Source organism: Callionymus lyra, chromosome 14, assembly GCF_982586985.1.
Source record: "Callionymus lyra chromosome 14, fCalLyr1.hap1.1, whole genome shotgun sequence".
Lineage (NCBI taxonomy): Eukaryota > Metazoa > Chordata > Actinopteri > Syngnathiformes > Callionymidae > Callionymus > Callionymus lyra.
Genome location: NC_141831.1, coordinates 11,737,722 through 11,857,749, shown reverse-complemented (window position 1 = coordinate 11,857,749; position 120,028 = coordinate 11,737,722). Strand labels below are relative to the sequence as shown.

Sequence of the window (120,028 nt, the reverse complement as noted above, 5' to 3'; positions counted from 1 at the left end):
TATTCTGACCCCGACCTAAGATGGAAAACATCGGCAAAAACTGTATTGTAAGTACATTTGTGAAAAACCCCTTTCAATAGGAAACATAAGTAAAACTACCTCCCCCCCCAATACGATTTCTGTAAATGTGAATCTACACAAAGACCTTTGTGATGAAGTAGGAATATTTTTCTTCTTCTGTTCAATAGGCGCACACTTCATTCACTCCCTCTCTTCACTGGACATGAAAAGGAAATTCTCTTGACTAGCGAGCACTCGGCTCAGCAGAGAACCAAGCGAACATATGGAGCGTATATTTTCTACACGTAAGAAACACTGTTATTTTGTGTTATACACAAAGGCTGGAAATTACTGTAATACAACAGATTTTTTTTTTTAAAGATTCAAGGCCTTTGTAATGTTAGGCTTGAATGTATAACAAACGATACTGAAGTGACGCAACAAAACAAACACTCAAGCGGAAAAAAAAGGTGCTCCTGAGCGTTACATGTTGTGCCATATGTTCTATTCACTAACATTTCTTGAAAATGAATGGATTCAATACCAAAGCCTCTGCTTTTATTTCTTACGTTTATAATTTCCGCTTTTATAGTGAGGCTCTCTTTCATCGAACGAAGAACTCCGAGGCGAAGGGAGTTCAGATTTAATTACTTCAAATATGTCTCATGTTAATAAATAGCTTTGATATTAAAAAAAGAGAAGTAAATCCAAAGAAACAGAGGTCTGAATACTCTTTTATATTGTTTACAAGTGCTTTCATTTACAGACTGGATGATGGAGTTGGCGCACGTGATGCTATAGATATATGCTGTGTCTCAAATCGCATACTAGCGTACTCAAAGTTAGTATTTTTAGTGAGTAAGTGCGTCTCAATTCTTAGTACGCCTAAAAAACTGAGTATGGTTCGATGGACACTAACCACCCTAAACGTCCTCCATCTTAATGACATTTTAAACAGAAGTTATGTCATATATAAATGCATATATATAAATATACTTACAGGTGCATTTTCAGCAGCAGTAGGAGGATAAACACGTCTTCGCTGCTGATACCAGCTTAAATATCTTGCGAATATTTAGATTCTCATTTTTTTTTTCTTTATTTCTTTTTCCAAACTTGCAAAACATGCTGCCAGCAGGTGGCGATAGCGTTCAAACAGTTGGTTGCAAGCATCGTTAAATAGAAGTAGAAGAAGAAGCTGTCGCGTCATTTCCTGTTAGTGTGTAGTGTTTGATTTGAGACATACTATCTGTGGAGAATTTGCGTACTAGTTAGTATGTACACTATCCTGATGCATACTAACTTCTAGTATACTAAGAGAAGTATGCGATTTGAGACACAACAATAGCCTATCCCAGGGATGCTTTGCTAGGGATCCTAAATTTCCCAAATGTGGGAAGAATTAAGGGATATTATAAATATGCTACCCTGATGCCAGGACTGGTCAATGTTGACTCTCCGGCGCGATATGTCTTTCAACTTTTCTGAAGAACAGATAGAATCTCCGCAATTTCCAGTTAGCTATGGTTGGAATAGCGAGCTAGGTAGGAAAATGGTTCTTCTTTAAGAAGCATTTCCTGGATGGATCTTGCCTCTAAGCATACTCAAACGGTGCACTCAAACGGCCAGAAAATTGAGTGTGGATCGATGGACACTTTCCACCCTCAACGGCCGCCATCTTAGTGACGTAGATGACGCTAAACCGAAAGTTTCGTCACTGGCGACGAGTCTTCGGAGCAGATCCCGGCGTAAACGAATCGAGAAAACACTCGTTTTACCACAAAACAACACAACAACAATAATGACAAAATGAAACACAACTTAATAAACGGCCGGTTGCGATCGGCCTCAAAAAGAAGTAGAAGAAGAAGCTGTCCAATCATTTACGGTAAAAGTGTAGCACTTAAAAAGGTGGAACAATTTAAGACGCAGCACAATTTATTCCATGTATATCTTTCACCTTTTTCTTCTGGTGAGTCAAAGATGGTTGCAAAAGAAAATATCTTCATGGTCGACCAGTTACACTTTAGAGTTTGGAGAAATTTGACTATTTTTGTTAATAAAAAAATGCAAAGGCTGTGTCATTTTTAAATATTTTATTGTCCCTTTAACATATGTGCATGAACTTAAAATGGTGCTAGCGTCGACAATCGCAACAGATTCTGAAAAATTACACAGAACTTACTATGAGCTAAAATAAAGCCATGCGAGGATTTGCGACTTTTGTAAATTGCAAAATATTAGAAATACATAGCTTTAATTTTGTTTAAAATCTTTCTTGGATTGGGAAGAAGTAAATTAGCCTATTTCCACTATTAATAAGGAGGTCATATGCGCACTGCTATTTTTGGCCCTTTTGGCCTTTGCGGACAAAAAAACAAACAGAGCAGTCCTGTGCGTTGGCACAATAGAAATGCTAACGCTTAGCTCCCAGTTTACATAGTTGAAGCCTGAAAAAAATCAGATCTATCATTGACAAAAAAATGCCATAAAAACGAAACACTGAAGAGTCATCAGGGTTGTCGGGTGTATTTCTCACAGCTGTGTCAGTTTATTTGACCAACCTTCAGATAAATGGTTGACTGTCCTTATCTTCAGTCAACAGTCAATGGGCACAATAGTAAGTAAGTAAGTCATTTTTATTTGTATAGCGCTTTTCCAGACCAGGGTCACAAAGCGCTTAAACAATCAAAACAATATTCAATAAAGTATATACTTTAAAGGTCAAGATAAAACTGATAACACAACAGGAGTTCCAGAAAATCAAGGAAAAGCATGAACAAATAAAAACATCTTAAGATGTTTCTTAAAGGAGTCAGTAGTGGAAGTTAGCATGTGTGCTAACAACGTGAAACCAAAATCTAGTCCAATCGTTCCCAATTTTGTTGGAATTATTTACTTGGTTTACCTGTGAAACAAATACACTTAAACATTTACACACTTTAAGTTTATCTTAAATTGTTCTAGGACCTCTATTATACTCATCAGTATGTTTCTTTTTGCACAAAACTCTCATTTAATAAAGATATTTACACTAGAAATACGCTTAAGCCCCGCCCACTTACAATGGGCTGTTTTGGCCGAGAAGAAGTCTCGTCCAAGAAACCACGCCACTCTCTCTCACACCAGTGGCATTCAAGGACTCTCGTAATAAGGTTTGCTGCTTAATGTACACGTTATAAAAACCCCTAAAGGCAGAAGTAACTCTCTAAACCATGTTTACATAAATATTTATTTTGTTTCATGATTAACATGTAGGATCTTAACCAAACTTTTCCATTGATGTTCTCCGAACCCAGATCAGTGAGACCGAACCCTTGGAAATAGTGACTCAAGAAGCAAATACCGTGATTCACCGTCCAACACAGCACTCCTTCTAAATGGTCTCGATTCAGTCTTTGTTGTGAGTATTTACTTGATTCACGAATTACGATTGCAGACGCCCACTCGCTTTTTTTTTTTTTTTTCACCGCACCGATGACTTGCATCTCGCATTCATGGAAACGTTGAGTTCATTTCCCCTCGCGATAATTGACGGGCATCATGTGCTGCCCACACCTCGGGATTATGGGAGCTGTGTTATGAAACAAATGTGATTTGTTAAAGAACAAACCTCATTGGTCGATCAAACGTAATCACGGGGACGGAGAAGCCGTATTATCTCGCTCGTCTTCGGCGTATTTAAGTCGTTAGAAATATGCAATTAAAAGAGATGAGTCTGAAGAATATCGCTGTGATACCGTACATTATTCATTAAGTGACAATTTTTTCCTAACATCATCTGAATGAATTTATAATTGGATTATCCCATTTTGGCACCGTTCTTATCTTGAGCTCGAGTGTGTGAACATGGTTCTCTATTTCATTTTCACCAAGGAAACCAATGATTGCATAACTCCATCAAAACACCTTCTCCCCATATTTGATGTATATATATATATACAGTATATATACATATTATATATATATACTGTATAATATATATATATATATATATATATATATAAAAAACCACTAATATAATTCTTTGTAATGTCTATATTCTTTGGCTATTACTTCTGCACTTTCTGAGTGACGTTGCATTCAAACCTTTGCAGGAGTCAAGGTCACAAGCAGACAAGTTCCCACACCTTTTGATATATTTTCACTTTTTTGTTTCGACACCTTCACCTCACCGACCTCTCACCAAGTATGAAACTGATTTTGAAAGCGGTTCCTTTGGTGACAAGGTTATTATCTCGAGCTGTCAAAGGGAAAAAAAAACTGATAAAAAACTGTTGAGTGAATCATGTTTCAATGACACTATAAATATAACTTCCATGTTTCTTTTTTTTAATTCTCACCAAGGAAACTGAGTATTGTATGATTATCCTACATATAATTAGCATTTGAATTCTACAGTAGAATTGAAGAATACAGTGGTTATTCTACAGTATGTATATATAGACACACACACACACACCACACACAAACACTTACTTGCAAGTGCATTCCTTTTATATATGCTCGGCCGTTCCACAGTTCACCTCGTAATGGTAACAAGCTTAAAATGCGTTTTTCCTTCACTCAAACCCTTGCAGGAGGCAAGGCTACAAACAGCAGACACCACACAATTTTTTTTTCTCCAGTAAAGCCGATTTTTTATTTAAATTCTGTGATGAAAGATGAATTAAAATTGACGCTTTTTAACCGGTTGAGTTATGAGAAAATATTTAATTGGTTTTGAAAGTAGTAGAAGTAAGTTAAGTTTGCATATTTATACGTTTGAATTTCAAAATGTGAATTAAAATCAGAATCTAAACTCTTTGAAACGCGATAAAACAGCTTTTAAATTATAATAACTGATCTGGCAGACGGTACAGGTCGCTCAGAACACGAAGACTCAAGAGCATTTTCTACTCCTCAGCTATACGTGAACTGACTAACACAAATAAGAACAAATAAACACACTCAATCACACCACAAAAAAACATTGCACTATTAATCACCAGACAATATTGTGAAACCTTTTACCTTTGCGGCTTCTCTATTTATCGGTACACGTTATCTTTATTTGATACTTGTGTATGTTGTGTTTTTTTAATACATCATATCGTTTATTTTTGTGTCTAAACAAGAAGGATCTGTCTCGCCTGCAGTTGATACAAAACTCTAAAGCGAGAATTCTGAGCTGCTCTAGTAGAAGAACTCACAATACCCATCATAATCCTTAATGGCCAGTTTCTTTCAGGATCAATTATAAAATTCTGGTTCTTACTTTCAGATCTATTCATGGTCAATCAGTGATCTAATCCAGCCTTACAACCCAGCTCGGGCTCTGAGGTCTGTGGATCAGAATCTACTGATGGTTCCTGAACACGCTTCAGGACCATAGGAGAGAAATCCTTCCAGGCTGTTGCTCCTGAGATTTGGAACGATCGTCCTCTGTGTTTGATGATCTACTGACTCCTTCAAGAAACATCTTAAGACATTTTTGTTTGTGCTTTTACCTAAATTCTCTGAGACTCCTGTGTTTGTCTTATGTGTCTTGATCTTTTAAAGTATATTTTAACTGTGTATTGTTTTTGTTTGTTAAAGTGCTTTACAAACAACATTTTTCTCATTTACTATCTTTTTAATTAACCCTTATTTTATATTTTCTTACTTGGAAAAAGTGTCGTCATTTGCACCGTCTGCGTGATGCAATATATAAATGTCTATGAAAGTAAGTAAGTAATATTTATTTATATAGCGCTTTTTCCAGACCAGGGTCACAAAGCGCTTAAACAATCAAAACAATATTCAATAAAGTATAAACTTTAAAGGTCAAGATAAAACTGAGAACACAACAGGAGTTCCAGAAAATCAAGGAAAAGCCTGAACAAATAAAAACGTCTTAAGATGTTTCTTAAAGGAGTCAGTAGATCCATCAAGCGCAAAGAGAGAGGAAGATCGTTCCAAAGCTTAGGAAGGATTTCTCTCCTCTGGTCCTGAACCGTGTTCAGGAACCATCAGTAGATTCTGATCCACAGACCTCAGAGCCCGAGCTGGGGTGTAAGGCTGGATCAGATCAGTGATGTAAGGAGGAGTCTGACCATGAATAGATCTTCAATGACAATAAAGAGATTCTGAAAAAAACTTAAAAGTTTCATAATTTAGCGGGGCGGCTTTTATGTCGGTTACAAAATGCGTATTTATACAGTACGTAAAATAGCTCCATTCTTTGACAAAAATTAAATCAGAAAACATTTATTTATTTTGACATATTGATATTTATACATTTTATTACGTATTCATACATTTATTTAAACATTTATTCATACATTTTGACATTTATTCATCGAAAAGCGCTATATAAATATATATTACTTACTTACTTACTTACTTACATAAGTAATTTATCGTCCTTCATAGGTTACGCGCGTTCATTACTCCCTATTACGGTGCGCGCTCCCGCCCGGCGCGCGCTCCCGGGCTCGGTGGGCGGGGCTGCGCTTGTGGACTTCACTCTGACACGCTCGTCCTCAGTCAGCTTTCATGTGTCCGAGCGCGCGGAGCTCCGTCACAACTGGGTCATTCGAACAATAATAATAAGAAGAATAATAATAAACATCTCTCTGGGCTGCTGCATTTCTGGAAAACTTTTTTTTTTGTATTTTTGTTCGGAACTAGGACGAGAGTACTTTGTGTTTCATCTGTGTTTCCGTTCGGATTGGCTGACCCTCATTTCACAGCACGGTAAGTTACTTAAGGTTTGACCTGAATTCTCGCCATAGTTTTTTCTTTTCTTTCTTTTCCCTTCATTCTTCTGGTTCTGAATCCATGTCATCGAGGACGGATCGCTGCTTATCTAAGTTGTGGTTGTTGTTTGACGTGTCGCAGTTCACCTCATAACTCGGTAATAACTATTTAAAATCTGTTAAATGTGTGTGTTATTACCTTTTTTTTTTTTTTTTTTAGGTCAAAATGTAATTCTGACCGATTGATTTTCCAAATACGAATGTCATAATAAAAACAAACGGTATCATTGTGTCAAAAATAAACGTTTAATATATTTATATAATACTTTTTTTTTTAATCTTTGTAAATTTAGGTCATGTTGCAAATATCTATTTAATGGAGGTTAGACACGTTTATAAGAAATACAAAATATACAAATACTGTTACTACTAGTTAAAAAAAATACATTTTAACAGTCTTAAATAATTAGATTAGGAAAGATTTGGGATTGAATTAAATAAAACATGTTGACCCTTAAATAAGCGAGAGTCGTAATAATAAACGGTAGGTCGCAGCTTTAGGAAGATTAAAAACCAAAAGGAAAAAAAAGCAGATTAAAAACAAACAATTCTTCTGACCTTTTAAAATCACACCCTGGTATGATTTTAATAGTAGCTTCACTCCAATGTTTGTCCTGGCACCTGCAGGCAAAGCAGTTCCGATTTCATTACCTGATAAAGATCCACATTTTATACTAGTCTTCTGTGGAAAAACCAACTTCTGCAGAAGAAAGACAACGATAACAACTGTTTTTTATTATAAAATTCCCCCCAAAAGTTGGATGTTGGATCCATCGTACCAGGTTTAAAAAAGTTGTGATGTTTCCCACTTTGGCGAGGAATGAATAGGCTTATCAAGGATGTGTTCTGACAGCTGGAGCGTTCAAGACGACGCCACTGACGGATTGAAATGCACCAGGAGCTCCGTTTACATCACGCCGTCCACGGGCCTCGATCCGACCGTACGTTAGAAAATGTTTGACTTTAGGTCGTCGTCGATGTTCTCGACGGATTATCTTCCGAGGTCAAAGTCAAATCTTTCACATTTTCTACCTCGGGAAATCATTCGTAAAAACCAGAGTAAACCTTAATCTGCGAGTAGATATTTGGGTTTTTCGTGAACCTCGGATATGCACAAATCAAAAGATTTTTTCTTATCAAGATATATCAGTTGAAAAACCTCACATATATGCTTTAAGTTCAAGTGTCACGAAGCCATATACCTGGCCTTGTATGTACTTTGCCCCTGAACCCATTACATATTTGTGCAAAACTGTCTTTTTAATGGTACCAAAGACAAAATAATAATCGCAAAACTTTTAATACGGATTTAGCCATTTAGCGGCGGCATTTTTAAATGGTACTCACAATGGTTTTAGGTATACTTTGTATACATTTTTGGCCTTTATTTTGCTTTACAAAAATGAAATAAAAACCCAACTTCTTGTCAAGTGATAGCGATTCTCTGGCATATTAATACATTGAGATATTATGCAACCCAGAAAATGTATTGTACAGTATTATTTTAGTTTATAACTCTACTGTACATGCTTGGAATACTCTTGAAACAAAAGTAAACCCCACGAAAACATCATGAAAATAATGAAAACTTGTAAAAAAACCACAACAAATTTTAACAATTTCATAAAGGCGTTTATCAGGGTCAACATTTTAAATATATACCTATATTGCTAAAGATAAGAAAAAAATGGTTGGAAATGTATAGAAAAAATACAACGACCATATAGGAAATTAAACATTTTCAATGTAAAAACATTTTTTCACTATTATTTGACTCTAGTTAAGTTTGATGAACAGTCTTGGAAATATATATAATAGACCAAATATTTTGGGGTATGAACTTAAGTTGGGACGAATATAGTAATTGAAAGAAAAAATATCTCAGCTTAGTTTTAGAGATAATATGTAAAAAATGTTCATGTTTCCTTGATAATAACGACGACAAAATATTGTACGATATCCTGCTGACAAAAATATGCTTTTAGGCGTTTCATGTTTTCATTTATTAGTCACATGACACAAAGATATTACTTGGTTGCATAACCATTATGACATAGGTTTGTCCCATGACTTTATACTCTATAAAAAATACAATTTAAACCGATGTAAAGGCCGTAATATCTGTGTCTGTGTCGTCCATCATCAGACGTATGTGACGCGGTTACAGAGATAGAATCTCATCCGAGGAATGTCAGAAGCATCAAGTGGTGGTTCGAGCGTCGCCGGTGACCGCCGATGGTTGTCGTACGATCTGGGAACATGTGATGCCCTTTTAGTGTTGCTTACATGTTTTGATGGCGATACAAGATGTTGTCATGGTTCCTCCCGTAAGCTACGAGGAGGACGAAATACTTGTCGAAACTCTGCCAGTGATTCGTCGGCGTGTGCGCGGCGGCGGCGGAGGTTAGCTAACTGATGACACAGAGCTTCTCTGATGTTACAGACCCTGTTGTGGGGAAAGTAGGTTACTGGGCCATGTCCTGCAAGCTGAAGGCTAGTCTGACTGTTGCTGGAGCTGCTTAGTGTGACCCGGCATGCAAAAGTGGCGGAGCTCGTGTGCAGGGAGGCGCAGGCGCTTTTTTTTTGTACGCGCGCCGGCCCTTTAAGAAATGTTGCTGCCAACGAATTAAAACATCCCAATGTTGACTCATCTGTCACTCACTTGAAATCGTTTGGAAGCAGGTGGAAGGATAGACATTATTTACATAATTAATGGATCGTTCTCGGGGAGCTATGGTTATGTTTGATAACTGTGGTAAGTGCCTGGGGTTTGTTTAGATCCTTTTTTTCTACATCATTTTGTCAGTTAAATCTTTCTTTATTATTTTAAATAGCTATGAAAGACGAGTCAACATTTTAAAATACTTACATTAATCAACTTGTATTATTTTTTTTATACTTTTATGTCCACATCATTGGTTTAAAATCACACTTAATGTTCTGACGTTATTAGAGGTGTGTATTGGCAAGAATATGGCGATAAGATATGTATCACGAGACAGGGGCAACAATACAATATATCGTGATACTGTTGTAACAAGTATATATTTGTAGTATTGTCGAGTACTTGACTCTGGTGTTGCATAATTTACAGACCACATGACTCTTACCTGCTTTCCATTTGTTTTTTAAACCAAAATATGTCCAAACATCAGCTTTAAAAGCTGCTGGAGTCGACTGTATCCTCTCGTCCTCAGTCATAGCCGGGATCTTGCCGGATTTTATTGTTTCTTTAGCTGCCGAGGACGTTATGACTGCAGCCATCTTGTTTTAGGAAGTTCAATTGCAACATTAATATGAACTATTTGAGTTTTAAATGTTAAGAAAAATATATAATTATTTTTATAAATACTTTAATGAAGAAATGAAAAAATGAAATAAAGAAATAATTGATACATTGTTTATAAATATTGTTACGGTATCAGGGAATAAATAATGCAATATTACGGTGTATTGATATTTTACACCCTTAGTCATTATATAAGCTAGTTATTAATCCGTCACTATTGCCAAGAAGGTCATGTGACCCCCTCTGTCCAATCAACCATTGAAAAAATATTTGTTTGTGATTACCATCTGGTTCCAAGAATCTTTTCTAGGATTTGTCACTATCTTAAAGCGAAAGCTACATGGAAATCATGCTTCCTTGAACTGCGTCTGTTACTGAAACGAACGCTAGCGCCCCCTGTTGACCCTTAATGATATTAATGATATTTTAACTGCAACATATAAATATAGATCCATTTGCACGTGTAAATGAGCTGCTTGGCGGAGGTCTTCTTTAGTTGAAATACTCGGGGACTCTTTGTCTCTAGCCCCGAGTAGCTGGGATAGGCCTCACCCTCCGAAACCCCAATAATGGAATCAGGGAATTCACCATTCCTGGTATTGTGTGAACGAGTGACTTTGGTTTTAAAGTTTGTGTTTCGCTTCGATACATATCTGAATGTTTTTGGCGAGACCGACTCTTTCCCCGCGTCTTCAACTCTCACCTGCGAGCCGTGACTCAGAAGAAGCAGACGGTCCAACAGCAGCTCGCGGGCGGCGCCGAATGTCTCGGATCTCGTTTGGCGAGAAGACTGTGAGCCTGTGAACATAAGGTACACAGCATTTCACTTTTTTTTTTTTTTTTTTACATCCACACCACCAGCTGCCAAATTCTCTCCCGCGCTATCTGGTTCAAACACCTTTTTTTTTTTTCACCGGGGTCTTTCGTAACACAGGTTCATGCAGGCTCACAACGCTGACCTGAGGTAACGGCTCCGTAATTGGAATAGATTCTCTTTATCGATGGAAGCTCGCTGAGCTTCCCCAGCGTGGTCGGAGCTCTAGTAGAAGAGTCGTTTCAGGCAAATCAAATCTGGAAAACGACAAATTCAATTCGGCTTTAAGTTGTTGGTTTTTTTTTTAATCCTAAATACGTTTTCTAGTCGTTTATGTGTAACGAAACCAAAGGAATACTGACAGAAAAAATTAAGATATAATTCCGACAGCTCCGTCTACATCGTACTCCTGTTCGCCTGGTTTGGATCAGAACATGATCAATAAATTCAATGAGCGTAACAAGATCAGATGAGCACCGTTCCGACTTTTATTGGCCCCGATACCGGTACCTGGTCATCGGGCATCAACCGATACCGGTGGTTAAGTATAAACTTTCTTGTCCTGCTGTGAGAACTTTGAACAAAAGGCAAAAAAATGACTTCATGTGGAATTACAAAGTTGGTATTTAGTGTTTAGATATTTCCCAAAATGGCCGCCTCTTGTGACCTTTTTGTACGTTCTTCCAGTGTTGCGTGGGTTTACTCCGGGCACTCCGGTTTCCTCCCACAGTCCCACAAAAACATACAGAGGTTGATTGAGAAACTTGGTGAAATTATCCGTAGGGTTATGAGTGTATGTGTGTGAATGGTTGTGTGTCTTTTGTGTGCCCGGCGACTAACCGGCGTCCTGTCCAGGGTGTCCCCCGCCTCTCGTCCCTAAGACACTGGGATAAGCTCCACCCTGCAAGGAATGAAGTGGAAAAGAATTGAATTAATGTTTGAATTGTAAAATTTGTTTACCCTGTAACTTGCAAACGTAACAATAGACTAAACAAAGCAATATATTTTTCAGGAACATAAACAAGCAAGTGTCAAGCTATTTCATTGAACACAAAAACGAAGAAAAAAAACACTTTTATAGAATAAAGCGAATCAAATCTTTTTCATCGATACCAGATCCAACATTAAGAGTCTGGATCAGATCGACACCGTATACCAGGATCGGATGGTAGCATCCCTAGTGGACAGTGAATACTACTACATCGTGCTAGCAGTAGCTTTGTTAGCTACGCTATTTCGGTCTTGCAAGTTGCGTTTTATAGGATTTTGTCTCACAGAGTAATGCTTAAATATACATTGTTTAAGGTTATAAATGCATAGGCGGCCAAAATATATTTAAAGTAAAAACTTTTCTTGATGGTAAAATACATGTTTCCAAAATGTGGTTAAATCAGGGGAAGTTAAAATTATTGTGAATTTGGTTCAAGAGATTCTGGAGCAGTGGTTAAATATAAACACTTATACAAACATGTCTCTTCTGTGCTGATGTAAGTGATAATAATCAGTAACTAAATTCAAGATTAGAGTAACCAGTCATTTCAACCAAATATCAAACCAGATCTGGTTTCGGTGCGTGGCCGGTCCCGACCACATTTATTTCTATGCAGTGAGTCATACCTGATGTGTTTTTTGTCGTGATTATCATGTTACTTGTATGGGCTGCTTTCTTTGATGGATTGAACAGCTGTCAGTGAAGACAACAGATTTGGATATTTCTTAAACCAAGTTAGGTACCCAAATACACCAATGGGTGTAAGAAAATATTGCAGTATTTGTTTCCACAATACTGTATCCATATACAGCAGCACTGTATCAATATTAAAATTACTTTTTGTAACCTCTATTTCCAATTAAAAATGAGCAAATATTCACAGCATTTTTTTTCATTTTTGTGTTGCAATTTAACTTTAATTAACTAGTAATAACGTCCTCCGGAGCTAAAGGAATAAAGAAATCGTGGTGGTGACTGAGGACAAGAGGATACAGTCGGCTCCAGCAGCTTTTAAAGTTGATGTTTAGGTACATTTTGGTTACAAAACAAATGAAAGCGGAAGGGTTGTCATGATATGATGCGAACATTTTCAACCTCAATACCAATACTTTAAAAATATTCGATACTCGATACAAAAAAACCCACCAAATCTAAAAGAAATATTATTAATAACAAGAAAAATGCAAAAACAACCTGTGTCACACCAAGTAACGATTAAAATAACCACAGAATAAAGGAAACCGCAACTATGATATCTAGTTTCAGGTTTAAAGTATTGCAGAAAATCTAATAAATAAAATAATTTATAAGAATTAGAACACAATTTTGAGGTAGTATGTTGTGCACATGTAAACATTAGGCAAGCATAATAAAACTAAAATCAATTAATTGCTTCCTCCTTGGCTATGCTTTACATACGTAACAATAAATAGGTGGTGGGGGGGCGGCAGTGCTATCAATACATTTGAAAACATTTTTGTATTTTTTTGGGAGTACTTTTGGAAACCTGAGGGAGCAGTTACGACTTTGTCAAGAGTCAACCTGGTCGAGTACTTGTGCAATACTACAAAATATCGTTGTTCCCACAGCATCGCAATTTATTGTATCGCCAGATTCTTGCCACTACACACCCTTTAATACGTCGGTAAAGTCCTCCTCATATGTTGCAAAATTTCCGTCGATGTTCAATGAATCTTTCGGTTCCATAGTCCTGATGACTTATGATGACGCCATCGAGCTCCTGCCACATACCACCGAGCTCCAGTATTTGTGAAGTCTGTGTAAAGACGGGTGTCTTGGAGCGCCGATGTGTGGGCAGGACCGAAGCGCTCCGGTATAGGAGGACACCAGGGGATGGTTTAGAGGAGGATGAAAAAAAAAAAAAAAAAATTTGAGGTGGGCAACTATCGGAGAGAGAACTCCAGACATGAGTCATTTTCGCTTTCTAAACATTCGAAAGCCTTCCAAGGCGTAAGATAAGCAAACATTCCTGGGGCTCGTCCATCATAGGACTTTCCATTCCGGAGATCATGTGGTCCGTGCGACTATGATTCACATGATTTTACGTCAGGAATTTATGTCGCCGTCTTTAACTTTTTTTTTTTTTTAGCTATGACAGACATTTATATAACCATCTCTACAGACGTCATCGTCCTTGCTGATGATCTTTTGCGCCAAAGCACACGGTCATTGTCCTCTGTGGCTTCAGGGCTCGAGCGCAACTGGGCACGAATAATACTTTTACATGCTTTTTTTTTAAGCAACGAGCAAATACAAGTTCTCTTGTTCCGATGCTCAGACTTGTCAAGCTGTTGAGTGTCTTACAAATGTGACAGTTGTCGTGTCTCAGTCGTCGCCGATTCAAAAGGTTAGTTCACTTGTAGTTCACTTTCTAAATCCGGACGTAGGGATAAAATGAATCACCTTTTTCCGTTCCCCCCTCGTTCTTTATCTGGGGTTTTTCTATAAAGAACGAGGTGTGGCGGCTTTTTTTTTTTTTTTTAAAGGGAGAAAAAAAAAGAAGGAATCAGACACTTTGACAGTTTGTGTAGACCAAGCCACTATAGTTGACCTACATATGATTCAGATCTCTGGGTGTTGGCTTTGGTGTGTGTCTGCGGTGTCAGAGACACAACCCTGCAGGAGCTCACAAATACACACTTTTTTGTTGCAGCTTCTTTGTGTCTTTTTCGAGGGTCTTTTCATATCCGCGATGTCAAGAGGAAGAACGTGTTCAAGAGGTCGGGACACCGCAGAGAGTGTATTCTTAGACTGGAGGAGAAGCTCTTGTTATAAAAGGCATGTTTTTTGTTCGAAAAGTTTCGAGTTCTACTTCATAGTTTTGACTCCTTGACACACAATATCCAAGTGTCCTACTAAACTAATATTAGGATTTGGGTCAAGAAGAAGATTATTTTAGTTGGATTAAGAAAATACACATATGACCTTTAAATGTATAATGAACTACCATCTTGTTTCAATTACAGACGAATAATTTTTGTTACCAAAAAACCCATAAATAACTTAATAGATTCCACATATAATTCATTTGTGGGTTATTTTCCTTCAACCTAACTATGTTTAATAATTTTGAATATGATTACTTTTTTTTCTAGAATTATATACACAATTTTAAACAAACAAAAAAGTAAAAAGTAGAGAATAAAAAATAAAAAACAACACAAAAAAGAGGTCTCACATAACCATAATAACAAATAACCTTTTATATTTAACTTAAAAAAAATTCCACCTTGTTTTCAATGAGCTCATTTTTGACAACCGTAATTGATAATCATGTTAAGGATAATTTGAGGTAGGAAATAAAGTTATTTTATTCTTTGTAATGGATTTGATTTAATCAGTAAATAATTGACAATCCAAGCGATTTTCTTCTTTTAAATAAAGTTTTTCTCGAAATCCTTTGTACTAGTGAACCGGCTAATGAAATTATATCATTGGATTTTCTTAATTTGGTTATATAGGAATGCAAAGCACAAGCTTAGCATATCTAAAAAATAAAACAATAAACTGTCCTTTGTTATTTAACTTTCCGATTAGAAATGATGGAGGAATAGGAGGGAATGAAAAAAGGGAGAAGAGAAAAAAGAAAAAGTTCTGGTTCAACAGTCCAAAGGTTTTGACCATTAAAGATTAAAACAAATAGTGGATTCAAACAAACGTAAAGAGCATTTTTCAAGCAACATTTGTCATTTGAAAATGCCTTGATGTCGGCCGTTATCAGTGGGAGACTGCAAATATCAAACATCAAACATTATAGATATATATAGAATAAAATGGACGGGGGCCAAATCTGGCCCACCAGATATTCAAACACCTTTTCCGAACTAGCTAAACTATATTCCAAGATTTTGTGCTGTGAAACAAACTGCTTTTTTTGTAAAAATTATGAACATTAAGGACTAATTTGGAAAATAAATGTTTGCGATTCAAAGCTACATGCTATATAAGCCAATTTAAAAAGAGGGGATTATTATTCTCTTTCTTCTAAACTTGAGTTAATGATTCTTCGACTGATATAGACTATAGATGATGTCAGTCTTGAGTGAAACTTATCAATCGCTACGATGATCAAAGTGCAAACACTCTCTTAGTGATTTCACTGTTTGCTCAAGAACGTTCAGGTGAAAAACCCCCCAACAAATCCAGTTTTTATATCATAGTGAGATCGATTAATGGAACCATTCCTATTATTTTCCTTTCAACCCTTCGTGTCAACGGTGGGTTGAATCAACAAACTGTGATTGTTTTCCTTTTCCTGAGCACTAATGATCCTTTTATCATTAAAAATTCAGAAGTCATTACCCTACTTCTCCTACAGCCATTTATTATTATGATCGCAAACTCATTTCACGCTGGATGAAAAAAAGAAAAAAAACCCTGAGGCTAAAAACGGTCTGTACCTTGGAGAAAAAAAAAAAGATGGTGTAAAAAGTTGAATGTTAAAAATAAATAAGCTGCCTTTTATTTTTTATTCCCTGCTTTATTCTACTCAAGTTTAAGCCGCCAGAAGGTCTAACAAGAAGATGTGTTTGCTGTCAGCGAATGGAAAGAAAATGAAAAAAGAAAAAAAGGTTTATTTTTTCCGTACGGGTCTCGCTGGAGGCTATTTGAATTCACGTCGGTGTGCGAGGAAGAACCTCCTGGATGATGTGGGTTTTTACAAACATTAACCACGATAGGTTTATCAGCTGGAGAGTCCTGGCGGGCACTCTCAGATCTAACCTTTACCCTGGCGCTTGAGACAGTGGCACAAAGAGAAGCGCTGCCCTTTCCAACCCTTGCCCTAGAATCCTGACCCACATACTGCCTCCATAATTAAAACTCCTTTTCTTTACACGGCAGCCGTGGAAGATAACAGGCGTAATGTGATGATGCGTTTAGATTTGTCGGAACAATGTAATTAGAAAGTCATTTTCGGAAGCCGCTCTACCTGCTGAAAGGATGTTTTCTTTCTCCGTCGGAAAAAAAGGCTGACTGCGAAGGCCACCCACAATGCAACAGCGGCAGTCTGGCTAATGTCTTTAATTAGAAGGTTGGATCAACGAAAATGATTGACAAATGTTGCAGCGTAAACACAGAAGGAACGCAGCGTTTTTTTTGTGACTGACGCTGGTTCCGCCCGAGTTGAGGGTTGAAGTTAACTTGTCTGATTTTTTGAATAAATAAAACGATTTTCTTCTCAATTATAAATTCCAACCCGTATCATTGATCTTTACTTTTTGTTCCATGTTACAGTGACTGTTCCTGCCCTATTTTTGTATATAAATATATTTTTATTTGTATTATATATCCTGTATGCACTAAATGTTAATTCCCAAGAAGTACACATATATATTGTCATATTGTTATAGTTGTTGTTGGAACATTTAAAAAAATTGCAAAGAAATTCCTAGTGAGTTGACTGATGTAGCAACATTTTTTGGTTAAAAGAAAAATCAACATGTGTTTTAGACAAAGTATTACTCCATTGGGAAACTTAATGGAGTAACACGAGACATCGTAGTTGCTATAACTCTATAAGGCACTGTAGTATTACTCAGCGAGAGACCATAGTATTACTCTGCAAGGCTCCGTAGTATTACTCTGTGAGGCTCTGTAGCATTACTCTGTGATGCATTGTAGTATTACTCTGCGAGGCTTTGTAGTATTACTCTGTGAGTCTTTGTAGTTTTACTCAGCAAGGCATCTTAGTGTCAATTCTGTAAGACTCCGAAGTATTACTCCATTAGCAACTAGAATTACTCCGAGAGGCACTGTAGTATTACTCCACGAGGCACCATAGTATTATTTTGAGAGGTACTGTAGTATTACTCCACGAGGCACCATAGTATTATTTTGAGAGGTACTGTAGTATTACTCCACGAGGCACCATAGTATTATTTTGAGAGGTACTGTCGTATTACTCCACAGGACATCGTAGTAATTCAAATTCCCAAGAAGTATAAATATATATTGTCATTGATTATAAACATTATTGTTGTTATTTTTCGTTAAAAGAAAAAAGAATATTCATGTATTTAAAACTCCAATTGAGTGAGAAATGATAAAATAGCATAATTTTCAATTTTCAATACTACTTACTTAAAATATCGTTAGCATTTTATGCTTTACTGCAAAATTGAGGAATGGAGTCTTAAATGTAGGTTTAATTGATACAGTTCTTAGCTATAAATAACTTATATCAATTCTGTGGGAGAAAATAACAATTATCATGTATTTTATATAGCTATATTTTTTAATTACTGAATAAATAAATAACAATATATTTAAAACAGAGGTGTCCTAAGTTAAATTTGAGGCCAAATTTAAAATGTTCATTTTCTCAGTTTATACGTTTTCTATCTATTTTATAATTGTATTATCTTGTTGACAGCAACACAGTCAACGATAAGGGAGTCAAGCGAAGGTTCATAGGTTCATGTTCCAGGTACAGAGAACGAGTGGGGGGGGGGGAGGGGAGGTAGGTAGTGCTTCCCAGCAGGTGAGGATGTTTTACTCACTGCAGCGAGACAGGATAGTCCAGCTGGGGGAGCTCAGAGGGTGCGACGGGTTCAGCCGCTGCCCACGGCAGGATTAGTTACTGTTCTGTAAAGACCGACGATGCAGAATAAAAGCACCGCGGTGGAGGGGGGGGGGGGTCTGCTGGTCCGACTGTCTCCTAGTTCATCCACCTCGACGAGTACTAAGATGTTCACTCTATCTACTTCATACACTGGCAGTCGTTCAGCGCTGCTAAGAACCCTTGACCTGGATGTTTATGACCTTCGAGCGTTAATGACGGAAACAAGCAACCTTTTCTCAATAGGCTTTTTCTTTTCGCCGCCGCACTTATCTCGGACCCGCGATGAAGGGTCTGTTGGTGATAGAAGGAGCTCACGCTATTATTTTGTAAACAGCGGACGGTAATGGTGGAGAAAAGATGAGTAATCTTCGGGGAGTGCTGATCCTTTTCACCCTCGATAATAACCTTAGATAACGTTTGTCGGGTTAAAATGTCGGAGTCGGCGACTGAACAACATTCATGGTTATTAAACTCATAAAACAGGAAACATGAGTCTAAACAGAAAACAACAGCGTTCTTGCTTTAATTCATACTAGTTATAGAAGTTGTCAATGCAGTTCTTTTTATTGTAGTTCTGCAGTATTGATAACAAGTAATCCAAAAATAAAACTTTCTTTTGGAGAACGTTTATCGGATTCTGAAGTGTAGTTACTCCATTTGGCAACATAGTATTACTCTGCAAGCCTCTGTAGTATTACTATACGAGGCTCCATAGTATTACTCTGCAAGCGTCTGTAGTATTATTCCACAAGGCGCAATAGTATTAATCTGAAAGCCTCTGTGGTATTACTCCACAAGGCACAATAATATTACACCGCGAGCCAGCGCAGTGTTACTCAGCGGGTCCCCGTAGTATTTCTCGGCGAAGCTCAAAGTATTACTCTGCGGGTTACCATAACATTACTCAACGGGTCACAGTAGTATTACTCTGCAAGTGACCGTAGTATTTATCTGTGGTTCACTATAGTTTTACTATGCAGGTCACTGTAGTATTACTCTGCGAGGCACCATAGTATTACTCTGAAAAGCACTGTAGTATTACTCCGCCATACACCATAGTATTACTATGCGAGGCACTGTAATATTACTCAGCAAAGCATCTTCGTGTTAATTCCGTAAGGCTTCGAAGTATTACTCTGTTAGGCAACATGGTATTACTCCGAGAGGAGCCATAGTATTATTCCGAGAGGCACTGAAGTATTACTCCCAGAGGCACTGTAGTATTACTCTGCAAGGCACTATAGTATTACTCCACGAGGCACCATAGTATAACTCAGAGGCAGTGCAGTATTATTTCAGGAGGCACCATGGTATTACTCCAAGAGACGCTGCAGTATTACTCCAGAAGGCACCATAGTATTAATCAGAGAGGCACCTTAGTATTAGTCCACGAGGCACTGCACTATTACTCGAAAACGAAATTCTTGAATAAAATCTAAATATTTAGTAACTGATGGCAAACATATAATATTCAAAAGTACTACATTATTTGCTATTATTACCAAAGCAACTAAAACCTAATTTGAGTTAAAGAACAATTGTCAAGGCCGTCTTCAGAGCGTGTACAAACTCATATGAAGCTCATTGACTTCAACTCTTGCATCATAATGAAACCAATCACAGAAATGGCGAAACAAAGCGTCATTTTATCGAGGATTATCACGACCACATGTTCCCTCTCTCGTGTCTCTCCAAAGATGGCGTTAAACGAGACGTTCATTTTCTAAAAAGATCGCTTCGATAAATCAGCGTAAAAGAAAAAATCACCCACCACTCGATTTACCAGAGGAAAAAAAAAAAAAAAAGCTTTAAGCCGCCTAACTCAGGGGTGAAGGAAACACCACACACTGTTACCATGGTAACGCAGAGCGAACAGGCACCGTCTAATTAATGACAGTTGGCGTTTGATGACATCATCAACAGCAGCATCACACATGTCAGCTGAAGGCTGTTGACATGCAGTCATGAGTAACGAAAAAAAAACGAGTCTGGAGCTCGAGAGCATCGTCGTCTTCCGACGACCCACGTGAAGATATTGAAAGTCATCTTGACGTGGGCGGACGGTGAATAATGCAGGAAATTGTGGGAGAAACTTTCATTGAGTCTTGGATGTCTCACACTCGCCCGGGCGCTGGCATGGCAACAATTTAGAACACAGAGAGTTTCTGGATCGATATCGTTTTGGTGATTTGGCGAACGCTTGAAGGCTTTTTTTTTTGAAGAAAACAACAGAGAGAATGAGGAAAAATGGAACGTCTGGATGAGGAAAGAGACAGTTTTGACTTTATTCTTATTTAAATATTCATTAAACGTGTTGAGTAAACACATTTTAAACAAGTTAATACGTCCGCTTTTCATTGGTCCCAATAATAATAAGATATAAGTACATTTTTACCGTTTTTTTGGACAGTAATTTGTTACAAAAAAGTGTCTAACTCCGGCCTACCACGTCATTTGATCTGGCTCAAGATCAAACTAGATTAAGGTTCAAGTTAATGTTAAACTGTCAAACTTGTTAATTATTATTACTATTATTATTATTATTATTATTAAGGAAAATAATCAAATTAAAGTTTTTGATGAAGCATGTTTTACCCACGACCTTGACCTCTATACTATTTTTGGCCCCTTGTTTAATTGAATTAAACAACACTTGTTTAGACACTTTAAAAAAAACATTAAATATTTAATTTAATTAAAAAAAAACAACCTCTTAACCAAGTGAAACATCCATATCAGTTTTCAATTACAATCTCTTGTAAAAGTCTCAGACAATAAAGATGTATATATATATGATATGTATATATATATATATATATATATATATACATATCATATATATATACAAGTTTAGAAGCTGCTTGTAAGAGCCAACATCACAGTTCAGAGGGAAGAACATCTAAAGCACTAATGGCTGCATTACAAAAAAAAAGAGCTTACATTTTTACATTGAAATCTTTCCAATTACATCTTTTATACCCATTCCCGTAGTTTTCTGTTCGTTCCTTTCATTAGACGAAGGACAGAAGATTAATGTTTGAAATGATTAAATGAAAATCTGGTTTTAGTTCCAGTGCAATTTCTTCTTTTAAACACGGTAAATAAGAAAAAGTACCATTTCAGGGTCTTAACTGAAAGCTGCATTGTCATCATATCTTGAAATTATATCTGTTGCATGACATGGAATAAGTCATGACTCACAGACAAATACAAAATAAATCAGAAAAAAATGCCTAAAAGTCCCTGTTTTTAGCACTAGTGATGTAAAAATGAACTAAAGTAAGAAAATACTTTAAAGATTTCCTCATTTAAACCATGTCTCACCTGTACTGATCCACCATTGAACGTCTGAGTCGACCCCTGATGATTGAAACCTTTTCTTTTTTCCCTTAATCTTCATCTGCTCGGTCGGGAATAAGCTGGAGACAGTGGATGGAAACCTTGAAATGTTTTCCTTCAACCCTGCTGGAAAATTAGAGCAACATAATGAATTCAGTCTGGAGTGTCTGTGAGGCGACACGTTTCCAAGTTAAAAAAAAAACATCTTCTCCGGGTTGTTCTCGGAAGGTTTTGTTTAGGGACTGTGAAGAGCAACATCAACACCGACTGACCTTTTTGTCTGGTGAGGAGAAAATAAATCCATATTTCCACATTAGGCTTCGTTAGGGAACGTCGTAGCTTCGCACCTCGGCGGCGAGTTTTATTCCGACAAGAAAGACAGACTTGTTTTTTTTTTCACCTTTTAAGAGCATTTTCTGGTAAATGGAAATAGTGGACATGGAACTATCAGGGAGAACAGTTGGTTGTAATGGTTTGCTGGGCTATAATAATATATTTATTATAGTATAATAATAATAATTATAGTAAACAAGCAGGATATCTTGGACAAATCAAAGTCGGGAGGACAGAGATAATCTGTCTATCCATCAATCCATCCATCCATCCATCCATCCAACCAACACTACACTACACTACACCATCCATCCATCCATCCATCCATCCATCCATCCATCCATCCAACACTACACTACACTACACTACACCATCCATCCATCCAACACTACACTACACTACACCATCCATCCATCCATCCATCCAACACTACACTACACTACACTACACCATCCATCTATCCATCCATCCATCCAACCCTACACTACACTACACTACACCATCCATCCATCCATCCATCCAACACTACACTACACCACACCATCCATCCATCCATCCAACACTACACTACACCATCCATCCATCCATCCAACACTACACTACACCATCCATCCATCCATCCAACACTACACTACACCATCCATCCATCCATCCATCCAACACTACACTACACCATCCATCCATCCATCCATTCAACACTACACTACACCATCCATCCATTCATCCAACACTACACTACACCATCCATCCATCCATCCATCCATCCAACACTGCACTACACCATCCATCCATCCAACACTACACTACACCCTCCATCCATCCACACTACACTACACTACACCATCCATCCATCCATCCACACTACACTACACTACACCATCCATCCATCCATCCAACACTACGCTACACCATCCATCCACACTAAACTACACTACACCATCCATCCATCCATCCATCCAACACTACACTACACCATCCATCCATCCATCATCCACACTACACTACACTACACCATCCATCCATCCATCCAACACTACACTACACTACACCATCCATCCATCATCCACACTACACTACACAATACCATCATCCATCCATTCACACTGCACTACACTACACTACACTATACTACACCATCCATCCATCCATCCATCCATCCATCCATCCATCCATCCATCCATCCACACTACACTATCAATCCATCAATCCACACTACACTATACTATCCATCCATCCACACTACACTACACTACACAATACCATCCATCCATCCATCCATCCACACTGCACTACACTATCCATCCATCCATCAACACTGCACTACACTACATTACACCGTCCATCCATCCACACTAAACTACACCACACCATCCATCCATCCATCCATCTATACTGTAAAAATACTTTCTCCAATGTATAAAACACTTTAGTATAAAAACACCATTTCTAAAAACAAGTTTTTTTTAGCTTTGGTCCCAAACTACTGTACTTGGTCTCTGGGGCAAAATTCTTTACATTATGTAAAAAAAAAAACATTTTTTTCTAAAGTGACATTAGCGTGAGACTTTTAACAAGTTAAGTCACTTGTTTCACTCACGTGTACTCAAATCTTAACCTGTTAACTGAAAAAAGTGGACTGTACAGAACAGTGCAAATGCACTTTTTTCCCCAAAAAATGCTATTTTCTTTATACATTTTTAGGTTAACAATAATGCCACCATTAGACCAGACCATAATGCAAATAAAGATGTGGGAGCTCTGTTTTAAGTACACACACATATACATGTACAAATATACAGTACTGCTGTGGTCCATGGACGGCTGGAAACATTTGAGGTGTTTTTTCGCCCTGGTTACTGCTATTCAGGTTTTTTGGCAAAACATGAGTTGTCATGCAATTTCCTGGCCGAAAAAGCAGCTGCTCCATCATACTTATGGGATTTTAGACAGCTCTGTGATATAGTGAAAAGGTTGTGGGACCTTTTTTTTTTTCAAAACTCAGATTTGTGCGATAAACTCTGTGAGAAAATACTTTTACAGATTGTTTCTCTGACACCAGAGTGACAAGTTTCGTTGTATTGCCGCATTTAAAAAACAACCTGGAATCGAAAAACGATTCAAGGTCGTCACTCAAAAGGAAAGTCAATTGTACTTTAATCCCACTCAAAATTTACCTTTCACTCTCGACTTCTTTTGATATTCTGCACGAGATTTCAAGTCAAACTGCTTGCTCGGGGTGAAGGTAAAACTGCAACTTATGTTAACATGCAGTGGCAGCTCCACACAAGAGGTCAAAGTTCGGAGCTGAATGGGGCCAGTGTAATGGGGGGCCTCTCTCTTGAGCCCCGGTGCCTCAACCGTGGTCACTCTTTTACTGTAAAGTCCCATTTGTAAACACTTTTTTTTTTCCTTGTTAAGTAGCTCATGAACTTCAATTAGTAAAGGCCTGGAATATGGGTGTGCGTGTAAAAGTTTTGTTTTTACTTTAGAATAGGCTTTTGTTTGTTTATACTAAAGGCTAGTTTGACAACTATTTTTGTTCCTCTCTACTTTTTGTATACATTTTTACAGATCACATGTCTGTTATAATTTTCACATCTTTTTTTTTAACTTGATAGTTTTTACTCTTACAAATTCTTTCCTGGTCGGTACTCTAAAAAACTATATTTTTATACATGTATGTTAAATGTTCATCGCCATACACTGATTTTGAGTCCCGTGTTGAACTTTGATTAAGAAAAATACTGTTGATTATATGTTTTTAATCATCAACATACCACAAAAAAACACGTTTCTAAACAATCTTGATTAAAGCAACAATCCGTAAGTTTAAAAAGGGTGTTTATGGCGACCCCGCGTGTCAAATAACAGTAACTGCAATGTCGTAAAAACTCTTTGATTCTACTGACGCCAAATACACTTCATCCATCCACTACCCATCCATCCGTCCGTCCGTCCATCCACCCACCCAACGATCCATCCATCCATCCATCCATCCATCCAACGATCCATCCATCCATCCATCCATCCATCCATCCATCCATCCATCCATCCAGCCATCCACCCGTCCATCCATCCATCCATCCATCCATCCACCACCCACCCACCCACCCACCCACCTATCCATCCATCCATCCATCCATCCATCCATCCATCCATCCATCCATCCATCCATCCATCCATCCATCCTTTCAATAATAGTGATTAATATGACCATAGATGTGGTTCAGTTTCAGATTAAGCCACATTCACAAACCCTTTAAATGACAATAGAGAAATATTTTAGCTTGTCATTCAGTTTTCAAGTGATAACATTCAAAAGGTTAAAGATATTAAAATACTTGAAAATATTTGGTTTAAAGCAGCAGCCTCACAGAACCTGAAACACACACAGAATACATGCACGACGAGAAAGTGTTGCAAGTTTCACGAGACAAAGTCGCGCGTAAAAACATGTCATTATGTTTTCCTCACTTGGCTGCTGCAAATTAACTGTGAAGTTCAGGACTCGTGTGGCTGCATTTCTGACATGATCCTCAGACCCATTACTTACTGACTTACTTACACTGACCTGCAGTAACACAATGGAGACTTACTTACATGAGCTACACCCACTTTTAATCAAACACTCGCCTTTGAATTTCTTCGCTATCTTTTGACTTTCAAACGCTCGAACAAACATATATTTCTATAGACGAGCCGCCGCAGTTCAAACACTGCCGTAATCATTTGACGGACGTGAAGCATTCGGAGCGCCTCCGCTCCGAAGCCCTTGAAATTAGTCATGCAGCCTCGTGACCCACATTTCAGCTGAAGGGAAAAGGCAACCAGGAAGTCGTAAAAAAAAAATAAAAAAGGAAGTGCAGGGGGAAGCACTTGAGAAGCGAAGAACAAAACAGTTCAACTTCTTATTATGTGGAGTTTCCATCATCAGCTGCTTGCGACACAGATTCCTGCTGTCAGATGTAATAAATGTTTTATACGGATAAAGAAACACAGACCGGCTCGGGTTCATTCTGAGTCGGAGAAAAAGTCGACTGCAATGTAGCGACGACCTCAGGAAACTGTGCTTCTTTACTTTTTTTTAGGTTGAAATTCTTTCAAAATCTGCTTTTGTCTGAAGATTCCACTGATACCGATGTCAACAATTACACAAAGACTTTTTTAAATAGAGCCAAACAAAGTCATTCAATGGGAGGCGTTTGGTGAAAGATAATAAGAGATAATTAAAATAGATTGAGTCTCCAAGACGGAAAATAAAACAATATGATCCTCAGTCTTTTTTTTACTTATTCTTGCAGACAGTTTTGTGAATAAACTTTTCGTTTGGTCTGCAATGTTGAAAAGGTGAAGGATTGTGGCCCCTTGACTATATTAAAGATCTTAAATTAATAAGAAGCTCCTTCTTTTTCTACATTTGTTGTTTTTTTACAGTAAAAATGTACCTTTTTTGACCTTTAGATCTTTTTTTCATTTCTAAAAGATGCTACAGTGGACAAGTTAGATGTCAAGATAAAAGAAACTGAACATACACATCGTTTAAGAACCGAAAACAAACGTACAATAATAGCAACAGTGTGTCTATTATTAGACCAAGCTCAAGGAAACCACTCCCTTTAAAACTAACATCCAAAAAAAATAGTTGGAATAGTACTTCGAATTAGAAAAATAGACATAATGGAAGCATTATATTTGAAAAGAAATGCATCTTTTGTCCACTTGATCAAAACAAACCTAAATAGAGAAAAACTATTTATTTCCAACAAGCATAATATCTCAAGGATTTCATATGAACAATGGGTTTGAAAACACAAGCATAAGAACAATGAGGAAAACACTCGTATGTTTCGAGTGGTTCAATCTTGTTGTGACAGTGAGTCTCGAGAGACAAAAGACGAAGTCTATCATAAGCAATTTAGCCTAAAAATAATAGTGACAGAAATGTCCGCTATCTCTGGAATGAGTCGGAACAATGAGACGACCTTTGACCCAATCCTGTTAGTGGGCGTGGTCAGTCATGAGACCCCCGGGCGGTCCAGTTATTTTTCTCCTTTATTCTTACAGTATATACCCATTATACATGTTTTATTAAAAAAATAAATGAGATGAATTTAAAAAATATATATAAAAATAAGATGGAGGGTATGTATTTTCTAAATATTTATTCGGTTTAAATTATTTTAAATTATTACTACGTGTTATTTAAAAGCGTCTTTCAAAAAACTTTAGAATAAAGTATTTAATTCTGACCCAGTTTTTTTGTCAGTACTTAATAAAAACAAAACAATGAAATAAAATGGAAAATATACAAATAAACAAGTTAAAAGAGAAAAGCATGTGTGCAAATGAAGATAAATTACATCTGATTGTCTTAGATTTCTCGTCAGAACTAAGACCTTTTTACAAAAAATACAAAAATAAGCTTCTTTATTTGATTGTATAGAATTTTATTTTAATTAATTTTACAATTTATCACTTGCAAAACAAGTAAATTTGCCACCACAAAAAAATCTCATGTTGTTTTCACAACACAGGCAATAATAGTTTTATAATTCTGATTATGCCATAATTTAATTTAATTTTAATTGTATTCATTTCATGTATTATTATTTTATAAACATTTTTTCATATATATTATTCAAAAACACCACGAAAAGTATTAAACAAAAAACATTAAAAAAGGAGAAAGAAATGGCATTAAGACCGAGGTAAATAAATTGTGTTATATTTAATTTTATATACATTTTTACTTAAAAATATCATATTAAAGCACTACAAGCAAAAAAACAAAAAGCTGGGGTGTACGGCTGGATCTTATCACTGACCATGAATAGCTCTGTGAGTAAGAACCAGAACTTTAAAATTGATCCTGAAAGAAACTGGCAGCCAATGCCAAAGGATAGGGGAAATGCGAGTTCTTCTACTAGAGCGTAGCGAGTGAAAGTTGGTGCTGTTGTTTAAAAATAGCGCCAGGAATGATTTGGGGGTGCGACAGTTAGTTGGTAGAAAGTGTTGCAATATTAGTCTCGGGGGATTGATTTACGACAGCGGCTCCAGAAGATATTCGCTTCTGGCTATTTATTCCCCGTCGTATGTCGGCAGCTGTGAGAACCATTGATTTAAAGTCTGTGACCCGCGACAGACTCGGAAATCTTCCACCACCGACCAGAAAATCAAAATCGAAAACTTGTATTTAAATGGCATAAAAGAAGTAAAAAACACGTGTTAAAGATCTGCCTCTTCCTCCTCCTCCTCCACCTCCTCCTCCTGTCGAGCTACCAGCTGACCTACTTTCCTCGCTCGTCTGTTTACAAGCCGCTGCCAGCGGAGGATGTGGAGCTCGGAGGCTGGAAACCACACGGCGAACATCGGCGAGAGCGACTCCAACGAACGGTCGTCGTTACCTGCGTTATTAACCCGCTTACGTAATCTACCTGCGGCGAACATGTAGTCCTTTTGACCAACAAAAAAAAAGAATGCTTCGGCTGATGGAAGTTGGACTTTCGCTCCCGCCTCGTCTCCAAGGTATGGTTTATCTCTTTAGTTCTACGATGGAATCAGAACTTCGAAGCGGTTCCTGGTTCATCTGCTCATATATATCCTTCTTTTCAAAAAAAAAGGAGGGACATTTGGAGACAATTTCTCAGCAGGTTTTGGACGAAAACCTTTCAATGTCCTCGACTCCACCGACACTCGTATTTACTATAGTATGCGCTGTATTGACGTAATCGTAGTTCCAGGGTCACAGAGTACACGCTCCCTTTGCTCTCCTGCTGTTACACACTTGTAGGTGTGTTTACAGGAGAAACACTTCCTGTTTTCCCTTCCAACAGAGATGTTGGAAATACATTCACCTGAACTCAAAATGTTGATAGAAAGTGTGAACAAAAACAACTGGGTTAAGCATGTTTTACCTTATTATTTAAGTGATAGTTCAGCCAGATTTCACTCATTTTCTTCTCACTCTCATGTCAACTAAGTGTTGTGATTATTTTCCAAGTTCCTCTTTAGAGTTATAGAACAAAATGTATGTTCATTTTAATGTAGCGTTGTCATCGTCTTTGTCCAAAAAGTCACACTAAAAATCCTCCAAATACTGCTCGTCTGTCACGTCCCTCTTATATTGAAGGAAGGAATTGTTCGGAAAAACTTAAATAAGTCTCTTTTTTTTTACCCTCTTCTCGTTCAAAAACATGTTTTATTTGATAAAGACATGTCTCTAGTGCAACACTTGTGGACAAAAAACTGTTTTTATCAACTGAGGAAAATCTCTAAATTCTGGATCTTATAATCCATGCGTTTGTGTCTTTCGTTTATGTTATTGTAACAGTTACTTTTCGTGTCTAAACAGTTGTCTCGCCTGCAGTTGATACAAAACTCTACAGCGAGAATCCTGACCCGCTCTAGTAGAAGAACTTACATTTCTCTGATCCTTAAAACTCTTCACTGGCTGCCAGTTTCTTTCAGGATCCATTTTAAAAATTCTGGTTCTTACTCACAAAGCTATTCATGGTCAGGCTCCTCCTTACATCTCTGATCTGATCCAGTCTTACACCCGGGCTCTTAGGTCCGTGGATCAGAATCTGCTGATGGTACATGCTTTCGGACCAGAGGAGAGAAATCCTCCTAAGCTTCATAATGATCTTCCTCTTCCTCTTTGTTTGATGGATCTACTGACTCATCTTAAGACGTTCTTATTTGTTGGGGGCTGCTATGTTTGTCTCTGTGTTGTTTTGGCCTTTTTTAAGTTTTTTAATTTGTATGTATTTTAATTAGGTATTTAGTTTGTTGTTTAAGCGCTTTGTGACCCTGGTCTTGAAAAATAAAACGTACTTACTTATACATTTAAAGTATCAGCGAGATAGATTTAGGCTGCGAGACTAGGAGCGTCCGCTAACAACAAACCGAGGGCCACAAAGACCATTTTTGGCCCCTAGGCCATACAAAGCAAAAGTCTGTTTTTGGTGAATAAAAACAGGGACCAAACAAAAAAGTAAAAACTAGCTCCGTGTGACATTATACTGATGTTGAACCAAAACTAATCAAACCAAAAACTGCTCCCAGTGAACCTATTGTACTAAAATACAAAATAAATCTGCCACATGAATAAAACTTCAGTAAAAGAGCTGCAAATCAAGACATTCATGTATTTATGTTCATTTATGTTCCTTGTTCTCTTTCTCTGTTATCGACTGAAACTTTTGAGGTATTAAGTCAATAATTATTGATTACTATAAAGTCACGTCGATGACAGGATAGTAGCAAAATAGTTAAAGAATAAATAAATAAATAATCTCTATTTATATAGCGCCTTTCTAGACCAGGGTCACAAAGCGCTTTAATGTTTTTTATCCACTTGGACTTGATTAACTGATCCTGACTCCATGTTCAGTCGTTGATAGACGAATTGAATTAAGGCTCAGTTCTGCGGCAGCATCTGCTCATATTTATACCTAATGTTTCCGCAACACTTGCTCCATGAAGCTGTGCTTCTGTTCCTTCCATTGCTGCGCTGGTTGTGTTTCATTTTTTTTTCAGACAGTGTGCCTCTGTGTTTTTGTGTTTAAGCACCACTTTGCTATGGAAACAAACTACAGCGCTGAAGCAGGGTTGACACCTCTGGTGGTTTTTACTTGCAACCCAACCGGCTTAATGCTGTATTTACTGTTTTTTTTTAGCTTTGTTTATCAAAAACAATGTCTATCAAACCTCAGGTACCGCAGGTGTGTATCAAGTGTCCTAGTAAAGAAACATGGAATGCGTAAAAGCAGTTTTTTGGGTCAGTACAACGTCATACAACTATTGATCCGAGTGATTTTTTTTTCCGGTGACTCAGGAGGAGTCTGGTGTATACAGGATGGTAATTAGGAAACATTCTGTGAATCTACTGAAAGCACTTTTTGTTTCGTCATGTCTGACTTACTCATGAATGTTGATGAGTTACGAAGAGAGGATTCATCATCACAGGCAGAATGTAGGTTAACTTAACATCAATGTTTGATTACACTAAAATGAACACGTTTAATGAGTCGGGATGAAGAGTTGTCGCTAGACTTGGTGGAAACTCAAAAGATACGATATTCATGAACATATTCAACGCGTTACTTTATCAAGATGTGATGGTTTTGTGCTCCTTAGGGGCCACGATATTATACAAGGATTGTTTTAAGGGGCCAACGGACGGAGATATGGAATAAAAAGAAGCTGTGAAATGGTTAGAAATTGTAAAAAAAAGAATAGTAGAGTAACCTGATGTGATTGTTCAATGGCATACTAAATAATTGATATTTTAAAACATTAGATAAATATAAATGGTGGGTATTTTTGCAAAGAAAATGTATATTTGTATTTCTTTTTTTGGACCAAACAAATTGTATTTTAATAAACAAATAAAGCAAGACTATTCTAATAGTATTTTTTATAATAAGATAAAGTCCAGAAATATTTATTTATTTATAATCAGTTTTACATTTTCACCTAAAGGGCCACATAAATACAAGAAAAGTGCCAGGCAAGTAATTTTTTTATAATAAGATAAATTCCAGAAATATTTATTTATTTATAATCCGTTTTGTATTTTCACTTAAAGGGCCACATAAATACAAGATAAATGCCAGAAATATTCATTATAGTCAAACATAGGTCGGGCTGGTCTGGAAATAAGTGTAATTAAAAAAAAAAAGACTACACATAAATTAACAAACTGTACATTTAACTAGCTTCATGTGTTAGCATGAGTGCAGTTTTAATGTTAATACCTAAAGAGACAATTAAAATCATTCATTTAGGTTTTAACAGGCAGAGAAAACTATAAAATGTAACCATTTCCTTATATTACCAAGAATTGCTAATGTTAGCGACACATCATAAAAAAGGAGACTCGTGTTCGCTGTAAAAAAAAATGCTATTTTAACGCGTCCAAAGTTCTCCAGGAAAGCGTGTTCACAGGAGATTTAGAAACAGAAAAAAGCCTGTGTTCGGCTTTTATTTGCCTTTTTTTTCCCCCGGTGTTTTTCTACTCTGCCATCTGTCTAAACTGTATCGCAAATGTTTCCTGTCAAATCAAACAGCATCCTGGAATAACAAATCATTGGCTAATAAAAACGGCCATGTTTGTTGTTTATTGCCGCGGTAGAGATTTACGGCTCTCGTTTGGACTCTGATTGTACGAGGCGGTGAAAACGAGTGCCTCGTTTTTTTTTTATTGTGTTTGCGCCTCTTTATTAAGTGAAAACTGGAAGAAAAAGAACTGATCTGAAGTAGTGTCGAGGCAAGTGAAGTATATTTTATAGGGAATGGTTCGGCTTGGATTTATTTATCTTTAAGGAGCCGAGGTTTGGATTAAGCTGCTGCAGGAGTTGCTTAATGTGTCGAGTCATCGGGGCGTGAGTCAGAGTTACAGTCGTGTTCATTCATGTCGATGAAGTCACAGGTTTAAGATAAGATCAGGAACAGAGATCAATAAATTATGAACTTGAGGCGATGAAGGGAGTTTGATGAAAACATGTTTGTGCTGGATTTAACTGTTTAAAAGTAGATGTGACAACAAGAGTCTTGATAAGAGTGAAACTTGACCTTAAATAGTGTTTTTGAAATATTTTTTCACACTGTAGTTTGTTTATAGCAACATATTTTCTGCACCAGCGACCAGTAAAATGTGAAAATAAAATAGCAAAACAAACGTTAAGTGCATATAAAAATTACATCTTACTATAACGCTGAGCCAGCTTTTTTTTTGTTTTGCTTATTTACTAGTTAACCCTTGTGTTATCTCAGGGTCAAGGTGACCCGAAGACCTTGACCCTAGGTCTTTACACAAGGGTCACGCAAATTGTCATGCATTGGACTATTTTTTAAACACTCAATCGTTCTTAAATGGAAAGGTTGAAATGTATTTTTAAAAACAACTGAATTCAATAATTATTATATTGAGTTATTTTATATTTTCAAATCCAATATTTATTTTACACATAGAGTTTGGTATTCTTATGTAAATAGTTCAAAGATATTATTTCCAAGGTCAATATTTTTTCATTCATAGCCTTTTAAATGCAATATAAAAATGTACAAAATAATTGTTCCAACATGAATATATTATATTACAGAATTTGATAATCTAATTCGAATTATTACAAAAATAAATAAGTATTTATATTTAAATTCAATACATAAATGTTATGATATAATAGTGCCATGATATGTGTCTATGTATTGTTTTGTTGTTTTTTACAAAAAATATCCCAGTTTAAATAATATATACTAATAATATTTAAATAATAATAATAATATTAAATAATAATATTAAAATTAAAATGAGAGAAAAAAGTTTATACAAGAAATTAAACAATTCAAATTAAAAACTTCAATACTCTTGATAGCACTGCAATACTTCCATAGATCTTGATTATACATTGTTTGCTAACCTTCTAAACGAGTGTAAAAAGAGTGCTTGTGTAGAACACGCCTCCAGCTCTACAACGACCAAACTTTTTTTTTCATGACAAAACTTTGGACTTCTTTTCAAGTCTCGGCGATCGAGCTCTGATGCAGCTCCGCCAACACGTCATCAGCGTCAGTGTGTTGTTTCCTGTGTTGTTATAGAAACACACAAACAGTGCGAGTCTGATGATCACATCTGACGTTGACCTCATATCCGACCTCCTAAATTCTCTTCTGAACCCTCGGATCTTACCGGAGAATTGAAGATTTGTTTGAGCTCTGCAAGGTTTTCAAACTATCAATGCTGGCTTATCTTTGGACAGTTTTCTTTTTGACTGAATATTTAGTATAAAAAAGAACCTCCAGGGTTGTAGAATTGATCCAGTTTGGATTAATTCAGAGAATATTAGGTATTTTAAAAACATTTATTTGCCAGAAACAAAGTTACACAAGCTCAAATGACTGCTTTTAAAATATAAAGGTAATTATCGACAGGTAGCCAAAGTACATTTAAGTAATGTTAGCGATAATGATTTTTCTTCTTTACAGAAAACTTAAAAAGAGGAATGTAATAATGGAAATAATGAACTTTTTAATTCAATTTCTCTTTTATTATCATCCAACTGTGAGCTACTTCTAGTCTGACACAACAAGAACAAGTTATTTAACTGCCATTAAAATAAAATTGGCTCTTGAAAAACATTCAATTGCACCCATTACCTACTTCCATATCTCTCAGACTTGCAACTAGTTATGGAATAAAGATTACTTCATCAAATGTTATCATTTAATGGCTTTCATTATTAAGATAAGATGGAAGAGACTTCTAACAAATACAATAGAATTATACAAACCGTCGTGAAACCACACAAAAAAAATCCAGAAAATGAATAAACTTATGAAAGATCCACCATTCTGTGACCTAGTCTTGAAGTAACTAAAACGTAACTAGAACTATCTGTTTTGAGAACTTTGCGTTTTTTATGGCAGTATATCAGTGGCATAAGAATATTCAGTTATAAATGTTGAATCTTGCATTTTTTTTAATGAAATTTTAATGAAAGTATTTTCAAAATGTATTTTTATTTTCCCAGTATTCAAATTCCAGTCATTTTAAAATTAAATTTCTAAATTCAATAATTTTAAGTTGATTGAGTTTCAAATTCAATAAAAAATGTTGCTAAATAGTACCTTGAGACAATACATCGTCACATGATCATCTGCCTGTCGCATGATTGGCTGATGGTTCAATCAAGTAGCTCGGTGCTCATTTGGTATTGTCTGGTTTTATACTAACAGGTATATATTGTATTTAAAAGGCTGTGATTTAAAAAAATATAATTTAGAACATGTATTTTAAATTTTTTTTAATTCTAAATAGACTATAAAACTACAATATAGATGTAAAAAATAACAATTATTTTTGACAATATTATAATTATATTATTAAAAAAAAAATCTTATAGATATAAATGAATGAATGAATTCAAATATTAAAAAGAAAAATTAAATAACAATAAAATGTACAAGATTTTAGTTAAAGTTTCAACCTTTAAAATGCTAAATTAAAAAGTACAATATTCTAATGGCACTGATATTAATCCATATTTATTGTTCATATTTTACTTTTGTGACAGTTATTTAGCTCGAAACTTCCCCATTTAAGCTGTGAACTATCTACAATTTAACTGAATTTAAGATAAAAACTCAACCTTAAGTGTAGATTAAACTCCCTTTTTGTCTTCAATGACCATAAAGCCTCAACAAAAGTCTTTTTCCTCTCCTTTCTATAGTGTGTTGTTGCGACACACCGGTGTCAAGAGCAATAGAACGTTTAACAATCCCCTGCAGCTTAAAGGTAAACATTAGCCTCACTAGTACCGGCGGCTTCCAGGAATCCTTTGTCAACACAGACAAGTGCATTCGCAGAAAACCTCCAGTGGAGGTCTTTCTCTAACATATCCTGTCACCCCAGCGAGTGAGGGAGGGCGAGAGGTGTGAAGTTCAGCAGCGACTCCATCAAACTTTCAACAGAAACCTACACTTGAGCTGAGAAAATCAACCGCCGGAGAGTTTTTTTTTTTTTTTTTTTTCCTCTCCTGGAGGTCGGATTCCTGTTTGCGTTCGGTCCTGAACTTGAACTTCGGCACGCTGACTTTCTGCCACGAGTTCATGTTGCCGCGATCCGGCTTTAAATACCCGACGGCACACATGTAACAAGACGCTGGTGTTTTGAGCTGTTAACCCTGCGAGGTGTGGTTTAACCTCAATACATCAGAGGAATGTCGGCCCGAGACGCACGGTTTCCTCTTACGTAGTCACCGGTTTGAATCATATTAGCTAATAAATGTTGTTTTTTTATTACATTTTAAAAGCTTTCTGGTTCCAACTTGCATCATGAGCTAATCCTGCACACATGGAACTTGGTTAAATAGAATTGCATGTTCAATAAAATGGAAGTAATTGTGAGTAATGATGATGGATAGTCTGATCTGTGGCCAACTTAAAAAAACCCAAAATAACTTGATTGATTGATTATTACTGTCTGAAAGGTATTTTGTTTTGAGGAAAAGATTGTATTTTCTCCGAAGTGACGTTAGCGTGTGACCCCTGACACGTCAAGACAATCATTTCTGTTAAGTTAACTTTAAAAAAAAGTTAGGCTTTGTGTTCCTTTAGGGTCAAGGTGACCTTAAGGGCCTGTTAACAAACGACCTCCCTGGATTCCTGAAATACATATGCAATGGTGGAGGTCTTTCACCTTGACCTACAGACAACACAAGGGATAACAAAATTACATTTGTTTCCCTTAGGTCACCTTTACCCTGAGATAAAACAAGGGATGAAACAATTACATTTGTTTTCAGGCATCTGGGTCACCTTGACCCTGAGATAACACAAGGGATATCACAATTACATTTGTTTTTAAGCCTCTGGGTCACCTTTACCCTGAGATAAAACTAGGGATTAAACAATTACATTTGTTTTCGGGCCTCTGGGTCACCTTGACCCTGAGATAAGACAAGGGATAAAACAATTACCTTCGTTTTTGGGCCTCTGAGTAACCTCCACCCTGAGCTATAACAAGGGATAAAAAACGACATTAGTTTTCGGGCCTCTGGGTAACCTTCACCCCTGAGATATAACAAGGGATAAAACATTTACATTTGTTTTTGAGCCTATGGGACACCTTGACCCAGAGACAACACAAGGGTGTAAAATGGTTGAAACACACCTTTAAGTGGTTTATTTTAAGTATCTTAAGGTCGTTTTGTAAATATAATGCTGGCATTAAACTGGTCCCTGGTGACAAAAAAAAGGTTGGGGGCCCCTATGTCTATATGGCATGTGTCAACAACAGGGAGAACGACTCTTTGGCCCTTGACTTGTTTTCACTTTTAAATTGTGGCCCCTTGATTGACGCTGTTGGTCTATAGCACGTGTCAAACTCAAGGCAAAAATAAACTGTATACGACATAAGAGATGATATAGCAGTAGTTCCATGACATTATTTGATTAAATACTATAGTATATATATATATACTCTCTGTGGGGCTGACAATTAAAAAGGTTTTTCTTGCTAATGCTGCAACTCGACTGATTTAATTTGTATTTATTCAAAGTCCAGTGAGCGTGGAGCGTCCTCACCTCAGCTGTCAGTCGTGCTGATATAATAAAGCTAATAGGATGTGTAGAAGAAGGAATGCGAGATCTCATTAAAAATCTAAAAGCCTTCGAGCGATTCTCTCCGAGCTTGTGGTTTGATTTAATCAACTCCTAAACATTTGACCTGTTTTCAGCCGCCAAGCTCTTTCCGAGCGGCAGAAGGTGAAGTTTTTCGTTTCTGCAGCTGCTTTTTTTCTTCCATCACTGAATCCAATTATTGTTCGCTGGCAAAGGAAAAAAAAATCTATTTAAAAGAGATTTGAATCATAAAGTTTAGAAAATATTTCAAAAGTCGCAGACTTGGAATAAAAGCCTTTTAGTGAGACATAAACATCTCAATGTTGCTAAATCAGATTTTATTAACGTATTAAGGTCATCGCTGAAATAGTTCATTTTCTAAGGGGCCAAATACGGTGATGCTTGTAAATCAATACAATAGAATAAGAATAAGACATAAAATAGTTGAAAAATGTGGAAAAAAAGGAAAATAATCTAAATACAAAGTGTAATGACGCTTTGATCATGTATTTTTTTTGTTTTTATTTAGATTTAGTTTAGGGATTCTCAAAGAAACTGGAGGTAAACCATGAATACCTTTTATATATATGTATATTTTCGAGATTTATACACAAGTAAAATGTTTGAGAACACCACAACATAATTTAATTTAAATTAATATTTTAACAGGACTGTTCATTGCCGTGTTAAAAGGGAAAATTAGATGCAAAAGTAGGGGTTTCTATACGAAAGAATATGAACAAGGCCAAAGAAATGATACTGTAGTAACAAGGATATATTTGTAGTATTGTCGAGTACTTGACTCTGGTGTTGCAGAATTTACAGACCACATGACTCTTAACAAAGTCGTAACTGCTTTCATTCATTTTGAAACCAAAATATGTCCAAACATCAGCTTTAAAAAGCTGCTAGAGTCGATTGTATCCTCTCGTCCCCAGTCATCACTGAGATCTCGCTAATTGTTACTTTAGCTACTTAAGACTACTTTTTTTTCTTCGATACAGTCTTATTGAATATTCTGACGGTATCAGAAAATAAAATCACAATATTTAGGTGTCTCGATATTTTCTTACACCCGTCTCTCAGGTTTGATGGCTCAGGTATGCGGACGATCACGCGACAGCAGTCCTGGTCTCATGACTGTGTCACATATTTAAGAAATATTTGAGGTCTCATGATCTTGCGGCTCCTATCGACACCATCTATTACGCCACAGTAGAAAGATACAACAGTGAGAAAAGTCTCCAGTCATCGTCGGGATATATCACAGGATTTTTATCCATTCGCTTTTACTAATCCTGTCGCGATAGAGGACGTTATGACTCCTGCCATCTAGTGGCTGGAATTTAATTGCAACACAAAAATGTTAATTAAAAAAAAAAGAAAGCATTTTATTTTATTAGAAAAACACTGAATTATTAACCATAAAGTAACTTTGATAAAACTGTAATTTCAAAGACAGAAAAAAAACACCATAATATTCAACATTTTCTCACAAAATCTTGGAAAGTCAAGTCATGAAAACAAAGATCTTGAGCAGATTGTGACGCATCAATACACTCAAAAGTAACATAAACATTAAAGAGTGCCATGTTGTAAGTACTTCTACTAGCTTCACATCCCATGAACTGGAAGAATTTTTAGATTGTATTAATTTGTAAAATAAACAGTATAGGATACTATATGTATATATTGTTTTCCTGATCTCAAACAGATTATTTCTGCTGATGCAGTCATTTTATTATCTCTTTGAGTTCTCAAAGTTGCTCCGAAATCATTGTGATTGAGATTCCGTCTTCGTCTTCTAGGTTTTCCTGTCTGTTTGCCAGACGTTGGAAGCAACATTCCAACCTAACGCGGCACAGGTTTTCCCCTGAAAATGCCACATCGTATTTTCATTAAAAACGAAAAAAAAAGAAAAAAAGATCCGTTTGTTCTGTCGGCTCGCCTTTGATAACTGAGTCAAAACTATTTGATTCAATATACGTTTTATTATTCCCTCTCTGGTTTCTGCGAGGAGGGTTGTAAAAAGTTCAATTTTCGCCGATGGACGCTCAGCGTGACACACATTTTAATAACATTTTCCCTCAGATGTGTGAGCGGCACGGTTGTTATAGGTGACTAATGTGGGTCAGATATTAATCTATGGGCGTCATCGCTCTGAGCGCGTCGTCGCCTGTTGTTACTATAGAAACCTGAACGGCAAAACTATTACCGTGGCTCCCGTGACAGCTCCGCGTCGATCATGTGACGCTTATCTTTGTGATTGACAGACTTCGTTTTGACAGGGTTTTTCTCTCTAGACTTTTTCTTACTAGTGTATCTTTCTACTGTTGCGTAATAGATGGTGTCGATAGGAGCCGTCGGATCATGAGACCCAAAAATATTCCTGAAATACTTGACATAGTCATGAGACCAGGACTGCTGTCGCGTGATAACCGGAATAGCTGAGCCTAACACACTTGAAGGAAGAGGCCATTTGGAGTTTAAAAGGGTAAAAAAACATTCGTACACTTAAATATTGTGGTATTTTTTTCAAGATACCGTAATGATATTTAACAGCACAGTATCGATTAAAAAAAAAAATACAGTTGTCATGTCCTCTGAAGCTAAACTAACAATTAAATCCTGTGAGATCCCGGTGATGACTGAGGACGAGAGGATACAGTCGACTCCATACCATAAGAATATTCAATAGGACTGTATCAAATAAATAAAAAAAGTAGTCTTAAGTAGCTAAAGTAACAATTAGCTAGATCTATGTGATGACTGGGGACGAGAGGATACAGTCGACTTCAGCAGCCGTTAAAGCTGATGTTTGGACATATTTTGGTTTCAAAACAAATGAAAGCAGTTACGACTTCATCAAGAGTCATGTGGTCTTTAAAGTCTGCAACACCAGAGTCAAGTACTCGCACAATACTACAAATAGATCCTTGTTACTACAGTATATCATATTGCCAATACACACCCCTATTAGAAATACATATTTAAACCATAAACATGTTGTAGGTTGTTAGGTGCATATTTTGACAGTCATGCCGTCAGGAGAGTGAAAAAATGATATACGTTTAATAAAATTGTTGTCCACAACAACGAAAAATTCCACGTATGTATATCAATATGTACTGGTGAATAAAGCTGCTCTTGAATTTTGAAAAATAGAGTAAATGTTGTCGTCCTACTCAGCTTTTTTTATTTTATTAAACCACAGCTAATATATTATATATATATTTATCTTAAAGTTATATCTGAGGGGCAACACACAGTTTTTAAAAATGGTAGACAATTCAGGATTTAAAAAAAAAAGTCTCGGGTAAGCTAGTGTCTACTTGAGGCTGACTGCAGAAAGACTGTAAATCATGTTCACACCCGGCCAAAAATACTGACTTTGACATCATCAAAACCACAAAAAACTTGGGTGTTAAACACTAATGACTTTGTTGACAGCTTCCCACACATATTTTAGTTAATACTCTTTGTGACCCTGGTCTGGGAAAAAGGCGCTTTACAAATAATAATTACTTACTTACATCATTTTTCATCTGCATAATAAGGTGCCCGGTTGACTTGAAAAGAACACAAATATTATCTGCGGTAGCTTTGAAGCTAATTGTGCGTGTTTTCTAGAATACTTCATTTCCAATATGGTCGCAATCTCAAAAATGAGTAACAGGCAGGTGCCATTACAGATACTAGGTCCATATTTGATACAGATTTTATGCGATATTGATGCCAAAACCTTTTTTTTTAATGTTTTTAATATTGTTTGAAAATGCTAATTTTGAAAATGTATTATTTTGGAGCTAATTCAAGGCCTAAACTACCCTGGAGTCTCATAGAGGGACACAATTATAATTGTAATTATGAATAACAATTGTTAAATAAATGTTGTGTAACAGTAATGCTGACGGGGAGAAGAGTGTGGAGTTCAGGAGAAAAGCTGGACTCAGAGGAAATATTGTTCGACTACAGCTTTGTTTTTGTGTCGAGAAAGCAGCGACTGGACTGAATATTAATCACTGCCTACTTTGCACTTTGGACTGAATTTATATTCTGCTGAGATTGAGAGAGGACGGCGACAGAATAATGCAAGTCGATAGAATTTAGAAGAGAAAAATGACATCATCAGACGATAAAATCGAAATAATGTCATGATGGACTTTGGCAAACATAACAAACCAATTAGCAACAAGTAAGGTTTTTAATTGCCTGGAGAAAGAAAAGATTGAAGCAGAACGACCTTGTGTTCGTTTACAAACAAAGAGGTGATGGAAGGGAGTTCAGACTACTTTGTAACAAACTTTTAAGTATTGTTAAAAATATGACTTTGATGAAAAGAAGAAATCTGCCTGTGTTTATTTGGCCCCTATGACTATTTACTAAGAAATAAATGTTATTTTTGTTGTTTATTACTAGCTCAGCTCTAAATGTTACCTTAAAGACGTTTTTTGTCTCTTCATTTTCAGTTTTATTTAGGATTTATTTTCCCATAAAAGATCTTCTATTCCTTTTCCAGTACATCATATCTACATTGTTCTTTTATATTTGATATAAATCAAATATATGCCAAATAATAATAATTACTAGCTCAGCTCTAAATTTGTAAAACGATTTAAGTTTTATAACCTAATTTACTAATATTTGAGGATTTTGTTACACAATCTTACAATAAATATTTGTTTTTAAAATGGCACATCATATCTACATTGTTCTTATACCTTTTATATAAAAAAAATATAGGTCAAATAAACTTATATACTGTTAATACATAGATTTTAGTTTAATAAATTATCATGCAAACCTAATTTGTGAATATATTGTGAAAATATGAGAATGTTTGGATCTTTTCTTCGTTGTTTGAAAGCTTGATCGATCATGGTTCGATACTTATAAATACTTGAGTATTCTTCGAAAAACCTGTCCTCTAATGAGACATTTGAATCTGTGAGAAGTTTTTCTCACCTTCAGAGGACGTTATCAAACCTGGCGACCTCAGAGATATTTAGTAGGTCAGTGGAGCTGCTCTGTGCGAGATCAACAATGTCTTGTATTACTGTACTGCAGAAACTGAAGATGCTTCGACAGTAACTTGTGGTCACTTTGTATTATTTATGCTTATCTAGCAGAGCACACTGTAAGCCAAGCCATGGATCTCACAGAAGCATACGGGATCATGTGTATGTGTGTCATTCATAAACGTCTCTCCGCACAGGATTCGGTGTGTCTGCCGGGGACCCGAGGGGGCGCTGGACAGCTGGATCCCTTTAGCTTCCTCCAACGGACTTGTTCCCATGAGGTCAGCGCGAATGGGAATTCTAAGAGTTCAGAAAGGGCCTGGCTGGGAAAGGGAACGATAATGGACAACCTTTCGGACTTCAGTGGTACCTGTGCCTCCAGCCGACGAGAATGGGAGTAAGTATCCGAACCAATGTTGTGTGTAATGTTGTTTTGTGTTTTTCTTTCTGGTATTATTCATTACCACAGCAAGTCCTGATGCCACTTACTCAGGGGTCTTACAAGTTGTCCACTAGGGGACTATGGATATTCGATACGTACCACGATACAGGAGCAACGATACGATACTTTGCAATACTGTAGTAACAAGGATATATTTATAGTATTGTCGAGTATTTGACTCTGGTGTTGCAGAATTTACAGACAACATGACTCTTGACGATTTCATTTGTTTTGAAACCAAAATATGAACAAACATCAGCTTTAAAAGCTGCTGGAGTCGACTGTATCCTCTCGTCCTCAGTCATTACTGGGATCTTGCAGGATTTAATTGTTAGTTTAGCTGCAGAGGACATGACAATTGTATTTTTTTCAAATTGATACAGTGCTGTTAAATATCATAACGGTACTTTAAACACTGCTGGAGTCGACTGTATCCTCTCGTCCTCAGTCATTACCAGGATCTTGCAGGATTTAACTGTTAGTTTAGCTGCAGAGGACATGACAACTGTATTTTTTTCAAATTGAAACACAGCTGTTAAATATCATTACGGTACTTAAAATGCTGCTTGAGTCGATTGTATCCTCTCGTCCTCAGGACACAATGACCCCCCCCAAAAAAGGTTACTTCGTTATTGATAATGCGATACAGTATTGTGGAAAAAAAAACGTTGGTGTATCGATATTTTCTCACAGCCCTTTTCTCTACTAGCTTTGATTGATATCAACCCTTGAGCCAAACTCAAATCTATTAGAACATTGTCTCACTGGGTTTTCACAAGCATATGGGGGGCTTAATTACAAAAAAAACCTATTAATATCGCAAATAAAAATACAACAACAATAAAAAATATATAAATAATATCAATAATGTAATGTTTTGGACCTATTTTTATGTCTATTTTTTAGTAAATATGTTAAAATAATAGAAACCCTGCAATGGACCCAGGAACATACCAGGCTTCCTTACTGACCTATGAGTTCTTATTTGTGTAAATCACACTAAAACTCTTTTTGGTCAAGTTTCAAAAGACAATGAAAGCCTCACTTAAACCACTTAATGGTATTATTTATAATGTCTAATTCGATAAAACATCTATAAAACCTGTACTATGATAATTATGGTCACAAATAATCCATCTGTAAGAAGATGTTGAGACTTTCTTTAAGGAATTCTGGTATTTATTTGAGATCCTGTCAGCAGCCTCTTAAAAAAGGGTCAACAAAGCTACAAAGAAACAGTTGGAAACGGTGACTAAGATCTGTTCAACGGAACGACTGACCCACGGAATCAAGAGTCGAGAGATTCGGGGACAATGGAACAAACGTATCACATCAGCAGCAACTAAGAGAGAAACTAGAATCAATGAAAGTCAACATATCTGTTAACCTTAGGTTCTAATATTTGTGCAGGAGACTCTAAAGGGGGGTCAGTATTACAGCGAGTTCTTCTCCATTCCAGCTGTTCCCAGACTCTCCAGCCTCCCTCCCTCTCTCCTGGCAGCACCATGATGTAATCCAAGAAACATTTTAATGTGTCTTCCTCTGTTTTTTTCGCAGCACCAACAGCTGCGTGGACGACTTGATGGACGAGGATGAGAAAGACCGAGCCAAAAGGTACTTCCTTCGTTCGTCTCGATTTTTAACTCGAAACGATCTTTACTCGGAATTCCGGAGGGGCCCACGTGAATACAGTCGAAGGGCCGCACCTGGCCCACGGGCCATGTTTGGATCGAGTCAGCGCTCACTGAGATTAATAAACAGTGAGGTCATTTTAAAGTAATGAGTCCCTACGACGACTTGAATCTTTGTGAGCATCTTATGAATTTTTCTAGTTAATTTTTTTTAAGCTAGTTTTGGACAAAAAACAGGGGGACACTCTGGACAGATTGCCAGGTCTTTTGAGCGAGGATCTCCAACCTTTTTTGCACCATGGACTAGTTTAGTGTCGAAATTATTTCAATATACCGACCTAAAAAAATCAAACAAGACTGGAACGTTAGATGCATCTCACCATAACGCTGAATCAGCAGAATCCTAGGCTAGCAAAAAGATAGTTAAAATGTACTTTTAATCAAATTGACTGAAAAAAACCCATCAAAATAAAACACCGTTCAGACAGTAATAATCGATAGAATTTCTTTCTCCCTACAAAATGCCTCACGGACCGGTACCGGGCCGGCTCTAGAGGGGCCGACCATCCAACCCAACATGTTGTTATTAAACAATCCAAATGTTAGATTCTGTGGCTGGATCCGGGCCTATAAAGGCTCCTCCTAATAGGTCCATTTAGCTTGGATGTGTTTCCCAGGGGCATGTTTGGATTCAAATTGAACTTTGAATGAGTGAAAAGCAAAATATCTGCCCGGCTACACCGGAGAAGACAAAGTGAAGCCAGAGACAGAAATGGGTTTTTTGATTTGAAAAAAAGGCTCCTATAAGTGAGCAGCCGCTGGTTAAGCACATGATAAATAGCTGCTTCTTTTTCAAGCCTTGTCTGCATGTTTTTTTATTTTTTAAACTAATTTTCTCCCTCTTTATGAAACTTCACGAAGGAGGATTTAAGAGCTTTTTTTTGGGGGGGGGGGCCTCTTTTTTATTAATGGATCAGTCGGTCCTTCCTCCCGTCTCTCCTTCTGTTATCTCTAAAGTACTTTTCCGCACTAACGTCAATCTTCTGCTCCATTAAGGGCTTCTCGTAACAAGTCGGAGAAGAAAAGACGAGACCAATTCAATGTGCTCATCAAGGAGTTATGCACGATGCTGCAGGGTCAGGGTTATCCACGCAAGATGGACAAGTCCACCATTCTGCAGAGGACGATCGACTTCTTACAAAAGCAAAAAGGTAAACTGATGAAACCTTTCCGTGATGCGTTCTGTGTGATGGAATGAATGTTTTTCTTCTCACAGATTTCATTGTATAACTGAAGGAAGATTCATTCCTGCGACTTCTGTCTGTCTATCAAATGTGTAACTAGTCTTGAGGCGTGGGTTAAGGGAAAAAAATGATACACTTAAACATCGCAATTTTATCGATATTACATCCTCCGCAGAAACGATAAAATCCTGCGAGATTCCCGGGACTGAGGACGAGAGGATACGGTGACTCCAGCAGCTTTTAAAGCTGATGTTTCAGAGACAGAAACTGCTAATAATCAATAGGAATTTGTTAGTTTTCACTTTAAAAATCAGACGTGAGTCGCTCTGGATCTTGACCGGGTTAAACAGTTTTGAGTGTGGTAGAAAAAAAACGAGTCGTCCCGTCTTCAAAATATCAAATATATGGTGTTGAATTAACAGAAACTTTCTGAGATTGTATAAGAATAGTGTGATTAAAGGAAAATTATTGATGTTTTTACTTTGGTCCCTAATGGGCCGCAAAAATACAGTATAACGGACATGTGTAGCACCGGGGCCACATGTTCCCGTAAAAACAAACAGCAAAAAAACTACTTTTTCATGAACATAATGTACATTTTTCGCATTTCTTTCTTTCTAATTAAAAAAACGATTATAACAATTTATCAAGACTCGGAAAAATTGCCACATTTTGTCTGTCCACATCTTTTGAGCTCAACTCTTCAAGAAATAAAATCCAACTGACCTTTTTTTTCTCGTTTTTCTCCAGACATTACTGCGAAGAACGAAACTTGTGACGTGAGACAAGACTGGAAGCCTTCGTTCCTCAGCAATGAGGAGTTCACCCAGCTCATGCTCGAGGTAAGAAGATCAGCTGATACTGAGAAATAGAAAAAAAAAAAGTCTGCTGAACAATTTTGGAAAATGAAACACCATGAAAGAAGTCTCGCTTCACTTACTTGACACCATGGATGAGGAGGACGTCTTTTTGAAGGTCCAGCCGGACCATTTGCGTTGCTGCAAATCAGAACTTGAGAAATAAAGCGACCCATTGGTCATTTTTTTTTTACAGTAGACGTCTTGTCCAATCAAATGATTCCTTTCTACACACTGCTCTATATAGTGACGGCTGATTGGTCGCTACAATAATCAATGAGAGATTAGCTGGGCGGCAAAGCATCTCGGGAGCTGTTCTTGGTTCACCGTTACCGAGAGGGATGTCGAGAAGGATGAAACCTCATATACACGGTTGAGTTAATAATATTTCCAAATAAATATTGGTATTTAAAGAAGTAAAAGATGCAAAAAAAAGTCACTTCAAAGCGGAGGGTTTTCAGAACGCGATGGTGGTGTCAATAAAGTTGTGCTTTAATAACAAAGATACCGTAATGACATGAAATAGGGAACGTTTAATTTTATGACCCAGAACTTTAACCACAAATTAAAAAACAGGCGAGGCATGCCAATCGAAACTGGGTCTGAACTTGCAAAATTCCTAAAACGGTCACATCATTCTTGATGAAGTCTCTGGATGAAATACTTGTTTAGTACCTTCGCTCTCACTGCAGACGGCTGGAATCCATGTTTTTTTTCTCTCCTGCACTTCTTCCTAAACGGCTCGCCATGAGTGACACGTCGCTATTGTAATGCACTCTACATAATAATAGTAGCAAAGAGCACTAGAAGCTGCGGTAATTTCACCAATCATACGTAATAACAGTAAATTACTGCTGAAGCTTCTTTTTTTTTTCAAACTATTTTATAAATAACACTTTAAAACAGTTTTATAATTCATCCATTTAACCAGGTTTATCTTACGGTGGTCGTTTTTATGAAGTGATTTGTTAGCTTATAAGTAAGTAAGTCATTTTTATTTGTATAGCGCTTTTCTAGACCAGGGTCACAAAGCGTTTAAACAATCAAAACAATATTCAATAAAGTAAACTTTAAAGGGAAAGATAAAACTGTGCTAATCAAATTTTTTTTTTTTAATTTCCCAGGCACTCGACGGCTTCTTGGTGGCATTAACTACAGATGGAAACATCATTTATGTATCAGACAGCGTGTCTTCACTTATAGGCCATTTACCGGTAAGTTTATTTATTTATTTTTATATGACTTCTGGCTAATTTTTTTTGTTTTTGTGAACACCAGTCGGATATGGTCGACCAAAATATCTTGAATTTCCTCCCGGAGCGTGAACACGAAGAGGTGTATAAGCTGCTATCGTCCCACATGCTGATGACCGACCCCATCGCCGCCGACTTCCTCGAGAGTGAGCCCCCTTTTTATTTTAGCTGTCGTTTACGTCCCCTTTTTTTTTTGTGTTGTTGTTGCTGCCGCCGATTATTCTTAGTGCGGCCGAGTGTTTATTTACGGCCGGCGAGGTCAGAAAGCAGCAGGTCTCCAGGGTCTGGACCAGGTTATTGGATTGCCGAATTTGTGGGCCTATGATTAGCCCTCGCGCTAATAATAGCGGCTAACCCCGGTATCATGGTTAAGACTCTAAATGTGTTCTGTTAGCGCAGTAATCCAGAGGAATGTGAATATCTGAGGGCTCTGCAAAGGCTGACCTTAATCCAGCATTACTATTGGGCCTTGTGTGAGAAGCGCTGGTTTGTTATCGGTGTTGTCATGTGACTTGGATCTTGAGGAATATTTCGGGAACGCCGTTACCTCAGCGGTGGTGATCCTCCTCCTGGTGCAGACGACATGGCCGCAGGTTAAGCGCCCTCTGGTTCAGGACGAGGACATCCCTGCTCTTTCTAATCGCCGGCGGTCAGCCTGGAACATGTTATGAACATGCTAATGCTGCTCGGGATTTGCCCTGGAGGTGGAAAAAAAAAAAACAGGAGCTCAGGAGAGCATCACGTTCTACATGCGGTCGGATTAAAGAAGCTTCTCCTGGAATCACGAGTCGAAAGTCAAAATAGATTCTTGTCAATATTGTGACCCGTGAGTAAGATGGTGTTTAAGATGAGGAGATTATCTTGGTCAGGAATTAGAATCGTGTGAGAAAATATCCATACACTGATATGTCGCAATATGTTGATATTGTGACATATTTAACAGCACTGTATCAACCCCTCCCCCCCATTTTTCAAAAGTATTTTAGTTGTTTATTGGTTCACATTTTTATGAATTGTGGATAAAATACAAATAATTTGATTTCTAAATATATAATCAGTACATAATATATAATATATAATCATATAATTGTTCATTTCTGTATTGCAATTAAACTTAAACGGCCTCTAGATGGCAGCAGTCCTTAAAAAAAAAATTAAATCCGGTGATGACTGGGGATGAGAGGATACAGTGGACTCCTGCAGCCTTTTAAAGCTAAAGTTTGGACATATTTTGGTTTCAAAACAAATGAAAGCAGTTACGACTTGTACATTTTGTAATACATCGTATCGTCGCCCCTGTATCATGATATGTGACTCACACTAATACACAATAAACACCGCTAGTAAATATAGTTTTTTTTGCCACCCATGGCTTAGATTGTTTCATATTTTTTGGCCCCTCGTTTGATTGATTTTAACACCGGAGCTCTCAATACTGACTTTTGTAGCTGTAAAATATAAAGCAAATACTTTCTACAAACAATCTCTCCCACAAAAAAAAACTCTCAAATTATAAATCAAATTAAATTCTTCAATTTAACTTCAGTTGCAAACTTTTTATACTAGTTACATGGAACTGTTCTATGTTCCACATGTTCTATGTTTACCATAGGATGGACAATGGACCCAAAATAAATTGGCTTGAGATCTTGGCCTGTTTAAGTATCACTTAAAGAAACAGTGTCTTTGTAATAGCTTGTAAGTAAACTGCAGGATAGTTAATAATAATTTTTATACTTTTTTGAAATAAAAAACAATTATATTAACAAATACACAGAAACATACTTCACTGTTTTGTTCCTTTTTTAAATTATTTATTTATCATTAAACAATTCCGAACACAGAAGCGAAAGATTTCTTAATTATTTTTAAATAAAATAAAAGTGAAAAATGTGTTCAAAAGTGACATTCCACTAAACCAAGGATACATTTCCACCTCGACAATAGTGACACGTCGGTAAGAAACAAGAGTTTTTGTGGTTGTTTTCTAAAGCTCTGCGACCTTGGCCAGTCAATGGAAACTTTGGCATCGAAGAAATAAACTTCGTGAACAAATATGAGAAGGAAGCGAGAGCTCAAATTTATTATATATTATATTTTTAATATATAATTTATCATTTAAAACGTGGCTGTTTTTGCTTGTTAAGTAAGTAAGTAAGTAAGTAAAAGTTCAATATAAAGTCATTAAAATCTTATCTCATGGTCAAGGTGACCCGACGGCCCCAGAACAAATGTGTTTATGGTATCCCTTGTGTTATCTCAGGGTCAAGGTGACCCGACGGCCCCAGAACAAATGTGTTTATGGTATCCCTTGTGTTGTCTCTGAGTCAATGTGAACAAACTCCCTGGCTTCCAGAAATACATATGCACTGGTGGAGGTCATTCACCTTGACATTTGTTTTTATTATATATTATATTTTTAATATATAATTTATCATTTAAAATGTGGCTGTTTTTGCTTGTTAAGTAAGTAAGTAAGTAAGTAAAAGTTCAATATAAAGTCATTAAAATCTTATCTCATGGTCAAGGTGACCCAACGGCCCCAAAACAAATGTGTTTATGGTATCCCTTGTGTTGTCTCAGGGTCAAGGTGACCCAATGGCCCCAAAACAAATGTGTTTATGGTAACCCTTGTGTTATCTCAGGGTCAAGGTGACCCGACGGCCCCAGAACAAATGTGTTTATGGTATCCCTTGTGTTGTCTCAGGGTCAAGGTGACCCGACGGCCCCAAAGCAAATGTGTTTATGGTATCCCTTGTGTTATCTCAGGGTCAAGGTGACCCGACGGCCCCAGAACAAATGTGTTTATGGTATCCCTTGTGTTGTCTCTGAGTCAATGTGAACGAACTCCCTGGCTTCCAGAAATACATATGCACTGGTGGAAGTCATTCACCTTGACATTTGTTTTGGGGCTGTCGGGTCACCTTGACCCTGATATAACAAAAGGATTAAGTGATTATTATCAAGAATAACATGGAATACAGTATGTCGAGGTATCGGCTCCTAAATTTAAATGTTTAAATGTTTTTTGGAGGTAAAAGTGTTATTTTCATTCAATCACTATAAATCGAATACATCTTTTCACACTTGAACCTCATTATTTGACTCTTAATGGTCCCTTTTTGTTTGTTTCCAGACGAGGCCCACATTGAGTTCTGTTGTCACCTGGCCCGCGGGAACATCGACCCCAAAGAGCCGCCCGTGTACGAGTACGTCAAGTTCGTGGGAGACTTCAAGTTTCACAACCATGGTAAGAAAAAACGCAACAATAAAAAAAACTTGTCGATCGATTAAGAGGCAAAGCCTCCGCGTCCCAGTTGGACGGGTTGGAGATTTTGGATTTAAAGGGTTTAAGGTTGAGAACTGGACTCGCTTCGACTTACTTAAGGTGTTTGTTGCGTAAAACAAAATCCTATTTCATAAAAAACTCTAGAGATGTTTTTGTAATCGGCCTCACAATCTTACATCAGAATCAAGAGTTTCCTGAGTACACAACATGACTGTGTGTAGCAACTTTTGACGGTGTGTGTGTGTGTGTTCAGTGCCTACTTCTTCGTGTAACGGTGTGGAGCTGACGTTACCAAGATGCCTGCAGTCGTCGCTGGAGGAGCAGGTCTGTCTCATCGCCACCGTGAGGCTGGTCACTCCACAGTTTCTGAAGGTGAGACTCGTTTTTTAAATCCATTTTAAAGGTTTTTAGTCAGAGTCACACATGGAACCATCAGTGTCGAAAGAATATTCAATGGTTGAAGTCAACATTTAATTATATATCTTTGAATACTTTCATTCAATAATTGGTATATTGAAGGGTTTAATTAGTTGTTTTTTTTGTTTTATAATTAAATAGAAATATATTTTGTACACATAGGCTTAGATATTATAGTTAAAACAGACATACTTTTAAATTCAATATAAACAATTTGTCTGTAGTGTTTTAGGAATTACATTTAAAAAGATGGGAAAGAATTAAGAATTAAAACTCATTCTATCATATTATAATTACTAAAGCTTTTATCATTCTTATTTGAGCTCTTTTTCATTGAAAAATGGTGGGTTTTAGAAGCATTTAAATACAATTTTGAATCATTAAATTCAATCATTTTTATACTGAAGGTTGAAATATGATTATGTTTCCCAATAATTAATAATAAAATAAATAAATGAATTAATTGTTTTTTCACAATTTGATATTTTAATTGTAATAATTAATAAGAAATGAACTAAATTCAATATTTCTTTTATTCGTAGCCTTTTAAATTCAATTAAAAAATGGCAAGTTTATTAGTTTCTACACGAATGAATACCTTTTAACACAAAACAATCAAAATTCTTCTTATAATTCTTATAATTAAAAAAATATATATAAATCTATTTATTTTAATATTTAGCTTTTTTAATTCAGTATAAAAATGTGTATATTTACATTAGTGCAGACATTTTTTTTATATTTAATTAAAAAAGCTGTGAAGGAAACTATAATGAATTTAGAAAATGTATTGTTTAGTAATTGGAATTACGATATTTGGTGTAAAAAATATATATATATTTTGAAAATATTAAACAAAAAATGAAATCCTTCAATATAGAAATTATTAAATTAATTTATAAAAAAAAAAAACATTTCAATAATATAATTAGAAGTTTCAACATTAGCAATTAAACTAAACCTGTTGAATATTCTGATGTTTACTTCTATACTCGCATGATCTCACTTTAAAGTTGTGTTCTTTGCAGGATCTGTGTAACGTGGACGAGCCCAGCGACGAGTTCACGTCCAGACACAGCCTGGAGTGGAAGTTCCTGTTCCTGGACCACAGGTACGTCAGGTGGAGACGACCCTCGAACCCCTCGGCCGTCTCGCTGCAACCGTCTCTTGTTTTGTTCCCCCTGCAGAGCGTCACCCATCATAGGATATCTGCCCTTCGAGGTTCTGGGAACGTCTGGCTACGATTACTATCACGTGGACGACCTGGAGCTCATCGCTCAATGTCACAAGCAGCGTAAGTTTCTCTCGGCGGTCACGTGACCTTCATTCGAAACCGTCGTCTCGTGTGGCGAACCGACGTCATCGCGGCGGAGGTGAGACGATAAGAGGCGGGAATTCGGTAGTAATAACAATAACACCTTGTGGTTATCGTGCGGAAGTACATCAGTGCCACCGGAATATGGAATGGTTGAATTAAGCCTATTTTTAAAGAAATTATTTCAGATTTTTTAATGATTTAATAAAAGAAAATTTAAACATTAAATTCGTTTTTTAATCAATAATTAAAAAACTTTTAATTCATTTTACAACCATTATAATTACAATAATGACTACAAAGTTTTTAAAGGCTACAAACTACAAAAAATGTCAGTAAATGTAATTTATTATTATTACAATAAGAAGGTCATAATCATTTGTTTGGAAAATATTTGTTTTCAAATTCAATTATTAAATAAAATCAATTTAAACGTATCAATATAGATATAATTTTACTTCTGTAAAAAAAAAAGGCAACTCCTCCACCAATATATATGCTTAAAAAACAATGTTTTCTATATGTTTTTTAAAGGTTTTTGACCTTTAAAATGTTAAATTCAAATATTCTGATGGCACTGATATACAATCAAATCTTCAAAACACTTAAAATTTGGTCAAACCTGATCCCAGAAAGGTCCAAAAAGTTGACCAAGAAATTCCAGTCAAATTTTCACCTTACTTTTCACTTTTTTACGTCTCTGTATAATTGTTTACATCAATAATCTCTTCCTCTTATCTTAATCTCTTAAAATCTTTATCACAAATTTTCGATCCGACTTCTGACCTGGATTGACGATAGACTTGTGTTCTCTGGTCAGTGATGCAGTTCGGGAAAGGGAAGTCCTGCTACTACCGCTTCCTGACCAAAGGGCAGCAGTGGATCTGGCTCAGGACTCACTACTACATCACGTACCACCAGTGGAACTCCAAACCAGAGTTCATCGTTTGCACTCACACTGTCGTCAGTTACGCCGAGGTCCGGGCGGAGAGGAGGCGGGCCTTCGGGCTGGAGGAGCTGTCGCCGCCCGAGATCGCGCCGTCGTCCGTGAAGGTGAAGGTCCCAGATCAGCAGGTGCAGGAACTTGTGGACGGTGATGTTTGACGTCCCCCCCTCTCTGCTCTCTCGGTTCCAGGCTCAGGAGATGTACTTGGACATCTGCTCAAGACTGGACCCTCCGCGGGACAGAACCAGCGGCGCTCGCTCGGTGTCGTCTCACAGCTCCAGGAAGTCGTCGCACACGGCGCTGTCCGACTCTGCATGTGAGTCTCAGCCTGAAATTATTTTTTTAATTAATTGAACATCAGACGTTCATGTTTACACTTGAATAACAAGAAAAAAACTGCATTTATTCCAGATTTGTTAACATGTACCTCTTTATTTGTACAATTATAAATTAAAAACAGACAAAATTGTTCATGTTTATAATTGATTAAGAAACAAAAAATGTATTATATTTCAATTCTGGCTGCATATCTACATATAAGACACTAAAAATATTATTTTTCATTTTTTCTGTAACTATAAATTAAAAGTGTAAACACTTTTATCCTTTCTTTTCTTAAATAAATTGAAGAACATTTAAAATAACTGTTAAAAACAGGGGTTGTCACAGACATTATCTATTGAACCCAGATCGGATTTCTGTTGCTTTAAGTCATTGTGACCTTGAAAAAAAAGAAAAAAAGTTTGTGTATTCGTTACGGTTTTGTTGTGTATTTGCTTTAATGTTCGTGTGAGAATGGAAACGACATGTACATAACCCCGGTTCTAGGAACACGACACATTTTTTAACTTTAAAATAAGATTTGATTTGTATATCTGTGTGTATTGTGCGTCAGCCTTGATCAAAAATACACACGTGACTGATTTGAATCAGGAAATATGTAACTTACTTTCTATTTATAATTGACTTTATTATAATTTCCTATATTAATAAAATAAATGAAAGAAAAGAAAATGGTTCACTTAGAACGGCTTTGTGACTACTCTGTATTTTCGTGCTTTCAAATCAATTCAAATCATCGTTTTTATTTTAAAAAAGGTTTTGTTTGTTAAATAAAACAATTAAATGTAATATTTATAATTATCATCCAACAAATATATAATTCACATTGTTCTTTTTTTTCATTTTCATGTTGCAATTTAACTTTCAGCTGCAGTCATTATAGTCTTTTACAGCTAAAATGAAATGACTGAGGACGAGAGGATACATTCAACTCCAGGAGCTTTTAAAAGCAAATGTTTAGACATATTTTGTCTTTTTAGTTCTATTCATCCAACAAATCATTCCGAAAAATTACATGTATATCGGAATATATAAAAAATGAAATGACTGAGGACGAGAGGATACATTCAACTCCAGCAGCTTTTAAAAGCAAATGTTTAGACATATTTTGTCTTTTTAGTTCTATTCATTCAACAAATCATTCCGAAAAATTACATGTGTATCGGAATATATAAAAAATGAAATGACTGAGGACGAGAGGATACATTCAACTCCAGCAGCTTTTAAAAGCAAATGTTTAGACATATTTTGTCTTTTTAGTTCTATTCATTCAACAAATCATTCCGAAAAATGACATGTATATCGGAATATATAAAAAATGAAATGACTGAGGACGAGAGGATACATTCAACTCCAGCAGCTTTTAAAAGCAAATGTTTAGACATATTTTGTCTTTTTAGTTCTATTCATTCAACAAATCATTCCGAAAAATTACATGTGTATCGGAATATATAAAAAAGGAAATGACTGAGGATGAGAGGATACATTCAACTCCAGCAGCTTTTAAAAGCAAATGTTTAGACATTATTTGTCATTTTAGTTCTATTCATTCAACAAATCATTCCGAAAAATTACAAAAGTTTATCGAAATATATTGGAAAGTTTCGTGAGCGGAATATATCGTAATATGACATTAATGTATCACTACAGCCACTATAGGTGACTCAAATAAATGACCTTTTATGTATTTATAATATAAATTTGAGAGAAAAATGTCAGGGTCCACTAAAAAGTACCTTTGTGACCTCATTTTGTTCCCCCATACTATAATAATGTTTGGCTTAGAAATGCTAAAATAAATATTTTTCGATTAACTTTGTTGTGCTGTTTTCAGCGGTGAACTCGTACACAGACGCCTGCACGCCGTCGTGGCAGTCGGTGTCCGTGGCGACGGAGAGGACGAGCAGCAGACTGCAGCCCGGCAGCTCCAAGGTTCGAAAACTTGTAGATTCATTTTTACTTTTTAAAAAGTCATGAACTATATATATAAAAAAAACTTGTGTTGTTTCGTCCTGTAGAATTTGGCACAAAGACAAAATTCCTTTGACCTGGTCCCCCAGCTGAGTGTCCCCCTGTCTCCCACCTGCAGCACACACTCCGCCGCCATGGTCAGTGTTGACTTCCTGTCCCGCCCTCTTCCTTCTCGTCTTATCTCAGCCTCTGTGTGTCCTTGTGTGTGTTCGTCCACAAGAGTGTGTGTCCTTGTGTGTGTTCGTCCACAAGAGTGTGTCTCCTTGTGTGTGTTCGTCCACAAGAGTGTGTCTCCTTGTGTGTGTTCGTCCACAAGAGTGTGTGTCCTTGTGTGTGTTCGTCCACAAGAGTGTGTCTCCTTGTGTGTGTTCGTCCACAAGAGTGTGTCTCCTTGTGTGTGTTCGTCCACAAGAGTGTGTGTCCTTCTGTGTGTGTTCGTCCACAAGAGTGTGTGTCCTAGAAACTCAAGGCCGAGATTTTACTTCCCTCAACACAACACTTTGAAAATAATTTCACTTCTAGTTACACGTTTTATTAATCCATTTATTAAAAGATATTAGTTTAATTATTGTTTAACCCATGTGTTACCTTAGGGTCAGGTTGACCCGAAGGCCTGACAACAAATGTGGTTGTGGTATCCCTTGTGTTGTCTCTGGGTCAAGTCGACCAGATTGTTTTCAGGCCCTCGGGTCACCTTGACCCCTGAGATAACACAAGAGATTACACATTTGTTTTTAGGCCTTCGGGTCACCTTGACCCTGAGATAATGCAATTTATACCACAAACACATTTGTTGTCAGGCCTTCGGGTCACCTTGACCCTGATATAACATAAGGGTTAAAACCTCATCTCCCCACTTGTACTAATGTTTATAATTGTTGATATATCTGTAATTATTTTATTTATTAATATTATATGATCATTAGTATCCATTTTTTTTTTAAATTATTTACTTTTGTCATTATTTTTAAATAATAACGTAATAATAAAGGTAGGGAACAGGCATTATCTATCGAACCAAGATACACTTATCAGACAAAAACTTGTTTTTTTAACGCACATAAATCTCTAAATACGTTTTTATTTGGTTTGGCGTTAAATAAAAAAAAGGTGATTTAAAGTAACTGTAAAAAAAAAAAGGGCAAAATATAGGGGGTCGTTTCACAGACATGATCTATCGAACCAAGATAAACTGATTCGACAAAACATGTTTTGAAAAGTTCTTGAATCTCTCTAAATGCATCTTTTAAAAGAAAAACTGGATATCGATCCCGGTGGAAAAATGGATGTTCTACCCATGCATTTATTAGATACCCAGCTACCCAGGGCGACAGACGGGGGAAACGACTTGGACAGCTAGAACAGAACTGGAACAAAACTAAATGCTAGAAACATTGTATTTTAAGCTGAAAAAAAACGCTTTTTTATATTGTAAAAATGACAAATAACTACATCACAGGCACGATCTATCAAACCAAGGTAACCACGAAAATGTGTTTTTGAAAAGCACTTGGTTTTCACGACGATTTTCTAAATCATATTGGGATCCATCCCTTTTTGTCGTCCACACACTCGCTTTCACGACGTCTCTCTTAAGAGATGGAGGCTTTTTTTTTAACCTTGGATCTCGAGATGTTTTCTCTCAACAAAGAGGATGAACCGCCAACAAAGAGTAGTTTTCGTTGAGATGATTCCCTATGTAATTACAAAAGCCTCGCTGGTAATTACAGTGCAATCGGTTCCTGGTTAAAAACGACGCTCTCGGACTCAAACTCATCACCTGTGATTTGTCTTTTTTTTTTTTTGCGCGTCCATCAGCAGCAGCAGCAGCAGCAGCAGGCGCAGCCGCCGCCGCCTCAGCAGCAACAGGCGCAGCCGCCGGTCTACCAGCTGCCTCAGCCCCAGCAGGGGGTCATGAACCAGCTGAAGGAGCAGCTGGACGAGAGGGCTCGCATCCTGCAGGCCGACATCAAGACCCAGCAGCGAGAGCTTCACGTCATCAAGGAGAAACTTCAGCTCGCCAATCTCCAGGTGAGAGCGTCTCTCTGGCGACACCCAGAGGCCACACATGGTGGTGTGGGGGGTGTGGAGGTGGAGGGGGGGGGGCTTGTTTATCTAACAAGCGTAACCATAACGACGCCCCGGCAGGCTCATGACCCACATTTACACACTCTCCTGTTGTGTCAATAATAATCCACTGTCGTCGTTCAACCCCCCCGGACCAATCACAGGCGAGAGACGGGGTTTACAGTTTTTTTTGTTGGTTCTCCTCGGGGATCGATGACATGATACGAGTCGTTCAAGTTCCCGTCGCGAGGTTTTAAAGCAGCCCTTCGATGCCGACTCGACACATTCGGTGCGAATGAGGTCGAGACGCGTTTGTTGAATCGTGGGAGTTTGTGAGTCGTCGCAGTCTCACGAGTTTTTTGACCACATTTATGTCGCTTTATGTAGTCGCATTAAAGAAAAATCACTCCCTGACCACAGACGATATTTCATAATAAGATTACAAGTAAAGAAGTTTTTTTTTTTACCTTTAAGGAATTTTCCTGAGCTACTGTATCTTTAGACTTAGATTGTATCATCTTCTCTTTTTCCTCTTTGTTCTTGTTATTATTTTATTTATTTATTTATTTATTGCATGAAAAATCGCTGTATTTTCTGTGGCTATTGGAAAAAAACAATTTCCAATTTCGCGAAGAAGACCTCCTGAGGGATCAATAAAGTTTTACCTTACCTTACGATACAGGGGCATATATATTGCGATACTCTTAAGAACACGGATATATTTGTAGTATTGTTCAAGTACTTTAATCTGGCGCTGCTGAATTTACAATTTTTTTTAAACTCTACTCTACTATAAATTTTGACTAAACATCCGCTTTAAAAGACGCTGGTGTCGACTGTATCCTCTCGTCCTCAGTCATCGCCAGGATTTCGTTGTTTTTTTTAGGACGTAATGACCGCTGCCATCTAGTGTCCGGAAATGTAATCGCAACACAAAAATGAACAATATGTGTTTAAAAATGTGTTAAAGAGTGTTTATTGTAAATTTAAAAAATATATAATTTTATTAAAAAAAAACACCAAAAACCATAAAAATAAAATAGGATTTTAAAGCCGAAAAAATAAAACTATAATGTGCTGTTGAATATCGATACTGTATTGTGTTATTTCATTGTATCAATATGTTTCTTGTAACTCTACTGGCAGGATTGAAATGATTTTACAATTAGTTTGAGGGAAAAAAAGGCTAAAAAAGTTGCAAAATTTTTGACAAAAGTATTATTTTAGCACCGATTTTTAAAAAAAACCTAAAGAACATTTTTGTGTGTGCGTCAGATACAGTTACAACAGCCTGTACACAACGAGTTTGTGGGGTCACAGCAGCCCCAGCAACAGGGCCCGGGAAGGCCGAGCCCCCAGAGCCAATCAAGCGTCATCATGCAGCACCCCAAACAGTCGCCCTGCGGGGGGCCCAGCGCCTCGCCCCACAACCTCCTGAGAGACAACAGCTCTCCCTCCACACAGGTAGGACGACTTTTCTAAAGGGGTTTTTCCTCACCATGGTGGGTCATTCCTAACGTTCCCTCTCCAGCAGAGGAACCCTCGGGGAGGCCAGCCGGTCAGTCTGCCGGTGCAGACCAACACCAGCCTCACCATGCCCTTCTACAGCAACCCCATGATGTTCTCGCAGAACAACAACAGCAGCGGCAGCAGCAGGTCCCTGCAGGAGTCCAACCAAAGACCCGCCGAGGCCGAGTACAACCAGGACGGACAGCTCCGGTGAGTGACATCAGTGACATCATCACAAATCGCCCGCTGGATGAAGAGCTAATAAACGAACCGTGATGGTTTCTCCCAGGATGCTCCTCAACCAGCCCATGCAGACGCTGGTGCCGACCACTAATGTGACCACGCAGGCGTCGCAGTGCAACATGGGACTTTCACAAACCATGTGAGTAGTTGATGAATACTGTGTTGTTTTAAAAAAAAAATATTTATGTATTGATTCTGGTTGTACTAACTGACCTCGCACTGATTTTATGTAGTACATGGCACTGAAAAATGTGTCAAAATGTTTAAGTATTACTCTGGTTAGCTCAGAAGCCACACCGCGACACTCATAAGTATTACTTAGCGAGGCTTTGTAGTATTCCTCTGCGGCGCTCTGTAGTAATACTATGCAAGACTCTAGTATTTTTCTGGAAGGGTTCGTATTATTACTCCACAAGGCTACATAGTATTACTTAGCAGGGCTTCTTAGTATTCCTCTGCGACACTCAATAGTAGTACTATGCAAGACTCTCTAGTATTTTTCTGGAAGGGTTCGTATTATTACTCCACAAGGCTACATAGTCTTACTTAGCGAGGCTTCCTAGTATTCCTCTGCGATGCTCCGTAGTATTACTCTGCTAGGCTTTCTAGTATTTTTCTGGAAGGGTTTGTAGTATTACTCCACAAGGCTACATAGTATTACTTAGCGAGGCTTCCTAGTATTCCTCCGAGACGCTCCGTAGCATTACTATGTGATGCTTTCTAGTATTTGTCTGCAGAGGTCCATAGTATTACTCTGTAGTATTACTCTGCAACACTCGGTGTATTATAGTGCGATTCCTTCTAGTATTTGTCCGCTAGGCTTCATAGAATTACTCCATGAGGCTTCCTAGTATTATTATGCAATGCTTTCTAGTATTTGTCCGCGGGGCTTGGTAGTATTACTCCGCGAGGCTCCATAGTATTATTATTCTTTTTTTTTTTCTAGTATTTGTTGTGAGGCTTCGTAGTATTACTCCACGAGGCATATAAATATGCCATGCTTTTTAGTATTTGTCTGCGAGGCTTCTTAGAATTAGTCAGTGAGGCTTCGTAGTACTATTCGGCAAAGCCCAGTAGTACTACTCTGCTAGTCTTTGCCACAGCACAAGGTTTGGTCTACAACACGGTGGTGAGTGTTTGTACCTTCTGTCCTGCAGCTACACCCTGGAGCAGCAGATCATCACCCCGTCCTTCTCCATGCAGCAGGTCAACTGCAACGCCGTCCTGGTCCCGTCTCAGGTCTTCACGTCGCCCATCATGATCCCTCACAACAGCTTCATCCAGCACCAGTCGCAGTCGGCGTACCCCAGCCAGCCTCAGGCCTCGCAGCACTCCCTGCAGCTGCAGCAGCCGCAGCAGTTCTTTCAGGTGACGATTCCCCCGACGCTTTGCCGCCCAGCTCGTCCCCGTTTTTTTTTTTTTTTGTTAAAACGTCTGCACTTTCTCCACCAGATGGCGCCGGGACTGGTCCACGGAGGGTCGACGCCGGCGTTCCTGCACGCGGCGAACCTCCCGCAGCAGAGCGCCGTGAGCTACATCCAGCAGCAGCAGACGCAGCAGCAGCAGCAGCAGCAGCAGCAGCACAGACAGTACCAACATTCCCAGAACCAGATGGGCAGCGTTTCGGACTTTCGGAACATGCTGACGCGGTAGCCCGACTGCGGAACAAAACTAAAAAAAAAAAAAAAACTCCAGCGCCGCAGCGATCCACTCCACGTGAAAAAAACTAACAAAAAAAAACTGAAGACAATCAAGTCTGTGAGAGTTCTGATCCAAGGGGTTCCGGACCAGTGACACCAGTGGATGTATCGTCACAAAAGTGTTGAAGTTTTGACCCCCCCCCCCAACCCCACACGACTCCCCCGAAAAAGTAGCATTTTTTTCAAATGTTCATTTTAACGACAAAGTGACTTCAAGGTCAGATTATTGACGTTCAGCAGTTTTTTCTTTTTTTTTTTACCTTCAGTATGAGATTAAAATGCAACCATGTGACTTTTATCTGGAAACGGAAACAATACTTTGCGTAAAACGATATTTTTGCTTCGAAAAAATATATATTTTTAGTTTTTTTTCACAACAATCTGGTTGCAAAAAGAAAATCATAATGGTACGTTTTTATGCTAACGCTAATTGTCCATTATTTTTTGTCGATAAAATTCGAAAACCGGAAACAATCCTTTGTTTATTTCCATAAAAGAAAAACGCCTGTTAACTGGTTTCAGAACAAGTCACATGGCTGCAGAAACGAAAACCCTCAACAACAAAAAAAGGAAAAAAACTGATAAATCTCACGAAAAAAGGATATTTATTTTCTAGAGAAAGATGTGAAGGATCTGATCTTCCTTCCACATCCTCTCCCCTCCTGAAGGTCTCCAGAGGGAGAACTTGTGCCTTTTTTACCACGACCTCCACCGAGCAGTTTCATAAGGACTTCTAGTTAAAAAGACTCCACCTCAGGTTCCTTTTTTTTTGGGGGGGGAAAAACAAAAAGCTCTATTTTCATAGATGATTGTTTCCACAGCAGTAAGAAGAACGTGTAGATTTATATCGGAGATAAATATATATATATATATAAAGATACTGAATGCCTTTTGAGACGAAGTCCAACCCTGAGAGATTATCTTATCAACCTATAGAGTTTACACTCCAGCACCACTGTTCCCCCGAACCTATAGCGCCACCTTGAGTCTAGATTCGACCATACGTTTGAACTGGATCGAGGATGTCGAACGGGGAAATCAAAAGGTTCGAAAGCCTTTAAATATACGTTTTTTTCTCAAGGCCCGGGGGCCAAATCAAGGCCGCTAAATTCCTTTTATGTGGCCCCGCCGAGATCAACGATAATTTTGTAGCAACCGGAAGTTTAATCGCGATACAATTTTTTTTACAAGTGGCGGAAATATTTGCAGGTTAATCGTAAAAGAAAAACAACAAATTATTCGATTTTTTTTAAAAACATGTTATTGAATTATAAACCGTAAAAGAACTATGATTAAAAATTAAATATGATTTGAAAAAAATAGATAAATTGCTGTTAAATATCGACAAGGTATTGCAATTTAAAAAATATATATATTACCATATTTAAGTGTATCGATATTTTCCTAGACTAGCAGAACATAAACTCAAAAACATATACATTTAATTTGACTACATTTCCGAGTTTTTTGCAAGTATTTAAGATAAGTGAAGTAACCTCCAAGTATTAAAACACAATTTGTTGTCACAAATTTAATCAAGGATCGTATCAAAATGCTCTGAAATATTCGAAACAATCGCAGAAAACTTCTCAAAACTCAAGAGTTTTAAAGGAAAGTTCAGCACTTTTTGACAAAATACTATCTTTATTAAAAGTAACTCGGAACCTACCATGAACCTCTCTTCCCCTCGAGAGTTTAAATTAAACTTCAAACTAAAATTGAAAAAAATCTCTCGACAAAGCCTCACCGTGTCCACTTCAAGGTCGATTAAGATTTATTTCTTTTTTAAATACCGTCCGTGTCGAAGGACTGGATTTACTTCAAGATGTCAGTGCCTGTCCCGCTTTCCAAGCTACTGTTAAAACACGTTCCATTCGTACTCGGAAGTCAAAGTGCTGCGATCAGAATGGAATACGGCACAAATGGAACGTGGCAAACCGAGGGCTAATGATCGGCGATGATTCTGTTTACACTCGAATCATCGGGAATCACTGTTGACACGTCTGTGGAGTCACTGTGAGGACGTGTCCAAGGAAGGGGATTTATTTGGAATTATATGAATTAATGACACATATATGGGAAAAAAAAGTATTTAACATGGAAATCATTAATGTTTTAAAGTATACTATTGACGTTAGAATATTGAATGGTTGAATTTAACATTTAAATGGTTGAAACTTTCTTTTTTTTAATTGATAAACTGTTGTTTTTTAAGCATTGAAATATATATATATTTTAAATATAGTTTAATTCAATAATTCCTGTATTGAAAGGTTGAATTTGAGTTTTTTTTAAATAATTTAGTTACAATTTGGAACATTTTAAAAATGAATGATCATTTTTTACACTCAGTTTGATATGCTAATTCCATAAATTCCAAAATAACATTTTGAATTTGCATATTTTCTAATTTGAATCCTTATTAAATGTATTATAATGATTTTTCTACAATAGTTTCAACATGAATCAACACTTTTTTTTTTACACATAGTTTGTAATAATTAAAAAATAAATAATCCAAATTCAATATTTTAAAATTCATAGCCTTTTATATTCAATATTTATATTTATATTGGTACAATAATTTAAGTACGAGTTCATACTTTTTTCTTTACACATGTAGTTCAATATTCTTATTCCAATAATTAAAAAATAAATAATCAAAATTCAATATTTTTCAATAGTTAAAAAACATATATTTTGAAAAGTATTGAACTAAGAAAAGTCATACTATGTGTAAAAAAAAGAGAAAAGTAATTAAATAAATAAAAATAAAAACAACCTCTTAATATAGAAACGATTCAGTTGTGAAAAAAAAAACAAAATTCAACATTTCAATCAAAGGCAGAAATTATTTTGTTTGTTGTTATTTTCAACAATTTACCATTTTATAAACGGACATCGTGTCACCGACAGTGATTCCACAGATCTTGGATCAGCATGTACAGTTTTAAAAAACGCAAATCTTTTTGAGTGAACAAGCAGGTTAAAAAAAAATCTATTTATTGTCCGAACAGGAAGTGATGTGGAGTTTTTTTCGTAACGACAATCAGAACGACCGGAGTCTCAAGACGTGGGAGAAAAACAAAAACAAAATAGTGGCTTTCGCTTTTTTTCCCGCCACCACGAGTTCAGCACCAGTGCCGTTTTACACTTTTACTATGTGCAATGTCAAGAAGAAGAATGTTAATTTATACTTTTGTAAATAGAGGTGTATGATAGAAGAAAAGCCATTGTGTAAATTATAACGAAGTATTTTTCTACGCCTGAAACATTCCTCTGGAACACGGTCCTGCGTGGGAATGTGCTGCGAGTAGAAAACTCTGGACTCGACTTCAGCGTCGCAAGGAAAACAAAGCAGCGACTTTTTTTTTTTTTTTAAAGACAAAGTGCAATTCACCTGCTTTGATCGTGTGCGCTGGCCGGGGAATCTCTCGTGAACCCACGAACGCAGCCGAGAGGTGCCATAGATGTTGTTTTTTTTGTTGTGTTTCCTCACCATCCTCCTCCTGACGCCGTCTGTCGACTCCTCACCTGAAGGGAGCTTCAATTAAAAACTCACAAAGTTATTTTTTCAAAGAAAGGAGGAAAAAAACAAGAAAGGCTGTAAATAATCACTTTGTTTTTTCGATGGTACAGTTTATTTTTGTGTTTTTTTTTCTTTTCCTTTTGTTGTTTTCTGTCACGAATGGAAACGATTCTTAGCCATTTCTGCGGCTTCAGTGCAGAACAAACCGTGAATATATTGTAAAATAGAATGTATAAAACTTTAGATGACAGTTGTTTATTTTGTATGTCTTAGATTCAAACTATAAATATATATATTACATGATTTTAAGATTAAAATCATTTTGTAACAGACGATGAAGTGTCTTACTAGAGGCGACATGGCTTTTTTTTGTTTTGTTTTCTTTCGTTGTGTACAAGTTGGTGTTGCACAGTCTTTGTACGGCTTGTTCTCTTCTCCCCTTTCGTTTCTGTATTTCCCATCAAAATAAGCTTTACTTTGTTCATATTGTTGGAAAAGAAAATTAACTAATTGCGTTTACGTCCAGAAAAAAAATATAAATATATATCTTGATAATGTTTTATTGAATTATTTATAAATCAGAAACCTGGTCATTGTGAAGAATAAATATTTTTAAACATACGTTTGAATCGCTTGATTCTGTGGTTTATTGAACAGCAAATATCACCTTCTTATTCAAGAAACACTCTTAAGTAGATTTTCACTTGAATAAACACATTTTAAAAAATTAATTAATTCACCATTTTATCTAAACCTGTGTCTCCTCTAATGTTAGCTGCTAAAGCTACAACGATTGCCATCAATCATGGGTCTATGTGCCATTAAAGCTGTAATAGGTAAGTTTAAAGACGTTGTTTCTGGCTCCCCCTGGTGGTTATATTTCTTTCGAACATGAAATAAAATCTTCTACATTTAAAAACGGACAGATAGTGACACTAACAGGAGAGGTAGGGGCTTGAGACAGTTAGTAACCGTTTCGAAGTAAGGGCTTGAGAGAGTTAGTAGCTGTCAGTTTACCAAAAAAAAGAGAAGAAAAATCGACCAAGTAAGAATGTAACTTTATTGACAAGATCGTGCTTCATCCAAAATACAATTTTTAGACATCAGCGCCCCCGTCTGGCAGTCAACAACTTGGACTCAGTCATACTACGAGTCGATCGACGACGTAGATCGTGCAAACAGTTCGATTTGAAGAGTTTTTCCTGTAGATTTGTCAAGAGTTTTGGACTAAAGTAAAGATGAATTTAATTCACGTCGATTCCCCAAAATACAACACGAGGATTCTACGTTAACACTTTTTAAACGGTCTCCCATAAACGAGCTATAAAACGTTCAGGAGTGATCAAACAGTTGTGTCGTTGTACCGTCATCTGTCAGAAACACTCGTCAGTCTATAGACCTTGCTGACCAAGACCTCGACTTCCCGTCCGCCGAGATGACACAAGTCCAAGACGCAGACGAGCGTCGTGTCCTCCAGCTCGCTCGCCGTCTTCAACGACTCTTCTGTGGAAGACGATAATCATCTGAATAAGATAAGAAACTCCAGGTCTGAAGAGAAGTTGTCGTTATTACCTGATGACGCGCTCTGGTCTGCGCCGCCCCCTAGTGGACATGTATAGCCTGACGACAGGCAGGACAACATGGTGTTGTCGTGGGGGTCGGCGGTGAGACCCACAGCTCTGGGGTCGCGGGAGGAGGTCACGGGGTAGAAGGTGGCGTCGATGGAGATCTGCTTGTTGATGCCTGTTCGTAATTTGAAACTTTATTTTATTTTTGGGCCAAATGTACATTAAATATATTTATTTTATTGTTATTTTTCTAACCAGTATTTTGTACATTTACTCATTGTTTTATTATTAAAAAAAACATCAATAAAGTATAATAGTGGCAACATTTCTATGTTGTATTTAAAAGGCTACAATAACAAAGATATGATATTTTTAGATAATTGGAACTAGAATATTAAACTCTTTATGACAAAATAAAACAATAATTTAGAAGAAAAAAAACATATTAATTTATTTAAAAAACAAATCAACGTCAATGAAAAAATATTGAATTAAATTACTCCTAAAAAATAGTTCTACACTTAAAAATCAACAAAAAATTTTAACATTTGAAATGTTAAATTCAACATGATACTGATATACTAAAGTTACAGTAAGTGATGCATTGCCTAGAATCGTGAGGAGGAAGTGTCCAGGACACGGTTCCTCAGCCAGAGTGTCTCTCCTCCCCGGCGTCCACCTGGACGGCTGCATGTTGGTCCACTGCAGCTGCTCGTCCGTCTCCTCCAGACTGAACCTGCGACTCACGCTCTGCTGGTACAAACCTCCCAGACTCAAGCGCTGACCCACGTCTGGACGCTGCTGCGACCACTTGCTGCTCTGCCAGCACAGCTCGTCGTCTGAAACACCAATGAACGCATAAGAAAATAAACATTTTCTCTTTTAAGTGTCACATTTAAGTGTCATAATAACACGTTTTCTTTTTTAAATGTGAAATCTCACTCTTATTATAGTTTATATAATATTATATAATACTTATATAATAAGTTTTATCACCTTTGAATTTTACTCTATCTTTTACATGCTCAATTTTACCCTCATAATAAAAAATGTTATTAGTTAAATGTAACACGTAAAAGATAGAAAGTTTTATCTTTCATGCGTTACATTTTACCATCATACTAACATTTTTTATCTTTTCCATGTTAAATGTTACTATCATAATAAAAACATTTATCTTTTACATGTTCAATTCTACTCTCATAATAACATTTTTATCTTTTACATGTTAAATTTTACTCTCATAATAAAAAAAAAAATCTTTTACATGTTAAATTCACTCTCATGATAACATTTTTATCTTTTACATGTTAAATTCACTCTCATGATAACATTTTTATCTTTTACATGTTAAATTCACTCTCATAATAACATTTTCTATCTTTAACATGTTAAATTTTACTCTTATAATAAAAAATGTAATCTTTAACATGTTAAATTCACTCTCATAATAACATTTTCTATCTTTTACATGTTAAGTTTTACTCTCATAATAACACTTTTTTTTCATATTACATATTAACTAATAATAACATGTTTTCTCCTCTTTTACATGTTAAACTTTCTCTTTTTTACATAAATACTCGTTTTTCTTCTTCATGTCACATTTTATTCTGCACCTCCAGCAGCAGCTCCTTGTGGCTCAGAGTGGCTCTCTGCTGCCACCTGCTGTTCACTCTCCTCCACGTCTTCATGTCTGCTGCTCGTAGGCAACATCAGGTCTCTGCAAACACATGATCTCATTTAATCACACTTGAAAGTATGGTATAAAATAGTGTTTATGTTTTTATTGCAATTGATTTAAAGTATATTTACAGTGATAACTATACAGTATATTCGGGGGCCACATGCAGCACTTCAAACTGTTTATGTGGCCCTCATGAGGTCAAAGGTCATGTAGGAACTAACAATTAAATCTTCCGTTAATTTCAGTTATTCATTTATAGTCTCTACGGTTAATAGTCTGACTGTACAGTTTTGTTTTAGGACTTTGTCTTAAGCATATTTAGTTGATTGTATAACTTGATTTAACATAAATAATATATTATATAATACATTTATGTAAATTATATGCTATGTATTAATATGCTGTTTATACATCATATAGTTGTATGAACATCTATGTATAATTATATGGGAATATTTTGCTATAAAAGAATAGTTAAAAAAGGGTAGGAAACTTTTCCTTCTCTTTTTAATAACTATATTTTTTACCTTCATTTCTAGTTATACGACATTTGAAGTTCTTCTCTTTTGCAGGCACAGATAGTTTCATATTTACACTAAAATATAATCTTTCCTTTTCAAAAATCCGACCTACCTGGACGTGCGTCTTCTCTTCCTCTGACCTGGCGAGTCCTCAGTCGTGGGAGATGCTGATCTCTGAGGTTCACTTTGTTCTGCTGCTGGTTCGACCTGCACGAGATGTTTACTCTTGCGTTCATTTATTCAAAACAAATTGAAATCTCAAATACCTGTCCAGGTAGAGGCTCCTTCCAGAAGCTCCTCGCGTACCTCACGACCGTGATTTCACCTTGAACGGCCAGTTTCTTATGCTCCCTGTAGCGAAGACCTTCGAGCTCCGTCTTCAGCTCGGACGCGGCCACGAGAGGAACTGAAAGATCTCAACGTCAATCATCACGTTCGACTAGGATCGATCTGGTCGACTCACCTGAAGCCTGGTGCTCGGGCAGGCTGAAGGTTCTGGGTAAATGAGGGTAAGAGTAGTGGCCGCCCACGGCCGTCTTCTCCAGGACCGCGTTGTCCTTCAGGGTCTTGGTCCACTGGATGAAGCTCTTCACTCTGGGGTCGCCCACGTACGGCTGACCCTTGTGGTGACCGGCGGTGAAGATCCGCGTCTCGAAACTGCTGGTCAGGTAAGGCGGAGAACCTTCCACCTGGCAGACCCTCATCTGAGTGCAGACCAGGTAGGACACTGCACGGAGGAGAGGACTTGTTGAGAAGGATCCCCGCCCCGAGGGAAGACGAGGTCGGTCGCAGACTCACTCGGGGCGATGCTGTTGAATATCTGGGGCTGAGAAGCAGAGAAGAGCTCCAGGACGAACGGCTGCTCGGACGTCTCGTCCACGGCGTGGACCCATCGGTACGTCCAGAACTTCTCTGGAAACATTGTACGGTCGTGAAAACCTCGATTCACGTTTCTGGACGTGATCCAGAAGCACACCTGGGTTCCCTTTGCTCTTCACTCGCTGCACACGACCCACGAACATCACCAGGCCGATGACATCACAGGCCCAGTTGCTCGCCAGCGAGTCAACTTCGGCTCTAAGAGAAAAGTGAGAGTAAAATAAAATAATGAAATGTTTAAGTTTATAACGAACATGAATATATTCAATGCACTGTTTTTTTCTTCTGTTGCAGTTACACTTCAGGCCACTAGATGGCGCGGTCCTTACGCAGATAAGGGAAACAATGAAATCCTGCAAGATCGTGGCGATGACTGAGGACGAGAGGATACAGTCGACTCTAGCAGCCATTTCACCGGTTTTGTTATTGCTTTGTCACGGACAAAATGATGAATGTTGACTAGTGGCCGGAGATTTAACTGCAGCATAAACACTGTGAATATTTGAGTGTTTATTGTCAAAAAAACAAACATCAAATGATTGTCTTTTATACACACATTAATAAAAGATAAACCATAAAACTAGATGGCAGCAGTTAGTACATGCTCTGATGCTTAAGGAATAATGAAAATTTGCAAGATCCTGGCGCTGACTGAGGACGAGAGGATACAGTCGAGTCCAGCAGCTTTTAAAGCCATTTCACCGGTTATTATAACTTTGTCACGGACAGAATGATGAATGTCGACCAGTGGTTGGAGGTTAAAGGAATAAAGACAATTTGCGAGATCCTGCCGGTGACTGAGAACGAGAGGATACAACTCCAGCAGCTCAAGTTTGGACTCATTTTGTTTACAAAACAAATGAAAGCGGTTACGGCTTAGTCAAGAGTCACGTGGTCTGTAAATTCGGCAGAGTCAAGTACTCGACAATACTACAACTACTACAACTATATCCTTGTTACTACAGTATCGTAATATATCGTATCATTGTCCATGTATCATGATACGCATCTTATCGCCAGATTCTTGCAGATACAGTATTCTCGCCAACATCGTTCATACAAGTCAATAAGAGGTAAGTGTGTGTCGTCACCTTCGGATGAACTGATAAGAGACTTGAGGCAAACCCCACTGTGGCTGAACTTTCTTCGGTGAGACCACAGTGATGACTGAGGCGGGGTTTCGAGCGTTCAGGCAGATTTCTGATAGAAAAAGACAATGACACAGATTACAATTCAATACACAGGGTGTCATTTGAGGCCGTGGTGTCAAACTCAATCATATCAAATATTATAATGATTTTAGAATTTCTATAAAGAGGGAAAAATAGTTTAAGAACCAAACAATGCGTGACTGAAAGTATGAGTTTAATTGTAATTTCCTTTCATTCAATGTCATTTTCATTATTATCAGAAGTCTCTGTATATTTGTTCACATTACTAATCTCTGTTCCTTATCTTATCTTAAACACTGGTGTCGGTATCGGTCACTGTATTAGAAAGAAAATTATTCTACTTTAATTTTTGGCAAAACCATCCAACAGGCCATTAAAATGAATTGACCTTGAGTTCTACGTGTCTGATTGGTGTGACAACAGTTAAGTAAAACGATAAATTATAACCATTTATTTTAGAACGTTTTGAATGGAAATTGTAGTTTTTTTTACATGTTTGGAACAAAAATTGTTGGGGTTTTTAACACGTTTTGAATGAAATTTTCTTTTTTTTTTTTTACATGTTTTTAAGGAATACTGTTGTTTTTTTTACACGTTTTGAATAAAATTGTTGTTTTTTTTCACATTTTTTTTTAATGAAAACCGTCCTTGTTTATTCCTTGTTTATGTTTATCTGAAGAAATATATTTATTGACAAAAAGATTAAACAAATTTTAAAATAACAATGTTGATGAAATGATGGATAAATGATGGATACTTTTATTTGGAGACTAAATGTTATTTTGGAACATCAAGTGTGGTTTAAGACATACAGCTGATTCTTGACAAAACATTTGGACATTTTTGGTTCCATTTTAAACAGTCAGGATTCCCACAATGCTTCACAGCAGTAATTCAGAGTATTTTTTTTCTCCAGAGTAAGTGGCTTTTCAATAACATTCGGAAGTTACCAGGAAGATAGAAGAGAAAACCGACCATGAACAGCATCCATAAGTGTCAAAACATACCTACAGATTTGAAGGAACTGAACCTATAATGGTCCATTTGTGGACGTGAGCGCTTGGAGTAACTCGGCTTCAGAGCGTAATTCTGCAGGTGCAGCACGGTTCCTGTGCACAGCTTCTGGTAGAACTGAGGACAGAGTTCGTTCCACAGCACCAGAGACATGGTTCCCGTTTGGTCGGCCACTTCAAAATAGGCCTGGAAAAAAGCATTGTTTTATTTTTCTAAGCTTGAAAGGACACTTTTCATGTTATTTATATATTTATATTTATTATTATTATTTATTCATTAAAAAAATTGCAATCTCACCTGATAGGGGACGTCCACTTTACACCCAGGTTTTCCATAATAACGTAATTTAGATTTGTGTATTATTCTCACTAGAAGAGGCAGCATCGTTTTTCTGGAGGAATCCAGATGACTGAGGAGATTAATCTTCGACACTGTGGGAGACACAACAACATGAGAATTTAACAAATACTTTATATACTTTTAATTTATTTAAATACTGTAGTAACAAGGATATATTTGTAGTATTGTCGAGTACTTAACTCTGGTGTTGCAGAATTTACAGACAACACGACTCTTGACGAAGCCGTAACTGCTTTCATTTGTTTTGAAACCAAAATAGCTCCAAACATGAGCTGCTGGAGTTGTATCCTCTAGTCCTCAGTCACCGCCAGGATCACGCAAATTTTCACTATTAGTTTAACCTCCAGCCACTAGTCAACAACAATCATCACTTCGTCCATGACAAAGTTATAACAAAACCGGTGAAATGGCTTTAAAAGCTGCTGGACTCGACTGAATCCTCTCGTCCTCAGTCACCGCCAGCATCTTGCGAAAATTTCATTATTTCTTAAGAATCAGAGCATGTACTAATACTAATACTTATATTAAAATATGTCCAAATATCAGCTTTAAAAGCTGCTGGACTCGACTGTATCCTCTCGTCCTCAGTCACCGCCAGGATCTTTCGAATTTTCATCATTCCTTTAGCATCAGAGCATGTACTAATGCTAATATTAAAACATGTCAAAATATCAGCTTTAAAAACTGCTGGAGTCAACTGTATCCTCTCATACTTAGTCATCGCTGGGATCTCGTGGCATTTCATAGTTTTCTTTAGCTGCGGAGAACTTAACGACTGCTGCCATCTAGCGGCCGGAGGTTTAATCGCAACACAAACATGGACAAACGCTGTGAATGTTTGCATCGACAAGAATTTTAAAACATCTTATTTTATACAAACTTTATAGAAATACATTTCAAAATAACTATTGAAAAAAAAATCGGATTTGAAAGCAAAGAAAAAAAATTAAAAAAGAAAATGTTGATACAGTGCTGTTTAATAAATAAACACTAAAATTGGTTTTCAAGATTAAAATAACTATAATAGTATAATTTAAAAAAAAGTTTTGGTCGGTTTAAACTTGATGACTAGAGGCTCAGTTTCACCCTAATAACATAAAGAAATAATTAAAATATCAGTTTATAGAGAATAAAATCACAGGACTTTCAGAATCTCACCGTCCAGGACCCGGTCTGAAGATGGACCCCCTGAAGTCCAAAGGTCTCCTTCTGGGTCGTCGTCGTTCCACAGCGCCAGGTAATGTTTCCTGCTGGGCTGAAGGGGCAGATCCCGGTGCAGGACCTCACTGTTCTCCATCCCTGGTTTGACCAGGGTGGGCAGGAGACTGACGTCTCTGACGTCATCCAAAATCCTGGACCTGCCAGAAGAAGAACCGCACAGGATCTGATCCAGGCGTACGAATCCATGAGCCAGTTTCCTCTCGCTGTAGACGAACGAGCACTGGGTGATGGTGACGTCATGCCCGGTCCTCAGGGTGTTGGTTTGGACCAGACCATTCAAAGTGTGACGTAGGAGACATTTGAGTTTGGCGGCGCCGTCCGTCAGCGTGACGTCATAGCTGTACGCGTCCCCTCCGTCCTTGTTGTTGTCGTCGCTCAGGTACCGCTGGATGGCGACCACGGCCACCGGAACCGAGGCCTCCTCGCTGAACGTCAGGCTCTGCTTGAAGGACAACTGGCTGAGAATTCTCTGGAGAAATCCCGACGAACTTGCTTCCATCTTTGAAAACTAGCATTAACCGTTAGCCGCTCGTTTATTGCGTCATTTGCACGTCATCTTAAGCGCCACGTTGTGAAAAGTAAATATACACTTAATTTTCATTAAATAACGTGTTTAAGTTTCACTTAAATCAACCTCAATAAAAACTATATAATAAAGAGTTTACTTTACAAACAGCGCGGGCTCTTTTTCTTCTTCTCTAGAATTTTGCCGACTTCCTCTGTATCACCGACAATGTTTTATTCTACTGCCATCTAGCGGACAACGCGCGTTTCTACAACAGTAATCGAAAGATGAACTGTAACAAATACGAACTAAATCTTTTTTTTTTTTTATCAGTTCGGCTCGTTCCCGAAATGTGGGCTCATGTTTTAACTTCTTCCACTTTGACCTTCAGGTACATTCATCTACTTACACCTATAAACTTCATTTAACTTAAAAAAAATAATTCTACTCCTTATTCTACTAATTCTACTTATACTTATTTTACTTACAGTATTTCTACTGATACAACTAATTATATATATGTATATACTTATTCTACTTCTACTACTTTTTCTACTAATAACTCCAATAGTCTCTACTTATACCTTTACTATTAATTCTACTTTTGCTTCTAATTCCAGTACTACTTATACTTCTACTACTACTTATTCTACTTCTACTACTAATTATACTACTGCTTCTACTTATTAAACCTATACTCCTAATTATACTTCTACTATGTACTACTAAATTTACATAGAATTTCTACTTCTTTTTTCTTTCATGTTTTTTCTACGTTTTCAAATCACTCTTTTTCCTTTATGCCATCATTTCAACTGTTTCCATTCATTTTTACTTTGAATACTAATACTTTCAAGGATTTCAGTTTACACATTCAACATTCACACTGCATTTTCTTCTGGAAATGCAAATGTTCTAGTTCTTTTTAAGTCTCTCATGAGGAAGCCAGCATCCAGCATACATTTTGTGTGTTTATACTAAGTAAGTTTCTTTTTGTTTTTTTCTGTTTGTACAAATGTCTTTTTAAATATGTGTGCTTGATGATCTTGATTATTTAATTTGAAAGGTTTTTGAGCCGCATCATAGCTGAATGTTTAATAAAAATACAGAAAAGTGATATATTTCATTTTGCATAAAAGTGTTTATACTAAGTTGAACCTTTTGTTTTTTTTGTTGATACAAATGTATTTTTAAATATTGTTGCGTGATGATAATTTTCATGCTATGTATTTAAATTTAAAACTGATTTTGAATGCACTTTAAGTTCCACCTAAAAAAAACAAAACAATAATACGTAAAAGTATTTTTCTCTGAGCCCTATTTAAAATGTACTAAATACTTTTGAGATATTAAATTACCTATTATATCTTGGATATTGTGACCAAAACGTTTTTAAATGACCTCACTGAAGTTGTTTATAAAAAATAAAATAAAAAACACATCTAAAATAACAATAATTTTAAATGAAAATGCAACGTGGGATTTAGCCACGCATTTTTATTTCAAAATCTCTTAAGAGGAGGCCAGCATTCGTTATTTGGCATTAAAGTGTTGCTATGGTGATACGTTTGGTTTTATTTTGGTAAATATGTACCTTTGAAATATTTTAGCTTGTTGATCATTTTCACGCGAAATTTCCAGTAATTTAAGTAATTTTTTTAAAGGCATTTTAAGTGGTTACTGTTTCTAAAATATATATTAAAATTAATCTTTGCAAAAAGTGTTTGGTTAAACACACGTAATTACAAAAACAAATCCAAGCTAAACAGTGCTAACACATCATATCCTCTTCCGCTAAAAATGACTTCCTGCTCGTCCACAACTACGACTCCCAGGATGCGTTGCGCGCAGGCAGCATTTCTTGTCGACGTGTGAAGGGAGGGATTCTGACACACAAACAAACGACCGCTGGTTCGATGTGGGACATCGACTCGCCAAAACCTTGACATGTGTGCTGGAATCACAAGATAACTATTTTGTTTTTTTTCCAAAATGTGGCTAAAACCGGAAGAAATCCTGCTGAAAAACGCCTTCAAATTGTGGGTCACCGAGAAGGATAACGAGTACTTCGTACTGCAAAGGAGACGCGGGTACGGCGAGGGTGGAGGCGGACTGACAGGTAACGTTTTGCTTCGATCAAACACGAGTGTTGTCGTCCAGTTATACAAAAACAAAAACAAAAGCTAGTTCCTATTCCTTGGTTTCTTATTCGCGGTGAGCAGGGGCGGGTTCTGCTGCTGGTGTCTGACAGCACCTGCAACAGGTAGACAAGAACAGCTGCTGGACATCCTCCCAAAACAAGAGTGTATTCTTCTTCCTACATAAGTGAAGGAATGTCATAAAGTACATTTATTTATTATACAAAGTTCACAGTGTCACGTTCAACAGATTGTTTTTCCTTTAAACATTTGGATTCAAGTCCCAATATTTTTATTTTTTTTCTTTCCACAATGTATTATAGCGTCGAGAAGATGTTTTTTCTTTTCATCTTATGCTTTCCATCTTGGACCTGCTCAAGCATATGAATCCCAAGATGTCCTCTAGGTCAGTGGTTCCAAACCCACGGGCTCAGAATTGAAAAAAACAACAACCCAGTTTCTATTCAGTATTTCTGACTAAAGTTGTTTTATTTAGAGAAAAAAAAAAAGTATTTTATCTGAAATAAAATTAGTGTTTATGCCAACTCTTGAGGAACTTTCCGCCTGAAAAACAAACTCAAAAATTGGCACAAACTTAACTTAAAAAAAAGTTTAACAAAAACACACACATAGAGAGAACACTATCATCAGCATACGATCAAATATACATTGATTTAAATGCCAAAACATCTTGTTGTTACCAGTCCAGAGCTCTGGCAGATTCAGCGTTATAGTGATATGTTTATTTATTTGTTTCATGTATTTAATTATACTTTTATTGCAGCTATACAGCATATATATATGTATTGTCTTTGTACTTTTTGAAGGTCGGTCCGTGAATAATAATCCTGACATTTTTAACCGGTCCATGGTACGAAAAAGATTGGGGACCCCTGCTCTAGATCTCTTATCTTTTTTGTACGCCCAACTTGGTTTAATGTTGGCCCCAAATTCAAGGGCCGATCAGTAGATGAAGAAATAATAATAATATTAAAATGGCACTACTGTCAAAAAAAAACCTTAAATAAAGTGCACCATATCACTGAGCTTTAGACTTGATACAACAAGATGTTTGTTTGTGTCTACGTATATTTGATTGTATGCCGGCGACAGTGTACTGTATGTTTGTCTCTCCTGATTTTTAAAGACTTTGGGAACAAATATGAGCGAGGTTGTGTTTTAGCAATATGTACATGCTGCAGGTCTTTGTCACAAACATTGTCTTTTACTCATCTTCACCATCTTCATTAATTATTAGGTTTAATTATGGTGTTTATCAGGAGCGTGTATTGGTGAGACTCTTGGGATATGTTGTGTATCACGAAATGGGGGCAACAATATAATATACTGCGATACTGTTGAAGTAACGCTACATAATGTCGTATTGCGTACTTGACTCTTGTGTGGTTCTGTACCATCATTTGAAACCAAAATGTGTCCAAACTTCAGCTTTAAAAGCTGCTGGATTCGACTGTATCCTCTCGTCCTCAGATCGCCACGATCTTGCAGGATTTCATTGTTATGGGGGCAACGATACAATATACTGCGATACTAATGCAATAACGACACATATTGTCATATTGCGTACTTGACTCTGGCGTTGGAGAATTTACAGAACCACATGAAAGTTGTTACTGATAATTTAATTTGTTTTGAAACCAAAATGTGTCCAAACATCTTTGCTTTAAAAGCTGCTGGACTCAACTGTATCTTCTCGTCCTCAGTCACCACCAGGATCTCGCAAAATTTTATTATTCCGTTAGCATCAGAGAGAGAGAACTGCTGCCATCTATTTTTATGGTTTATCTTTTAATATCATGTGTATAAAAGGCAATCATTCAAAATATATATATATTTTTTATAATTACCACTCAAATATTCACAGCGTTTATTCATTTGTGTGCTGCAGTTAAACCTCAAACATTCGTCCTTTTGACTGTGACAAAGTAACAACAAAACTGGTGAAATGGCTGCTGGAGTCGACTGTATCCTCTCGTCCTCAGATCGCCACGATCTTGCAGGATTTCATTGTTATAGGGGTAACAATATACTCTGATACTGTTGCAACAACGCTACATATTGTCGTATTGCATACTTGATTCTGGCGTCTGAGAATTTACAGAACCACATGAGTGAAGTTTAATCGCAACACAAAAATGAAATAATGGCGTGAATATTTGCGTGTTATTTATAAATACAAATCCAATTATTTCATTCTATATACACTTTATCGTACTATAAACAAAGATTTTGAACCCTTGTGTGTGGGAGTTAAAAACAACAGCCATGGCTTATGATTGTCGTGTATTATGAGGTTTTTCTCTTCATGTTTGTGGTTTCAATGGCTTTATTTGATATAGAGCCTTCATTTCCCAGAGGGAAGCTGCCGTAGGGATTAATAAAGTCGTCTTCTCGATCTTCTAGTGTATTTTACGGTAAATTCTATCTTCTGCTTCAGTCTTTTTTGTTGTTGTCATGGAGCTGAAAACGTTTTTTAATGTCATCATTAGCCCGGTGTTTGACCACCTGTCTATCCTCTGTGATTTATCGGATTCATCAAGTAGGATTATCCACTTGAATACTAGCTGTGTACGCTTGGATTAAACTGATGATTCTGGTTTAGATCTGATCAACGATGCCTAAATTAGACTAAAAGTGATTAATTGTTACTTTATCTGAAGAAAATCTCCAACAAATGACTACATTTTCCAGTATTTCTTTAAGGACACGGAAGCCAAACGGCTGCTTAAGGTCGACTTTGCTCTTGAATGATGGATTCTTCTTCTCACGGTCATGACTTATTGGCCGTAATCAATGACAGGAATGAATATTGATTCTTAATCTGACCTTCTTTTTTTTTTTGTCGCAGTAGAGTAGTAGACGAGGACAGCCTGAGGCTACATCTTTATTTAACCGTCTCTCTTGAGGTCTGCAGGATGTAGAAAAGGTTCTGTTGTCGCTTCTATTAAAGCAGTTCCGTTTCTACAATTTACATTTTCTTTCAGGGATTCATTTCCTCCTTTTCTATCTTTTATTATGTCATTTTTAGTATTTTTATTTCACCTTTATGCGTAAAAACGAATATTTTGCCATTTTTATTATGCAATAGTCTTTGAATATATTCAACATTTATGTTAATTTATATATTTTAATCCTATATTTTGTATTTTTTTTACATCAAATATCTTCAGTTGAAGATATTTATTACAAATATAATCCAAGTTCATTGCGGTTGTGAAAGTATTTAATCAGAAATACTGGTGAATAAACCAGTAGTAACCAGTGGAACTCAAAGCAGACACAATACATTTGATTTTAATTCTTCGTAATTTCATAGAAATGTCTTTAATCTTAGTTTTCCCTGGTGTTTTATTTGTATCTGCATTGAGCTTCCGAACTACCTTCTCTTATCCTTGCATTAAAAAGGTGTTTTTTGTGTACAATAACTGTTTAATATTAAATAGAAATAGCTTTTTAAAAGCCTCTGGTTATTACAGAGACAGAAACACCTGAAATTTGAAACCAACTCATCTTCTGATTAATTAATAGAATATATCACAGAGCGAGCTTCGCTGTTTCAAAACAAACGCGCAGGAGACTTTATCGACTTTGATTCTCACTTTTTAGATGCAGTTGCCGCGTACCTTTAACGTGTACTTACACATGTACCTTAACATGTACTTCCACATGTACCTTAACATGTACTTCTACATGTAGCTGATGGTTTAGAGAATACAAGTTTAAAAGCAAAATAAAGCACCTTTTTAATGCAGTGATTTATTCTTAAAAAAATAAAACCTTGCCTGGCTGTGTTCTCATACTCTTAGTACTTCCTCTATGGTATAGTAAAAATTGACCTTTGAATGGTAATGTCAGTAAGTAAGTATTATTTGTGAGGCGCCTTTCGCATACAAGGGTCACAAGGCGCTTACAAACAATAAACAAATACACAATTAAAATGAAAGGTGGTGACAAACACAAATGTATTGAAAGGTTGAATTTCGAAAGAAATAAACGTTTTTTTTAGGCATTTAATCTTATAATTCAATAATTTGTATATATTAAATTATATATTATACAGTAAAAAGGTGTATTCAAAAATATTTACAATATTAAAAAATATATTTTTAATTTGTAGCCTTTAAATTCCATATTGTCTGGTGACACTTTTTTTTAATTAACAATTATATATTGAATTTAAAAGGTCATGAGTTTGAAAATATTGAAAATGTACAGTACTTTTGTAATATTAGAATTATTTGGATAATACAGGTATGTTCAAATATTGATACACTTGATTATAGCAATTCTTTTTTTTTTACACTTTACCACAAAGATATTCAAACAGTCTAGTATTTGACTTTAATTTTCTTACTTTTTAAAACATTTACACAATAATTAATTCAAATCATCAGCACTTCTTATGGTGTATTCTTTTAATCGTGAAAGTTTACATAGAATAAAATAATTAAATTATTTTAAAATATACGATCAACATGCAATTAATTACGAAGTTTGTTCATTTTCGTGTTGCAATTAAACTTCAGGCCACTAGATGGCCGCAGTCATTCCGAAGCTAGAGGAACAAGGAAATCCTGTGAGATTCGATGATGACTGGGGACGAGAGGATACAGTTAAGACAAGTGCTCTTTGGCAATACTCCAAATATATCCTGGTTCTTACAGTATCACAATATATCATAACCCTGTTATCCTGTATCGTGATGCGTATCGTGTCGATAGTTTTTTGCTAACACACAGCCATAGTAAAGAACCTCTCCGGCCTCATGATGGGATGTCTCTCCGTGAATCTGTCGTGGAAGATGCACGACGCTGAGCCTCCACAGGATTCTTTAATTGTCTCTTACGAGGGCATGTGGCGAGCTGATGAATGTCCGACAGGCAGCCCACCGGAGTCGCCCCCCGACGTGCCTCCACGGACCCCTGCGGTCATTAAACGGAGGAAGAGATTGTCAGGAACGAGTCGAGAACGAACAGATGTTTTTCACCGTGTCGCTAATGACTCGCCGTCAGTTAGCAGAGCAATAACTGGGATATTAATACGACTGGTGATAACAAGGCAAATTAAATCTTATCGTCTTGGAATCGTCGACTGTAGATGAGGAAGAACAAACCGATTTGGATGAAGTTGTTTAAAGAAAAAATATTTTGCAAATATATGAATACCTCTAAAATCAAGGAATTACATTTTTTTTGTGTACTTCAACCGATGAAATGTATGGTACAAGTACATTGCATCGGTTGACGTATGGAACACAAAGAAACAACGCAAAATAAGGAAATTTGTGTACTTTAGCGGTATTCATATATTTGAAAAATATTTGGTTATAGATGGTTCAATCCATTTTATTAAAACTTAACTAATACAAGTTAAATTAAGGTATATTTACATTATTAAATGCTAATTTTATTAATGTACAATGAGTATTCATCATTAATCCTTATCTTTATTAATTATTTTGATTCATGGCTCACATAATAATAGATTGATTAGATGATAACCTTTCTTTTAGAAGATTTAAATTTAAAAAATGTAAACATAAAGTACAAAAAAAAAAAAATAACAAAGATGCGCAATATATTGCTTTTTTTCTTGATACTGTATAAATATTCAAAAAGCACTGTATAGATTTTAAAAAACAATAATAGTTTTATTAGTTGATGTTTGCTTTTTAAATAATATCTTTTTAGCTGCAAATATTCCGGATGTTAGTTCATTTTTGTGTTGCAATTAAACAGGAAACAGTCGACTAAAGCTGGTGTTTGGACATGTTTTGGTTTCGGTTTCAAAACAAATGAAGTTATGACTTTGTCAAGAGTCATGTGGTCTGTAAATTCTGCAACACCAGAGTCAAGTACTTCACTATACCACAAATATATCCTTGTTCCTACAGTATCACAATATACGGCAATATATTCTTTCATTGACCCTGTATCGTGATACGTATTGTAATGCCACATTCTTTCCAATACACACCCTTAAAAATACTGTTTACTTTTCTTGACAGTTGTTGCTGCAGTTTGTTTGATTAATACTAACATACAACCTTTTAGTGTCCATCATAAATTCATCAATAATGCATCGTAAGACCTCGAGCATGAGTTATGTTTTGGTTTTCACAAAAAAATAGCCTAGTTCTGCGATTCAAGGAATGGGTTCATCTTTCTTTCTGGACCTAAACATGTGTTAAATTGAGTTTAAATAGTTTCTATTGATGGTTAAATTCATATTTGTTCTGTGCAGGTCTCCTCGTGGGAACTTTGGACACGGTGCTGGACTCCACATCCAGAGTCGCTCCTTACCGCATACTTCATCACACACCGGACTCCCAAGTGTACTGGTCGATAGCATGTGGTAAGTGTCTGAACTTTGACCCCCATTTTTGTCATTAGTAATGATTTTACAAGCACTCGTCCAGCTGTTGCCTGCAGTGTTTGGTATCCTGAATGAAAAGATTAAGAAGTACCATTTATTTTTAAATGAACTATAAGATCACATACTTAATGCAGGGATATATTTGATGGCCTATACTTTAGTATTCTAAAATTGAACTTGTTTTGTAAGGAAGTATTTTGAATGGTTAAATTAAACATTTCAAAGACTGAAATATTTTTAGTTTTCATTCAAGCATTTCTTTGTTGTTTTTTTTAATATATTTTTTTAGTTATCAGTATATTTAAAAGGTTGCATTTTTAAAAAAAAGTATTTAATTCAGTCTTATTTATATTGAAAAGATCATTTGTTTTATTTTATAAATACATTCAAAAAATTTGAATACTATCAAATAAATGATTTGTGAGGTTGTATTGTACAGTGTTTTTACTTGGGTTGTGAGAAAATATCGCAAAAAATACCAATATTCAACAGCACTGTATCGATTAAAAAACTAAATATATACCTATTTTATTAAAGGCGCTTTACAAATAATACTTACTTACTTACATATAATTATTAATTATAATTAACATGTGAATATATTAAAGCTAAAGGAACAATGAAACCTCGTTGGATCCCAGCGATGACTGAGGACGAGAGGATACATAGGTTTACCTTATTATAATTCCGATAATGCAAAGTTATCTTTTTTTTCCGTAGCCTTTTGAATTCAAAATAGTCTGGTGAATCTGAATAATTTTACATTAAATTAAAAGTTGAAAAAATATTGAGTTTAAGAAAATGTATTTTTTTTAATTATTGGAATTAGAAACACATTAGATAATTTGGAAAATATACAAATATTTGTTTAAAAAAGATCTATCGTTCATGATACAGATTATAGAATTTAATGACAACATGAAGTTTACTGTTAATGAAATTCACTGTATAATTGTTGATAGTCGATGTTCCTTATCTTATCTTAAGCCATGGCGCCTTCATAGGTTACATTACTAGTTAATTCTACATTAAAATGTCCAAGTTTGACACATAACTAAGCAAAAAATTAACATAATTTACAAAAATCCTACAGCTACAACTACTATTTCAACTGGTACTACTTCTGATATTCTTTTAAAAAGATAACGTTGATGTAAAACTCTTTCTTTTGTTCCTCAGGCGTCACCAAAGAGGAGATCTTCCAGCACTGGGATTGGCTCCAACAGAATATAATGAGAACACTTTCTGTTTTTGACTCCAGCGAAGACATCACCAGCTTCGTGCAGGGCAAGATCCGGGTAAGACGGGATTAGAAGTGGGAGCTTTTTAGATGAAAATACAGTTTCTACCCCGAGGTTGAGTCACTGCAACCAGCTTTTCTATTATGGATACCATTTTATCTTCTCGTTAACAATATACAGTACATTATGAAAGTGCCATCAGAATAATGAATGGTTTAATTCAACATTTCAAATTAATTTTTAATTCTTGTTTATTTTTTTAAAGCATTGAATTCCTTTTTTGAATAATTGAACTAGGAGGTTGTTCGTCTTCACCCAAAAGCAACACAAAGGATAAAACAATGACATTTGTTTTCGGGCTTTTGGGTCACCTGGACCCCGAGATAACACAAGGGTTAAAATAAATCATATAAAGAGATTGAATTTGTTTTTATTGATTAATTCTATTCAATCATTTGTATATTTAAATGTTTGCTTTTCTTTTAAATTAAATTAAAAAAAAATCAAAAAGGGTAAAAAAAAAAAGAAAAAAAAAGTAACACTGAATATAGTTACACATAGAGTTCGATCTTCCTATTACAATAATTCAAAAATAAATCATCTAAATTTATTATTCTTAATTAGTGGTCTTTTAAATTCAAAATACAAATGTTATTATGATGGTGCAACTGGAAAATGACTAATTATTTGAAAGACCTTTCTTTTAAGTTTTTTTTAAATTAAATTATAAAAACAAACGTATATAACTAATAGAATTCAATTATTAGTAAAAAAAATCAGTATTTAATTAAAAAAATCATTCAATTAAATTATAAAAAAAAAAGAGGTAACATTTCAATAAGAATTAAATGTTAATTTCAACCATTTAATATTGAGATGGAACTGATACCTTCATACTCTATCAACCTGAGGTGAAGCTTTAATCGAGGCTAAGTAGTATTTAAGATACATTGATTGAAAGAACGCAAACGTAAAAGTGCTCTAAATCCCTTCCAACAAACCACTTCCAGCTGTGACTCTCTCCCGCCCGTGTGTTCCAGGGTCTGATCGCAGAGGAGGGGAAGAGCTCTCTGGTGCTGGAGGAGGACCCGGAGAAGTTCAGAGAAGCCTATTTGAGGTTCGAGAAGTGGTTCGAGCTGCCGCTGGAGGAGAAGCTGGTCACGTATTACTCATGCAGCTACTGGAGAGGCAAAGTGCCGTGCCAGGGCTGGCTCTACCTCAGCACCAACTTCCTCTGCTTCTATTCCTACCTGCTCGGGTCGGAGGGTGAGTGGCGGCTCCTTTTCCGTTCTTCGCTTTTTCCCCTCTCAGTGTAATTGAAAAAGGTTTATAAAACTGCTATTGTGACGCAGCCATTAGGACTGGCCGCCGTCCAACAGCAGACGGGAAAAAGTGAGCCGAATAGAAAATGTTTTTTTTTTATGGTTATACAATATCCATTTGGAAAGTTATGCCTTTGGATTTTAAATTGCTTTCTTATGTATCGTAACGTGTAACAGTAACTTGGTTAGTTTTTGTGGTAACTAACCACGGCTATTTATATTCATACACTATGATGAATAGGTAGAAGTTTAGGTTGTTACTGTTTTTAAATCAATGAATGTGTGAATGATGTACCTCCTAATGTATGGACGTCGATGATGCGTTCAATGACGATGGGAATGCTATGGTGCGTTCAAGAATGTATATTTTAAAATAAAACGCGAAGCACTAAAACTGAACACGGTATCACTTTGATGGAAAAAAGTAACACAAAAACACAAATTATTATTTTATTTTTCAAGTTATTTATTTAAAGGTTGTTTATTTTATTTAGTGTTAGCTTTTGTCTGATTTGGTTAATCACAGCATCCAAACACTTTCTTCCTCTATTAGAAGTAGTTACTTATAACTAAGTTACTTTTGAAAAAATTAACTACTAATGTAACTAAGTTACTATTGTTAAAGTTACTTACCCAAAATGGCTCATGACTTTTTATATTTATACACAATGATAAATGGGTAGAAGTTTAGGTTGTTGGCTATAGTATAGACATGGATGATGTATTATATGACGATGGGAATGCTATGGTGCGTTTTGTTTATTTCATTTATTGTTAACTTTTTTGTCTGAATTGATTAAATCCCAGCAATGAAACTTAATCCGACCTGACACTTTACTCTCTTACAAAAAAGTTACTTTCCCTAGTAACTAGTTAACGTGAAACTAACGAGTAACTTAAAGTAACTGAGTTACTTTAAAAACAACAACAACAAGTACTATAAGTAATTAAGTAAGTAATAGTTATTTGTAAAGCGCTGTTCTAGACCAGGGTCACAAAGCGCTTGAACAATCAAAAGCAATACACAAATCAAGTTCCTTTAGTAAGTAAGTTACACAAAACTGCTCATGACATCAAATATATTTTATTTAAATCCACATCTCAAGCCATAAGTATCGGCATAAAACGTCTTGTGTGTGTCAAGCTTGGGGTCAAATCTAGATCCCCCAAGATCTTTGTTGTGGCTCACAAAGACCTTAAATACATGTGCGACACAAGTTGAATTTTCACAAAAACTAGCTTGTGATGATGTGCTGATGTAATGACCAGTTACGGTTGTGTAGTGGCAAGAATCTTGCGATACGTGAGTATCCTGATACAGGGTCAACGATAATAACGTAGTAGTTAGCATATAATTATAGTATTGTCCAAGTACTTGCAGAATTCATGGCGTAGTCTTTACTGCTTTCATTAGTTTTCTAAACCAAAATATGTGAAAACATTAGCTTTAAAAACTGCTGGAATCGACTGTATCCTCTCGTCCTCATTGTAAATTACATTTTTAAAAGTTCATTTTATTTGTAGGTACACTCTTAGGGAACTGGTTCAAAATTACCGAGTTGGTATTGGACCAAACCTTGACGATACCTGTCCTTACCATGACTGGACAGAAAGCTATATGGGTTATAAAAGTCAACAATCAATCTATAAAATAAGTTAATTAAAGTGTTCGCCTCATACCAAGATGTTCTGGGTTTACTCCGGACACTCCGGTTTCCTCCCACATTCCAAAAACATACAGAGGTTGATTGGGAACTTGGGGAAATTGTCCATAGGTATGAGTGTGTGCGTTTGAATGGTTGACTGTCTTTGTGTGTCCTGAGACTGACTGGCGTCCTGTCCAGGGTGTCCCCTGCCTCTCGCCCATAGAAGCTGGGATAGGCTCCAGCTGCCCCAGTGACCCCCATAAGGGATTAAGCAGTTAAGAAAATGAATGTTTTTCTAATCTGATTATTCGTGGTCGCAGTCAAACTGATCATCTCCTGGGACGAGATCTGGCGTCTGGAGAAAACCTCCAACGTCCTTCTGACCGAGAGCATCCACGTGGTGGCTCACGGCGAGGACCATTACTTCTCCATGTTGCTTCACCTCAACGAAACCTTCGTCATCATGGAGCAGCTGGCCGACTACTCCATCAAACGCCTTTTTGATAAAGAGTCCTTCGAGCGGGAGCCGGCGCTCTCCGACCCCTTGCAGATCACTAAAAGGTAACGTCTATATTCTTTATGTATTCATAGACGTATGCATGGGTTTAGGTAGGGTAATAAATCAGGTAATACCCTGAAGATGTTTTAATGGCTAATCCATCCATTTTCTTGGCCTTTTTCAAAATGTCCTCATTTTCACCTGGTCCCCAGGATCTGTGCTTGAAAGGTCAGCTGATTATATCTGACGCTTCCCCGCAGATTTCCTATCTGTTCATCCCTGTGTTCGTGTTATCAGGAGAATTCTTCTGCCCATATCTTTGTTTCTTATGGACGTCGATGTTTTAGCTCCATCTCACGTCTATATGTTGTTTATGCTTTATATTTTTGTCATTTTAATATTGTTAATAAAATGTACATTACATTTTAGTTTTTAAAGATAACAAAATATGTCCGAAGATAGCCAAAGTAAGTGGTTTTCACTTAATTTATCTTACACAAATTATGAAAATGTGTAAGACTTAAAAACATACCATTATATAATGGGATTATTCTTTGTTATTGTCAGCTTTCAATGTGAATGTAATAATCATAAAATATATATATATATATATATTATTATTTTATTTTTTACAGAAAATTTACTTTCACCCGGCCGAAGATGTTGTTATTATTATTATTAATTATTATTTTTATTTGGAATTTTCTATTAAAAAAAACAATAAACATACGGTGTAAATATACCATGACATTATTATATTATAAGCTGTAATATTTTATTTGATATGGTACATTTATTTAAAAAAATATGATCTATTATAAAATTCAACTAATTTGATTTATTAATTATTATTTTTTAAATCGATACAGTGCTTTTTGAATATGTATACAGTATAAAAAAAAGGCAATATATTGCTGTTTTGATATTTTCTAAAATGGCTTTTTTTTTTATTTTGCGAAGAAAAAAACACAGAAAAGGAGAAGGAAAAATAAACCCCTTAACAAGTAATTGTTGAGTTAAATTAGTAACAGTTTTATTGTGATCTCCTGAGGGCCACTTAAATCCAGTCAGAGGGCCACAAAATGTTATTTGGTTTCCTTGTTTTGTCACAATAAAGAATTTGATTAAATCCTTCTTTTTGTGAGTATATAAAACAAGAACTCCTTCTTCTTTTAAAATTCTGTCTTTTGGATCGACAGCTCTCTAAAACAGTCCCAGTACTATGTATATAACGTGGCCCTCTTGGATTCACATTTTCCAACCCAAGTTCCGGAGACGCTCGCCCTGAGCGCTGCACCAACCCTTTAATTAAAATGAATCTGGGTCACTCGTCTGCCTTGATAAGACGAGTGTTTTCCTCACAAACAGATCAGAAACATGTGTACCATCCTTCCACAGGGGCCTGGAAGCCCACGCCAAGAGCGACCAGTTCCGGACGTTTTTCCGACTCCCCAAGGAGGAGAACCTGCTGGAGGTGCACGAGTGCTTCCTGTGGGTTCCCTTCAGCCACTTCAACACGCTGGGGAAGATCTGCTTGTCCGAGAGCTACCTGTGCTTCGCCAGTCAGGACGGCAGCCAGTGTCACGTCATCGTCCCGATGCGAGAGGTAAAGAGTAAAGTCGTCGGAAACATGAATCTGTGTCAGTCGCCTGAACGACCTCTGGCGCGTCCTTTAAGGTCGTCAATGTGGAGAAGCCGGAAGCCAACTGCCGAGCGTTGACGGTGTGCGTGCGAGGCAAGAGGGCGCTGAGGTTCTCCGAGGTGCGCGACTACCAGCGTCTGGCGAACACCATCCGAAGCAGATGTGGGATCAGCGCGAGCCCTCAGCACAGCGCTTCCTCTAAGGTACGAACATCTTCGGCGTCTCTGCGACTGTGACGTTTGACGAATTATTCCTGCGTCAAGGCCATCCGGGGAGAGTGTCAGTCGCTCATAAACCACTTCGAGGACAACCCGGAGGACGTGACGCTCATGGTCGGCCAGAAGGACAGCAGCAAGGCAGTGAGCACTGAGGCCCTCATGACTGTGTTCCACCCTCAGGATGGGGAAAATCTCGACCCCAAAATGGTAAATGGGAGCAGAATTACAACCAGGAATTTGCACAAAAAAGTCATATATTGCTGCTATTTGACAAGAGAAGGATTACATTGTGTGAATTAAATGTTTAAATAAAATGTATCAGATTTTATATATTTATTTGTAGCAAATGTAATATATAATAATTTAAAGAAATGTAGTACCTCCAGTTCCTGTTACTTTGTTTGGAGCAATGATAAACATATTTAAACATAAACATAAGATATTTTTATCTTTATCTTTAGACTTAGATTGTATAATCTTCTCTTTATTTACCTTTGTTCTTGTTCTTATTTTATTTTGATTTATTTTTTATGAAAAATTGCTGCGTTTTCTGTGGCTATTGGAAAAAAAACAATTTCCTGAAGGAGACCTCCTGAGGGATCAATAACGTTTTATCTTATCTTACCGTACCTTAAACATTTAATATTTTTTTGTACCGGTGTAAAACTCTTTAAAATATTTCTTAAAATCTCATTACATTGATTATAGCCTGTATACACATAAAGAAATCATGTGGAACGTACAGTTATGAAACATTAGGGCTGTGTATTGGCAAGAATCTAGCGATACGATACATAACAAGATACAGGGGCAACGATATGATGTATCGCAATACTATAGGAATCATTTGTAGTATTGTCGAGTACTTGACTCTGGTGTTTTTATTTACAGCCCACATACCACATGACTCTTGACAAAGTCGTAACTACTTTCATTTCCTTTGAAAACAAAATATGTCCGAACGTCAGCTTTAAAAAGCTGCTGGAGTCGACTGTATCCTCTCGTCCTCAGTCATTGCCACAATCTCACAGACTTTTATTATTCCTTTATCTGCGGAGTAATGACTTACAAACGCTGTGTATATTTGCGTGTTAATTGTAAATTAAAAAATATAATGATTCAATTTTTATTTCACTTTATTAAAGTATAAACTATAACAGAACTATGCAAAAGCTGCCGGAGTCGACTGCATCCTCTCGTCCTCAGTCATCGCCCCGATCTCACAGACTTTCATTAATCCTATATTTGGCGAGTAATGAATTACAAACGCTGTGAATATTTACGTGTTAATTGTAAATTTAAAAAAAAAAAGATTGAATTTTTACACACTTTATTTAAGTATAAACAATAACTATGCAAAAGCTGTCCGAGTCGACTGTATCCTCTCGTCCTCAGTCGTCACTGGGATCTAAGGAGATTTCATTGTTCTTTTCGCGTTCATTCTAAATAATAATTATATGTTAGGAAGTAAGTAAGTATTGTTTGTAAAGCGCCTTTAATAAAAAAAGGTGTAATCGTATATATACAGTATAATATTTACACACACCCAAGTAGAAATACTATCCAATTTAACAATTTATTGATTTAAGGAAATCTTACAAAATGATCAATCAAACTCAACTGCGATTTGTCCGGCGTCTCCTTGACCCCTGAAAGACCCTTGAGTCAAAGTTTGCTCACAATACTTTGAAGAGCATCTACCCCATGTCTATTTTGGAGATTGTAATTCTTTTAAGGAGCGATGGGTGTTGTTGTTTTTTTTATTCCCTTTTTTTAGTCCTTCTTCCAATATAGAGCTTTGTACAGGGAGTTCAGCAACAAACATCTCAGATGTTGTGACAGCAAATTACTCTGAGTGTTTGTTGACGTTCTGTTCAGTGCGTCCTGCAGGCTGTGAAAGCATCTGACGCCGGGAGATTGTCATGTTTGTGTCTTCCAGCTGAAGGAGAAAATGAAAGGGCAGTCGTGGAACATCCATTTTTCTGAGTACGGACGAGGCACCAACATGTTCTTCACCAGAAAGACAAGGGATTTGATCGTCCGTGGCGTTCCCGAGTCCTTGCGGGGGGAGCTGTGGATGCTCTTCTCAGGTAAACGCCATTTTTTTTCTGTCAACGTCCCTGGAATATTCCGGAGGTCGTCGGAATATTGCATCTGAGCATGTCAGTGACACCACAGCTTGATAGTTTTATCACGGTGGGAGGAGAAGCAGTAGGAGGAATCTACAAGCAGACTGAGTGTGTGTGTGTGTGTGTGTGTGTGTCCTTTTGTAACTGAAGTGTTAACTGCTCGGTGCAAGTGTGTATTGACAGAACCCACAGACATGAAAATAAAATCCACCCGCACCAAAGGAAGGCTTAAATATGCAGAGATGTCAGCAGGGAAAGCTTTTTTAAACGCCGGGATTCTTACACAGAGACCATTATTTTCTGAAGTAAACAAACTTATTATTTTGTGAATGAGCTCATGTGCAATAATTGTCATGTAGTGTTGTGTGTTGACTCATTGTTTCTCCTTTTTGGGGTGGTTTCGTATATAAATTTGGAGTTAAAGACACTGTAATAGTTGTAATAATATGAATACAATTAATTGGTTAAACCCAGTCAAATATGTGAGCAACTCATACCTGCATCAGACTCATTTTTGGGCGAAAAAGTTACAAATTATATAAACAAATAAATTTGATCTATGTTCTTTATTTGATTCTATGTTCTTTATCTTTAGACTTAGATTGTATCATCTTGTTCTTTCTCTTTATTTCTCTTTGTTCTTGTTCTTATTTTATTTTTATTTATTTTTTGTTATGAAAAATTGCTGTATTGCTGTGGCTAATTGGAAAAAAAACAATTTAGCTCAATAAAGTTCTACCTACCTAACCTAACCTTACCTAAATACAAGCAATATAGGTTTGATTTGATTAAATTAGTAATTTCACACTTGAATTAGTTTAAATTATATTTTTAATATTTTGTTTAAATTGAAAAATGAAGAATGATTAAAAATTAAATTAATTTCATATTTACATGTTTTTTTGCATATTTATTTTTTCAGTTGTTTTACATTATTCCTTTGAAAAAACGAAGTAAATTGAAAAAACTATCTTGGAAAATAAATAATGTATACTATATTTACATGTTTTAAACATGTTAAGACATTTTTTCACTTGTTTTGTATTATCCTTAAATAATAATTACTTTTAATTACTATTAAATAAATTACATTTGTATAAATGATGAATAATGATAAATAATGTATAAAACATGTAAATATGATTATTATATGATTCTTATTTTGGTTAATAAAGGTAAAACTATACTCCTGATTTAGAAACTATGACTTACCAAACTGATTTTGAGTCTCGGAGTACGTTTTAATTTGGCGGGGAATGTTCCTAAATAGTAAGTAAGTAAGTAAGTAAGTAATATTTATTTATATAGCGCTTTTCCAGACCAGGGTCACAAAGCGCTTAAACAATCAAAACAATACTCAAAAAAGTACATACTTTAAAGATCAAGATAATACTGAGAACAACACAGGAGTTCGAGAAATTCAAGGAAAAGCCTGAACAAATACAAACGTCTTAAGATGTTTCTTAAAGGAGTCAGTAGATCCATCAAGCGCAAAGAGAGAGGAAGATCGTTCCAAAGCTTAGGAGCAACAGCCTGAAAAGATTTCTCTCCTCTGGTCCTAAACCGGGTGCGAGGAACCATAAGTAGATTCTGATCCACAGACCTCAGAGCCCGAGCTGGGGTGTAAGGCTGGATCAGATCAGTGATGTAAGGAGGAGCCTGACCATGAATATCTCTTTACATAATAAAGGTTGACGACCCTTTATGTAGGTCAAGTTCCACACAACCGTATCACACCGAGTAGCTCACTATCGATGTCAGGATGACATATTTGAGCTAATTCTCGTCCTGGCTGTGACCCCAGGAGCCGTGAACGACATGGCCGCTCACCCCGGATACTACACGGAGCTGGTGGAGCAGTCTCTGGGCACGAGCACCCTGGCCACGGACGAGATCGAGCGAGACCTCCACCGCTCGCTGCCGGAGCACCCGGCCTTCCAGAGCGACACCGGCATCTCCGCCCTCCGGCGGGTCCTTACGGCGTACGCCTCGAGGAATCCTAAAATAGGCTACTGCCAGGTACGTATCCTCATTTGTCTTGTTCACAATGAATGTTCCCAATTCTTTAAAAAAAAAGAAGTCTGTTTGATGACTCATGTTCAGGTCAGGACTGGCTGGGTTCCCAGAGTTTGAAAACAAAAACTGAAAGTAGTTTAAAGCCAATTGTTTTTTCCTTAGATAAAGGTTTTAGTTGCTTTTTATTGATATTTTTAGACGGCGTCATGAGTCTCTCCACTGACCAGAATTGCGATATATTTCTTTTCAAAGTGAGTTCATTAGGGCTTCGTATTAGCAAGAATCTGGCGATACATGTGTGACGTTACAATATATTACGATACTGTAGGAACAACGATACATTTTTTCTGGCTTTTACTACAAAAAAAATGAGCAAATACTTTCTCTAACCAAATGTGAAAGTGCTTGTAGGAAAGTGCTTTTCAAAATATTGACAAAAATGTAAACTTATATTAACAATGAAATGCATCAACAGTCTCAAACAACCTTGAGCAACAGACGATATCCAGTATCTGTCAGTATTTCGTTTTTAAACTTATAACTATGTTTTAAAATGAATCCAAACATCAGCTTTAGAAGCTGCTGGACTCTGGTCTATCCTTTCTTATTTTTAGTCACTGCTGCCATTTCGCCAGATTTGTTGTTACTTTGGTATGAAGGAAATGACGAATGATGCCAACTAGTGGCCAGAGGTTTAACTGCAGAACACAAATGAATAAACACCGAGTATTTGAGTGTTAATTGTAAAATAAAACATTGAATGATTGAGATATCGGCATCAAGTTTTATTATCTTGTTTTGGTCACGCTATCGAGAAGAATCTGGTGATACGATACAAATCTCGATTCGGTTGCAACAATCAAATATTTTGCGATATATTGTGATACTGTATGAGCAAGGATATTATTGTTTACAAACAGAGCAGTCTCGTGGAAGGTACACATATGAAAGAATTGGAGCTGTGTATTAGCAAGAATTTAGCAAGATGATAAATAATAAATAATAATAAAGTTTTTTTTTTTTTTTTGTTACCTTACCTTAAATATCACAATACGGAGGCAACAATTTATTAGCACTTTGTATCGGCAAGAACCTGGCGATACAATATATTGTGATACTGTAGTAACATGGATATATTTGTGGTATTGTCGAGTCCTCTGTATCCTCTTGTCCTCAGTCATCACTGGGAGCTTGCAGGATTTCATCATTGCTTTAGCTGCGGATGATGTACTGAGTGGCCGGAAGTTTAATTGCGATACAAAAATGAACAAATGCCTCAGATGTTTTTAAGTAAATAGTAATATTGTTTAATTGATTATTAATAAGGGTGTGTATTGGCAAGTGTCTATAACAACACAAGTGCAATGATATGATATATTGCAATACTGTAGGAACAATATATTTGTAGTATTGTCGAGTACTTGACTCTGGTGTTGCAGAATTTACAGACCACATGACTCTTGGTGAAGTCGAAGCTGTTTTCATTTGTTTTGAAACCAAAATATGTCCAAACATCAGCTTTAAAAAGCTGCTGGAATCCACTGTATCCTCTCGTCCTCAGTCACCGCCAGGTTCTCGCAGATTTTAATTGTTCCTTTTAGCATCAGTGGAGGATGTACTACTGTATATCAAATCATCTTACGCCCCAAGTAAAAACGAGTGGGGGCCAACGTAAATGAATTAATCATACCAAGAGTTATTTCAAAATAAAAGCTTCTATTCCTTGAACTACAAAGGCCTCATTTAATCCATAGAATGGCTGCAAATGGGCCCTGGCTGGACTTGAGACTTCATTTCATAACCAGGACTTCAGACTTAATTTCATACCCAGAAGAGTCACTTCATTCGATTATTTTGCTTCTTAAATATTTTTTTTTTGCGAATCACATAACTGTCGCCTGCTAATGGAAGCAACTGGACTCATGTTTATGTTCTTCTTTCTCCAGGCCATGAATATTCTCACTTCTGTCCTCCTTCTCTACGCTAAAGAAGAAGAGGCCTTCTGGCTCTTGGTTGCCATCTGTGAGCGGATGTTGCCGGATTATTTCAACCGCAGAATCATCGGTAAAAGAAAGACGCTTCAGTTCTCAGCCCCGGCGGATCTTAACTGATGGGTTCCCCCCTTCCATGCAGGCGCGCTGGTGGACCAGGCCGTGTTCGAGGACCTGATCCGAGAGAACCTCCCGCAGCTGGTGGAGAACATGACGGACCTGAACTTCTTCTCCTCGGTGTCGCTCTCCTGGTTCCTCACGCTCTTCATCAGCGTGCTCCCCATCGAGTGCGCCGTGAACGTGGTGGACTGCTTCTTCTACGACGGCATCAAGGCCATCCTGCAGCTGGGCCTGGCCGTGCTGGACTACAACATGGAGGCCCTGATCAGCTGCCACGACGACGCCGAGGCCGTCACCATCCTCAACAAGTCGGTGTTGGAAAAAACTGCTTTTGTTTTGGGGGGGATTTTCCCTGATTCAATTTATTCCCCCTCCTGCAGGTTCTTCGACAGTGTCACCAACAAGGACAGTCCGCTGCCGCCGACGGTGCAACAAGCTCCAGTGAGCAACAACGATAAATCCTCCCACGTCACTGTTGACATCAGCGAACTCATCCGAGAAGCCTACGAGGTACTTGATCATCGTCTGACTGAAAAAGTGCCTTTTTGGTGGGAGTTGATAGAACCAGCTCAGAGAGTTTTTGTACCAATTGATCAATAAATATTAGCTGATCAGTTTGGTTTAGCACAGCTTTTTTTTTTCTACTGTTCTAATCTTGTTTTCTGTTATATCACGACCTTCTTTACTCTATATAACTTTATTTAGGACATAGAATAGTTTTTTCCACTTGTTTTACATTATCCTTTTAAAAAACAAAGACAGTTGAAAACAAATGTAGAAATAAATTAGATTTATTTCATATTTACATGTTTTTTTGCATATTTATTTATTCGGTTGTTTTACATTATTCCTTTAAAAAAAGAAGAAAATTGAAAAAAATATCTTTGGAAATACAAATAAATTAATACTATATTTACATTTTTTTTCACTTGTTTTGCTTTATCCTTTTAAAAAACAAAGACAGTTGAAAACAAATGTAGAAATAAATTAGATTTATTTCATATTTACATGTTTTTTGCATATTTATTTATTCGGTTGTTTTACATTATTCCTTTAAAAAAAGAAGAAAATTGAAAAAAATATATTTGGAAATACAAATAAATTAATACTATATTTACACGTTTTATACGTGTTAATCTTTTTTCCACTTGTTTTACATTATCCTTTTAAAAAACAAAGACAGTTGAAAACAAATGTAGAAATAAATTAGATTTATTTCATATTTACATGTTTTTTTGCATATTTATTTATTCGGTTGTTTTACATTATTCCTTTAAAAAAAGAAGAAAATTGAAAAAAATATCTTTGGAAATACAAATAAATTAATACTATATTTACATTTTTTTTCACTTGTTTTGCTTTATCCTTTTAAAAAACAAAGACAGTTGAAAACAAATGTAGAAATAAATTAGATTTATTTCATATTTACATGTTTTTTGCATATTTATTTATTCGGTTGTTTTACATTATTCCTTTAAAAAAAGAAGAAAATTGAAAAAAATATATTTGGAAATACAAATAAATTAATACTATATTTACACGTTTTATACGTGTTCATTTTTTTTCCACTTGTTTTACATTATCCTTTTAAAAAATGAAGACAATTGAAAACAAATGTAGAAATAAATTAGATTTATTTCATATTTACATGTTTTTTTGCATATTTATTTATTCGATTGTTTTACATTATTCCTTTAAAAAAAGAAAATTGAAAAAAATATCTTTGGAAATAAAAATAAATTAATACTATATTTACATGTTTTATACGTGTTAATTTTTTTTCACATGTTTTACATTATCCTTTTAAAAAAACGAAGAAAATTTAAAACAAATGTAGAAATAAATTAGATTTATTTCATATTTACATGTTTTTGCATATTTATTTATTCGGTTGTTTTACATTATTCCTTTAAAAGAAGAACATTGAAAAAAATATCTTTGGAAATAAAAATAAATTAATACTATATTTACATGTTTTATACGTGTTCATTTTTTTTTCACTTGTTTTACATTATCCTTTTAAAAAAACGAAGAAAATTGAAAACAAATGTAGAAATAAATTAGATTTATTTTATATCTACATGTTTTTTGCATATTTATTTTTTCAGTTGTTATTATTCCTTTGAAAAAAGAAGAAAATTAAAAAAAATATCTTGTAAAAAAAAATTAATTAATACTATATTTACATGTTTTATACGTGCTAATTTTTTTTCACTTGTTTTACATTATCCTTTTAAAAAACAAAGACAGTTGATAATAAATGTAGAAATAAATTCGATTTATTTCATATTTACATGTTTTTTGCATATTTGTTTTTTCAGTTGTTTTACATTATTCCTTAAAAAAAAGAATAAAATTGAAAAAAATATCTTGGAATTTTTTTTTATTAATACTATATTTACATGTTTTATACATGTTAATTTTTTTTCACCTGTCTAGTATTAAAACAAATTGATTAAAAAAAGAAGAAAATTAAAAAACAATATCCTGAGATAAATTACATTTGTATCACATTTACATTTCTTATACATTTTTTTTTAACTTGTTTTACATTATTCCTTTAAAAAAAGATTATTGAAAAAATATCTTAAGATAAATTACATTTGTATAAATGATGAATAATGATAAATAATTTATAAAACATGTAAATATGATTATTTTCATGTTTTATACATATTTATTTTCCAGTTCCTGGTATATTGGAGTCAAATTGAAATAAGTAAATATCACAGGTTTAATTATTAATCATCATTAATCATTACTTACAACAATTTATTTGAATATTTTGTCCTTTTTTCATCTGAAACCACTTCACTCGTGTATATGTTGATACAAAGAATTTTTCTTCACTCTCTTAAGGAATTCATATTTTGTGTACATGGGATATAAAAAAAAGAAACAAAACATGAACAAAATATATAATAATATACTAAAAATGTCCAACGTACACATGGTTTAAAGTTTTCCCATCATAATAAACCCTTTATTTATTACTGTTGACTTTTTTTTTCAAGGACATTGTGTAGGACTTTATTTCAATTATTCCTTAAAGTGAAGAAAATACTAAATAAAAGTACATTTATATTATATTTACATGTTTTATTTTTCATTGTTTTATTTTCTGTATATTGAAATGATCTATATATCCTTATATATCCTGCAACATGAATAAATATGTATTTCTGATACTTTGATAAAAAGTTTTCCGTTCATATTACACTGAAAACAACATGAGTTATGAATCTACTTGTATTTCAAGGCTCAACAATCCCTTCGCATGAACGACCTCAGATCTCATCACTCTACTTTTTTTTCTGTGGGTCTTGTCAGAAATATGGAAATATTCGCTCAGAAGAAGTGGAGAGTTCCCGAAAACGGAACAAACTGTTTGTGATCCAGACGCTGGAGGATACGACCAAACAGAACGTGGTGAGTAGTTGTTAAGATTGTTCCTGTCAACTTGAAAAAAAATTAATGTTTTGTTTTTTCATGCGTTTCAGATACGAGTGGTGTCACAGGAAGTGAGATTCAGTGCCTCTCAACTGGATGATCTTTATAATCTGTTCAAAGTGAGTTCATTAGGGCTTCGTATTGGCAAGAATCTGGCGATACATGTGTGACGATACAATATATTACGATACTGTAGGAACAACGATACATTTTTTTCTGGCTTTTACTACAAAAAAATGAACAAATACTTTCTCTAACCAAATGTGAAAGTGCTTGTAGGAAAGTGCTTTTCAAAATATTGACAAAAATGTAAACTTACATTAGCAATGCATCAACAGTCTCAAACAACCTGGAGCAACATACAATATCCAGTATCTGCCAGTATTTAGTTTTTAAACTTAAAACTGTGTTTTAAAATGAGTCCAAACATCAGCTGTAAAAGCGGCTGGACTCTGGTCTATCCTTTCTTATTTTTAGTCACTGCTGCACAGAGGAAATGACGAATGTTGCCAACTAGTGGCCAGAGGTTTAACTGCAGCACACAAATGAATAAACGCAGTGAATATTTGTGTTAATTGTAAAAAGAAAACATCAAATGATTGTCTTTTATTACACACGCTATTAAAAGATAAACCATAAAACTAAATGGCAGCAGTTAGTAAAAGATCTGATGCTAAAGAAATAATGAAAATCTTCGGGATCCTGGGGGTGACTGAGGACCAGAGGATACAGTTGACTCCAGCAGCTTTTAAAGCTGATGTTTAGGCATAATTTGGTTTAAAAGCAAAAGAAAGCAGTTACGAGTTCGTCAGGAGTCATGTGGTCTGTAAATTCTGCAACGCCAGAGTCAAGTACTCGACTACTACAATGCTTCTAATATATACTTGTTACTACAGTAAAACCAGAGTGAAAATGTTATTTCAATTTTTTTTTTTAAATGTCTTTTTAATATTGATACAGTATCAGGAATACAAATATCGCGATATATGATTATATCGATATATTCTTACCCGCCCAGAGTTCATGTAATTTTTGTATTCAATTAAAAAAAGGAAAGTATTAAGAATTCATGTAAGAAGACTTGGTGATAACAATGATTAAGTTGTTGTTATACTAGAATTCATCATTTCCTTTTTCTCCCTCTTCAGAGGCAACACTTCCTCAGCTGCTACTGGACGATGAAGAGTCCGGCCCTCCTTCATCACGACCCCAGCCTGGCCTACCTGGAACAGTACCAGTTGGGCTTCCACCAGTTCGGGGTCCTCTTCTCCCTGCTGGAGCCCTGGGAGTTCTGCACCAACAAGAGCACCCTTTCCCTCTGGATCTTCCGCCTGATCGACGAGAACCAGGACGGCCTGGTCAACTTCAAGGAGTTCTGTTGTGCTCTGGGTATGTCCAGTAGTGTTGACGAAGCTTCATGAAGCAGTGTCATTATTGTCAGAGTCCACTAGATGGCAGTCTCTGCAGCCCTTTGTTTTGAACAGCTGTTCTAATGAAACATCATTTTTTTTAACTCATGGTGCCACCTACTGGCCTCTAAACAACATGACACTGCTTCAACTAGTGTTGACCCGTTTCTCCACCCCTCTAACCCTCGCCCTCCTTCCCGCTCCAGACACCCTCTACAGTGGATCTTTCACCAACAAGCTGAAATTCCTCTTCAAGCTTCATCTGCCACCAGGTCAGTGACGCACAGCGCTCTTGTCACGTGACCTCTCCTCTGACCCCCACACACGCCCGTCGCCCCGGCGAGCATCTGACTCGACAACAAAACAGATTTGTGTTCGGATTTAGCCGTGACCCGAATGTTACGCAACGCGTCGTCCTCGGTCACCGGGCGACTCCTGGGAGGTCTTAAGTTCAAGCGATTGAAATGTTTTCGCACGACATTCTCCGCAGGCCGTGAGGTCTTTTCTTCATCCATCGCTATCATCGTCCTCATCATCATTACAGGACTGACCTCAGATGGCCGAAACAAACTATCTTAAAAATTATTTATGACATCTATCTAAATAATAATAATAATTTCATTTATGTACCACTTTTTTAACAGTAGTTACAAAGTGCTTTACATATAAGTAAATAACTAAAAACAACACAATAAACTAAAACAGCACAGCAGTAAAACAAGATAAATAAACACGCATTCCATTCAAGGAAAATGGTATTAAATAAAATGATAAAACACTTAAAATAAGGCGAGTAAAAGCCCAAGGCTAACTTGATTATCAAAACATTAAGCATTTTTGCGTCTGTTTATATGGAAACAATACATAGAAAACAATACGTATAAAGTCGGAGACTAATGATGACATTTTCTTTTTTTCTTTACATTTAACATGCAAATATTCGCAGTGTTTGTTCATTTTTGAGTTGCAATTAAACTTCCGGCCACTAGATGGAAACAGTCACCACGTCCTCCGCAAGTTAAAGGAAACTTGAGATCTGGTGATGACTGAGGATGAGAGGATACAGTCGACTCAAGCGACTTTTTAAGCTGTTTGGACATATATTGGTTAAAAAAAAAAATGAAAGCAGTTACGACTTTGTGTAGTTTGTAAATTCTGATTCCTACTTTCAGGATGTGTATTTGCCGATTGATAAAACTGGGGCAACGATACAATACATCGTGATACTGTAAGAATATAGGAATATAGTGTATTCGTAGTATTGTTCTGGTACTTTGACGAAGTAATAACTACTTTAATTTGTTTTGAAACAAAAATATGTCCAAACATCAGCTTTAAAAGATGCTGGAGTCGACTGTATCCTCTCATCCTCAGTTGTCGCTGAGATTTCTCGTTGTTTCTTTAGCTGCGGAGGACGTAATGACAAAAGCTGTGATATATTTTCATGTTAATTGTTAATGTAAAAATTCGAATTAATTAATTTTATACACAATTTACTGAAATATAAACTATAAAATAACAATGATAAAAATGATAAAATACATGATAAAAACTGATATTTTATCAATGTATATCATTGTATCAATATTTTCCACCACCCCTATTGTTGGTAAATATATACATATTGTTTGGGCTAAGTCTGCTAGAAGATCTCCAAAATGAATAAGTAATAGTTTAAGTTCTTCTTATGTTCTGTCAGTATTATTTTGTGGCTAAAATTGTGCACATGAGACGCATGCATGAGTGGCTAACTGAGGATCATTGAACGACCAATGTTGTAAGATCCCAGAACAACTTGAAGTGTTTGTCCAAACTTGTCAATTTGCTCAAAGGCAGAGTTGTACCATGGCACCAATTGGTGTCGCCTGTTTGCACTGTTCTTGCGAGAGCGACGGCAGAAGAAGAAGAAGTGCTGAAGTAGACGAAGAATGATTTTTTTTTCTCACGGCCTCACTGACGGCAATGAGAAGCGTCCAGTGACGTCCTCCACAGATGATGAGACCTCGGTGTCTCACCGGCCTCACGACACCGGCGTCTGCTGCGTGTCAGAAGTTTGTTTTGCCGACTCCAGATGTGTCGAGCGCTGGGGTTCGCTGACGTCAGCACTGACCACATTCTATGTGTGGACTGTTATCCTCACGACCTCACGAGCTCGGAGAGAAAGTACAAACTAAATGTCTTCATTGCCCTTTCATACTTCAAGCTGATAATGTCTGCTTTGTTTTGTTTTGGCAACTTCATCATTCTTCAATTGGATTTATATGTATTTATATATGCGTATATGTATGTATATACGTATGTATATATCTATATGTATATATGTATATGTATACAGTATGTATATGTATGTATATATATGTATATATGTATACAGTATGTATATGTATGTATATATATGTATATGTATGTATATGTATATACATTTATGTATATATGTATACAGTATGTATATGTGTGTATATTAATATATATGTATATATATTTATGTATATATGTATACAGTATGTATATGTGTGTATATGAATAGATATGAATATGCCTATACATGTATGTATATATGTATTTGTATACATTATGTATATGTATACAGTATGTATAGGTGTGTACATATCTATATGTGTATGTGTATATATATATATATATATATATACATACATACATGTATATATATGTGTATGTATATGTGTATATATATATATATATATGTATATATCTATATGTATATATATATATATATATATATATACACATATACATACACATATATATATACATATATACACATATATATACATATATATGTATGTATATATCTATATGTATGTATCTTATGTGCCTTGCAACATGTCGATGGTACCTTTTTCCAGTACCTCAAACCCTCTTAATAATAATGGAACAGGCAGAACACAAAAATAAAAAAAAAGACCCAAAATGATAATAATCACTTTAATTTATTTTGTGGAAGAATTAACTTAATTCATTAAGCCCCGTTTCAAAAGTAAAATATATCAAATAAAATCCCTTCTCTCTAGTGAATGAGAAATGTTTTTAAAAAAGCAATTAAAATAACTTCATAGTTGAGCGAGAGATAATCACTTGAAAAACAATATAATAACACATTCTCATCTATTTTACCAAATAAGCCGGTGTAAGAGAATTTATCTGACAATATTTTGTATCTAAATGAAACATAAAACGAGGTGCAGATAGATTTTAAATGAATCATTTCGCTTCTCACCACATATATTGGCTGAATGTATTCTTAACCATGTTTTGTGCTGCAGCTGTCAGGATCATATAATGACACATTTAGCCTGAGAGGGTAGAAGTTTCACGTCAGCGTGACTCACGCCTGTCACTTCTCACAGTGGGAACGTTGAAATTATAGCATGTCACGTTGCTGCTGGGAAGCTTTCCATCTATGTTTGATTGACCTATAGAAGAGGCTTCACACTTTTTTCTACTTTTCTCTCGTCTTTCTTTCGTCTCTCCAGCTTTCACAGGAAGTCCTTTGCACTCAAAGGACCAAAGACTTCCTGACTTTATCCCAGCGGCTGAAGACTCTTCTCTCCTCAGTAAACTTGCTGGTCAGCTACTTTCTTTTCCTGCTCAATACTTCCTTTTTCCCTTCGGATTTCATTCTTGAATGTGTGCGATAGTGTTGTTTTCAGCTCTGTACTGATACTTGATACCATGTTCAACAACACAAAGATTAAAACCCCCAAATTTCAAATAAACTGTTTTATTAATGTCGATATTTTGTCTTAAACTGAGCAAATTGTACATAGTAAACTTTTTTTTTTTTTTTTTTTAGAATTTGATCTTCCAGAAGATGGTGTGATACGGAAGAGTCCGGAAAGAGGTACAGATGTGTTTTTTGTGGCTTTTAATTAGGAGTGTGTATTGGCAAAAATCTTGCGATAAGTATCACGATACAGTGGCAACAATACAATATATGATGATACTGTTGTAACTACGATATATTTGTAGTATTGTCGAGTACTTGACTCTTTAGTAGTAGAATTTACAGAACACATGACTCTTGACAAAGTCGTAACTGATTTAATTTGTTTTGAAACCAAAATATGTCAAAACATCAACTTTAAAAGCTTCTGGAGTCCACTGTATCCTCTCGTTCTCAGTCATCGCCAGGATTTCATTGTTCCTTTTGCTGGTGACGACGTAATGACTGCTGCTGTCTAGCAGCTGGAACTTTATTCGCAACACAAAAACTAACAAAGCTATAAATTCTCTAGAAGAAGTCGTAACTGCTTTTATTTGTTTTGAAACCAAAATATGTCCAAAAATCAGCTTCAAGTCAACTGTATCCTCTTGTCCCCTGTCACCGATGGGATGTAGCAGTATATTTATTGTAACTTGCTAGCTGCGGAAATTTCTGCTGCCATCTAGTGGCCAGAAGTATTCACGTTGCGCGGTGAATATTTGAATGTTTATTGTAAATTTAAAATGATTGTAGTTGGTTTTGGTTTATATTTGCTTTTAAAAAAACCTTGTCCAAATTATAACTTGGATAAAAACAATTCAAATTTTTGAAATGATTGATACAGTGCTGTTGAATATAGAAACGGTATAGTGAAAAAATGATTTGCGATATTTAAGTGTCAATATTTTCCTAAGTTTGAGCTGCGTTCAAATATTTTGTTACCAAATAATAATATAATATATATTCGTCTTGAAGTAAATTATTTGTTTTTTTTCATTGACTGACTGTGTGTTCTCACCTCTGGATCATCTTCAGGACGGGGGAAGGTGGACCTGCAGGCCTACTTGAAGCAGTGGCAAAATGAAATCCTGAAAAAAGAGGAGACCATCAAAGATCTTCCCAGAATCAACCAGGTAACGTCGTCACGACGCAAACTCGATTAAGAATTTCAAAAGCATTTCTAAGCTTATTTTTCTGTTCTCCTTGTTTCTGTTCAGACTCAGTTCATCCAGTTATCCAAGACCCTCTACAACATCTTCCACGGCGATGCAGAAGAGGAGACCCTGTACCGCGCCGTGGCCCACGTGACCAGCCTGCTGCTGAGGATGGAGGAAGTGGGCCGGAGGTTGCAGGAGCCGAGCAGCCCGCCCCCGAACACCAAGCCCGCCACAAGCGTGGCCCCCGTGGTGGAGGAGGAGGCGGCGGCGGCGGCGTCCGCCGAAGAAGCCTCCGTGTCCCCGGAGAGCTCCGAGGCGTCGAGCTCGCACGCCAGTCAGGACTCCGGGCCGGACCTCACGGAGATGCAGTGGTCCTTCTCCTTCGAGCAGATCCTGGCCTCGCTGCTGAACGAGCCCACGGTGGTCAGCTTCTTCGAGAGGCCGGTCAACTTTCAGACTAAAGTCACGCAGGCCCAGGTGGCCCAGCTCAAGATCAAGACCAATAAATAAGTGAACTCTATTTAAATGTCGATGAAAAAGATAGTCATTTTGTTTCACGAGGAAAAAGGATAAAAAGGGCCACGAGGAAACGACGCAGGTTGAGAAAATCTAACACATTTTCCTTCACAGTTGACTCACATTTTCTAATTAGGATTATGATCCACAAGATTCACTGAAGATCTGTTTAAAGTTTAAATGTTTTTTTAATCAAAAAACAACATATTTATACATATTTGATGCTAAATCTACTCAATATATTCATTTTTTAAGATTATTTCTCATAATTATTAATATCTTTCCTTAATTTTGTTCCAGAAAATCAGAAAAATATTTGAGCTGAATATTTTGTCTTAAAAAATATTTTAAATTAAATTAATTAATTATTAAATTAAATTAAACAAAAAAACTTTGTTTGGCAAACAAATGAAATTAACTGCTTTATTTTTGTGAAGCTAACTAGGGGTGTGTATTGACAAGAATATATGTAGTAACAAGGATATATGTGTAGTATTGTCGAGTACTTGACTCTGGTGTTGCAGAATTTACACACCACATGACTCTTGACGAAGTTGCTTTAATTTGTTTTGCAACCAAAATATGTCTAGACATTAACTTTTTAAAAGCTGCTGGACTCGACTGTATCCTCTTGTCCTCAGTCATCGCCGGGATTTCATTGTTCCTTTAGCTGACGACAACGTAATGACGTCTAGCGGGCTGGAACTTTATTCGCAATACAAAAACTAACAAACGCATTGAATACTTTATAAGTGAATTTTAAATTCAAATCTTTTTTGTTTGTTTTAAATATACAATGTACAAAATTGAAATGTAAACGATACAAGGATTAAAATAAAACTTGGATAGGAAAGCCCAAAACAATAAATACAAAACATCTATACAGTATCGTGGAAGAACTATATTGTGGTATATTTGTGTATTGATTCTTTCTAACACCCCTATAGCTAACTTTATTATATTAAAACAATGTTGTAAATTTAAAGTACTATACGAAACAATGTGGGTTAACTAATGTGAAAATGTGTTACGTTTGATCAAGACTCAAAAGGTGTTTCTGCATCTTTGTTGCTGTACGCTGATATGCACCCCCGCCCTTCTGTGACATCACTGCAAAAATGTCGCCCCCCCTGCCCCGCCCCCCGACCTTGTTGTAAGCTTAAAAAAAGTGTGTAAAATTGTACTAGATGTCGATCACCACTTGATCCTCGACCACCAGCTTCAATGTTGTGGTGCTGATCAGCACATTTCATGAGTTTTAGGGGTCAAAAGGGAATATACTCATGTAGATAGAACCGATTTATTTTCAAGTATTTATACACGTAAGTGTGTTTTGGTCACATCACGAAAAACACATCTAATAAGGCCAGCATGATTTTTTTTCCTGAGCATTAAGGTCGTCGCTACTATTACCAGAGCAAAAAAAAGAAAAGGTGTCACGGTGGTCGATGTCGCCGCATCTTCCCTTCGGACGCCAGTTGTAGTCGTGCGTAGGTCGTAGGTCGAGCTTGTCGTGCATTAAAATCTCAGGGTTCAAATTGTGTGTTCGGAGTTAAAAGGGATATTTTGGAGAGGAAACCAGGGACGGGAGCATGTGTAGCAAAGTCACCGGAGTAACGCTTTCGCCGCCGCAAACTAGTGATGTGCTGGTGAAGCTTCATGAAACAGTGTCGTGTTGTTTAGAGGTCAGTAGGTGGCGCCATCTAGTGGACTCTGACAATAATGACACTGCTTCATGAAGCTTCATCAGATCATCACAATGTTTTTTTTTATGTTTTGATTTGTGCCTCTTGATGTTTGTTGCACATTGTTTAAATATCTGCTGACGTAATAGGAAAATATGATATTTTAAGTCCATGATTTATCATTTAAAACTGTGTTTTTCCAGTTAGAAAAAGCTAAAAACCATAACAAAAATACTGAATATCAATGGAAAAAAAAAGAAAGTATAGCCGACGGCTAGTAGTCATTAATATAAGATTCTAAACCGATCATGCCTTTTTTATTTTCATGCATTTTTAGGCTTAATGTGTCCTAAAAATTCAAATTGAAGGATATATTTAAATATTAAATACTAAATAAAATGTATAATAGTATTTAAGAGTAAAAAATATATCTAAATAATTTTTTCTGTGTATATGTTTTATATACGTTTAGATTTGTTTTTCTATAAAGTTATATCCATAGCATGATTATTATCTTTTTTTTCAATAGTCATATCTAATTTTATTTTTTTTGTGCCTCTAGACATTTGGTTATAAAGACGAGATTTTAGAATTAATTTTTTGTGTTCATGATTTATCATTTAAATACAGAAATCTATACAATCAGAAAATACTGATTTTCAAACGACCATTTTGCCTCTTTGTTTTCATGTATCTTTAAGTTTAATTTACCCAGAACTACCTAATAGAAGAATATATTCAATATGGAATAATAAATATAATTTTAAAAAAAATAAAGACGAATATATTAAAATAATATCTTTTTTCTATATATAATATATATTTATGTATAGATTGTATCCATAACCTGATTTTCTTTTAAGTATTCCTAGATGAACTAGAAGGTGAAGAACATTCATGTTAAAATCTTAAAGGATCTTTCGTAACTGATTTCAGTCTTGGCCAAAGTTTTAAACTGTATCTGCTTGTATATGGGAAGAAGTGCAATTTGTTTTTGTAAATTTCTTTTTTTTTTTTAAATTTGCTTAAAAGCCTTTAGAATCGTCCAAAAAAATCCTTATTTGTATGAAATGAAAATATGCATTTGTAAGCAAACTAGCCGTGGTTATTGTTTACACTGAGGCAGAAGCGAGGGATGATCTGTGGGCGTCAGGAACTATTTTCACCGTCTTCACATGCTGCGTTTTAACATGCAAAAAAAACCCAACATGGACGTCTGTCGAGTATTCGCGTGTGTGTCGTTTGGTTAATGAAACGCATGTGTAAATGCAGGAGGAGGATATTTTATGTTAAACGAGGGGAAATGTGTTTATCATCCGTTCTCTAAAGAGGCACTAAGAAAGACATAATGAGCCCGGAGGTGTGGACGTGAAAGAGGAGATGAAGGAGAGTGGGCTGCAGAGCTCTGGCTGTCGGCCATCACAGTCAGCAGAGTTCTAATGTTTCTGCAGCTGCTTGATGAATCGACATGTGTGCAATTGTGCTGCATCTTTTTCTGTCTACCTGACCTTTTTTTTTTTTTTTTAGCTTGTCTGACATGGACCAGAATAAAGAATGATTATTCTCTAGATGTTTTCACTGTATATTCTTTAACCTCTAAGAATTTGACTTGACTTAAAATAAATAATTATTTTTATGTACATAAGTGTATCAGTGTCGTCACAATATTGAATGATTGAATGTTACATTTCAAAATGTTATGTACTTTTAATAATTATTATGAATTATGAAACATTATTATCGTCAGCAGCTAAAGGAACAATGAAATCCCGGCGATGACTGAGGACGAGAGGATACAGTAAACTCCAGCAGCTTTTAAAGTCGATGTATGGACATATTTTAGCTACGACTTTGTCAAGGGTCATGTGGTCTGTATTAAATAAAATTATAATTTTTTAAATGAATGGATTTATATATAGAGGGATAGATATGTTTTTTCAATTCCCAATCTTTTGAAAATATTTTGTTTTAATTTTAGCCTCACAGATACAATATTAAACGATTGGTATAATAGTTTCAAAATGTAATATTGAATTTAAAAGGCTTCAAATTCAAAAATATTGAATTTAGAAAATTTATTTTTGAAGAGTTGACATTGGAATATTAAACTCTGTGTGTAAAAGATCGATATTTTTCTTCTTTTTAATAAAAAAAACTTCCAATATAAAAATAATTGAAATCAATTATTTCAAAAATATTTTTTCATTCCTTTTTTTTTTTAATATTCAACATTTTTATCCTAAAAAAATACATGAAAAAAATGTCAGTATACAAACTATTGAATTCAATTTTTCAAACATTGAAAATGTTAAATTCTACTATTCAATATTTTGACATTCTAGATCAGAACTGAACAAAAATAACTATATATATATATATATATTTATACATATATATATATACATATATATACATATATATACATATACATATATATTAATTATTTATATTTACTGTACATACTAGTGATGGTCTGATGAAGCTTCATGAAGCAGTGTCATTATTTTCAGTCCACTAGATGGCAGTCTCTGCACTATTTTCCTTTGTTTTGAACAGCTGTTCTAATGAAACATCATTTTTAAACTAATGGCGCCACCTACTGACCTCTAAACAACATGAAACTGCTTCATGAAGCTTCGCCAACCTATCACTAGTACATACTTTTTCTCAAAGAGAGTTACGATTACAGGATTATTTTAAATGTAATATTATTTGAATTGTATTATATATTTTTTTAAATACTTCTTAGTGATTAGTAAAGATATTTATAGAGAAAATGTTTTGCTAAATGACAAAGATAGAGCATGAAAAAAACAAAAGGTTCTAAATGAAAATGCTTGTTTGAAGTGGACACCTGCTGTGTCTGGCTATGCATCCCATCACACGAGTGCGGTTGTAACACGAATCAGTCACCTGTTCCCGATGTCAGGAAGTCCGATTGCGCTATTGTGTCGTAAACGTCGTGGCTCGAGCTTCAGATCTCTTCCCGGCAGCTGACTAATCCACAGACCTCCCTCCAGTGGATTCAACCGCACATTCAAAGCACTCGCCGTCCTCCTGGGGAAAAAAACAAAAAAACACAACCGTGATTACAACGTTGTGTTTTGTGCGACTCTTTTATTACTGGCATTAGCGTGACGACCGCGGTCGTTATCACGGCACTGAGCGCTATTTGCAGTAGGAGCTGCCAGATCAACGAGGTTTGAGCTTGTTATTATCGTGCTCAGTGTCACTAACAGTTAGTGCATGGAAAGTGTTGACACGGTTAGACACTCTTGACGCTGCTTAATCCATGTTGACAAACATTTATTCTAACCACTCAAATTATAACACAATTAATATTGATTTTTTTAACAATTTTACCACCTAAGGTTGGCAATTCAACTTTGCCAGGGGCCACATTATTTACTGTGACTGTTGTCAGGGGCAGTTAAGCCACTAGAAAGAAACGTGGCATTTTATATTAAAGGTAAATAAACAATTAACTTAAGTCAAATAAAAGTATGTTAGTAAGTAAGTAATGGTTATTTGTAAAGCGGCCTTTTCTAGACCAGGGTCACAAAGCCCTTTAACAATCAAAAACCCCATGAATAGATCTGAAAGTAAGAACCAGAATTTTAAAATTGATCCTGAAAGAAACTGGCAGCCAGTGAAGAGTTTTAAGGATCGGAGAAATGTGAGTTCTTCTACTAGAGCAAGTCAGAATTCTCGCTGCAGAGTTTTGTATTAACTGCAACATGTTTAAACTATATGTCTTTAATTTATATCAACATTATTTTGAGGGTAAATAAATACTCAATTAAAAAAACAAACATGTTATGGTATTGTTATATTTTGAAATTAAAAATTAAAATGAATTCAAAATAAAACTGATCGCTATCATGCGCTTGTCTAGTTAGGCGTACTGGAAGGATAAATAAATAACGTCAAAGGGCCGCATGTGGCCCCCGTGCTGCTCTTTTCTCAGGTCTGACCTAAAGCATATTCTCTGATTCATTTATATTATTATTTCTGCAACACAGATTCACTTTTTTGAGACATAACACATCATTTTATCTTATATTCAATGTTTAAATGTCATCAACATTATATTGATTTGGTATAAGAAACTAATTTAATTCTGTTTTAAATAATATTTACAGATTTTACTTTGGTTTATTCAATTTATACTTAAATTTATATTTTATATATGTGTTTCAGCGTAAATTTGACCTGAGACACTGTAGCCATCTTTGTTAGCCACAAGTTATGCTATATATATAGATATATAAAATAAAAAATACAAAAAGGCATATTATCTTAGCAGATATTCTGATTATTGATTTAAAAATTAAAATAAAATATAGCCTTGAGATACTAGTTATTGGGATAAGATTGTTTGTTAAGTTTAATGTGTCAAGAAAAATATAAATATTAAAATAAATATAAATATAAAAGAAAAATCTATATTTATGTGTGTATCTATATATACAAGTATTATAAATTGTAGGCTTTGTTTTAATTTATATTTATAATATTAGATTATAGTTTATTTTCTCTTAATATATAAATGTCACAGCATGCTAAATATCACCTCAGAATGTCTGTAGCTAGCTCTGTTAGCCACAAGCTAAGCTAGAAATGTTTGTTGTTTTGTGGTTAAAATGAAAACAAAAACATGTTTTAAGTTTTAAAAAGCACAATGTAATTCAAAACTCTTCACTTAACTATTCTGCATTAATTTAAGTACATCATGAGACATTTTTAGAGCTTGAATAATGTTAGAGAAAACGAGTGACAGCTAAGTAGCAACAGCTAGCATCAGACAAACAGAGAGCTAGCTCAAATTTTACCTCCTTAATTCTGGATGAAACTTTAACCAAAAAGCTTCTCTTCTTACTCTGCCAGCATATATTCTTCATAAAGAAAGTTATCTGTTAATTGTTGGTTCAGAAAAAAGCAAATAAAATCCTGCTTTTCCTTGTTGGTAAATGTGAACTGCATTATGGGAATTGCAGTTTTTAAGCAGCACCAGGTTGATGAAGAACCCTATAGGTCACCCGAGTGTGTCACAGGAAGTGCGTTTTAATTTTGGACACTCAGAAATAGGTGTCACACACTCCGATGCGTCATAAATCATCAATTACGGTGAAAAGTGTCTCAGGTCTCGGTGATTTACTGGTGGCAGCTCTGACTCGGTGACGGATGGTCTTGTCTCATCGCTCGGACTATTCTTGCTCCGGGATTTGGTTGCATACGGTTGTAACCCAGAGTTCAAAACACCCCCCACCAGACCACCACCACCACCACCTCCCGTCACCTGTCCTTCTGCCCGTCTGTCCACTCCTAACTGGAAGTCGTCGTCCACAACATGGTTTTCGGGAAATTTATTTGTCACACGATCGCACAACACAGTGTTTGTGAAATATCACTTTAGACTCTGAGGCTGAGAGAACATTTTAACAATCATTCTCCACGACTTCTCATGCCTCACTGGACAGAATTCCTCTGAAATAGGGCAAGTGCGTCACTTGTGATTTTTTTTACCCATGATGCAACTGTGAGGGGGCTTGAACGGTTATTAACAGACATTTTTTTCCTCCCATTCCATTCACATGAAAATGTCCTCTCAGAGGGAATTAAACTGGTTGCGAAATTAAAAATATTTTTCTATTTGTGATAAAAGTGAGGTCTGTTCGATGAAGTAAGTCCAAAATGTGTTTTTTTTCATTTTGTTACAAGATTAAAGTCGTACGAAAACAATTTATTGCGAGATGAAAGTCGTATAAAATACAGAGATTATGAGTTTAAGGTTATTTGAATACATTTGAAATTGTTTAAATGAATTTATTACAAGATTAATGTCTTGCAAAATACCTATATCAAAAGATTGAAGTTGTTTAAATGCATTTATTACAAGTTTAAAGTCTTACGAAATACCTATATCACAAGATTGAAGTTGATTAAATACATTCATTACAAGATTAAAGTCTTACAAAATATCTACATTAAAATATTTAAGTCGTTTGAATACATTTATTCAAAGATAATTGTGACATGAAAATCCTTTTTTGAAATATTAAAGTCATAAGAAAATTATTTATTACGAGCTCAAAGTCGTACAAAAAATAATTTATTACGAGATTAAAGCCATACAAATAAGTAAGTAAGTAAGTAATTTTTATTTGTATAGCGCTTTGATTACGGGACTAGAGTCGTTTAAATGCATTTTTCACGAGATAAAAGTCGCCCGAGAATCCTTTATTAGAGGTTAAAGTTGTAAATATTTATTTATTACGAGATCAAAGTCGTCGGAAATAATATATCACGAGATTATAGATAGATAGAACTTTATTGATCCCTCAGGAGGTCTCCTTATTTATATTATTGTTATTGATATACAAATTATATCGATTGTGAGATTAAGATCGTACAAATTGTATTGATTATGAGATCAAAGCCATACAAATAACTTTGATTACTTTTGATTACGATATTAAAGTTGCATGAAATCATTAATTACAATATTAAAGTCTTACAAATGAATTTGTTACAAGATTTAAATTATACGAAAATATTTTTCCATGGAATTAAAGTCGTACAAATGCATTTATTACGATATAATATGGGTATAATTTGTCCCTTTTTCTTCTTTTTCCCTACAGATTTTCCTGTCTAAACTTTAATCTCATAATATATGATTTTGGAAGACTTTGATCTTATAATAAATGATTTTCGTACCACTTTTATCTAATAATAACGTGTTTTGTACCACTTTAATCGTGTGCTTCATTTATTTTAAACTGCTTTAATCTCGTCATAAAATGAAATAAAATCTTCGATCGGCCCTAATTCTCTATAGTAGGTTTTAGATTAGATTCCCTTGATGGGAAACTTGTCTTTTCCTCTTCCTTCTCCACCTCTCTTCTCTTGGAAACCTCCTTATCTGATATTTTTCACCTCGTAATAGGACGTATCAGGACTTTGTAGAGAGAGGGAAAGACAAAAAACAGAGGGATCAAGTGATCATGTATTAAAGTAGATTATTGTTATCAAATAAAACTCAATAAGATCTGTTTGTTTCCATGACTTTAATCATAATTCACAGTTACATTTTCATGACCTCCTTCAGTCGGCATGCGGGTTCGACTGTCAAAATTGTGATCGTTGTGTAACAGTTTTCAGAGAAGGACACACTTTACATTGTGTAGATAAGATTTAAAAACATGACATTCATTTCGATCATTTTTGTGCTTCAACTCTCACATGCAATACTCAATAAAGGGAATTGAATTACTTTCACATTAAGGGATAAAACAAACAAACAGATAAAATATTTAAAAGTTAAAATATTTAAGTTGAAAAAAAATCCTCCCCAAAAGGTCTGAAAAAACACATGAAGGACTGAAGCTAGCAATGCTAAAGCTAAACACAACAGTAGCTCATGTACATGAAAGAAATAAACCAAAACTTCTGTGTGACCCAACCAGTTATTGTAAGGAGCAGAAATTAATCTTCTAAATTAGCATTTTTAACGGTGAATGAGGAAAAAGTTTTTGGAAAAATATCAATATATTACTTTTTTCAGAACAAAAACATATTAAGGAGGAAACAAACTTCAAAGTCTAAATGTTAGTTGATTAGTGTGTAAAACATTTTTCAATAAATCAAATGCCAAGCGATTGAGAAAGGAAAAAACATCTTCATAAAAATAGGGGAATTTTCTGGATAAATTAAGAAAAAAAATATTGATAGGGGTCTGGTTGCACAGCTGTAATCTTAGGCCCCTACGGCTTCACTCTCAAGCCCCCACTTTGCAAAGGTTACCTGCACTTTCAAGGCCCTCTGTGTACTTCCAGTACGGAAACAACGAAAATTACGGAGCGCCTGTACCGGGGCCTGAGAGAGCAGCTTGAGGGGTCCTGATAGAGCAGGTAGTTGTCTTCAAAAGTAGGGGATTGAGAGAGCAACTGGAGGGGTCCTGATAGAGCAGGTAGTTGTCTTCAAAAGTAGGGGATTGAGAGAGCGACTGAAGGGGTCCTGATAGAGCAGGTAGTTGTCTTCAAAAGTAGGGGATTGAGAGAGCAACTGGAGGGGTCCTGAGAGAGCAGGTAGTTGTCTGCAAAATAGGGGATTGACAGAGCAACCGAAGGGGTCCTGATAGAGCAGGTAGTTGTCTTCAAAAGTAGGGGATTGAGAGAGCAACTGAAGGGGTCCTGATAGAGCAGGTAGTGGTCTTCAAAAGTAGGGGATTGAGAGAGCAACTGGAGGGGTCCTGATAGAGCAGGTAGTTGTCTGCAAAGTAGGGGATTGAGAGAGCAACCAAAGGGGTCCTGATAGAGCAGGTAGTTGTCTTCAAAAGTAGGGGATTGAGAGAGCAACTGAAGGGGTCCTGATAGAGCAGGTAGTTGTCTTCAAAAGTAGGGGATTGAGAGAGCAACCGAAGGGGTCCTGATAGAGCAGGTAGTTGTCTTCAAAAGTAGGGGATTGAGAGAGCAACTGAAGGGATCCTGATAGAGCAGGTAGTGCTCTTCAAAAGTAGGGGATTGAGAGAACAACTGGAGGGGTCCTGAGAGAGCAGGTAGTTTTCTGCAAAGTAGGGGATTGAGAGAGTAACTTGAGGGGCCTTAAGAGCGGGTAGTCGTTTGCAAAGTATGGGCTTGAGAGAGCAGCTGAAGGGCTCCTGAGAGAGAAGGTAGTTGTCTACAAAGTAGGGGCTTGAGAGAGCAACTTGAGGGGTCCTGAGAGAGCAGGTAGTTGTCTGCAAAGTAGGTGGTTGAGAGAGTAACTGGAGGGGCCTGAGAGAGCGGGTAGTTGTCTTCAAAAGTAGGGGATTGAGAGAGCAACTGGAGGGGTCCTGATAGAGAAGGTAGTTGTCTTCAAAAGTAGGGGATTGAGAGAGCAACTGGAGGGGTCCTGATAGGGCAGGTAGTTGTCTTCAAAAGTAGGTGATTGAGAGAGCAACTGGAGGGGTCCTGATAGAGCAGGTAGTTGTCTTCAAAAGTAGGGGATTGAGAGAGCAACTGGAGGGGTCATGATAGAGCAGGTAGTTGTCTTCAAAAGTAGGGGATTGAGAGAGCAACTGGAGGGGTCCTGAGAGAGCAGGTAGTTGTCTGCAAAGTAGGGGATTAAGAGAGTAACTGGAGGGCCCTGATAGAGCAGGTAGTTGTTTGCAAAGTAGGGGATTAAGAGAGTAACTGGAGGGCCCTGATAGAGCAGGTAGTTGTTTGCAAAGTAGGGGGTTGAGAGAGCAACTGGAGGGGTCCTGATAGAGCTGGTAGTTGTTTGCAAAGTAGGGGCTTGAGAGAGCAGCTGAAGGGCTCCTGAGAGAGCAGGTAGTTTTCTGCAAAGTAGGGGATTGAGAGAGCAACTGAAGGGGTCCTGAGCGAGCAGCTAGTGATTTGCAACCAGACTGTTTAGAAAAAATATTTGTTTTTTTTCTCAAATGATGCAACAAGAAAAGAAACCCTAAAATAGAACTCTAAAATAAAATGAGGTCACTACTGAAAAGAGAAAAGCTTGTTAAACCCACATTGAATAAGACGACAGAGGTCACGTAAGACTTGTTAAATTTTGGCCGCATGAAAGTGACTGCAACAAATCCAATTTTCACCAGTTTTTAACATTACATAATCCCGTTCTGGGTTTTCTGAAGCTGAGAAGTATCTTTGTAGATTTTGAAAGTGATAAATCATCGTCGCTACCTGAAATAAACAATTTCGAATTACATCTAGAGATGGTTTCACTGCAGGTAAGCGTCAGAGAAGAGGACCATTATCTCCTTCCTGAGGGCAATTTTAAAAGAAAAAAGGTAATGTTTTTTAATCACTGTGATGCTAAGCGATGCTAAGTGTTGTTGATGCTCTAATTTTACCTTTTTAAAATCAATTATCTCACTGAACCAAAGCATTAAACAACAGACTCAGATCTCAAGTAGAAAACAATGTGTGATAATAGAGGTTTTAGGTAGCTTCTTGTTGTTTTTGCTTGTTTGTCACAAAGTTTGTTTGTACCTCAACGTAGCAAAGAAACATTTTCTGCAGGAAAAGTGGCTGAATATCAGTATTTTGTTGTTGGTTTTGACATTCCAGAGGGAGGATGGAAAAAACACGTACACATAACTTTCAAGTATAAACGGGGGATGAATTATATAAATGTATAGTTTGATCCCATTAGACTTTTTTTCAGGAGAACCAAAGAAAGATCTTTTGGTTTTCCTGACATTTAATAGATATATTTGGTGTTTTGCTACTTCAATTCAAAAGTTGAAACGCACGAATGAAAGTTAGCCTAGCTACTAAGCAAATGCTAAATGGTCTTTAAAGTAAGGGTAGGTTCTGTTCAAAGTTTTGTGAGCAAGACAACTTTTAAGTACAACCCTCCCGGAACCATGGCCATAAATGGGACGGCCTTTAGTTTAATATCAATATCCAATTCTTTCGGGATTCGTGAAGGGTATTTTAAGATAGTAAAATAATCTCCAGCATTCTTCAATCTACCTACGTAGTCCTCCTGGTCCTAAGAGACTGACATAAGAATTGACAGTGAATTAAAGTGCCTTGCTCTCCACAAGTATTGAAAATCTCCTAAAATGGAACAAGATGGTTAACGAGGTATTGCTGGACTTTCAAGTCATGACAGTCTTGGATTGTTAAGTGTTCTGGGTGATTGTATCAAGTGTCCTTCGGTTGGATCTCAAGGTCGTCCTTTCTACCCTTAGTTACCCGACTGAATGTTTCTGCGAACAATCTGGTGAACCAGGTATCAGTGGACTTTCAAGTCATGACAGTCTTGGATTGTAAGTGTTCTGGGTGATCGTATCAAGTGTCCTTCGGTTGGATCTTAAGGTCGTCCTTAGTTACCCGACTGAATGTTTCTGAGAACAATCTGGTGAACCAGGAATCAGTGGACTTTCAAGTCATGACAGTCTTGGATTGTAAGTGTTCTGGGTGACCGTATCAAGTGTCCTTCAGTTGGATCTTAAGGTTGTCCTTTCTGCCCTTAGTTACCCAACTGACTGTTTCTGAGAACAATCTGGCAAACCAGGCATCAATGGACTTTCAAGTCATGACAATCTAGGATTGTTAAGTGTTCAGGGTGATCGTATCAAGTGTCCTTTGGTTGGATCTTAAGGTCGTCCTTTCTGCCCTTAGTTACCCGACTGTCTGTTTCTGGGAACAATCTGGTAAACTAGGCATCACTGGACTTTCAAGTCATGACAGTCTTGGATAGGTAATCGTGCCGGGCAACCGTGTCAAGTGTCCCTTGCGGTCGACTAGATCTTGAGGTCGTCCAGTCTGCCCTTGGTGTTGCTGTGCTTGCTCGACTGACTGTTCCGGCGAGCGTGCTCCACCGGTGACTCGAAGCCCGCGATAGACGTTTTCCTTTCCTTCACGTCTTCGCCTTCCACTTTTCCTTTTCTTTCGGCGGCCATATTGTCTCTGTTCTGCTTATGAACGGCTTTGCTGTTGTACGGGCTGTAGGCGGAGTTGGGCTCGCCCATGCTGTACTTGGGCTCCACCGGGAACGGTTCGGGCACGGTGGGGCGTCCGGAGAAGTAGTTGTAGCTCGGAACGTATGGGACGGCAACGTCGTTGAGTTCCTTGGAGGCTTCAGCGGCAGCCGCCTGCGTGCGTCGGTAGCGAAGACCCTGGTGGCACTTTGTGAAGCCTAGATGGTACATCTCCACCAGGTTGAGGAGCAGTGAGATGCTAGCCACCGCCAGCATGAAGAGGATAAAGATGGTCTTTTCGGTTGGACGGGAAATGTAGCAGTTGACCACGTTAGGACAAGGCCATCGGTCGCATGTGTACATGGGCTTCAGCTCAAACCCGTACAGGAAGTACTGGGCCACGATGAAGGCCACTTCAAACAAGGTTTTGAAGATAATGTTGAAGACGTAAGTTCTCAGGAGGGCGCCTTTCAAACGCACGTGACCCTGTTTGTCTTTGACGGGGGCTTTCTTTGACTTCTCTAGTTTTTCCGTATTGAGGGTTAGCTCCTTCTCCTTCCTCTTGTCCTCCATGCGCACTAGGTGCAGGATGTGGCCCAGGTAGATGAGGGTGGGCGTGGACACGAAGATGATCTGCATCACCCAGAAGCGGATGTGAGAGATGGGGAAAGTCTTGTCGTAGCAGACGTTCTCGCAACCGGGTTGCTTGGTGTCGCAGGTGAACCCCGACTGCTCGTCGCCCCAGACTTTCTCGGCAGCGGTTCCCAGGACCAGGATGCGGAAGATGAACAGGACCGTCAGCCAGACTTTGCCCACCACGGTGGAGTGTTCTTGTGCGCTCTCCAGGAGCTTCCCCAGCAAGTTCCAGTCGCCCATGATGACTCACGATTGGATCCTTCGCTTTAAGAACGACTCTGTTAGGCAAAACTGAGAGAAAGGAAAAAAGGAAAAAGAAAATTACTCCACCATATCTTAGATTTAGTCAAACATATTTTTAATACATAACCTTTAAAATACTATATAAAAATATTTGAATATTATTACCAGAGTTTGTTTATTGAATTTGAACGATTTAGAATAAGAATATCAAACTATATGTGTAACTTTATGTTGCCTTATAAATTTCATTTTACATTTTTGAAATATTCCACCAAAATTTTTATATTTTGAATTAAAAAATGTACGAGTTCAAAAATATAAATATTATGACTTTTATAACAAACATACAAACAACTATATCATTTGTTTATTTATATCAAATCTTTGCACTATTTAACCAAAATGTTTAATTAAAAAATGTACAAGATCAAAAATATTTATATAAGAAAATGTGTTTTTTTTAATTAA

The 120,028-nt window shown here is 36.4% G+C and overlaps 4 protein-coding genes across 8 annotated transcripts; 2 read left to right on the top strand and 2 right to left on the bottom strand.

The window, feature by feature from the left end:
- Positions 1-6,505: 6,505 nt before the first annotated feature.
- Positions 6,506-65,263, top strand: npas2 (neuronal PAS domain protein 2). 5 transcript variants are annotated; one of them, XM_087807338.1, is made up of 21 exons: positions 6,506-6,717; positions 42,467-42,666; positions 44,269-44,325; positions 45,399-45,553; positions 46,337-46,428; positions 47,568-47,657; positions 47,722-47,842; positions 50,833-50,946; positions 51,239-51,357; positions 52,431-52,513; positions 52,590-52,696; positions 53,538-53,770; positions 53,853-53,979; positions 55,840-55,937; positions 56,024-56,113; positions 57,801-58,007; positions 59,319-59,507; positions 59,575-59,762; positions 59,842-59,934; positions 60,953-61,163; positions 61,248-65,263. In XM_087807338.1, the coding sequence occupies exons 2-21, from the start codon at positions 42,611-42,613 to the stop codon at positions 61,446-61,448; spliced, it is 2,631 nt and encodes an 876-aa protein (XP_087663464.1). In that variant the 5' UTR covers positions 6,506-6,717; positions 42,467-42,610; the 3' UTR covers positions 61,449-65,263. The 5 variants fall into 5 exon arrangements, with proteins under 5 accessions (XP_087663464.1, XP_087663462.1, XP_087663465.1 ...); XM_087807336.1 differs by having other exon boundaries at positions 57,798-58,007; XM_087807339.1 differs by having other exon boundaries at positions 57,795-58,007; positions 59,325-59,507.
- Positions 62,805-74,147, bottom strand: LOC148066034 (RPA1 related single stranded DNA binding protein). The gene is made up of 14 exons (XM_087807340.1): positions 73,384-74,147; positions 72,163-72,296; positions 71,859-72,051; positions 70,771-70,879; positions 69,777-69,877; positions 69,599-69,712; positions 69,264-69,527; positions 69,067-69,206; positions 68,913-69,007; positions 68,212-68,315; positions 67,201-67,431; positions 66,597-66,767; positions 66,389-66,527; positions 62,805-65,029 (listed from the first exon to the last, which is right to left on the bottom strand). Exons 1-13 carry the CDS (start codon positions 73,943-73,945, stop codon positions 66,391-66,393), a joined length of 2,355 nt encoding a protein of 784 aa, XP_087663466.1. The 5' UTR covers positions 73,946-74,147; the 3' UTR covers positions 62,805-65,029; positions 66,389-66,390.
- A 1,673-nt stretch (positions 74,148-75,820) lies between these two features.
- Positions 75,821-105,575, top strand: tbc1d8b (TBC1 domain family member 8B). The gene is made up of 21 exons (XM_087807334.1): positions 75,821-76,070; positions 82,354-82,464; positions 83,665-83,783; positions 84,767-84,992; positions 87,015-87,255; positions 88,592-88,799; positions 88,871-89,038; positions 89,099-89,260; positions 90,993-91,143; positions 92,987-93,201; positions 95,145-95,262; positions 95,332-95,617; positions 95,690-95,819; positions 98,640-98,738; positions 98,810-98,878; positions 99,908-100,148; positions 100,375-100,440; positions 103,663-103,755; positions 103,983-104,030; positions 104,928-105,025; positions 105,110-105,575. The coding sequence occupies exons 1-21, from the start codon at positions 75,944-75,946 to the stop codon at positions 105,557-105,559; spliced, it is 3,426 nt and encodes a 1,141-aa protein (XP_087663460.1). The 5' UTR covers positions 75,821-75,943; the 3' UTR covers positions 105,560-105,575.
- Positions 105,576-118,504: 12,929 nt separating this feature from the next.
- Positions 118,505-119,603, bottom strand: LOC148066032 (gap junction alpha-3 protein-like). The gene has a single exon (XM_087808296.1). It carries the CDS (start codon positions 119,555-119,557, stop codon positions 118,505-118,507), a length of 1,053 nt encoding a protein of 350 aa, XP_087664422.1. The 5' UTR covers positions 119,558-119,603.
- Between the last annotated feature and the right edge of the window lie 425 nt (positions 119,604-120,028).

Bases quoted from the DNA above. Each gene is read 5' to 3' on its own strand.
- npas2 (XM_087807335.1), top strand. From the start codon at position 42,611: ATGGACAACCTTTCGGACTTCAGTGGTACCTGTGCCTCCAGCCGACGA. The intron at 47,843-50,832 runs GTGAGCCCCCTT...GTTTGTTTCCAG, and splicing joins CGCCGCCGACTTCCTCGAGA to ACGAGGCCCACATTGAGTTC. The intron at 53,980-55,839 runs GTGAGTCTCAGC...TGCTGTTTTCAG, and splicing joins GGCGCTGTCCGACTCTGCAT to CGGTGAACTCGTACACAGAC.
- LOC148066034 (XM_087807340.1), bottom strand. From the start codon at position 73,945: ATGGAAGCAAGTTCGTCGGGATTTCTCCAGAGAATTCTCAGCCAGTTG. The intron at 68,316-68,912 runs GTAGGTCGGATT...ATGTGTTTGCAG, and splicing joins AAGAGAAGACGCACGTCCAG to AGACCTGATGTTGCCTACGA. The intron at 66,528-66,596 runs GTAATAACGACA...CGTCTTCCACAG, and splicing joins AGACCAGAGCGCGTCATCAG to AAGAGTCGTTGAAGACGGCG.
- tbc1d8b (XM_087807334.1), top strand. From the start codon at position 75,944: ATGTGGCTAAAACCGGAAGAAATCCTGCTGAAAAACGCCTTCAAATTG. The intron at 89,039-89,098 runs GTACGAACATCT...TCCTGCGTCAAG, and splicing joins AGCACAGCGCTTCCTCTAAG to GCCATCCGGGGAGAGTGTCA. The intron at 98,739-98,809 runs GTGAGTAGTTGT...CATGCGTTTCAG, and splicing joins ATACGACCAAACAGAACGTG to ATACGAGTGGTGTCACAGGA.
- LOC148066032 (XM_087808296.1), bottom strand. From the start codon at position 119,557: ATGGGCGACTGGAACTTGCTGGGGAAGCTCCTGGAGAGCGCACAAGAA.